The 144179-nt window shown below is 34.7% G+C and overlaps 1 protein-coding gene across 5 annotated transcripts; it reads left to right on the top strand.

Annotated features, from left to right (window-relative positions):
* The first annotated feature begins 51626 nt into the window (after positions 1-51626).
* Positions 51627-143772, top strand: Naa35 (N-alpha-acetyltransferase 35, NatC auxiliary subunit). Of its 5 annotated transcripts, none has more exons than XM_040285605.2 (23): positions 51627-51732; positions 52630-52758; positions 63599-63632; positions 65839-65953; positions 66830-66904; positions 69556-69723; positions 87738-87804; positions 87886-87929; positions 88986-89036; positions 89842-89925; positions 90781-90895; positions 113680-113858; positions 118523-118582; positions 122683-122789; positions 131381-131447; positions 133048-133146; positions 133643-133821; positions 137174-137310; positions 138106-138173; positions 138970-139110; positions 139499-139621; positions 142335-142415; positions 143442-143772. In XM_040285605.2, the coding sequence occupies exons 2-23, from the start codon at positions 52635-52637 to the stop codon at positions 143499-143501; spliced, it is 2178 nt and encodes a 725-aa protein (XP_040141539.1). In that variant the 5' UTR covers positions 51627-51732; positions 52630-52634; the 3' UTR covers positions 143502-143772. The 5 variants fall into 5 exon arrangements, with proteins under 5 accessions (XP_040141539.1, XP_005337492.4, XP_005337490.1 ...); XM_005337435.5 differs by having other exon boundaries at positions 51636-51763; XM_005337433.4 differs by having other exon boundaries at positions 51640-51767.
* The last annotated feature ends 407 nt before the right edge of the window (positions 143773-144179 follow it).

Here is a 144179-nt window from a genome sequence, read left to right as displayed (position 1 = left end):
AATATATATTTTATAAAAAGGTTCCTCAAATGTAAGGCTTTGAACAATGGATTGGAAATAAATTAAAATGCTGCCTTTTCTTGGTCTTCAGATTAATTGCAGAAAAGCTGTCTTCTGATACTAGAATCATATCCTGGCTCAACAAAGAACTTCACCATTTCTAAACAGGGTAAGAAAATAAAGTAATGCATAGCAGGTCCCTCCATCACAGAATGTTCCTGCTGTGAACATCACAGAATGTTCCAGGGGAAAACAAGCTAAACATGCTGTCAGAAAGACTTACGTACTCTTTCCATGCAGTAACATCTGTTTTTTCTCTGAGGCTTTTAACTAGGCTCTCCAGAGAAAGTCCTCTGAAACATAGCTTGTTGAAAGAGTTTCACAAAGGATCTATTTTTTAAAAAATTAAATCAACTAAATAATTTATATCATACTTTATTTCTAAAACCTCACAAAAAGGAAAGAAATTAATAATAGGCAAAATGATTTTAATTTTCCCCCTCATCTTAACACTTTGGAAATTTGAGAGTACAAAGATCTGTCATTGTATAACTTAGGGTCAGTGGATGCTAAGGTGTTGTTTGATATTTTTAAAGGAGTCTTTTGCAAATATACAATTGAATTTATAAAGCAAAATCATAGAATTTTGTAAGCATTTTCTTTCTACCTGCTAGAAACATAAGTAGCTAATATTAATAATATTACTATTCTATGAAATACCTTTTGAGTTCAATATAAGCCTTGTACTAGGCCAAAACCAAGAGCCAGCAAACTATGATTTGCAGGCTAAATCCAGTCCACTATCTAAATTTAGTATGTATGTATATATATATATATATATATATATAGCCTGGGTTGGGTGCAGTGGCATACACCTGTAATCCCAGCAGCTTGGGAGGCTGAGGCAGGAGGATCGTGAGTTCAAAGCCAGCCTCAGCATGGTGAGGCACTAAGCAACTCAGTGAGACTCTGTCTCTGAATAAAATATAAAAAAGGCTGGGAATATGTCTCAGTGGTCAAGTGCCCCTGAGTTCAATCCCTGGTACACACACACACACACACACACACACACACACACATATCCTCTTACATTTTCAGTTTCATCATACTCAGCTTTGGCCACAATTTAAAAAACTTAACTTTCTGTCTAGCTAATTTTAATATGTAGGAAAATATATGCATGGAATCTAGAATTTCAGATCCTGCCAAAGAATGGGTTTTTACATTTTGAAATGATTGGGGAAAAAATAAAAATAAGAAAACTATTTCATGGCATATGAAAATTACATGTGAAATTCAAATTTCAATGTCCATGAAGTTTAATTGGAACTTTACTACCCAAATTTCAATGTCCTTAAAGTTTAATTGAAACTTTACTATCCCCCATTTGTTTACATATTATCTATGTTGGCTTTTATGCTACATTAGCAGAGCTGAATTATTGCAACAGACATACCGCTTATAAAGCCAAAGGTGTTTTACTATCTGGGACTTGGCAGTAAAAATTTTCCAACCCCTATATTAGGCAGTAAAGGTGTGAAATATGTACTGGTGGGTAACAACAGACAATATCCTTTACCTCATGGAACTTTCCAAGATGCTATTTTGTTTAAATCTTATAACAAGTTATCTCCATGAGGCAACCAAGGTGCAAGAAGGTTAAGAATTTTGTCAAAATCCACACAATGTGCCATACAACTGTGCCAAATTGATGAAAAGTATTACTCAGCACATTTGCACAGAGTAATATTTTTCATCAGTATGGCACATTTGTTTCAATTAATGAACCAATATTGATAAATTATTATAAAACAAAGTTGTACTTTATTTCTATTTTCTTATTTTTCCTTTAATATGTATTTTCTATTCCAGAATCCCATCCAAGATACCACATTATATATATTGCCATATCTCCTTAGGCTCCTCTACTTGTAACAGTTTTTCAGACTTTCCTTGTCTTTGATGACCTTGACAGTTTTGAGGAGTACAGGCCAGGGTGTTTTTTTTTTCTTTTTTTGTACCAGGGATTGAATTCAGGGGCACTTAATCACTGAATCACATCCCCACCCCTATTTTGTATTTTATTTAGAGATAGGGTCTCAGTGTGTTGCTTAGTGCCTCGCTTTTTGCTGAGGTTGGCTTTGAACTTGCAATCCTCCTGTCTCAGCTTCCCGAGCTGCTAGGATTACAGGTGTGTGCTACCATGCCTGGCCAGGTAAGGTATTTTTTAGAATGTCCTTAAGTTTGAATTAGCATGATGGTAAGACTAGGGTGACAGTATTAGAAAGGAAGAAAACATTGCCATCATTCATATCAAAGGTACAAGTTATCAGCATAATTTTAACTGTTAATATCAACTTTTATCATCCAACTGATGTAGTATTTTCTTGTTTCTCCACTGTACAGTGCTTTTCTCTCCTTGCCTTTTTCATACTGCATAGTTTGAAAGGAGATTAAAATGTGCAGCCCTTACTAATAGGTGAGAAGCTGTACCCCCTTTCTTTTTGTATTCTTCACAGATTCTTCTCTTTTCTCCCAATAATTCATTCATTCAAATCATTTATTTTTGCCCAACATAAATTAATGGACATTTATTTTGTGCTTTGTGCTTGTTATGGTTTGGTTATTAGATATCCCCCAAAAGTTCCTATGTTAATACATAAGTGAAATGATGAGATTATGAGAGCTGTAACCTAATCAGTGATGGATTAGTAATTTGAATGAATTATTGGACAGTAACTGTAAACAGGTGGGGCATGGTAGGTCACTAGGAATGTGTCTCAGGATTATTCTTTCTCTCTCTCTCCCCACTTACCCTCTCTCTGCTTTTTGGCTGCCATGAGCTGAGTAGTTTTCTTCCACCATGTGTTTCCACCATGATGTTCTGCCTTATGTTAGGCCTACAGTAGTAGAGTTAGCTGACCTAGGAGTGAACCTCTGAAACCATGAGTCCCAAATAAACGTTTACTCCTGTAAGTTTTTTTTTGTGTATGAGATATTTTGGTCACATTAAAGGAAAGCTGAATAACAATGTTATAATCCAATAACACTTTATTCTGTTGCTCAATTTTTCCTGCCTTGGCCAGTCCGATCTTTCAATTGATTGTTGTGCCCCCTTGAAATAGTCCCATAAATGTGCTTTTTATTTGTTTTCTTTTGAGAAATTCCTGAGTTTCTGGCACTGCAAGAAGCTGTAGGCACATCTTGTGTATTTCCTGCCCCAGTCCTATAATCAACCATTTCTCCAAGGAACTCTGATCCTTTCGGTTATAGAATGGTACTAGAAACCAAGATCTGGACAGTGGGCTTTTTGTTGATACCAGGATGTTTTTTTTTCTTTTGGGCCCTCTAGACTGACAGAACAAATATATGTGTATATATTAACTTATGTGTGGTGAGACAAAAATGTCCCTCTAAGATACATACCTCAAATCCCTGGGAACCTATGAATGTTTCATTACTTGGAAAAAATGGTCTTTGCAGTTTTGATTAAGTTAAGTCCCTTGAGTCAAGGAGATAATCCTGTATTTTCCAGGTACATGCTACATGCCATAACAAAAGTCCTTTTAAGAGAGACAAAAGGGGGATGGGGCTGTACCTCAGTAGTGCTGTGGTGGAGCACTAGCCTGGCATGTGTGAGGCAGTAGGTTCAATCCTTAGCACCACAAAACAAAATAAAGGCATACCGTCCATCTACAACCAGAAAAAAAATTAAAGAGAGAGAGAGAGAGAGACAAAGGGAGAGACACAGAGAACAAGAGGAGGCAATAGGACCATAAAGTCAGAGATTAGAATGATGCAGCCACAAAGCCAAGGAATGCCTAGAGCCACCAGGGGCAGGGAGAGGCAAGACATGGATTACCCCATAGAGCTTTCAAAGGGAGTGAAGCCCTGTTGACATCTTGAATTGAGATAGTTGGCCTCTGGTAATGTGACAGAGAAAATTTCTGTTGTTTTCAGCACTTGGAGGGATGAATTGTTATAGAAGTCATACATAGTAAACTAATACAGATTTTGGTGGTAAGGAAGTGGATACTGCTGTGACAAATACCCCAAAATATGGAAATGTTTTTGGAATGCTACCTTGGTACAGTGGCAGAAAACTTGAATGAATTGTGTCATGTATTTGTTTGGAAAGCAGAACTTACAAACTTAGATATTTAACCAAAGAGATTTCTGAGCAAAATTTTAAATGCACAGCCTAGTTTCTTCTTGCTGATTACAGTGAAATGCAAGAGAAAATAGTTAAAGAAACTGATTTACACTGGATAATTTAATAATCAGTGTATTCAAATTATTTGAAAAAGAAAAATCCAGAAAAGAAGATTCATTGGAAAAGCAAATTCTGAATAGAAGACCAACAGTATGATTAGACATCCTTTTGCTGAAGAGATTAGGCATGTGACTCTGGATCCACCTAATCATCTCATTAGGATTCAGGAATATAGATAGAGTTTCTCCAGAAAAGGTCTCAGGAGATCTCAGCAAAGGTCATCACACTTTGTAAGTAACAGTACATATATCCTCATAACATACATAGGACACCAACAGAGTTTTTGTTTTGTTTTTGGCACTGGGTATTGAACTCAGGGGCACTTGACCACTGAGCCAATTCCCCAGCCCTATTTTATATTTTATTTAGAGACAGTGTCTCACTGAGTTGCTTAGTGCCTTGCTTTTGCTGAGGCTAGCTTTGAACTCACAACTCTCCTGCCTCGGCCTTCCAAGCTGCTGTGATTAGAGGCATGCACCACCGTGCCCAGCCTAACAGAGCTTTTGAGAATGTCTTATCAGCAGAACACTGCCATATTGCTGTGAAAAGGACAGAGGTGGGACAGACAAAACAAAACAAAACACAACCGTATCAGACTCCCAAAATTTTACAGGCAGAAAATAGGCTAATAAAACTACGCTGTGGCAAAAATGTGCTACCGTCTAGAAAAAAAGGAAGAATAATTCTTGGGCTCAGAAGAGTGAGCCATGGGCACAGTAGGGTCAAGTCCCAGTTCACATAAAATTATTTCCTAGCCATATAGGAATGAAGCCATCCCACATATCCTTATATAAGGACAAAAAAGAGAGAACTCCAAAGAGAAGGAGACAATGTGGCCACAAAGACAGATATTAGAATCAGGCACCCACAAGCCAAGAAATGCCTGGGGCCACCAGAAACTGAGAGAGGCAAGGTTTCTTCCCTAGAGATTCCAGAATGAGTCTAGACCTGCCTTGATATTAGAGTTCTGGCCTCCAGAATTGTGAGAGAACAAATTTTTATGCTTTGAGCAACCCAGGTGTGATAATTTGTGATAGCTGCTACAGAAAACAAAAACACCTGCATGAAAACATGCACATAAAAATATTTCTATATGTACTATATTAAATTAAACATGAGTTCTTACTCTCTACAATTCTAACCCAATACCATATTGGATCACTCTGCTCTTCTACCCTTAATGATCTATAAATTCCCACCTCAAGAGTGAGAAACTTGTCTCACACACCTGTCATTCGTTTACTTAATTGTTCAATTCCTGTGTACATGTATAGCAAGATCAGAATTCCCATATCCGCAGAGGAAAATGTCTTATCAGCTAGTACACACTACTGTGTGAAATTCCCTTTGTCCTTAGTCTTACAGACTTCATTCATTCTCAAAGTTATTTAGATCAGCAACTTTCCCCCTGCTCCCTTCAATAAGCTCATTTCATACATTTGAAATATAATTAAATTATCTTGTCACAGTCTACATTTTTTCCTAGCACACCATCACTTCCCAAATAATTTTTAATTTTGTATACATCATTATTCATTATTCTATAAGGTTATGTAGATTTTGACAAATGCATGATATCACATACGAACACTTATAGTATCACAAGAATAATTTCCCCTCTCTAAAAATCCACTTGCTTCACCTAGTCATTCTGCCTTCCCTGCACCATAATCCCTGGCAACACTGACAGCAGTAAAAATACTGCTGTCTCTCTAGTTTTGCCTTTTTCAAATATCACATAGTTGAAATTGTACAGTAGGTAGCCTTTCATACTGGCTTGTTTCATTTGGCAATATACATTTGAGGTTTCTCCATGTCTTTTTGTGGCTCAATAGCTCATTTAATCACTGGATAATATTTCATTATATGTAGGTAGTTGCTTTGTGCACTCATAGATCTTCATCTCAAATGGGTACCTAGTTGTGTGATTTCTGAATTGTGTGGATGTTTAGTTTGAGGACATTTTTTATGGATATTCATATTCTAGAGAAAAATACTATTTCACCATAAGCTTACTCTTTTTTGTAAAAAAAACCCAGGCACTATGTGTTAGCATTTAATTACTTTCTGGTCTTTTTATTCCCTGTGACATTTTATTACCCATTTGTACCAGGTTTTTGTTGTTGTTGTTGTCATCGTCGTTTTTTGGTTTTTGGTGGCACTGGGAAATCAAAGCCAGGGCCTCAAATGTGGTAGGCAAGCATTCTACCACTGAGCTATATCCCCAGTCCATATTACCCATTTGAAAAAACAATTTGAAATTAAAAAGAGTGGAATCTGATAATTTAAATTTAAAGTTTTATTATTTTCATATATGTAGAGTTAAGAAATCAATGGCCAACTTTGCACTGACTAGTAAAGTTCTTATTGATTAATAGAGGAATTGCTTTTTACTAACATATAAGAATCATCAAATGTAATGTAATATATGGTCCTGGATTATAAAACTGTATGAAACATTAATATATGCCTAACATTCTTTTGTCATTTTATGAAGATTATAAATTTGTTCCTTCTCCCTCCCACCCCACTGATGGTGTGAACTATGTGCCTGCAGTTTGTTCCCATCATTTACCTATGTATAACCAATATTATATATCACCTCCTAAACTTCTTGAAGATTGGAGACTGAATGCAGGGTCTGTAATCTTTCAATTCCAGTTCTTAGTCCAATGTCTGAGATATATTGACTACTAGCTAAATGTTCATGGAGGAAATAGGTGGATGGAAGATCTTGGAACTAGATGGAGTATCTTGAAGCTAGAAAGAATTTTAGCCCAGTTACAGCATTGTTATGGGTTGGATCTGAGACGTCCCCACAAAGCTCCTGAATTAATGCAGGAGGTGAAATGATTAGATTGTGAGAGCTATAATTATCCAGTAGACTAATCTATTTGATGAATTAATAATTTGAATGGATTACTAGGTGGTAACTGTAGGCAGGTGGGGTATGACTGGAAGTGGGTCACAAGGGGTGTACCTTAAGATTATATATTCTGTCCTTGGCTCCTAACACACTTTCTCTGTTCCAGGATGACAGGTGCTAATAACTTCCCTCCACCACACCCTTTAACCATAAAATCTACTTCACATCAGGCCCAGGGCAATGATTAGCTGACCTTGGACTGAACCTCTGAAACTCTGAGCCCCAAATAAACAATTTTGTTTTTATTAAGTTGTCTTAGTCACAGTGATGAAAACTTAACTGGCACAGGCATATTTCAGAAAAAGTAATCATAATCCCAGACCTTGTCTGTACTATCACAGTGGAGTCTGAGTTAATAAAGAAATCGTTGAAGAATTTATAACTCCACACTTAGCAACTTTTTCCATTTTACTTTCAATTGATATTTATTGTCTACGATGAATCCAGAAGTGTGCAGTCAAACATAGCCCATCTGATTTATCCCTAAATCACAAGAAGACTGGAATTTCACCTGTGATAATTAACTATCGATTCAGATGCCTGGGCTACTGGGCTTCCAAAAAGACCAAATAAGACAGAAAGTTTCTGGGGAAATGGAAAAACTTGAAAAATGAGAGAAATGTGAGATTAGTTAAAATAGAAATAGGAGATCCTTAAAGGTCTTATAGTTAAAGCAAGAGACACTTACAGTAGAGGAAGGACGTTGTGGCCAGAGATCAGAGGAAGAGAGCTTTCATCTCTGCTGACCTTGGCAATGCACAGCTTGCATTGTTGTGCTGTCCCTTATTCCAGCAAACTTGAGAAGCTCTGGAGCTCACATTCCAATCTGAAGAGAGCTGGAAAGACAAATACTGTTTTTTAGGGCTTTCCAAAATTTCATGCACATACAAATCACCCGGCAATCTTGTTAAATCGCTAATTCTAATTCAGGAAATTTTGACAAAAATCTAGATTCTCATTCAGGAGATCTGAGATGAGGGCCAAGAATCTGAATCTCTGAATTTTTTTTTTTTTTTGCATTACTGGAAATTGAACCCAGGTCTTTGCAATTACTGGATAAGCTTTCTACAACTAACCTATATCCTCAGCTCCACCCTCTTATTAAAAGTTTTTATTTTTGAGCAAGTAGTCACTAAATTGGCCTAGGCTGGCTTCAAACATGCACTCTTTCTGCCTCAACCTCCTGAATTAGGTGCATGGACTTGACTAAGAATCAACATTTCTAACAAGTTCCCAGATACTGCCAAAGGTGCTGGTTGGTCCATGGACCACAATTTGAAAAGCAAGGCTTTGATACAATTTCAACTGAACCTCATAGAAATCTTTATATTTGACTGAGTTTGTTGGAAGTGTTTAGATTAAATTTTCTGATATCAGGCAGAAATAGAGACTTGAGACAGAGATTAAGTTCATTTTTAGAAAATCAAAACAGATATATTTTTATACTTATTTAATGATTTGAGAAAAACAGACTTGCTCTATTATTATACTTCAATGTCCAGTTCAAACATGCCCTCCTCTTGAAGCCATTCCAGATACTTTGCTGGTGAGAATTTATTCTTGATCATATCTCATGTTATTTTAAAAACTCATTTTAGCAGATGTTTGTTGCAGTCTATGCATCACAGATATTTACTGTAAAGGGAATGATGTGGTTTACCTCTTTTTCCCCAATCACAGTGATTCAGAAAGTAAATGATATTTTGCTCCTGGAATTAAAAATCTTGGTTTTAAAATAGAGTAGCTATAAAATGAGAACAGTATCTCAAAAGTTAAGTGCATCATAAAAGCAAGCAGCTAATTTAAAAACATTTGGAAAGACAAAAATGAAAAAAGTATTGGCTGGGAACCTCTCTGAGCAACAGAAGGAAATGTTCTCATGGTTAGGGGGAAAAAGAAGGTTGAGCTGAAACAAGTCCAGAGCTCTTTAAATAATTAAATACCTAACCTTTAAAGCAGGTAAAAGAATTGATCTGCAGTAAATCCAAAATTATGTTGCAAAGACTGTAAAACTAATAGTTATTATGCAATATTTGGGGGCAGAGGTACTAGGGATATAACCAGGGGTGCTCTACTTCTGAGCTATACTTCCAGCCCTTTATTATTTCTATTTTGAAACAGGGCTTCACTAAGTTGTTGAGGCTAGCCTCCAACATGAGATCCGCTTGCCTCTGCTTCCCTAGTTGCTGGGATTACAAGCATGTTCCCGAGTCCAGCTCTCATGTAATATCTTTTAAAATGTTATCCAAATTAACTTACACTGTAAGGAAAGCTGTCAAGACTCAGTTATCTTTTGGTAGTGGTATTTTTAAAAATTATATACGGAAGAATTATTTTCATGACTGAAAATCAAGTTCTAACATAAAAGACCAAAACTGACTTTTATCTAAATTATTTTTGAAAACTCCTTAAGGCACTCACAAAATGTAATATGTATACATATACATGTTAAATAACTCTAATCCAAAAATCTAAAACAGAAAATGCTCAAAATCTGAATCTTTTTAAGTATCAACATAAGTTAAAATTCTATACCTGGGGCTGGGGGTATGTAGCTCAGTGGTAGAGAGTTCATCTAGCACATGTGAAGCACTGGGTTCAATTCTTAGCACCTCATAAAAATAAATAAATAAAACAAAAAGGTGTTGTATCCTTCTACAACCAAAAAAAAATTAAATTCTACACCTGACCTCATATGATGAATCACAGTAAAAATGCAATCAGTTTAGAAATATTGATTTAGAAATTACATTCAGTCTGTGCGTACAAGTTTATTTGAAATGTAAATGGATTTCATATTTAGAGTTGGGTCCTATCCCCCAAATTGTTTATTGTATTTATGCAAATATTCCAAAACCTTAAAAAATCAAAACCTGAAACATTTCTTATCCAACCATTTCTGATGGGATACTCAATTTGTACTTGTGGTTTGTTTCTTTTTTTGTCAAATACATGTAGATGAATTTATATAATTTAAATGCATACAATATGGTAGAGTTCCACTATGGAACATTTGAAAAATTATAATGTTAAAAATGCATTTCATTAATATCTGTTCTGTTTTTGCTCGATTAGCAGATTGCTAATTTGCATATACAAGTAAATACAGAATATAAGCAAAATATAAAAGCTTTTATTGGTTAGAAAAAGCATCCCTCCATTCCCCAAATTGAAGATCATTCACGCTGGGGAATGAGTTAGGCAGAACTCAAAGGATCTTAGTTAGCAATAATACATACAAAAATATGAGTACTCATATAAGAGGAGGAAAGAAATGAGCGATGAAAATGATCATTCAAAGTCTAGAAACTGTTGTTGATCGTAAAAGCCTGCCATGATTAGCACATTCCTTATGAAAAGAAGAAATGTTCATTTGATGATTTAATAGGCTCATCAGAATCAAGGATAAAATTTTATTCTGCCTTCCAGAGTTTATCCTGTCCAGCAGTGAGCATTTGTAAATGTTGTTCAATCTGTAGTCATTTAGAATTAAGACTTTGAATTTTTTTTTCCCCAGGCTGGCTTCAAACTTCTGGACTCAAGGGTTTCTCCTGCTTCAGCCCCCCTGTTACACCGATATCAAGACCCTCAAATAACTCTCAGACTACACATTGCCATTCCAATTAAGCTTTTATTGCTGGCCAGCAGTAGACATTCTACTCTCTAAAACAAAATGGTCAGAGTGGTGCACCCGCCTTCAGTTGGCTTCATATTTAAGCCAAAATACCACAAAAGGGACGTTTAGGGGTTTAGCCAATGTAAGCAAGCAAGTACAGAAGCTGAATTAGACAGTTAACGAGACAATGCAATGGGTACATTGGTATTTCCCACAGACTTTCCAGGTTGGCATGGTAGCAAGCAAGCAGAAAAGAAGTAGGTCAAAATGACCCTAGTTGAGTACAAGTTAGAGAAATATGGAAAGCAAAGAGAACGGTTTTACATTGTATAAGAATTTACATTGTATAAGAATTGCTAGGTACAGAGGTGGGGCTTTCCCACAGGAGAAGCATTTCTTACATGATATGGAGTCTCAGGGTAAAATGGAGTCTGTTCAGTCATTGCCTCATCTGGCCCATAACATCCCACGTAGCTGGGAGTAGATGCACCACATGCTCAATTACAATCACTTCTTAATGGCTGTACCAATCAGATCACAATTCTGAAGGTGCAGAGACTTAAATTTTGTGCATCTCATAAAGCCAGTTTTAATACTCTTTAAAATACATGTAGGGATGCACTTGGATAGTGTGTCAAAGCAGGTTCTTTATTACCTTTGGTAATCTTAGGCCTTTGAAATGAGGATAAATTATTTTTCACTGCAAAAATGTTAACTACAACTTTTTTATGGTACTGTCGGAGTCTTTCTAAAATTTTCCTGATTACATTTAAGACTAGTATTTTTATTTTTTTAAGATCTTAAAATAGCGGTTTATTTTAGTAGTACTTGAGGCCTTCAAACACTGAAACATCTGTACTTTATAAAAATTTCTCTTTCCTTCTTTACAAGGTAGAAATTACTTAATCTTTGTTTTATAATAAATAATGTTACAATTATTAACTTTGATGTTTCTGAGACAATTGTGACACATGCAGAAACATATATACATAGTTTTGTGATGTTGCATGTTATCAAATTTGATAATTTTTAAAGCAGTTTTTGAAACCTATTACTAATTATTGTATTGATATTATTTATGCATGTATCTTATTTATTCAGCGTTCAAATATTAGCAAACTGAGCAGTAGGGTCCTATGCTGTGCCCTACAATAAATGAATGAATGTTCTTTTCTTTCTTATAGAAACTGTACATTCTTGGGCTAGGGGTGAAGCTCAGTAGTAGAGCATGTGCTTTGTGTGCTTGAAACGCTAGGTTCAATAACCAGCACTCACATACACACCCAAAATCCTAGAATATTATTTGACACTATTTGGAAATTACCTTTATAAAAATTGAGAATATCTCAAGTAAAAAGATAAGTTTTAAAATCCTTTTAAAACAAACATTTTGGCCCAGCATGGTGGAGCATGCCTATAGATCTAGCTACTCAGGAGAGTGAGCCCAAGAGTTCTGGCCAACCCTGTCTTTAAAAAAAAAAAAAAAAAAAGAATAAAGAAAAAAGAAAAAGCAAAACTCAAAAACAGTTTGTATTACTTGGAAGCTTAGGCATTATTTTATAGAAGAGATATGTCAATATCCAATAGATATTCATATTTACCACACTTATCTATGTAAAAGAAAAATTCAAAAATGTAAATTTCAATATTATCTACAAAGTAAATAGTTTATCAAGTCTAGCATTAGGGTAAGATAACTTACTCTAACAAAGAAATCCCAAGATACTCAATGGCTCAATCACAACAGAATGACACCTCTCTCATGGGACAGTCCTGGTCAATGGGTTGTGGGTGTTTGTTTTCCAGGAGGTAACTCGGGAACCCAGGTTCTTCCATACTGTGGCTCTAGTTTAAGGTCTCTTTGCCTGCAATCATTTTCAGGAAGTGGGAAAAGGTATGTAGGGTATATACTTGTTTTGGAAAAGTCACTTCTTCTAGTAAGACATCAGCTAACTTCAGTTGTATAGTTATGTCTAACTGCATTATGTTTGAATAGCCAGAAGTTTTGGGCCATATCTAGAAGACAACCACTCACAATTACAGATATTTAGGAGGCTATGTTCTGAGTTTGATAATTGTTCAAGTTGAAACTTAGGTGAGAATACATATATATATTTATATACCTATTTATATATGTATTAATATTTATATTAATATAAATATTATTTATATATGTTTATATATATGTATGTATATATATACATATGTATGTAAGTGTTTATATATGTATGTATATGTGACATATATGTATTAGTCCTGACCATATATATGTATGTGTGTATATATATATATATATATATATATATATATATATGATATTAGTCTGAAAGAATAAGTACACTTTCACTGTTATTGAAATGGGATATATTTCTTTGAGACACCCATACACAAAATTGGCGAGGTTGCTGATGTTCAGTAGCAGGGAATACTGCCATCTGGAGCATAATGCGCCACTAAAAGTCTGATTTGTGGGAAGAGCAGAACATCTGTATGAATGCATTCTGTCTTTATGTTTTAAAATTGGAAGTGCATGTGAAATGGCACATAGACACAAAGCCTTTTCCTTCCTCGGCTCTACCCAACCCATGTGAAACTGGTTCAGTAGTGATCTGTTTTCTTTCCTGAGAACAAAAAGATTAATCTCACAGAAATGTAAAAATGAGCCACAGCTTATAGTGCTAGTAAGTAATGTGAGGTTCTGAAATCTACACTTGGCTTCACAATCCAATTGGTCAAATTATTTTTCTTTTCTTTAAATGCATAATAAAATAAGGAAAAAACAAACTTTACTATTAACTGCTTATTTAAAAAATTCTCCAAGTCAGGAACTGGTGTCTGGACAAGGCTCCAGCTCTGACATGTAGGTGGCATGTGTAGCATATTATTCATAGGATTGCTCAGGCATCTGCTGTATCCATAGTTAAGCATCTTCATATCACCCCTCCTAAGAATGACCTAATAAGGATCATTCTGCCACACTTAGGAATAGGGACTCCTGACCACAAAGGAGGGTCTTCTTAAAATCAGCTTTTGATAGCGTACTTTTACTTTATCCAGATTCCATCTGGTTAAGGGATCTGTGCCTCCAGGGTTGGTGTGTCTATATTCACTATTCCATAGTGAATTAGCAAAGAAAATTATTGTAAAGTCTCAAGTTCAATTGATTGGTTTTTCTAACCACTACGGACTCTTAATACAAATCTAATACAAAAGTCTCAAAGACGGGCTGGGGTTGTGGCTCAGCAGTAGAAAGCTTGCCTAGCACATGTGAGGCACTGGGTTCAATTGGCACCACATAAAAATAAAATTAAAAGGTTATTGTGTCCACCAACAACTAAAAAACAAATACAAAGAAAAAAAGTAGTTTCAAAGGCTTTTGAAATGAAGCACAAACTCTTAATTCTTTATATAAGCACAAAACTCTTTAAGAAAAGCTTTCCAAGATGATAAAATAAAGTATGTGGATTTCGTGAAAGAGCTAAACATTAAATTATATTTTACAACTTGCACAAATACTTTAAAATAGATTAAAGATCAGCCTTTAGAGAACTAAATTTCATAATGGATTTCTACTTGGAAATGATTCTTTTCCTATTCCCAGTAGAAATAAATTATACAATTTAATTTAGGCCTTTGTTTTACCAAATAAAAATGTAACTTTTGTTAATTAAAATATTCATTAGTGTCTGTAACTAAGTAATAAGATTAGTACCAAAGAAATTCAAATGAGCATACTTGGCATTGGGCCAACTTAGTAATTGTAAAAAGTCTTTAAGAACCTCTTGGTCCTAAGTCCTTTAACTAAAATTTAGAGGGCTTTAATACTAGGCCATAAAATTAATTTGAAGAATTGTATTTTAAACATCAATTAAGATTATTTAATTCTTTTAATACTGATAAGTCTTTAAACAAATTAAATTTATTTTTATGAATTGGGGTTAACAGATAGCTAAACGTTTTCTCCCCTAATTTTTACCGCACTGCAAAAATTAAATGCAAACGTGACATTGTAGTTTAAGCCAAATTTAAATTTGTTTTTAGCATGAAAGCCAATAACTATAATTTCCTGTTTTAGTCAGCCTTTGTGTTTCTGTAACCAAAATACCCAACAAGAACAATCCAGAGGAAGGAAAATTTACATGCACCCTTCCAGAACATACCCCCAATGACCCAACTCCTCTAGCCAACCTGCCTCCTGCCACTGCAGTAACTGGTTACCACCAGTTACTTAAACTAGGACAGACTGGTTAGGTGATAGTTCTCATAATCTAATCATCTCATCCCTGAATATTTCTGCATAAACAGAAGTTTTGGGGGATACTTCATATTCAAATCATAATGCTTCCTAAATTTGTCATATTTATTACTTACACTCTTATTTTAAAGTATCTGAAAGGAATCATGAAGTCCATTAAATTGAATCTTTAAAACACTACTGAAGATGATTGTCTACAAAGATTTTCCAATTGCACTATTCTGATAATATTTTAGGGTGCTTTATTATTCCGATGAATTTTTATTTATTGTTATTTTAAATTGATAAAATTTATATATTTATTGTGTTCAATATGATTTTTTTAGTTGTAGTTGGGCACAATACTTTCATTTATTTATTTTTATGTGGTGCTGAGGATTGAGCCCAGGGCCTCGCCCGTGCTAGGTGAGCACTGTACCACTGAGCCACAACCTCAGCCCTCAATATGATTTTTGATATATGTATATGGCTAAGGGAAGCTAATTAACATAGGAATTACTCATACACTTATTTTTTGTGATGAGAACACTTAAAATCTTCTCTCAGCAATTTTCAAGTACACTATGTGTTGCTATTAACTATAGTCACCATATTGCATAATGGATATCTTAAATTTCTACCTTCTGTCTAATTGAAATTTTGTATTATTTGGTAGTTGTTATGATTTGGATGTGAGGTGTCCCCGAAAAGCTCACATGTGAAATATGCAAGAAGGTTCAGAGGAGAAATAATGGGGTTATAAGAATCTGACCCCAATTAGTGAATTAATCCACTGATAGGGATGAATTGAATAGTAATTGAAGTGGTAGGGGGTGGCTGGAGGAGGTGGGAATTAGGGCGTGGCTTTGGGGTATATATTTGTATCTGGCAAGTGGAGTGTCTCTCTCTGCTTTCTCATCACCAGGTAAGCTGCTTCCCTCTGCCATACTCTTTCTCCATGATGTTCTGCCTCACCTCAAGACCTGAGAAATGGACCTGGCTTCCTATGAATTAAGACCTCTGAAACCTGGAGCCCTCAAATAAAACTTCGGGTCAGATCCTTAAGTGACAACATTGCAAAAGTTGACTAAAACAGTAGTTCTGGTTTTAATTTTTTAAGGAACCACCATAGTGTTTTTTCATAATGGCTATTCTGATCTATTCTTAATATTTGACAGTGATTAAACAATTTAATGTCTACTCTATTGTATGTTCTAACAGACTGAGAACTTGGAATAAACTAAATTGAGGTAATTAGTGAATAGTCTTTGGTTGCCAGGAGGTTTTCCAAGGAAATTCACATTTTGAGGGGGAGAGAAGATAAATATATGCATGTGTTTTAGTGAACTTTTAATTTTTAGGTGATTGTAGATTCATATGCAGTTGTAAGAAAAAAGAGTGAGCCTATATATCTTTTACACAGTTGACCCCAAGGCAAACCATCTTGCAATACCATAGCATAGTATCACAACCAGGATGTTGACATTGACATAGTCAAGATATAGTACAGTTTTTTTTCACCACACTGTAATTTCATAACTTCCCTACCATCCTCACCTCATCCTCACCCCCAGGCAACCAATACTCTCTTCTCTATTTCTATAATTTTATTATTTCAAGAATCTTATATAAATTGAATCATACAATATATATGTAGCCTTTTGGAATTGGCTTTTTTTTTCCATTTGGAATAATTCTCTGGAAGTTCATGCAGGTTGTCATGTATATTGATAATTTATTCCAACCATGTGTTTAGTTTGCAGGAGTAGACTGTGGTTCCATCTTCTAACACACATATGCACACATGGTTCATTTTTTATTACCTCTGAGAATTATTCCATGGTGTGCGTGTGTGTGTGTGTGTGTGTGTGTGTGTGTGTGTGTGTGTATCACTGTTTGACTATTGCCCTTTTGAAGGATAACTGGGTTGTTTCCAGTCTTGAGCTATTGTGGTTAAAGGTGCTATAAATATGCATGTAAAGTTTTTTATGTGACAAAAGTTTTCATTTTTATGGAATAAATGCCAGGAGAGCAATTATAGGCCAGTTACATGTTGTATTTAACCACCACTTTCCCAGAGTTTGCTATACCATATCATATTCCCACCAGCAATTGTATGATTTTTCTATATCCTTATTGGCATTTGTCATCACTTTTTTTTTTAATTTTAACCATTCTGATGTATGTAGTGATATCTCATTTTTGTCTTAATTTTCATTTTCCTAATCCTAATGCCATTATGCATCTTCTTGAGTACTTTGCCATTTACATATTTTCTTTAGTTAAATATCATTTTATACCATTTCCTCACATATTAGTTGGATTGTTTGCCTTTTTTGTGCTGAGTTTGGGGTAGTATTTTTAAAATATATATATTTTTAATTTTTAGTTATGGATGGACACAATATTGCCAGGACATGGGACTGGATCAGTCAGGGTCACTTTAGGTGAATTGGGCTGGCCACTAAATAACCACAAGAGCCAGGAAATGCCTTTTTGGGGTTCAGTGTGGCTCTTTGACCTCAACTCCCACAAAGGAGGCAAGAGGGGGAGGCAAGAGAGAGAGCATGCCTGAAGCCCTCCTATTTATTGGGGAGAAGCTATTCAAGAATATTCCACCCAAACAAGGAAAGGGATTATGTTACCGCAAATAGGGATGTGTAACCCAGTCCCGTTGGGTGACACCCACTCCCAGAGCTGCACTTCCTTGCCAAGCGAAAGTGAGGTCCACCTGCTTTTGTGATGTGAGCAGAAGCCAGTTCCTCACCTTTATTACTGTGAGAATGGCCTTAGGCCTGAGACTAAGCAACTCCATTTAAAAAACTCCAGTTTGAAACCTGCAGTTTCACCAGGCACACCCACAGAGCCCTCCAGTATGGCCTCAGACAAGTTACTTCGCCTCACCCTGATAAACAGAGTGAAGCCCCTGGCTGGTTGTCCTTGCCTGATTAAAGGAAAAGGGAGGAGAAGATCAGGGCGGAGACCATCAGACCAGATATTTCTGACCCCAGGGAAAAAGATGTCACTGGGAAATCGTGGTAGCTGATAAGGTTTTTTTTTTTTTTTTTGGGGGGGGGGATGGTTGTAAGAAAAAAAGCCCCCAATCTTTGTATAAATAATAGCAAATGAACAGGGAATCCGATGCACTCCAGCTGTAGAGCCTGATGAGGACCTGATATCCCATCACTTGTCAACATTTCCTGATCCTCTGCATGATCCTCACAACTCTCAAAACTCTACCACCTCCTCTGGACCTTGGTGAGAGCTGCAACTTCTCCCTAAGACCCTGTTCTCAACTGGTTGTCCACTCCACACCAGGAAAAGCCTGCCTTAGTTCAGGACCTGATCACCGCGGTCTGAGTGAGTGTGCATCTGCTGACATAAAGCCTAAGGCTTAAGACTTTTGAACTTAGCATGCAGAGGGAATGTCTGTCACTAGCCTGTCATGATTAAGAGTATTTTTCAGTGCTTAGAATTAATCTAGAATTGTTTGCTGTGAATTAATTAATCTAGAATTGTTTACTGTGAATTGATTTTGTCTATTGCAGTGCCTAGCATTAAGGATTGTCGTTTTCTTGATTAAGAACCTATAGAGTAAAACTGTATTGAGTAATTTGAGTGAATAAAGCACTGAAGGGGCAGAAGTGCATGGACATTCTTTATTTCTCCCCTCGACTGTATACATCACAATGTTGCCCCCTCTAGACAATTACTCAAGGCTAAGGGTACATGCTCAGCCCCAGCATGTTCATGGAGGCTCCCAACACAATATCTTTATTTTGTTTACCTATTTTTATATGGTGCTAAGATTGAACCCAGTGCCTCACATGTGTGAAGCAAGCACTCTGCCACTGAGCCACAATCCCAGCGGGAGTTGTGGTAGTTTTTTTTTTTTTTTTTTTTTTTTTTTTTTTTTTTTTACATATTATTGCTACTGTTCTTATGTTTATTATGTGGTTTGCAAATATTTTCTCTCAGTGTGTAATTTGTTTCCTCAGCCTCTTATCAGGGTCTGTCTCAGAGCCAAAGATTTTAATTTTGGTGAAGTACTAGTTATTAATTTTTTTATTAAATTTTGGTTTTAGATCACACTTTTAGGGTCAAGTCTGAAAATTCCTTGTTCACCTCTAGATATCCAAGATTTTTTATTATGCTTTTTGCTAAAAACTTTATAATTTTATATTTAAGTTTTTTTATATTTAACATATATTAATTTAAGTTCATTTTTGTAAGATATGAGATTTTGATCTGGATTCTTTTATTGTTGTTTGAGATGAGGTCTCACCATGTTGTTCAGGCTAGTTTGGGACTTGTGCATTCAGTCTCCCAAGCTAGTAGCTGGGACTACAGGCACAGGCCACCAAGCCTGTCTGGTTTGATTTCTTTTTCTTTTTGTCTGTGAATGTCCAGTTGCTCTAGCACCATTTACCAAAAGCCTAACATTTATTCATTGAATGGTTTTTGTACTTTTATAAAAAAATCATTTGAGTACATTTGGGTAGGTCTATTTCTGGGTTCTTTGTTCTATTCCATTGATGTATGTGTGTGTCTCTCCCCAGTGTTGCACAGTTTAGATTACTTTATCCTTAAAATAAGTCTTGAAAACATGTAGGCTGATTACTCCCATATTATTCTCTTTTTTTTTTCAAAATTGTTTATATATACTATTTGTCTTTCCATGTAAATTCTGGAATATTCTTAATCATACCTATTAAAAAATTTGTTTGAATTTTGATACGTTAAATAATGTACCAATTTGCAAAGAACTGACATCTTTATTATTTGTTGACTCTTCCAAACCATGAGTAGCACACCATATCTCTCAATTATTTGTATCTCCTTTATTTTCTTTCTTTTTCTAAATCAATCAAGTCCTATAGTTTTTTTTAATTTACTCCCAAGCATTTCTCTCCCCAACCTCTGCAATTGTAAATGGTGTTGTGTTACTAATTTTAGTATATACATGTTTATTGCTAACATGTAAGAATACAATTTATTTTCAAATGTTTACCCTTGTGCTGCGCCCCTCCCCTGACTCAGGCAATGGCAAGGCCCTACTGAGGTGGATGGCGCAAGGCGTCCATCCTCTGGAGGAGCGCAGTATGTTTCTGGGAATGGGCTGATTTGTTTTTGTATTCCTTTAATAAGTATAGTTGTGATTTCTCATGTGACCATTAAGTATAAAGGAAAAAACATGACTTTCCCAATTAATGTAACTACTTCTAAAGCATAGATCTGTTTGCTCTAAATGCAATGATTCAGCTGTGGAGTGTAAATTGTTAATGTCTAATGAAAGACTCCCTGTATTCCTGTCAAGGAAGTTTTTGAGAAATTAAATTAAAATCTAGAGAAGAAAAATTAATGTTAAGAAGATAGATTAGTGCTTAGTACTGGGCAACTTGTTCTTGTTCCTGTGCACAATGGTTTGTGTTCTTACTTTTGTTTGATTAAAAGTAATAACAAGTCAACCACTTGCTGTAACCATGGCACCGGTTCTAGTCAGTAAGTCAAGAAAGAATAGTCAAGGTATAGGCCAATAGTTTGGGACATTTGTAACTATTATTAAAAGTTAACTAAGCAGAAACTGCTCAAAGCAAAATGCGACCTGAAAGTACAAATGCTTGCTTATGCATAAGCCAAGATACATTCTTCTATTCTAATTGTAACTACGTAATATTTTGTTTCTTTGAATAATGATTCCTGTTTTGTAACCACAAATACTGTAAGCCTGCCAAAATGAAAAGTATATATGATCAACTTCACAAGTAAAGATTGGGATCAACACCTTCACTTTGGTGTCTGTGTTGTTTCTCCACCCCCTCTTTCCTCACCATCCATTCGTCTCCTGAGACCCCCTGTTGGAGCTGGTCTCCGATACCCTTGTATTCTACAACCTTACTGAATTATTTTGTTAGTTCTTAAAATATTCTTGTATATTCTTTGGAATTGTCTATGTAGATAATCATGTTATTTGCAAAGAAGAACAGTTTTATTTTTGCCTTTCCAAACATGATTTTTATTAAAACCCTAGCAAAAGTTTTTGTATATATAGACATGATTCCAGAATTTCTGCAAAAGGCAAAGAGAAAAAGTTTATTCATAGGGCAGCCAAGGGTGGAGGTGGGAGACTCAAGTCTCAAATCTGCCTTCCAAGGATAGGGTTCATGAGTATTTATAGGATAAAGCATGACTCAAGGCATGGAAAGGTGATTGTTTTCTTACTTTTTTTTTTCTGTCTCTATTTTTGGAGTGCCAGGAATTAAACCAAGAGACCTGTATATGCTAGGCAGGTGTTCTACTGCTAAGCTATATCCCCAAATTATTGAATAAATGATTGGAGGGGAAGTAATTAGTGTTCTGCACATGGATAATCACACTGTATGACTCTTCATAGAACACACATTCAGAAAAGGGTAGTGTTAACGTGATGATCTGAGGGTGGAGATTTTGGACTCTATAATAATAATCTAGGCAATTGTTATCATCCTAACCCACACATCAAATGTATTATCTATAACAAAGCTGGTGGGAAACTAATACATTACTCAACTGGGAGATCTCCAAATTAGCAACTTTAAAGTCAACTAAAAGGAATTAAGTAAAGGAAGTGAAGCTAGAGGCTTTATTCAGGTTTTCTTTTGGTTTCAGTAGCACAAATCCTAAAGAGAACTATTCTATTTGGGGAATCTGTGCCTGCCCATGATTGTCATGCATTTGGCCCATTTTTTGCCTTATAGATAAAGAGAACCTAGTTCAAGTTTGTGCAGTACTATCCCAATTTACACCACCTCCTTATAATCTTAAAAATATCCCAATTTGGATAAGAAATTATGCATTCTCCTCAGTTTATAGTATCTATGACATACATCATCTCTCAGTTCTCCATATGTTGAAAGGTTTACCACTCCCATGACATAAATGAAACACTAAAATTTGGAAGAATATAATAGTAAACTTATATCATGTGGAGTTTCACACTCTTTTCAGAGGCTGAAAACTCAGCTGGCCTTTTTGGAAAAAATTGGCAATGCCGTGGCTACATCTCTAAAATCTGCTCACTAGTGGCATGGGAATCACAAAGGCTGTAGTCCTTTGAAAGCTCTAGATTATAAATTTCACTTTAGTTGGTAAATGGAAACATATGAAAAAAGAATCTGCCACATGGGATGAAGTTACATGGACAGTAGTCTTTTAGGAAATTAAGAGGTAAAAATTGGATACGGGATACTAGCAACTTTGGGACCTATGGCAAGCCCACAAAGCAGCATACTGATAAAATGTTGTCTATATCTTAATTTAAAGGAGTGCATCAAAATCTTTCTTGAGCTATATGTAGCTCAGTGATAGAGGCTTTCCTTAGTATGGTGAAGTCTCGGTTTGAATCCAGCACTTCTAAATACATAAATAAAGTTTTCTTGTGTAAGAATTGAAAGTGCACATTTTGTATTTAAGAGAAAGAAAAATTGTAGCTCATATGATAAGGGATCTTGTGCAGATTTCAATCTGATAACAAAAATGGAAGATGAAAAAAAAATGCCACAACTGCCTGTTTTCACTGAGTAGATGATATCCTTATTGGTCTTTCTTCATCTCTGCAAGTAAATTCAATCTCTACAGGTTTTAAAAAATTAATTTGAAGATTTATAATTAACCAAGAATCTATTTTTTTCCAACAAATGAAGACAAAGTATCATCCCCTCCCCTCTACCCCAGATTAATAGGGAGAATTTGGCTTTGCTTAGTAAATGAAATTCAGAGTCTTATTTGATAAGATGTTAAGTTAAAAACTCACAAGAATACCCATCTGGTATTTCTGAGCTATTGCCTTCTACTATTTAGTAAGAGAACTTTACATAACAGTAATGGGTGGTTCTTTCTACAGCCCAAATGGTATAGAGAGACAGAAGTTGGAATCCAAGACCTATGAAGAGAAAGGTCATAGTAAATTCCCCCACTTTTACCCAAAAGAGAGTCCCTAGAAGTAAAGATGAGCCAAAAGCAAGGGCTCGCCTTATAAGACATGGAAATTTGTATGATTTTGCATCAACTTCATCCATGTGTTTTGTTTTCTATTAATGTAAAAACTTTCTATTAATGTAAAAATTTCCTGGAATCCTTGTGAGACACATACCAGAAATTATTGTTATGTCCCTTGAAAACAACCTCTAAAATAATCTGTACTTTAGATCACCATTCTTTCTTGATAAATTTAGCTCTGGACATAATGTTGACTTGAAGTTGAAATGTGGCAGCTTTTTTTTAAGAGTGTCTCTGTATCCCTGAAGTATAAAAATACTTATCAGATTTCTTTATCAACACAGAAAAGGATCATTGCCAGCTTGACTCTGCTGGCATGTAATTTGAGAATCTGTTTTTCATTTAATTTAGCATAAATTTGGTGATTTAAAGAAACTTTCATTGGAATATTGCACATATTTTATTCAATAACAAGTTTTATATTTAGATTTTTTCATAAGTTATTTAAAAATACCCTTTTAGAGAATCAATTAAGTAATAGACGTCAATGGCTCCAAAATACAACCTGCACTTGTTTTCTATGAAATAATCTATTTTCACTGATGAAGGAACAAAAATAACATCAAGGTAGTGAACATTATATTACACTATTCCAGCTTTAAGAATGACTTTTTTTTTCTTTTTATAGACCAAGTCTCTCTGTGTTGCTCAGGCTTGTCTCAAACTCCTGAACTCAAGAAATCTTCCTGCTTCAGTCTCTGAAGTAGGTAGGACTATAGGTATGTACAACTATGTCCCAAAAAATCACTGTTATATTCTTAGTGCTGTTTCCGGCATTAGAAATACTTTTCTTGTATTAAATAATGATAATTGACATTAATTTTTATTATTTTTAATGCATCTGTCAAAATTAAAGTTTCCAACTTTAGGTTCATTTTTTAAATTAAAATAGAATTTTTCATGATATGATATATTAAGAAGTGTGTGTTCCCTGTTATTATCATAAAATATACATTATTTCCATTTTATTTGTAAAATGATAAAAAAATGACACACACACATATATAATCTCTTCCAAATAGATTAATCTGTTCCAAATTAAGTATTCTAATTAAATATATTGTATTAGTCCAGAAGTAAAAAATATTAAGTGTAGCTATAAGCAAGAGATAAAATTCTTTTTCTGGTTGGCCAAACTCCCACTGATGATGATCAGAAAGAATCTGGACAAAATACAGTAAGCATCCAAGTAGAAAGCATCAGAAAGCTAATAAGTTGGTGAAGAATGAATGGTGCAAAATCCAAAAGCTAGAAATTCTGGCAACTAGAGTTCTTTCCCATTAGGACATTCTTCAGCTGAAAGGGTGAGTGGCTCCTTTGGAAAACTCAATGGAACAGGTGAACTAAGTTGGAAACCAGGACCCAAAAGGGAAAGGTTGTAGTTCCTTAAAGAATGTTTCTCTAGAGGAAAGGTGAGCTAAATGCAAAATTGTCCTTCTTAGACTGTAGCTGTAGCCCAAATTATAGTTACCTGAATGGCTCATAAAGATCTAGGCTCTCAAATTGGATTAAGGTGCTTCAAGACAGTAATGGTCATCAGCACTTGATCAAAACACAGGAAAATCTTTTCTCAAGAAAGATCAGGGGCTGGGGATGTGGCTCAAGCAGTAACTTGGTCGGTTGGCATGCACGGGGCACTGGATTCTCAGCACCACATAAAATAAAGATGTTGTGTCCACTTAAAACTGAAAAATAAATATTTTAAAAAACTCTCTCTCTCTCTCTTTAAAAAAAAAAGAAAAAGAAAGATTGGCATATGGATTATACCTGTAATGCCAACAGCTCAGGCAGCTGAGGCAGGAGGATGATGTGTTCAAAGCCAGCCTCAGCAAAAGTGAGAAACTAAGCAACTCAGTGAGACCCTGTCTCTACATAAAATACAAAATAGGGCTCGGTGGTTGAGTACTTATGGGTTCAATCCCCAGTACCGAGAGAGAGAGAGAAAGAGAGAGAGAGAGAGATCATAGAGCAGTCTTTCAAATAAAATGTTCAGTATACACTCTGGAATAACCATGCACAAAAGTAGACAAGTCAACATGAAGACCAGTTGAAACCATAAGCAATAAAGAAAGCTATATCTGCAGGAGTTCTGGATATTGGAACAAACAGATTGAATAAAACTATGCTCACTATTTCCAAGAAAACAATAATTAAGCTAGAAAATTTAGCCCAAAGATTGAAAATTAGAGAAATGATATAGTCAATTTTTCAAGAAAAAAACCCCAAAAATGTTATAATTGAAAAAGGTATAACAACTGAAATTAAGAATTCAGTGGATGGGGGGCTGGGGTAGCTCAGTGGTAGAGCGCTTGCCTTGCATGCATGAAGCCCTGGGTTTGATCCTCAGCACCACATAAAAATAAATAAATAAAAGTAAAAATATTTTGAAAAAAAATAATAAAAAAAAGAATTCAGTGGATGGATTTAACATCAGATTTAACAGAGCTGAAAAGAGAATTACTATGAGGAGAAGGTGTCCAGAATAAAGCATAGAGAGACAAATAGATAAAAAAAATTACAGAAGTGAGAATAATAAACCTAGAAGATACGATAGGGGGGAAAAAATCAAACATACATTGCTTTAGAGTTCCAGAAGGAAAGAATGTTCTAAAATCCTCGTACAATACTGAAACATATGAAAAGCACTAGTTCACATTAGATTTTGACAAGTCAGGAACTACATATTGTAATTGCTGAGGCAATGGCCCAGGGTAAAATGTATACATCTTCCTAGAAAATAGAGATTTTTCTACTAAAATTAGAAAAAAAAATCAGTCCAAAGAGGCAAGAACGGAGAGCAGAACTTAGGCAGAAAAATATGAGTCACATATAAATCTTGTGGATTTAAAGATTTAAAACCAAATATATTAATAAATATAGTCAGTGTAAGGCAACTTAATATTCCAATTAAAGCACAAAGAAGTATAGTCTAGTTTAATGAATAAACCCTGAGGAAGAAACTTTAGTTTTTATGCTATCTATTATTGAGAGCCACAGCCAAGTCGGGATGGCGCCTGGCATTTTGCCAGGAGTGGTTGGGAGGTGACGCCAGCGAGCCATTGGGATGATGGTGATTAAGTTAAACTGTGTATAATTATTGGGATGGTGACTGATTGCTGTAACTGGATGATGCTGGGTTGGGGCAAACTGTGTATTCAGTTGTGTATGTGAACCTCTGCTGTCCCTCACGGGGGCGGCTCCTGCTACCTCCAGGTGCCCGCTACTTTTGAGTTCTCTCAGAGTTCCCGTGAAGTTCTGGAGAGTTCCCGTGGTTTTCAGGCAATAAAGTAGTTCCTGTTTGAACCTACAAGTGGCTCGTGACCCCGGTTATTTGTGCCCAGCCAGACTTCGGCAATCTATAACATGAAATTACAGCTACTGAGGTTTGGTTTGAAATACTAAACCATAGGAATCTCATTTATTTCTATGTCTTAATCTAAGTAATTATTTTTAATTCAAATCCTTTACCTTTGAATGTTAAAGACTCCCTTCATTTTTGAGTCCGAAGTAAGAATTCATCCTGTTTTATATAGCAACTGTTTTCACTTAGATTACTAACTGCTATTGTTTTTTAAAGACATAGACAATGTTTATATCTAATTCCATATGACAGTTCATCTAATATATGAATATGGCAACCTAGTTTTCCACTTACATACTCAGTTTCTTCTTGTTTTTTAAATGGTTTTATTTATTTATTTAAGATTGATTTTTCATTTTTTTTTACTATTCTAAGTTAATTGCACATTAATAGGGTTCAGTATATTTTAATATAAGCATATAGCATGCACTGATGAAATTTAGCCTCCCTTTATCCACCCTCCTCCCCTCTTCTAAAGGTCTATTTATTACTATTCTACATTCATTTTGACTTTTTTTTAAAACTTCTTATTTGAGAAAGAACATGTGATACTTGTCTTTCTGTGTCTTCCTTAACATAATGTATTCCAGTTCCACCCATTTTGCTACATATGACAGAATTTCATACTTTATGGCTAAATAATACTCCACATTTTCTTTATTTATCTGTTGTTGAGCATCTAATCTAGGTTGATTCCATATCTTAGCTATTATGAATAGTGCTGCAATAAACATGAGTGTGCAGGTATCTCTTTGGTGTGCCAACTTCATCTCCTTTCTATATAAGATCAAAAGTGAGATAGTTGGATAACATGGTGATCTATTTTTAGTTTTTTAAGGAATTTCAGTACTGTTCTCTATAACAGTTATACTAATTTATATTCCCAGTAACAGTCCTGAAAAGTATTTGTTAGTTTTTTATAATAACCTTTCCTGGGTGAGATGAGATATCTCATTGTAATTTTTATTTGTGTTCTGTAGTTTTCATTTTAAAAGTTTTTCACTTCTTTTGTTAGATTTATTCCCAATATTTAATTTTTTGAAGCTATTGTGAATTAGGCAGTTTTTCCAATTTCTCTATCAGTAGATTCATCATTGATGTATAGGAATGAATTTGATTTATGGATGTTGATTTTATATCCTGCTACTTTGCTAATTCATTTATTAGCTCTAGAAATTTTCTGGTGGAATTTTTTGGATTTTCTAAATATAGAATCATGTCATTGGCAAATAGTAATAAGTTGAGTTCTTATTTTCCTATTTGTATCCCTCATTTTCTTTCATCTGTCTAATTGCTCTGGCTAAAGTTTCCAGGACTATGTTGAATAGAAGTGGTGATAGAGGGTATCCTTGTCTTGTTCCAGATGTTAGAGGGAATGCTTTTAATTTTTCTCCACTTAGAATGATGTGTGACTTGGGTTTGGCATTAATAGCTTTTACAATGTTGAGATATGTTCCTGTTATCTCTAGTTTTTCTAGTTTTGAACATGAAGGGGTGCGGTATTTTGTCAAATGCTTTTTCTGCATCAATTGAGATGATCATATGATTCTTGTCTTTAAGTCTATTGATGTGATGATGAATTACATTTATTGATTTCTGTATGTTGAATCAACTTGCATCCCTGGGATGAACCCAACTTGATTGTGGTGCACTATTTTTTAGCATGTTTTTGTCTGCTATTTGCTAGGATTTTATTGAGAATTTTTGAATTTATGTTCATCAGGGATATTAGTCTGAAATTTTCTTTATTTTATGTGTCTTTGTCTGGTTTTGATATCAGGGCCTCATAGAATGAGTTTAGAAGGATTCCCTTCTTTTCTATTTCATGGAATAATTTGAGGCATATTGGTGTTAATTCTTCTTGGAAGGTTTTGTAGAACTTGGCGACTGGGGGAGCCCCATGTTAGTAGATGGGGGTTCACACAGGAGTGGGGGCTGGAGTTCCTGCGCTTGGGTAGCAGCTGTGTGTCCTTCATGGGAATGGTGTCTGGGAATTCTGCGCCAGTGCCGATGTCAGTGGTCCCGCTAAGGCACCCGTGAGACCTGCATGGGAGAGAGTCCTCTTCTAAAGCTGAGGCCTGGGTCCCCATGCAGGACAGCGGGCATGATTCCTGCATGAGATCATCTGGGGATGAGTCCCCTATCACTCTCAGCAAAGCAGTATTCCCATTAGTTGTACCTGGGTTATGAATCAACTCCCTCTAGCCCACCATCTTGGATTCCTCACTGTCTATAGTTTTTTGTTTGTTTATTTTTGTTTGATAGATCTGTTAAAGTCACCTAGTATGATTATTGTATTGTGGCCTATTGGATTTTTGAAATTGAGATGGGTTTGTTTAATGCTCCATTGTTTGGGGGGCGTAAATATTTACAATTGTTATGTCTTGCTGATGTATAATTCCCTTAAGCAATATCAAATGTCCTTCTTTGTCCCTTCTCATTAACTTTGACTTGAAGTCCACTATATCTGATATGAGGATGGAAATTCCTGTTTGTTTATGCCATCTGTATAAGTGATATTTTTCTCCATCCACCTTCAGTCTGTGGATGTCTTTGCCTATGAGGTGAGTCTCTTGGAGACAGCATATTGTTGGGTCTTGTTTTATAATCCAATCTGCCAGGCTATGTCTTTTGATTGTTGAGTTTAGGCCATGAATATTCAAGGTTATTATTGAGATATGATTTGTTTTCCTGGTCATTTTGGTTTATTTCTGGTTTTTAATTTGAATTAGTTTCTCCTTTGATTGACTATTCCTTTGGTTTAGTTCTTTTGCTGGTTTTCACTTTTTTTATTTCATCTTCATGGAATATTTTGTTGAGATTGTTCTGTACTTCAGGCTTTCTAGTTGTGAATTTTTTTTAACATTTGTTCATCATGAAAGGTTTTTATTTCATCTTCAAATCTGAAGCTTAATTTTGCTAGATATAAAATTCTTGGTTGGCATCCATTTTCTTTCAGAGCTTGAAATACATTATTCCAGTACCTCCTATCTTTTGCGGGTGTGGGTTGGGAAATCACCTGAGATCCAAATGGGTTTTCCCCTCTATATAATCTGATATTTTTCTCTCTTAGCCTTTAAAATTCTATCCTTATTCTGAATGTTGGTCATTCTCATTATAATGTGCCTTGGTGTGGGTCTATTGTAATTTTGTACATTTGGGGTCCTGCAAGCCTCTTGTAGTTGATTTTCCATTTCATTCTTTAGGTTTGGGAAATTTTCTGATATTACGTCATTGAAAAGATTGTGCTTTTTTTGTTTTGTTTTGTTTTGTTTTCTATCTCTGCATTTTTATGTGTCCTGATAAATCTTAAATTTGTTTTTTTCATGTTATTCCATAATTCTTGGAAGTTCTGTTCATCCGTTATTACCATCTTTTCTGCATGGTCAACTTTATTTTCAAGATTATATATTTTGGGGGCTGGGATTGTGGCTTAGTGATAGAGTATTCACCTAATATATGTGAAGCCCTGGATTCAATCCTCAGCACCACATAAAAATAAGTGAAATAAAGGTACTGTGTCCAACTACAACTAAAAAATAAATATATTTTTTAAAAAAGATTATATATTTTGTGTTCATTGCTTGAGGTTCTGTCTTCCAAGTATTCTAGTCTGCTGGTGATGCTTTCTATTGAATTTTTAACTTGGTTCATTGATTCTTTCGTTTTGAGGATTTTATTTGTTTTTTTTTTCCAGAATCTTTGCCTCTTTATTAAAATGATCTTTCACTTCTTGTATTTTCTCTGATTTCATTTCTTATACTGTTCTTTACTTTGCAGATCAGTTTTAACTATGTGCATTCTAAACTTCTTCTCTGACATCTCTTCTACTATGTTGTCAGTGCATTCTATTATTGGAGCATCTTGGTTTGTTTAGGGTGCTTTGTTTCTTTTTTTTTTATGTTGTTATTTTTCCCATCTAGCATTTTAATGGATCTGAGGCACCACAGTTTCTGTATTTAGATGTATAATGTCCTTAAAGGTTTCCAGTACCTCACCTTTAAGGAGGAGACCAATATTAACAGGAACCAATGTAAACAATATATGGCCTTAAAAATAGCTCCTTTTTAAGATGTCTACAGCTTTGTCACAATAAACAGAAATAATGTGTTTAATTGTTGTCTACAATATAAACAGTAAATATTTAAAAGGGTTTACAATTTCAAATGGTGGATAAAGAGAGAACCAAAGTGGTATGGGATGTGATATTTATGAGGAAGAAGGAGAGAAGATAGAGTAAAAATTAATAGGAAGAATGAAAGAGGAATTGATAGAGATTGGCTATTCGCAGGAGAAAGGAGAAAAAGAGAATCCAGGGAAATAGATAAATGAGAGGAAAATTATATAAAAAGTTAAAAAAATAAAGAAAAAAGGTAAAAATATAAGCATACGTAACAAAACTGTGAAATACTATTCATATATCATAGTCCTCAGTAAACTGATGCATGAAAAATACTTGGTTTCAAATATGGTAGAGGTGTTTGAATGGAACAAAATGTCTCACTGGAAAATTAAACAATTGTTTCCATTGGTGTTCAAAAGTTTCTCAACTTCCCTTCTCAACTGATAGGTGTAGTTGTCTGGAGTTGATGGTAGCTCTTATTCGGTGGGTGCCAGAGGACTAGCTGGACAAGTTGATAGCAAGATGCCCTTACACTCTCTTCCAACCTTTGAACTTAATGTAGCCTGCCCTTTTTGTCTTCATGTACTTTAGGGCTTGCAGAACTGGGGATAGCCCAGCTCTCCCCAGCCTCTCCAACCTGTGCTCCCCTAGGAAATATTCCCCCATTCTCTGACTTTTCACAGGATTGCCAGGCCCAGACCAGCCTACGCAAATCCAGTCACTATCTGATGGTTTTGGGCTTTAGGTACCCCCAGACTCCTCCATGTTGCAGTCCCAAGATCTCAATGCTGTTCCAACTTGCAGAGAGATAACCAGAAATGCACTTACATAGAGAAGTGACCCTGCAAAGTAGCAGGAAGATGGTGGCCACTAGCACTCCCAGTAGGAAGATCTTAGGCACAGCCAAACCCACAGGCACACCAATACTGAACCTCCAGGCCCTGGCCAGTGTCCCCAGACAGAGGAGGCTGTGCCCTGAAATGGTTGTGGCAGCAAACCTGTAGGCACCCATGTCCCCCAGGTCCTGGCTAATGTCCCAATATGGAGGTGGCCATGTGCAATCAAACCTGCAGGTACCCTGACAAAGGATCTCTGGGTGGAAGCAGTGGCATCAGTGTCAGCAGAGAGAGCAGCCCAGTTTATTTTCTTAATAATTTTTACAGGATCATTACTATTGTTCTAAATTAAAGAGCCACCTTTTCAGTTGGCCCATTGATTCAGTCCTTTGAATTGCTTTTGGGTTCTGCTTCAATTATGCATCATGTTGGCACTTTTATCAGTTTCATATCATTGGGAAATGAGACCAAAAGCATTCTTTCTGTTTTCATCTCATTTCCTGATAAAACTGTTAAATAGAACATTTTTCATGACTGTAATTCAAAACAGACGTTGGAGAGGTTTCTCTAAATTGACCTTGGATCCATTAGTTGGCATTCTGAAGGTATGCAGATTTAAACATTAATACATCTGCTTGCATAGCTAGCTCACATTTATTTTTTTAGGTTTAATTTAATTTATTATTTATTATTATTATATTATTATTATTATTATTATTTAATCTTGAGACAGGGTGTTGCTAAATTGCTAAATATCTTGCTAAGTTGCTGAATCTGACCTTAAACTTACAATACCTCTTGCCTAGGCTTCCTGAGTTTTTAGAATTGTAACCATGCCCACCTATGTTTTATTTTATTTTTAATTGACAAATAAAAATTTTACATATTTATGAATTACAATTTCTTTCTTCCTTTCTTTTCTTTCCTTCTTAATACTTTTAAGTGTATGCTGTGTATAGCTGAATTCTGTATCTTCCTTCCTTTAAAAAAATAATTAAATATCTATCATTTTCCTTAAATTTTCGTAAATATATGTGTGTATACAAACACATATGTGTATATTTATTTATTTTTACTGTTTTTTTACCCAATCTTTTTAATTTTTATTTTTTTACATGAGCTTTATTATTATTATTATTATTATTATTATTATTATTATTATTGCATTACAATTCTTAATACACCTTTATACCACAATTTATCATATCTCTGTATATAAGGTATGTTGATACCAAATTCACATCTTCATAAATGTATTTTGTATAATGATGACCATCTCCTTCCACCATCCATGCTATTCCCCTTCTCTCTCCCTTTGCCTCCCACCCCTATTCCCTATCTAGAGGTAATCTTCCTCCCTTGCTCTCCCTCCCAACCCTATTTTGAGTCACCCCCATTATATCAGAGAAGACATTTGGCATTTGTTTTTTTGGGGATTGGCTAACTTCACTTAGCATAATCTTCTCTAATGCCATTCATTTCCCTACAAATCCCATGATCTTATTCTTTTTTATTGCTGAGTAATATTCCATTGTGTATAAATGCCACATTTTTTAATCCATTCATCCACTAAAGGACATATAGGTTGGCTCCACAGTTTAGCTATTGTGAATTATGCTGCTATAAACATTGATGTGGCTGTGTCCCTGTAGTATGCAGTTTTTAGGTCCTTTGGGTATTGTCCGAGAAGAGGAATAGCTGAGTCAAATGGTGGTTCCATCTCCAGTTTTCCAAGGAATCTCCATACTGCTTTCCAAATTGTGTGCATCAATTTGCAGTCCCACCAGCAGTGAATGATAGCTCACATTTCTCTAGCTTGTCCATGAGAGTCTTTGTTACATATCATACTTTAGCTCTGTTTATCAAATCAGACCTAACAATCTCAGTAGTGGTGGCAAATCTCACTTCTATTTGTTTATGGGGGCAGACAGGTGAATATATGCAAATCTGAAGACTTAGGTTAGAAAAAGTGGAATAATCCAGTCCCTTTTCTATTTACAGGTATTCAAACGGCTGAATGCTACTTTTTTGTGAAGAGACCACATGAGGATGCACAGGATCTTTGAACCCTTGGGGAAACTCAACTGTGGAATTAGTAATAGTCTTTAGAGACTCCCGGAGCCAAAGTCAGGGTTGACTAACATCTCCTATGGCTCTAAAAAGTTTCTAAGAGGTTCATTTAGGCCTTAGGGGGCACTGATTTCAGAAAATTAAGGTACAGATATGTTCTGGGGCATTTGGTTTCTATTAACATCAGAACTTCTTGTGAATTGAAATTATAGAAATGGACTCCTTTCCTAGGAGACCTGTATGAGTCACAATGCTTTCTGCTATATGTAACAAAATCCTGACTCAAACTGGTTTAAACAATAAAAAAATCAATTATTTCACCACTCAAACTCCATGAGGCACAGTGGACTTCAGGGTTTAGTGGTAGATTTAGTAGCACCACTTTGTCATCAGTAACCCAGGAATTATTTCTATCACTCCACTTTGGGAGAGAAATAGAATTACTAAAATTAACTTAAGAGTATATGGGGTTGAATCAATGTTGATGAGTCAACATTGAATGTAGACTAGGACTTCTAGTTCCAAGCCAAAGTTTCTTATCAGAAAGAGCTAATTTAAGGGCAACAAAATTAAAGTTAAGTGACTTAAGAATACACCCAAAGAGATGTAACTTTCCCACCAACTATACACCTGAACACAGTCCTATTGATAATCTCCAACACAGCAAATGAAATTCAAATCAGAGACCTGGGCATAGGTGAAGTAGAAGAACCCTAGTTCCACTTGATATTCAAGGAAGAAGTATTTCTTTCCATTTGGAAGTTTGTGACAGAAAGTCTACTGGACTTTTCTACTTGGGAAGTGATCTGGCCTAATTTCAACAAATGGGAAAACATAAGCCTCATGATTCTTTATTTCATTGACTATTAAGTAATAGATTTAGTAGAGAGAAGCTGGAACTAATGAATGAATAAGGGACAGGACATTGTGTTCATTGATTTATCCCACCCTCCTTTTGATCAGGAATGTGTAAATGCTAGCTGAATAATATTGGCAATTGTATTTTTCTTTATTTCTTAGCTACTGAAGTGTTTTTTAAAACAGGTGAAAAAATTTTTTTGTGGTCTTGGGGGGATCAAACCCAGGATCTTGTATATGCTATGAAAGTGGTCTGCCAGTAGCTCAGGGAAATATTATAACCCAATTTATCATATATACTAAAATTTTACAATATATGCTAAAAGGAGAAGCTATTAATTACTCCAAATGAAATGCTAATTTTACTGTAAAATAATTGTAATATTCTTAGACATGTATGTTTATATTAGTTGTGTGGATCGATCTTTGTTTTTTGTCAGATTTGGCATCACTATGACTAAAATATCAGACAAGAACAACTTAAAAAAGGAAAAGTTTATTTGTGCTCATAGTTTCAGTGATCTCAGTACATAGATGACCAACTCCATTGCTTTGGGCACAAGATGAGGCAGCACATCATGGTGGAAGGGCTCAGCATAAAAAAGCTGCTCAACTCATGGTGGGATCAAGAAGCAGGATGAAGGAGGGTGAGGAGCTGCAGGGAAGATGCACCCTTCCAGGGCACACCCTCAGTGACCCATCTCCTCTAGCCCAGCCCCACCTGTGTACAGTTAACACCAGTCAGTCCATTCAAACTAGGATGGAATGATCAGACTGCAGTTCTCATAATCAAGTCCTTTTACCTCTAAATATTCTGACAGTTTTGGGGACACTTCATATCCAAACCATAACACTCTTTCAAAGATTAGAGTATTGAATAGAATTCCATTTTTAGAGTTAAATGAGTGTGCAACTTCTATTGACTTTAAGAATAAAAATTGCTTTTAGTTAAAAGCAACTTTCATTCAATCCACATATTTGGTGTCTAGACTCTTTTCTTTGAATAGCATATGAATTTTTAAGAAATAGAATGTTGAGTTTGCATACAAATGTTGGTCCTTGTTCCAAATGTAGCTTCCCAGTGCAGGAATAATGGAATCTTGGGGTTAGAAAAGATCATGGATCTGATGTTTGCACTGCATTCTATAAATAATTGAATCTAATCTTTTGAACATTAATACTTTAATGCAACTATTTCAATGAAATTTGGGGATTCATTCAACCTCCAATGTATTAATTTAGCTATTTCTTATAGAAACCTTGTAGTTCATTAACTGGTTCAACAAATTTGATATCCTATGTACTAGGTGTATAACAGTGAATAAGAATTTATATAGTCCTTGTCTTTGTGGGAATTATATTCTTGAAGAAAGGCAGGAAAAACAAATAAAATAACTTAAAGCAAATAAAACAATTTAAACATACATTAAAAAAAAAAGAAAGGCAGGAAATAACCAAAGATGAGTGAACTAGATACATGTAATTTCCAATAGTAAAAGGCGATGGGACAGGCTGATGAGATAAACTGATGCAGGAGTGTGCTGAGGTTTGAATATGGGTAGCATCACCCCAAAATACAAGCATATAGAGCTTAGTCTTTAGGGTGGTGTTATTGGGAGGTGCTGTGGGATCTTTAGGAGGTGGGTTCTAGAGAGAGATCCTTGGGCCATTGCAGGTGTACACAACCTCATTCTCCTCCTGTTTCTCTATGCTTCCTGGTTCATGAAGTGAACAGTTAGCTCTGTCCTGTACATCTTGCCATTGATATCTGGTGCCATTGCCACTGCAAAGCAATGAGACACCCCAATCTTGGATTAGAACTTCCAGAGCCATGAGCTAAATAAACATTTTCTCTTTATAAATTAATTGCCTCAGGCATTTCATTATAGTAAAGTGAAACTGACTAATACAGAGTGCAATATGAATGGGTCAGAGAAAGACTTTGAAGAGGTGATACTTATGCAGAGACTGAAATGATACAGGAGAAACTGCAGCACTAGCACAGTTCCTTTTTGGCTGGTGCTCAAAAACTTGTTTAAAACTGAAAAACGGTCACATTTTATAATAAAATAGTTATGGTTGGAGGCGTTCATTTTTAGATGCAACATATGAACATGTTTAGCACCTGCTTCAGGATGCTGTAGTCTAATGTATGGATTGGGGGTTGCTGAGGATTTAAAGAAGAAAAATGAATTGGCTAACTTCTATTTCCAGTTTTAATGGTGAATTTTTAATTACTGTAGCCTCATCAAATGCTGCTTGTGTAAATGTGTCTTTGGCTACATTCTTGTTTGATTTTAAATTGGGACACAAGTTAATTAACAACAAAAATGTGGACAGTACTCAAGCTTTCATAAGTCTTGGACATATTGCCATTTATCAAATATTTTCGTTTGTTCTCACTGTAACTGTTAAACTGTCATATAGTCATCTGTGCCCAAGATATACCAGTTTGTAAACTTTCACTAAAGTGTGCATACCAGAACACTTTCCAGTTCTTGAATTTTTCTCTAATATTTAGAAACAAAAATTTTAAGCAATTTCAGGAATGGTATACTTTTAATTTTTTTGGACCTTTATTTTATTCATTTATTTTTATGCAGTGCTGAGAATTGAACCTAGTGACTTACACATGCTAGGAAAGTGCTTTACCTCTGAGCCACAACTCCAGCCCTACTTTTAATTTTTAAGTGTTAATAATGCTTTAAAAATATGAAATGACTGATACTGAAGACAATATTATTTATACTTTCTCAGAAGATTAAACCAAAAATTGTTCTAAGAAGAATTTATTTCTTAATATTCATTATTAACACTTTCAGTAACAACTTTATGAAGGGAAGCAAAATTTATTTAAGAGAGAAGATGCCACATAATCTGGTAACAGTTCATAAGTGAGGGAAAATATAATAAAGGCAATTAAGATATGAGAGGAACTTCAAAAGAGAATGAATTAATTATGAAAGAATTCAGAAAAACTTGAGAAATCTGATGACATCTTTAAGTATTTTTGCAAAAATACTCGTGACATGAAATTCAATTATAAAAAATATCATCTCCTACTACTCTGAAAAAATCAATACTTAATTTATTCTTTACTCATTCTCTGATTCAATGCCTAGTTGAACATATACCCTCAATTTTATTCAACATAAGATAAATTTCTCCATTTTTTTAGTTTAATATTTTTCATTAGTCAGTTTTTTATTGCTATCATGAAATGTTAGATTCCACATAATATGTAAAGAAAAAGGTTTTATTTAGTTCACACTTTTGTAGGCTCAGAATCCAATCAGCATGGTGGCAGCTTCAGAGTGGGTGCCCATCGGCTGCATCACATTATTGTGTATGGCATTACGGTGGGATCACATGTAAGTGGGAGAGATCACATGGTGAGACAGAAAACCAAAGTTGAGAAGGACTACACTTGCTCTTTTATAACAACACTTTCGTGAGAACTCACCACTGTCCCACAAGAACTACATCAATTCCATCTGAGGGCAATTCCTTCAAAGACCTAAGTACTTCCCTCCAGTCCCCACCTCTTAAAAGTCCCATCATATCTCATATTGCTATATAGAGAATCACCCTCCCAAGACATGAACCTTTGGGGGAGACATTTGAATCATCTCCAAACCATAGCATATATCAAGATAAATTTCCATCAAAAACTTTTTCCCACTCTTTCTATGAAAGTTTATTCCCATTCAACCTTGTCTCATTTTAAGGGAACTTTTCCCAGTATTAGTTATTCTTGATTATTGAAAACCTATGCTTTTTACAAGGAATCCCACATTCTGACCAGGCTATCACTTAATGTGTAGTCTTGATTCTCTCTTAACAATTATACTAGTGTATTTGTCATATAACTAACAAAAGTGCAGGTGAAAGGAGTCGGGTTATATGTCTGAAAATTATGCATATTTAAATCCTTCTGCAGTTACCTTTCCCCCAGTCTCAGCAGCAATTAGAGGAACTAATATACTAGATTGCCATTCACCATGCTTTATTATGTTCTAAAAAACCTAAATGCAGCCACTGATTCTGTCTTTCCTTCCTGTCTACCAGTATTTTCTAGTGGTGTCAAGGGCTACCCCGACTGTCAAACCCAGAAAGGAGAAGAAATTGGGCATTGACTTAAGAATAGTTCTATATCTCTGATTTTAATGCAAATGTTTGATTCACAATTTTAGGAGTGGTGACAAATGCAATTTCCTTATGTGTTAATTTCCTCCTTTTCCTTTGTTTTCTTCTAACTTAACAAATGCTTATTTATGTTATAGACTGAATGCCTATGTCCTCCTAATTCATATGTTGAAACCTAATCCCCAGTGTGATGGCCTTTGTGAGATGATTAGGACATGAGGATGGGCCCTTGTGAATGGGATTAATGCCCATATAGGATGAAATTCAGAGTTCTCTGGCCCTTCTTCCGTGTAAGAACTCATGGTCTATGAACTAGGAAGCCAGCCCTTGCCATACACAGAATCTGTTAATGCCTTGATCTTGGACTTTCCATACTCTAGAACTGTGAGTTATTGATTTCTGTTGTTTTGAAGCCAACCAGTTTGTTATAGCAGTCTGAATGAGCCAAAATAGTGTAGCACTAGTTATGTTCCATGCTCTTAATCCATTTTAATTAATCCAATTAATATTCAAAATTGCCCTGTAAGGTTGGTACTGCTATTGTCAATTAAAAGTTTTAGAAGTGGAAACATGTACAAACCAACTTAATGACAGAACTTTGATTTGAACCCAGAGATTTTCTTATTCCAGAGTCTCTGCTCTTAACCTTTATATCTTCTCATTCCAGTCTTCTGCTTCTCTTTCTTTGTAAAGAAAATTCTGTAAGTAGATGTTACATTTGTATACCTACAAAATAATAGATCTGAAATAACTCTGATTCAGGTCTATTGCTCTGTGTAACATGCTGACATTCAATAACCATGCCCACCAAAAAGAAATTTCAGATTTACAATAATGAATCAAAATGGAGCTCATGATTAAACTGTAGCTTTTTTAACCCCTTCCAGGTACTGTCTGCTTTTAATGCTCTAAATCCTAATCCCTCTCCCCTGAGAACTCCACACCCCTCCAGAGGGAACTGAAAACATCTTGCACTGCTGGCCATTCCCAAGGAACAACCTTTAATCCCTAGCTCAGCATTGCATGTCTTTGTTGCTTATCTGCATTCCACTTATTTCCTTTTTGTACACACTCTTAACTGGACCTATTGGATTTATTATTCCATTTTATTTTTCCTGTGTTCATTTAGCTTATTGACTTCCAAAGGTTGTTTTTTTGTTTGTTTGTTTGTTTTTTTTTTACATTGTCAAGTTTGTGTTCTTTTAGTTTATTTAATCATCCATTTTAATCTTTGGTTTTAAAATTAAAATTATGTTTGCCTTTTGTATGTCTTTTTTTCTTCATCTCTTCTGTCATTCTGTCTTTTATTATACATATTTTTCTTGCTATTGTGTGTTTTTTAGCATGTTGTGGGGATCTGCTCAGAACCTTTGATTTGATTATGAAGATTATTTAAAGTTAAAGACATCTGAAAAACAGAAAGAAACCTTCTCTGAGCTTCCCTCTCTGACTAAAAAAGGTAACTTCTGGAAAATGAAGTTAACATAAATTCTCTTTTTGGGGGCATTTTTGGCCATGAAGAAGATGAAAGGCCACTTGTACCCATGTAAAGGAACAACATCACAAACTTTTGTGTCTCCCAAAATTCCATTTGTCTTTCCTAAAAAACCCATTTGTTATTTCTATAGATGTCTTTTCTCCCTCCCTCATTTTTCTTTAGTAAGTTTTATATATAAGCTTCTAACTTCAATCATCTATTCTATTTTTGTGGTACTAGGAATTGAACCTAAGGCCAGTACTCTACCACTAAACTACATCCCCAGCCCCCTAAATTCTAATATTTTGTGAACTAGCTCATTTTTTGTTAGCTTCCATATGTATTTAAATAAGCCTTTTAAAAAAACTCCTGATAATCTATGTTATGTCAGTTTAATTCACAGGCCACCAGACCCTAACCTAAAAGGCTAGAAGAAAAGTCCCCTCCACCCCCGCAAAAAAAAAAAAAAAAAAAAAAAAGTTATTCAGGTAGTTTTGTAGCACAGAGGAGTGCTTGGTACCAAAAAAAAGCCCTTACATGCTACTGAGTTGAAGAATTAGGGAATAATGTTTTTTAAAGCATCAGAACTGAAGAATAAGTTGAGTTTTGGAATGTAGTGATAGACTGTGTGGTCAAAGAGGTGATTTTTCTTCTTGATATTTTTCTCATATGGGGCCAGCACCATGAGAAGCTTCCAGGGATCATTTTTAGAGGTCTATGTTGTAGATAACCTTTCTACAACATAAACACAATTTGTCATTAGCAGAGCAAAAAGGATGTGCACAAGTGAAAGCTTGTACAAAAATTCTAAAATGTAAGCTTTTAATATCTTAGTGTACCTTGATTTCCAAAAAGAGTGACTGCAAATGCCTTGCAGAGAGCTTTTAGGTTGCCTCTGTTTTCATTGTATTCCTCTTTATAATACCAATAAATGGTTTATCTTAGATTCTTGTAGCATCTATAAGTTAGGATGCTTCTTGGAATTCTTTAGCATATGCCAGAGATTCTGACACTGTATATGGCTCCTATAGTCTCTGTTAACTCAAATTTCATATATTGTAGCAATTCTACTTCTTGAATGTCCCTAGAGGGAAAAAGGCTAGAGCTGTACTAAAAGTTGCTAATAACAGATGATGTCTCCTCTACACATTTACCAAAATATGTGGATAATTTTCAAATTATTTTGCTAGTCGTTTTGTAAGAAAGATCATTAGAGTGGATTTCACTTGGATTCTTCATTAGCTTCTCCTTCCAGTTGTGAATCAAACAGATTCTTTATCTTAATTTCACATTATATATTCCTCTTTATAATACCAATGAACATAAATCTTATTATATTCAAGTATATTTTAAGAATAACTGGCACAGAAAATTGGGAACATACCATTCTATAAATAACCATTTTCTTTATGATTTTTTAGTTTGTTTTTAAAATTTTTACAGAGTTTCCTAAAGATTTCAGATGTGTAAGGACTGTGCAGATTAAAGAAAATTTAATATTTTCTTTCTAAAATATAAACATGACCACTTATGGCTTTTTAAAAGTCATATAAAGGATAAAGAGAGAAATGTGTAAAGGTTGTGTCTCATGCAAGCATCTATATTTCCGGTTTAATTTATTTTAGAATAAAGGGGGTTTATATTATATATTATCCCTGACAATCATAAGAGACAAATATATTTTCAAGCATCTGAAAGGCTTCTTTTTATGCAAGCTGAAATAATTTTCCCTCATCTCCACTGAGTACTTGTAAAGCACCAATGCTGAGGCATGAGCATCTCCACAGTTTTATAAACTCTAGTCACTTAAGTGGATTTTTCAAGAGATGGTAGCATAAAATAAAGGTACTTTTCCTTAAAGATGTTTAAAAAGGAATCAGCATCCATGAGTGTGACAAAAGTAAAGCAGTAGTAGAACTTCTCTATTAGTACCAAGTCACCTTCTAAACAATGTGGTCAAGCCATACCTAATAACCTAGAGAGTAAATAATTAAGATTATCACATTATGTAAATTTTACAGTTCACAAAACTCTGATTTTTGCAAATGTATAAGCAATGTAAAGTCTGTTTTACAAATAAGGACATTGGGATTTAGCATGATTAGGACACTTATGTTGGAGCACAAAGCCAGACTTCTGTTAAATATGGAGGACTGGACAAAGGTAATAACTTTACAAAACAGGAATACAAACGATGGATAAAGAAAAGCCAAACAATATCTTTGGAGAGATGAGGCAGATGGAGGGGAAAATGACTTAGCCAACCCAAACAGAATTATGGACCACTGGTGGGAAAGCCAAGAAACCATCTATGGAACCAGCTATCTTCAGAAGTGGAGGTTGGGGTAAGGCTAAAAACAGGAAGTATGTTTAAGAAGCACCAGGACCTGACAACTCAAAATTCTATAGAATTTGTTAGTGTCCTTTCTCAGTCCCTGTAGAAGATTGGAAAGTGTAGAGGGAGTCTCTGGCAACCAGGGGGTAGCATGGGGAGCAAAGGGATACAACAGATGAAAGAGGGGATACCCTATAAAAAGGGGGATTCCATAAAAATGTAATAACGGAGGTTTAAGAAATTGAACCAGCACAAGATGTAAGACCAACTGGAAGTCCCAGGCAGTTCTGGTGAAGCCAGTGTTTGACAAGTCCCTGCCATAAATTCTACTCTTTGGAATTCTGTGCTTCAATTTGAACTCTGAACTAAGAATAACCAGACTGAAGTCAGAAACTGAAATACAGTCAAATACAGTCATACCTTTATTTCCATGGGTTCTGTATCTATGGTTTCAACAAATTGAGGATTGAAAATAACCAGAAAAAAAATTCAGAACATGTATGGACTTTGTTATTATTATTCCCTAGATAATACAGTATACTGACTATTTACATAGCATTATGTTAGGTGTTATGAGTTATCTTGAGATGGATTAAACTATATGGGAATATGTGTATAAATGATAAGCAAATACTAAGCCATTTTATATAATACTTGAGCAAATTTCATTCTCTATAGGGGTTGTGTAACCAAAGGACAATTGTAATTAGGAATAAAAAAAAACTTAGAGGAAATAAGATATCCAGGAAGAATGAAAAACTATTAATAATATCAGAGAGATGAGAAGATAATGCATATGTGGAAAATGAACAGTATTCTGTTATAGGAAGAAATGTGCAGAGAACAACATAGAGAACTTGAAAATTTAAAAATGTGATAGCAAGAATGAAAACTCATTACAAAGGTTAGAAGTAGAAAAACTCTCTCAGTAAATAAAGCAAAAACAAATAATTTTAAAAAGAGAATGTTTTTAAAGAATTAAACATCTGAAGTCTAGTAAGATTGTATAAATTAAGGATAGTGGAAAAAGAGAAAAGGATATAATCAAATACAATGTAAGGAGACTTCATAGAACTGAAAGATGTGCATTTTCACATTAAAAGGGTTCACTAAGTACCTGGAAAAATAATTAAAATACTCATACTTTAGCATGTCATCATGAAATTTCAGTGCTTTAGGACACTGATTATTAGCCAATAAAATTATAAATACATAATCTATTGATGACTCCTCACATTCTTAAATGCTTTGAAATAATCTTTGGATCAAAGAGGAACTTAAGAGACAAATGGAGTCCACAAATCAATGGAAATAGGAATGTGTATAACTAAACCTGTAGGGAGAAAATTTAGCATCTCAAATGTCCTCAATATTGTTAAATGAGTAATGAAAATAAAAGGAACTACTCTCATGAAATTAGGAGAGAATTACCCAAAGAGCCTGAGAAGGCATTAATAAAAACTCAAAATTAATGAATTAGAAAATGTACAAAAGGGATTAAGCTATTTTTGAAAAAACACAAATGAGAAACATCTTATAAGATAATTTCTTAGACATCTGATAAGAAAAATAATTATAGGATCAAAAACTAGAAAGAAGAAATAACCTAAGATATGAATGAGATTTTAAAAATCTTAAGTAGTCAGGAAAAATATTTGTGTGTCTAAGATATTCTAGAGTAATTTTTACTAATCTGAAAGAAAAAGTGTATTTCACAAGTGTTTCTCACTGTTTCTTTATCCTTTCTATTTTCTAACTAGTAATTTCATATTTTATCTGCAACTGGTTAATTTTTTTTGTTTACTTTCCTTTTGATAGAGTAATATTTTAGAGTAATTTTTACTAATTTGAAAGAAACTGATAAACCACTTTGAAGTAAAAAATAAAATGCAAAAATAATATAGTGATGGTTATTTTAATAAAATTATCATAAACACTTTGAAAAGAAATATTAACATTTTGGGAAGGACAATTTTAAATTTAGAAATTTCCTCTATAGTTTCTACACTATAATGTTTTGTTTCAAAGCAAATTTGTTGCCTTTTTTCATATTACTCATATGGTTGGAACAAAGGTAATATACATAGTAATGATCATCTTGATAGGAGCAGAAATTTGTTAATATCTCTCCTAGAAACTCATATTACGAAAAAATCAAATATCTACAAAAATAAAAAAATAGTATAGTGGACTCATATCCATTCCCATCTTCAATGATTGTTAACAAATTTTATTCCCTCTTATCTCATCCCCAGCTCCATTGGATGATATTGAAGTAAATATCAGGTATCTTATCCTTCCACTTATAAATATTTCAGAGTGGATTTCTTAAAAAATATATAGATTTCCTAAAAAATTACTGTAATATTATTATCCTAACTAAAAAAATTAATTTCTTAATATCATCCAATACTAGAGTTCACCTTTGCTCAATAGTGTCAAACTGTTTCCAGTTTGTTTCAATTAAGATCTAAAGTTTATTTCACAAGTGTTTTTCAGTGTTCCTTTATCCTTTCTATTTTCTAATTAGTAATATCATATTTTATCTGAAACTGGTTAATGTTTTTTGTTTGCTTTCCTTTTGATAGAAAGTTTAAAAGTTTGAACATTTACATATTAGTCAATTTCATAGTAAAATATAAGACATCTACCCATGTAATTTTTAGTAACAAATTCACATATTGATAGATCTCAGGAAATTGTTGAAAATTATTTACAAATGTTATTTTGAAAAGGCTTTTTTTTTTGTACAAGGGATAGAACCCAGGGGCATATACCCTCTAAGCCATACCCCCAAAATGTTTTATATTTTATTTAGAGACAGGGTCTTGCTAAGTTGCTTAGAGTCTTGCTAATTTGCTGAGGCTGGCTTTGAACTCACAATCCTCCTGCCTCAGCCTCCTGAGCAGCTGGGATAACAGACATGAGCCACCATGCCCAGCTGAAACGGTTTTGAAAATGGAAACAATTATTTTAAGTTATGTTATGTATGTGTATTGTTATGTAGGGAACTAGAGGGAGTTGATATCTCTCTGATTCAGTGAATCACACTTTCCTAGTTTTCTTCTGCTTTGATGTTTATTCTCAGAATCTTTTCTATGGCCTCTGCCTCTGCATGACTCTAGATGTTGGGGTTCCTCAGGAGTAAATTTGTGGCCCAATTCTTTTGCATCATTTTCCCATTGGATCAAATAATATCCCTGTTCTAAATTATATCATTATTGCTAAAATTGACTAAAAAAGTACTTTCACATTGAAAGTACAACAAACAAAGTAGGGCACACTGGCTTAAAATTTATGACTTAAATCCCAAGATTAATATAGAGAGCTTCTTAAAAGTAGAAAAGAGGTCAGCATGGTGGGTCATGCCTGTAATTCCAGCTCTTGGGGAGGCCAAGGCAGAATAATCATAAGTTTGAGACCAGCCTTGGCAACTTAGCAAACACTATCTCAAAAAATTAAATATAAAAAATAACCAAATAAATAAATAAAATAAAAGGCACAAGATGTAACTCTGTTTAACCCCAGGGCTGAAGATGCCTCAAGTGTACTGTTTATCCAGCCCAAAAGAAGAACTTGAAGGACTCAATGGAAAGGTTTGGACATTTTATTACTCATGTGCTCCTCAGTGGTGGTGGACTAGGGTACAATGGAGGACTGCAGGGGAATACACAGGATAGGTTGCATCCCAAACCTTTGTTTACAATTTGTTTACACAATTTACTATGTTTGGCAGCTGCTTTGAGCTACATTTTATCACCCAATTTCAGAGACAGATTTTGACCAAACTTAACTCCGTTTAAGGAAATATAGAGATACCATTTTCATCACTTAGCAGTTTGTCAAAATTTGAGGAATATAAGACTATAGGAAAGTGAACACTCTCATGCATTGTTAGTGGAAATACAAAAAGGAACACACTCCATAGAGGGGAACTTGTCAAGAGCAAAATTCCATATGCATGCTTACTTAGATTCTAAATTCCTAGTTGTAAAAACTTAGCTGAAACATTGACTGGCAAAACTATGAAAAGGTAGCAAAAGTTGTCAAAAATCAAAATGGGGTCTCCTGTGTCAACCCTTAGATAAAAATAAATAAAGCCAGGATATTATAAAGGAAGAGTTCTTACACATGACTGCCTACTGGTAACTATCACAAAAGAATTTGCTAGAATCATAACTTTGAACAAGAAGTACTTCTACAAGACTCTTGCCCAGTAGAACAGTTGTTTGTTCAACCTCTGACTGATGCTACTCTTGTTATTAATTGGCATCACCAAAGATTATTGATTCAAAATACTTTATATAATTCTCTTCATTTTGTCTTTAAAAACTTCCCCTTGCCTCAACCTCTTCAAATATTACCAGTAGTATACTATCACACATGCATATTACTACAAGGCTCTGCTATTCCCATTTACAATGCTATTCCCAGATACAACCTGGTGTTACTTACATTACCTCTTTGTGTTTCTCTGAGTTAACAAGGTACATCTACACAGATATCCACGGAGCATTTTTTAATAGCAAAACTCTGAAAACCTATTTATCTATTAACAGAGAATTTGAATAAATTATAATACATTCCCTCAGTGAAGTAGGACAAATACCTTTTTGGTGAATCAGTTGGGGCACAGACATACTAGAAAAATGTAAATAATTATACATATATGTGTTGTCATTTTAACATAATGTTATGAAAAAAATGTTTATTTGAAATTACACATTTGAATTTTAAAATTTCTGTTACATAAATGCTCTTATTTAAACAAAAACAATAAGGCTAGTTAACAGTGGGAATCAGTAGTAATTGGTAAGAATATCTAATTAAAAATGTGTGAGAAGAATGTAATAGTATATTTATAATGTTAATATGTCATAAGCATCAAAGGATAATTATTCATTATACCTTAATACAGAAATTTATTTTAACTTTATAATAATTTTATTGAATTAGTATGTATTCTTTTTTTAAAGCTATTCTTTTTTCTTAAATACTTTTATTTTATTTATTTATTTTTATGTGTTGCTAAGGATTGAACCCAGGGCCTCACACATGCAAGGTGAGTGCTCTACCGCTGAGCCATAACCCCAGTCCCATATGTATTCTTAAGATATATGTAATGCAAGACTTTTAAAAAATTTTAAATGGTAACATCATATTTCTGCCTATCCCATGATACAGCGGATTATTTTTATTTTTTTGTTCCCTTTTCTGAATATATTTTTTTGAGCTGCCTATAGTCTTTCAGACAGCTTCATTTCTTTTATATTGCAGTAAACCAAATATAGTCAAATGTTAAAACCATTTTGCCTTGCAGTTTGACTCTCATCAAAGTGATGTCACACTATTTACTGGTGTCAACCCAATGTGATGATATCCAGCTACGTTTTCTGCCGATTCAATGTTTAATGTCCATCTTTTTTATTTATTTATTTATTTATTTATTTCTTTATTTATTATTGTCCATCTTTAAAAAAAATGTCTATCTGCTTTGTGTGTTGTTTAGGCAGACTAACTATTTGTCAATCAGTTCCTTCACATTCATTAATCACTAGTGTATGCCTAAAATGCTCATTGCTTTTCCAACACTAGGAAATGTAGGATGTCATCACAAGTTAAAACTTTGCTTCTCAAGCCAGATGGTTTTTAAAGCAGAGAGGTATTTGTATCACTGGAGAAGGTGTGAGGAGTCCTGGAGACTCAGGACAAGTGCGGTTCTTGATCAACACTGCAGAAATGAATTTAAGGATACATCAGTTAGAAGCACAGATAAAGTTATTTAGCAAAGCAGAGACACATTCAAGGGAGAATGTGGGTTATCTAGAGATTGAGAAATCTTTGAGGGTAAAGCAAGGAATACATATTTCTAGAGAGCAATCTCTGTGACCTGCTAAGAGTTACTCCGGGATGTGTAGAACAGCAGCTTTCAAGCTGTGCCTAAAACTGAGTTACTCCATTTTGTAATGCAGTACTGTGGTACAAGCTACTCCATTTTGAGTTTAGTGCTTAGGTGAAATGATTCTATACCTTGTTTGTACAAGTAAACAACCACTGTCTGCCTAGCACAATCATAAGGAACAAACTGGTAAATTTATCAAGCTAAAAAATGAATACCTTTGGACTTATCAAATTAATGAGAAGCACAAAAATGCATGAATATATCAAACTCATGTCAGAAAACCTAGGCCCATGAGCTTCTGAAACACACCAGTCCATTGAATGAAGCAACTTCACTCAAGGCTCAAAAAAGAAGTACCCTGAGAATGGATAAGGTGGCACCCTGACCCTGTAACCTGGTCACTCATCTAGATCCTTGCCCAGGAAAATCACCACAGCAATGAACTTTTGAATCTCTGATATTGTGTTTAACAGATTCTCCTGCCTATGATGATCATAGCGGGTCTACTCCAAGCCAATATCTCAATCTGCTTTCAAAAACATGCTTAGAATAAGTTCCTACACAGTTCTGTGCCCTGAAGAGGTTCTTTGACTGGTTTGTATTCTCTCTTTTTTTCTTGTTTGATACTGGGGCACTTTACTACAGAGCTACATACCTAGCCCTTTATATTGTTTAGACAGGGTCTCACTTTTTGTTTAGAGCATCACTAAATTGCTGAGGCTGGCCTCAAACTTGTGATTTGCCTCCCAAATTGCTAGAATTACAGGCACATGCCACCAAGCCTGGACCTGGTTCATAATCTTATCTATCCATCTACAATGAGTTCTTGCCCTCACATATCTTCTCTCTTTGCTCTCAGTTCAGCCTCTAATCCCTGTGGCTGCCTTTCTTATTTTCTATAACATATATGTATAAAATAATCATATATATACAAAACAAATATACATACATATATTTGTGTGAAGTATGATTTGTGACTTGAATGTTATATATATTAGAAATTGAATTAGAATAAAAGAACCCTTGATTGCCTGGCTTATGACAACCAGGTGACCCACCAATATTGAGTGAGTTGCCAATGAGAATATAGTGTAGCCCATGAATTGATTGTTATCCTATAAGTTCTGATATTGTTGAAAGACAATATCAGACATGTTTGGTTTGTGTTAATGACATAGGTGGCTCATGACAATATTCAAGGGGAATGTGGTTCATCTTAAGAGGGATAAGCAGCTCCTTGGTCTGGAGTATAAATATTTATAGAGGGATAGTAGCTAGGGGCTGAACTATAAGTAAAATCAGGGTAGAGTTACACAATAACCTATTAGTTTTCCTCCTGCTTGCACATTGTCCTGACATCCTGTTACTTTGTGTGGGTAAGCATGCAGGTCAGGGAAGACAGCTGGGTTGTTGAAGAGTTGCTTACTTTGCACTCCTAGGTGCTTCCTGCACTCCAGTGGTTCATAGGTGCTTTTCCTTTGTACTTGATGTATCTTTCTTTCTCTGCATCCCCAAATTCCTATCTCAATTAGAACTTGTGAATTGAATTTGGATTTCAAATATATTATAGTTTTATTAAAGAAAATTTTATTTTACTTAAGTGCTCAGTTCTGGTGGTATAAATTTGAAATATATTTATGTATTGTATTTGAAGTGTATGTTATTTCAAATACATATACATTTAATTTCTGAAGCAGTCTTTCTTCCATCCAAAATGAGTTTGTTTTTTACCAGTCACAATCAACACATAATACTGCACAACTCAGAGGTAGTCAGTTCATCCTTTTCTAAATATCTCATGGCTTCTGCAAAAATCATCAGTTTTGGAGAAATAGGCTGTTTCTGTTTTACTGTAATTTTTTCTACATTCTCATCATCAATGTATTTCTTAGTATTTACTGCAAGTCAACCACTGCCTTAAGTGCTGGGGATACAGTTTTGATCAAAAGAAGGCAACGTGCCTACCCTGAGGAACTCTCTTATTCTGTAAGAGACAAGATGCACTTTTTTAATTTTTAAAAATCAACCTTATTGAGATTTGACCTACAGGCAACAAAATGCACACATTCTAAACACACACACATACACACACATACACACACACACTTATTGGTAGTGGGAATTGAACTCAGAGACACTCAGCCACTGAGCCACATCCCCAGCCCTATTTTGTACTCTATTTGGAGACAGGCAGGGTCTCACTGACTTGCTTAGTGCCTCACTTTTGTTGAGGCTGGCTTTGAACTCACAATACTCCTGCCTACACCTGCCAATCCACTGGGATTACAGAAGTGCACAATTGTTCCAGGCTCTTAAGTCTATTTTTCAGTGAATTTTTGAAATGCATTCACCCATATAATCGAAACCTTAGTCAAGATACAGTTTCCACCACCTCAAAACAAACTCTCTCCGAGTTAATTATTTCTTGACCCCCCGAGCAGTGCCGATCTATCTTTCTCTCAGTATAGATAAGATTTGTCTTTCTTTAGAGTTTATTGTAAATAGAATCATACTTCTTTTGTGACTGGTTTCTTTTGCTCAATGTACTTTGGAGATTCATTCCTGTTGGTGATTCCTCTTCATTGATAATTAATATTCACTATATTGTATGGATTCATTTTATCGTATGCACCACAAGTTATTTATCCAATCACCAGTTGATGGATCACTGGGTTTCCAGTTTTATACTATTAAAATTAAAAGTTACTGTGAACATTAATGCACAAATATTTGTGTCGCTATGTTTTAATTCTAGGTAAATCCTAGGAATGGAATTACTGGATCATGAGTACATGATTATAAGAAAATGGCAGTTTTCCAAAGTGGTCCTATTCTGCAGTACCACCAGCCATGAGTAAGAAGTCCAGATGCTCTGATCCTTGTCAATATCGATAATCTTAAAATTTTGGACATTCTAGTGGTTCTACAGTGGTCGTGATTTGCTTCTAATCTGAGCCAGTCTATTTATATAACTCTATTTAAAAACTGATCATTTTATTCACAAATTTTAAGAACAAAAATGGTTGACTTGACTGGTGATATTTTGTTTTTATTTTCCTTTAGGGAACTCTCAAACGCTGTCTAGAAAATATACATCCAGTGTCAAATAGTACCAGTATCATGGAGCTGTTGGAGCCGAGATATTCATTCAGGTTCCTCACCTCCCAGATCTTTGGGAACTTCCTTAGCTTCCTTCCGTCACTTTTCAGCGCCACACAGGGCGGGCGCTGAGGTCCCAGGCTCCGCCCCTTCCAGAAACACGCCCACTACTCGGGACAAGGTGGGAAAGGAATGTGACTTCCGTTCTCGCGATTAGCTCTAATTCCGCGAGAAGAGAAGACTTCCGCCATCGACCGAACGGTGGCGGTGGCGAGGGGGGGGTGTGGCCGGGGAGCGCCAAGTCCCCGGGAGTAGGGGAGAGGGGGCGGGGTCGCGCGCACCAGGCGTACGCATGCGCGCACGCGGCCAGTCGGGCTGGGCTGAGAGGGGAGGGGGCGGCGGCGGCGACGGCGGCGTCGTTATTTCCGCGGTCCGGACGGTGCGTGGCGGCGCGGGTGGCCACGGGAGAAGTAGGTAGGGACCGCCCTTGCGGAGCCACTGAGACCCCAATCGCTTGCGTGTCCGAGAGCCGCAGCCCCCTGCCCGAGTGGCAGACCCTGGGGACGCCAGGTCACCCTGCGGCCCCGGCCCTCCCTTTGCGCTCCAGGTAGGAGCTTAGGGCTCCCCGGTGCCTGAGTCCGTCGAGGCCCCGGTCTTGCCTGGTATTACTTGGTGACGACCCGGCGCCTGGTGTGCCCGCCCTCCTGCGCGGCGACAACCCTGTCCTTGCTTCCGCGCGCTGTGGGGCCGGGGCTGGGCCGACCCGGGTGTGGCGGACGTGGTGAGGGTCCCCGCCTCAGGTGCGCCCCCGCGGTGAGTGTGGCTGGTGGGACTCTGCATTGCGTGCCCGCAGGCTTTGTCCCCCGGTCAGGCTGTACCCTACCCCTGGGCCTTGGAGAGGTTGGCCCAGTGAGTTCTGCCCAGGTGAAGTCTACCTTGACGAGAGTAGTTGTAGTTTGAAGTCCTGACCTGCGAAAGGGTACTTTGAATTGTTCTTTGGCTATTTGTGGCCAGTATTGAAAGTTTAAATCTCTGGAGTTGATTCTTTTTGGACCGGTGGTGGGATGGTTTGTGATTTTTCTTCTTAAGTAGTGGCAAGACAATCTATGAGCCCTGGCATGTGGTGCACTATTAGTAAATGAGGAGCAGCAGTGATGATAAACGTGGAATTTCATTGCATTAGGTAGTGTTTTTTTTTTTTTTTAAACAGTACCATCCTCAGAAGAATTCTGCTTTTAGAGTTTAGTAAGTCTTTCATCCAGTACTTAAACACAGTTTTGTACATACTCTTCCCCTGAAAGCTACATCTTCTCTTATACCAGTGTTAATTTTACAGGCATAATGGTTATGAAAGCTTCTGTAGATGATGATGATTCAGGATGGGAGCTCACTATCCCTGAAAAAATGGAAAAAAGCAATACAAGCTGGGTGGACATAACCCAAGATTTTGAAGAAGCTTGTCGAGGTGAGTTTGAATTTTCAGATTAGAAGTTCAGAAGCTGTGAAAGGGTAAAATCATGATTGCTTTTTAGACTTACCTTGATAAATGAAAAAAAAAAATCAACAGGTAATTCTGGTTTATGGTTTGCTAATCACACTTATTAAAGGCAATATGCATTAGATGTAGCATTGAATAAGAGAAGTTGAGATAATTTTTTTCTATTAAATTCCTCTAACTTGAAGTAACAGATTAGAGTACACAGCAATAATTTTTTATCTGTGAAAACATTAATTATGTTGGCCAAATGTATTTTTGTATATTTGAAGAATAAAAATGGTCAAATCCCATTATTTCCTGTTTAAGATCCTCTAATGGCTTCCTGTTGCAGGTAGAATAAAATTCAGACTCTTTTTTCCACAGCTTTATTTTTGTACCATTGCCAGACCAGTTTCAGTCATAAGTTCCTTATTAATCATATCAAAGTGATTTCCCAGAGCCTTTGAACACTGTTTTTTTTTTTTTTTTTAAATCTTAGATTGCTTCATGCCAGGTCTTCACAGACTAGCTTAGTCTTCAGCCTTAAAAGTTATTTCCCCAGGAGCACTTCAAAACAACCATTCTAGCAAATTTACCCCCTCATTGTCTTTTCTTCTGTTTGACCTGAATCTGATCACCCTGTTTTGTTTAGGTACAGGGAATTGAACCCAGGGGTGCTTAACCACTGAGCCACATCTGCAGCCCTTTTCTAATTTTTTATCTTGAGATAGGTTCTTGCTAAGTTGCTTAGGGTCTTGCTGAGTTGCTGAAGTTGGCCTCAAACTTGGGATCCTTCTGCCTTAGTCTTGGAGGTTGCTGGGATTACAAGCATGTGCCACCATACCCAGTGAATGACCCTGTTCTATATTCTTCAGAGTGCTTGTCTTTGTCAGAAGTCTTCATTTTCTATTATTTTTCATTCAATGTCAGCCTCACTCACTAGATTATAACTTCTGTAATGGCAGAGATCATATTTGTTACCCTGGCACACAAAACAGTGTCTGGCATATAGTAAGTTCAATATTTGGGAATGATTGGAGAGATGAACAAGTTTGTTTTTTGAGGGGAAAGGGCATTAGGGAGATATGAAAGAGAAAGGATCAGATAAGAGTGAGAACTCAAACTTTAAAGAGAGGGTGGGATCAAGAATGTGGTAGAGAACTTGGAAAAAGCATAGGGACACAATAACTGAGGTTAGCATGGTGAATGTACAGGTATAAGTTTATGTAGCTAGGGAGAAATAATAGTGTAATTCATACTGGATGGCTTTTCTTTGTCCAAGAAACTTAAGTATTGATGATAATGAGGTGGGGTGTGTTTGAAGAGTACTTTGAAGGAGTGGAGTAAAGACTTGAGCAGCTGTAGGTGGAAGGGAGCTAGCTGAGTATAAGCTGAATGATAAATCATGTGCCTATCCTTTTACTGTTTGAAATCGTGTCTAGTTAAAGTATGCCTTCAGTGAGGTAGTGGAAAGAACATTAACTGAGAGTTGCCCATATTAAATATCTGTCTCAGAGAGAAATATAAATTACAGTGTAGATTTTTTTTTTGCTCAGAAGTCTTAGATGACTAAGTGCATGTTACCTATCTTGTACTAAATTTAAGTGCTTTATGTTAGGGGCTATCAGTTCTGAACTTAAATGGGTAAGGATATATGGTTGAGTTGGGCCTTATAGGAATGATCGAATTTCTGTAAGTGAAAGTGAGGGAATTATTCTGTATTGAAATGAAACCACATGAACTAGAGTTCAGTGAGATTTTTATGTTTGGGAAAGTGAATAATCTTGACTACAAAACAGTTTTCAATGGAGGGTCTTCAGTGTTTCTGTTTTGTTTTCTTAGTTTGAGCTTGTTTTATGAGCAGTGTAGATTTTTTAAGGGTTTTGAGCATAAAGTTGCATAGTGTTTAGTATAGTGACTTGGACAGAGTAGCTTCTCATTAAATAACATAGTAAGCTTTTGAGACAAATGTAGGCAAAAGTCCCAGGTCTGCCACTTATTAGCTCAGTTACCGTGGATGGTTTTAATCTGAGTCTTAATTTTCTCCTCTGTATTTGTAGAGTTTGAGATTAAATGAGATAGTGGATGTAAAGTACTTGATCCATTCAGAAATGGATATTTGTTTAGTGTTGAAAGTGTATGGAAGCAGCATATTTTATGATGTATTGGAATGGAGAGAGCCTATAATATTAGACAAACTTTTGCACTTAGCCTAGGTTGAGGTATTAAATTCTTGCACTAGGATAGTGGTAGAATTAGAAAGATTACATGAGAGAACAAAGAAAATTCATGTGATTTGATTGGTAAATTTTGCAGTGACAAAAGGAATATGAGAGATGTTTCTTAAATTTCCCACAAAAAACACAGCAGAGAATGAGCACAAATACTTCTGAACCTTCCTTTCCCAAATCTTATGGGTGGTGTTAAAAGTAGTTCATTCATAAGTAAGAGATATCTTTATCATTTTTTGTTTTATTTTAGAAATTCATGGAAAAACTTGCATTTTGCACTGTATTGCCCTGTATGTTAGAAGTCTTTCCCTCCCAGATTGTCACGTAAATTTGACAGTAGGCAGTTCTATACCTTGTTATCCTTATTTGAATACTCTAGGATATGATGTTTACCCAGTTTGGTATGACAGTTTGAAGACTGCAGTGCAGTCAGCAGCATTTGGTTCCATCTAAATGTAATTTTAGTCTTATGATGTGTGTGAGTGTGTGTGTCTGTGTTTATACACATGTGTATGTATGTGTTTTTGGGTGTAAACATACGTGTGTGTGTTTACATATATATCTATCCTCTACTTTTGGGGAGTTTTAAGGAGAATTGACCCTAAGAAAGCAGTTTAGAATATTGGTGGGGAGATTCTTTGCTGTGGCTTTCTGTAACATCATAGATTAGCACTGTTTCTTTGTATAAGGAACCATGTGTAGGAGATAGGTTTAAGTTCTACTTCAGTGTGGATTGAAATGGGGTGGCACATTATTTCGTTGTCACATCATACCATCCTATTAACTCTAACTATATTAGCTTTTGTACTTTCTCAAGTGGTACAGATGTAAAGTGATTTATTATCTAATGATAATTGTTATAGCAATTTGCTATTTATTAGCACTTTATCTTGGAACTAAAAAATCAATACAGAATTTAGCTTCTTTTACATACAGATTTGGGACATTCAGGCTCTTGATAGTTCTTGAACCTGTGACATTAATAACTCGTTTTTTATTGTTGAAATAATCAGATTTATTAATTATTTATTATGCTTGTATTCTAGTGACTTTCTAAAAACTACATTCAAAACAGTATGGTTACATCCTTTCCTTTAACTGACATAGTGGTCTCTCTTGTGATGGCCTTGGCTATACTCTGGCGATTTTGTTTGTTCTTAATGCTATAAAATAATCTTTAGTGGACCTGGGATCATGGCTCAGTGGTAGAGTGTTTGCCTTACATGTGTGAGGCACTGGGTTTGATTCTCAGCATCATATATAAATAAATGAATAAAATAAAGGTCCATCAACAGCTAAAAAAAATTTTAAAAAATTAATCTTTTGTGATGACCAAGTTGTTTTTTATGCACATGTTTACTCATTCTTTTATTGGCTCTTGAAATTCCTTTGGATTAAACACAAACTTTATTTCTTTTATTTGTTGTTAGGCAGGGTGGTACACATTCCTTCCATCTTCCCTATAACTGATCTTGAGGCTCATAATATTTTTCTAAATTATTTGAGCTGTGGTACCATCACTTTTTTTTTTTAACCTGATAGATCATATGAGATGTCCTTTAGGAAATGTCATATAATTTAATGTCATCCCATTTTGCTACCTGTGTCTTTGATTTTTATATTCCATTCAGTTTTCTATACTTAGGTGCTTTCCAAATTACAAATCCACAAGTTAGACACTGCACTTAAACATAGATGATCAGATAAACATAAATGATCATATAACATACCCCACTTCTTCTGCCTACTGCATTACTTTCATACTATAGATAGATGGTCAACACCTTCTCTTAGAATTTTGATATCATCACGTACCTAGGGCATATAAGTAACCCAAAGTCTGCTTTTTCACATCCATTCTCTTTATACTCTAGTGTGGGAGGATACGGAGCACATATCCCATCTTCTTCTCTTTTTGATGCCTTAGTTCATCTTTCCGGTTTTTAATGAAGGTACCATTGTTGAAAGCCCCTGTTATCCATCCAGTTTCTTCAGCCATTGCCTGATACTCTTTTTTCTTCTAAAGTGTGGGATGCTTAAGCTTCTTGTTTCCTACTTTCACCCAGGATGTTTGTAGGTACTCAGAATGTATTTAAGAATGAATATTCTCAGGTTATATTGCTTCAAGCCAAAGAATATTTGGATCTGAGTCTAAAAAAGTTTGAGAATCACTATTATATTAAAAGCTGTCATTTTGGGTGATTGCCTAGAACCAGCATAATTATAAACACAAGCGTGGGCTCTGAAATTGTGGCAATAACTTGATTATAATATTATCATTCAGGTGGTCTGGAATATGTTTCTGTAATCTTTTAAAAAATATTATCATTATAAAGTGATTACATAGCATTTAAAAATGTGCATAACAAAAATGTAGATTTTGGTGGGGGCAGGTGGTGGTGCTTGGGGTCAAATCAAGGGCCTTGCACATGCTAGGCAAGTGTTTTCCCACTGAACTACACCTGAAAGCATAGCACTTAAACTAACTAGCCCTTGATAAGACTTGTAGACAGTTTCCCCTTTTCCCTTCCCAATCCATGAATCCAGTTTAATGAATGATAATTGTTATGGGAATTTGCTATTTGTTAGCACTTTATCTAAGAGGGAAAGGATCAACAGAAATTGTCCTAGTAAAAAGATCTGGTCAACCTATAAATTAAATTTTTTAAAGATTTTATTTTTGAAAATGGAAATTATGTTTTCTTTGTGTCCTGACTTGGAAAATGTTTTCAGAAGTGGAACATGAGTGGGCTGGGCAGCACTGGTATTTGTTAATCACTTTAGATTGGGGCTCTCAACTGGGGATGATTTTGTACTTCAAGGGACATTTGCCAGTGTCTTGACATTTTTGATTATCCCAGTGTGTGTGGGGGGGGTGTATATGCTACTGGTATCTACTGGGTATATGCCAGGGATGCTGCTAACTGTCCAGCATATAGGACAGCCTCTGTCCCTCTTCCTCCAATTTTTTTAGAAAGTATATTTTTTAGTTGTTGATAGACCTTTATTTTATTTGTTTACATGAGGTGCTGAGAATCGAAACAAGTACCTCATTCACTCCAGGCAAGTGCTACCTCTGGGCCAACAGCCGCAGCCCCACCCAATTTTTTTTCTTACTGCAAAATATCAGTAATGCTGATATTTTTCACCCCACTCCATTTAGACTACTTTCAAGAATGTTCAGCTATCATTCAACTTCTTTAACCCTGGATTCTTCAGGAAAGTAACATGGATATTGGATAATTTAACATCTCTAACCATTAGAATTAATATAGAGGGAACAGAGGAATGGGACCTTTGATGCACTTTGAAGTCTCTTTTCCATCTTATCAGATTTTCCCCTTAAAGATGGGAGTGGTGGCACACACCTATAATCCAGTGCCAGGAAAGTGCTACCTTCACTCCAGGAAAGTGCTACCTTCCCAGCAACTCTGGGAAGTTGAAACGGGAGGATTGCAAGTTTGAGGACAGCCAGGGCAATTTAACAAGGTCTTGTCTTAGAAGTTTAAAGGACTAGGCTCATTGGTAGAACATCCCTTGGTTCAATCCTCAGTACTGTAAAAATGAAAAAAAAAAAAAAAAAAAGAGAGAGAGAAAGAGAGATTTTCCCTTTAATCATGTATCTTACATTATTTTAGAAGCTTTTGGTCAGTAGAAAATGAGTACCTGAAAGACATAATTTTCCTCTTTTTAACTGATTATTTTGGTATTTATGATTCTAGATAGCATGTTTTTATTACTAGTTCTTGATTCTTATCCTCTATTTAGTCATTATCTATGAATTTTTCTCTTATAGATAGCTACGATATGTTATGTTATGCAGAACTATTAGCTGAACTTAGAGTTAAAACTGTTCTACTTTACCCTTTGTGTATAACTATTTTTTTCACAAAAATTTCACAGAAAATCACACATTAATTATACTTCAGACTCTTACCAGTCCTCTGTTTTCTTTAGATATTTATCCTATTGGTTTGTCTCTGTTAAGAAATTTTTTGACTATCTTGATTGCTATTGGGCTTCTTACCTTTTGGATCTGTATGCAACTTCATTCTGAGCTTGTGCTCATCATTAGCCTAGAGTGTCTTTTCTCCTTGTGAGATGTTATTATAGTCTTCCTGATAAAATGTATGTGATGTACAATTTTGGGGTATGCTCTGAATGTCTGAAAATGTCTTTATTTCTGTTCTCCAACTTAATGGATGGTACCATTTGAGTACCTTGGAGAATTTGAGGGCATTGTATGTTGATTGTTGTTTCAATGTTGCTATTAAGAAGTTTGGTTCTTGAGCTTTCCTATGTAGTCTTTCAGGCTCTTGTTTATCCACCGGGTCCAGAACTTACATAGCAGTTGCCTTGTTGACTCTAAGGCCCTTTCATTTTGATACTTCAGTTCTAGTAAGTGTCCTTGAATTATTCTACTTTTTCTACACTGTCCTTACTTTGTCTTTTCCCTCAACTTTATCTTCCAGTCTTCTCTTGAAAATTTATTTTCTGATATGGGTTTTTTGTTTTGTTTTGTTTTGTTTTCCTCTTTTCTTATTTTGGTGCTGGAGATTGAACTCAGGAAGCTTGTTCATGCTAAGCACTTGGTATGCCCTGCTATGATGATGTTTTTAATTTTACATGTTTGTCTCTGGATGTTTCTTTCTTCTCCTCCTTCTCCTTCTCCTTCTCCTCCTTCTCCTTCTCCTTCTCCTTCTCCTTCTCCTTCTCCTTCTCCTTCTTCTTCTTCTTCTTCTTTTTTAAACATATCCTATTTTTGTTTCAGTGTTATACTATTTTATCTCTTTAAGGGTAATAATAGTTCTTTTGAATTTTTGTTTACCCATATATGTTTACTCCACTTCAGATGGAGTATTAAAAAGCCTGTTGGAAGCTCTGAATTTCTGAGTGGAACCCTTTATTGTGAATACCAATATGGAGTGATTTGACTGGGCTTTCATTTTGGAGAACCTTGGATATCAATTTTGTAGCTCTTTCTTCTTGGAAAACTATATTCTCTAGAGAAAACTTAACTAATCTGCCTTGAGGTTGAAGATCTGACATGACTGCCCATGACTTAACAGTTAAGTGACGGGAGTGGTCTGAAGTATTCACATGTTCACTTAGTACTTCTCTTTCTAGTATTGTACCCTGGCCTTCAGTTTTATTTGTTGTTCCTTGAGACTCTCTCTGAAGTGTTCAGGAATACCCAGGGTGTTTAAGGGATCTTATAAATCATACAGTTTAACCTTTCATTTTATAGTTAAGAAAACCAAGTTCCAGAGTGATGGATTTGCTAATAGCTTGTGGGGTATTTTTAAGTTTGGTGAAGCGATTTGGTTCTTATTTATCCTTAGTGTATGATAGATTATTACAGCAGTTCTTAAACTTTTTGGATCAGGATTCTATTATATACCTTAAAATTATTGTCCATGTGTACTTACTAGAATTTAAACTGAGAAATTTTAAAACTTTATTAATTCATTTAAAAGCAATCATAATAAACCCATTGAATGTTAACAACTATGTATTTTTTAATGAAAAATATGTGTGTTCCAAAACAAAAAAATAATTTAGAAAAGTGGAGTCATTTCTAGTTTTGCAAATATACTTAATGTCTGCCATAATAAAGGGCCACTGAATTTTCATATTTGCTTCTGTAATTGCTTGAAGCATATGAAATAAATCTGGCCTCACCAAATATGTAGTTGAAAAATAGAAGAGTCTTTTCAGATGATTGTGGTTGTTCTTTGATACTATACCCAAAACTTGACAGGTTGTAGTTTCAAGATTAAAGATTAGTTGCAGTGTGGAATGTGAAACCCTATCAGTGGGCTTTTTATTCTATTAAAAATCTATTGGTTTCTTTTAGATTTTGAATGGATCCTCAATCCATGCTTGATTCTGTAGCATGTACTACCATTGGAAAATATTGGTTCAGTGAGTTATGCAGATTTTCCACATTAACACATTGCTTCAAGTTTTGTTAATATCACTGATATAGAAAGATCTTCTGAGTGTTGGGAAACTGTCAGAGTGGCACATGTTTTCCAAAATATAAATTTTGCTTGAAAGCTCAAATTTTATCATTGACAACAAACATTGTAACTTTTTTTCTTGAATCAGTTAAGTCACTTTTTTTAAAATGCCATATTCTCAAGTCTGAATAACCTTGAGGCAGTTATCTTATTTTGGTATGCAGCAGAAGTATTAATGCCTTCCTCTTTTGCTGAGTACAGTATTTAATGGGCATTACTCAGAGGTTGAGATTTGAAAGATTAATTAGGGGCAATGTATTAGGAACCTACAAAATTTAAGAAGGCAGGAATTGAAAATGTCTCCTCACATTTTACACTGTAGATACCTTCCTAGCCATACCCTGGTCCTGGCCCTGGCCCTGAGATTAATAATTTTTATAGCTTTATCAAGGATTTTTTTTGTTTTTTGTTTTCTTAATTTTTTTGTTGTGTTAAGATAAACCTAACATAAAAAAATTCCATCTTATTTTTAATCATTCAGTTCAGTGGCGTTTTTTTTTTTTTTGTTGTTGTTGTTGTTTTGGTGCTAAGGATTGAATTCAGGGGCACTTAAGCCCTATTTTGTATTTTATTTCAAGACAGGTTCTCACTGAGTTGCTTAGCGCCTTGCTTTTGCTGAGGCTGGCTTTAAACTCATGATTCTCCTACTTCAGCCTCCTCAGCTGCTGGAATTACAGGTGTGCTCCACTATGCCAGCCTTCAGTGGTATTTTATACTTTGATAATGTTGTGCTACAATCACTACCATTTATCTCTGTAAATTTTTTTATCTTGCAAACTGACACTTTGTATCTGTTAAACAGTTATCTCCCTGTTTCTCCCCCTCCTCCTCATCCCCTGGCAATTACCAGTTTATAGTCTGTGTCAGTGATTTTTAACTAAATCTTCATACAGGTAGAATCTCACAGTATTTGTTTTTCTCTGATTGTTTTTCCCAATTAGTGTAATGTCCTTAAGGGTCATCCATATTTCAGCATATGTCAGAATCTTTTTCCTTTATAAGGTTGAACAGTATTCCATTGTATACATATGGGACATTTTGATTATCTGTTTATTCATTGATGGGCACTTAGGTTGCTTCCATCTTTTAGCTGTTGTGAATAATACTGCTATGGACATGGGAGTGCAGAAATTCCTTCAGGATCCTTTTTCAGTTCTGGGTATGTGCTCAGAAGTGTAATTATTGGATTCTGTGGTAATACTCTTTTTAATATTTTGAGGAACAGCCACGTTGTTGATATTGTTTTCCACAATAGCTGTACTATCTAAGAATCCCACCAACAATGTCTTCACATCCTTATAATACCTGTATTCTTTTTTTTCTTTTAATATATTTTTAATTGTAGATATACACAGTATCTTTATGTGATGCCGAGGATCAAACCCAGTGCCTCTCGCATGCGAGGCAAGCACTCTACCACTGATCTGCAATCCCCAGCTCCTCTTTCTTTTTTTTTTTTTTTTTATTGTTGGTCGTTCAAAACATTACATAGTTCTTAATACATCATATTTCACAGTTTGATTCAAGCGGGTTATGAACTCCCAACTTTACCCCGTATACAGATTGCTGTATCACATCAGTTACCTTTCCATTGATTGACATATTGCCTTTCTAGTGTCTGATGTATTCTGCTGTCAGTCCTATTCTCTACTATCCTCCCTCCCCCCCCTCCCCTCCCCTCCCCTATTCTATCTCTACCTCTTCTACTGTAAATCATTTCTTCCATTTGTATTATCTTGTCTTACCCCTCCTTTCCTCTTATATATCATTTTGTATAACCCTGAGGATCGCCTTCCATTTCCATGCGATTTCCCTTCTCACTCCCTTTCCCTCCCACCTCTCATCCCTGTTTAATGTAAATCTTTCTTTTTTGATAATGTTGGGGATTGAACCCAAGGGCATTTAACCACTGAGCTACATCCCAGCCTTTTTTTAAAATAATGAACCAAAATTTATATGCTGGAAATTGAACCCAGGGCCTCACACATGCAAGCAGCTGTTTTACCATTGAGCTACGTCCCCAGTATATTTTTTATTCTTTAATCATTGGCAATCCTAATAGGTGTAAGGTGGTGTCATTATAGTTTTTGATTGTGTTTCCTTAGTGAATAGTAGTCATCAAAGACATTCTTAAGTGAAATTGAATTATGGAGGAGGGTTCTTTTTAACTAAAAGTGAACAATAATAGTTTAGTTTGTGCTGAAGCTACAAGAGTTTTATATATTATTGCTGTTTTTTTTTTACCCCTTCCCACCATTGCTTTTGCATCACCAGTGCAAATGTCAACACAGTGCAAAATACAACAGAAGTTATTTTAATATCACCAACTCCTGGGTTCCCAGATCACTCTTGAGAATCTCTAGCTTAATATTTTCTGTTATGCTTTAATGTCATTTATCCATTTTGGTACCTGGAACTGTTAAAAGTTTTTTAACATATGATTAGCTAGGAGGATTGGGTAAAGTTCTGGATATTGCTTCTTTACATCTCTTTAGGTGATTACGTTTTTAAAGTTTTTTTGTTAGAATTGAAAGTTAAATATATTAAAAGCATTTTTTCTCTTGTTTATTTTAGAATTAAAGTTGGGAGAACTGCTTCATGATAAACTGTAAGTATGTGTCCTGTGAATACTCTTGTGTCATATTTTGATCTAGTTTTTTCTTAAATATAGTAGTGTTGGGTAAGTTTACTTTCAAAGATTGTAAAAATGAATTATATATATGTATATGCACACACATACACGTTTAACTTTGGTGAGCTGTTCTGGGGCAGCTGACCCCCATTGGGATGTGAAATGGCTGTTACCTAGTGAAATTATGACTTACATGATTCTTTTCTTGAGGGTGGATGTACTGAATGTGGAATTTCTTGAAAAGATATCATTTGTATGTCACGTATGATTGGCTGGTTGATGACCAATCTCAAGTGACTAAATGCCTGTATAGAAGTAAATTGAGAATCCCTGGAAAAAATAAAAGGAAATACTTAATTATATTTATACTTCCATAGGTAGCCTCTGTTTCCATATTACTATGGCCAGGCTTAGTTTCAAGTTTCGAAATACAGAATTTTGAAATAGTAAGTGGACAGGATTGGACATGTCTTTTTTAGTAAGAGGAGACACTCACAAACAAAAAGTCCTTCTCAAACTTTCGTGTGCATCAGGCTTATCTGGAGGGCTTTTAAAAGCACATATTGCTGGCTCCTATCCCCAATGTTGTGTATTTAATAGGTCTGGTATGGAGCCACAGATTTTGAATTTCTCACATATTTCCAGATAAGGTTGATGTTGATGTTCCACTTTGAGAATTCAAAATATTTCCTCAGTTGCAATTACCAACTTTTTCCTATATTGCTTTGTGAATTGTTGAAGGAAAGCTTTTTGTTTGTTGGCTTGTTTTAGGTTTAGAACTTATACCTGCCTCAGGCTTATTTTTTCAAATTGTGTGAATAAGAAATTTAACTTTTTCCATGAGGATAGCCATTTTTCTGACAGTATTTATTGAGTGATCGTTTTTCTCCAGTGATTTGTAATTTCACCTTTATTATACATAGTTTTCACAGAAATTTAGGTGTGGATTCTTTATATTCTTTTCTATTTTTCTATGTATTCTAGAAAGTTTTTAATTATTATAGCTTTGTTTTATACTTTTATTTTTTGTCGTTTAGAGAATTAAACCCACAGCCTAATCAATGCTAGACAGGTTCTCTACCAATGAGCTATATCCCCAGCCCCAACTGTTGTAGTTTTATAGTTTGTTTGATATTTGGTTAATCTGTATTTTTTTTATTGACAAAATTTCTTTCATTTTTACATATTTTCTCTTCTAGCTTGAGAAGCTCTTTGAAAAATATTATTTGGGATTTGGTTACTAGTCATCAGATTTGTAGATGCCAGTTGTCTTTAATAATATGATCATATAATCTTATTGTCAGTAAATTGAAGCATTAGATGAGAGTGGTTGGAAGAAAATCTCTTCCTTTTTTTTTTGCTTTCCCACTTTTTTTATTGGTGCACTATGTTTGTATGTACAGATGGGATTCATTGTTATATATTCATACTGTCTCCTTTTTTTTGATATTTTAACTACTTTTTATCTGAGAAATGATAGGATTGGATATGTGATAGTGTAGTTGTCTTTATTTTCTGGTTGTCTAATGACTTAAGAAAGTAAGTCATTAGCTTGATGACTAGTCAAGCTTTCTTTTAGGCTTTTTTGTTTTCCTCTTCCATTTCTTGAGGTATATGTATCTCAAGGATATTCTTATTAATCAGTTAACAGACTGTCACAATTATTTGGCTTTATGGCAAATTAGTAACAAATATCAGACTGTTAGGATTTCTAGAGTGTTTATTATTACAAGTTGCCAAAACTTTGGGCATTGTAGACCTCAGTGTGCCAGATTATTGTACTTTTAAGACATGAAGAAAACGAAGAAAAAGTGAAAGTGATAATGATTATTCGAAATATGACTTTCTGAATGCTAGAGGAAGTTATTTAAAGAAGGCAAAGAGCAATCCATTGTAGATCAGTTGATCTGTTTTATTCCAAAAATTTCTAATGCATAGCCTTTTCCAATGAAGAATAAAAAATTTTTTTTTTAATTTCTCACAGTACTTGTAAAATAATTTGAATGGCAAGTAAATGAAAGCATTTTTGTTAAGGGATGATTAATTGAAGTAGAAGTATTAGCAAATTAGAAAGACTTTAATTACATAGAATACCATAGTTGCTAAAAGTATCTTAATAAAATTTAATGTAAGAATTTGGGTTTGGGTTCAAAAACAATTTGTGGAACTGATTTATTTGCAGATTTGGTCTTTTTGAAGCCATGTCTGCTATTGAAATGATGGATCCCAAGATGGATGCTGGCATGATTGGCAATCAAGTTAATCGAAAAGTTCTTAATTTTGAACAAGCTATCAAGGTTGTATTTTTTATGTTTTCTTTTACCTTTTGTTACTTCATATGTTAAAACCTGTGCTTAATAATGAAATCAAACATACTATGTTAAAGCGGATTTTTTTTGAAAGCAACTCAAGTATGATAAACAAGAATTAGTTCTAACATTTACCAATCTACCTTTTGAACTCTAGAAATTAATTATTTGAGGTCTTCTTATAAACTTGCTCTAAATTTGTGCATTTGTATACTTTTAACTTAATTTTTGAAAGCATTTTAGTATATATTCGAATACCAGGATAATTGGCTTGGAAGATTACGTTTTATGTAATAATATATTAAGCAAATAATAATGGTATGAATTTAAAATTTACTCAATGCCAGTTGAATTAGAAATTCATTTGTAGTTGCCAGAAATTGCATACTTTATGAAGAAAGACTAGCTAAGCAAAGTGAACATTATTAACAAAATTTATAAGTAGTTAAAAAACTTGAGGAAAATAGTTTTAAATTGAAACTTTTTTTAATAAGTAGTTTTGATTATTAGAATGAATCACATTTATGAATGCTTAAAACTAATTTGAACTGTGCTTTAAAGTACTTGTGATTTTACTTTTTATTATAAAGGTCTTTATTGTTTCACATTAAAGTATTTGATGATCTATTTAGAATATATACTTTCTGTAATTATTATTTGAAAATTAAAAATAAAATTTACAAAGTATTATTTTAAGAATACAAAGTTAATTTGGTGTCTTAGCTATGTCAAATGATGAGCTATCATTTTCTTAGAATTGCTGTTTTTAAATATCAAATTTTTGAAATCCAAAATGCTGCTGCTTATAGTAACCATAAATATTAAAAATTTCTGCTTACGTGTGATATTTTTTCCTTTTTTTAGGATGGCACCATTAAAATTAAAGACCTTACCTTGCCTGAGTTGATAGGGATAATGGATACATGTTTTTGCTGTTTGGTAAGAATTAAAATAAGACTGCTGGTTAATTAAACAAACAAAACTTTGATCTACCTAAATCTTTGAATTTTAAAATATATACCCAATGTTGATTATGAAGTATATGCAATGCCAGGTTTTCTAAGACTTACATAAGATTATCGAGCTAAATAATGCCATAGGAAATAGCATTTTAATTTCCATCTGGGTGCTTTTAGGCTCCCATTTTCTTCGTAAAGGGATAATTTCTTTACAATTAAGATATTATAGCTATTATTTTGAGTACCCTTTTTGTTCTCAAATTACCCAGAGAAATAAATCTGTAATTAGAAGTTTCAATAAGGTAAACATAATTGAAACAAAGGGTGGTTTGAATTGGCTTTGGAGAGATTTTTGTCCAATCTAGGATAAGTTCTGCAGTCTTTTCTGAAGGAATATTTTTTAATGTTTGTCTACTGGATATATGTCTCCCTGATAGTATTGTTTAGTTGTGGAAAAATTCTCATTTGTACTGCTCCCTACCCCTCTTCTGACCATCCGTTTTTTTTTCCTTTTAATTGCTATTTAAAAAGATTGTTCTTAGGAACATGTAATAATTATTAATTTGTTCGTTTAACAAATAGATTGCCAAGTGTGAGAGAAGCGCACACACAATATAATTTTCTTTTAGGTCTTATATCTGTTAGTTACCTGTGTTTTCTTGTATCATTTAGGGTTACAGTGCTAACATGGATCATGGCCCCACTCCTAATCCAGATCCTTTGTCTTCCAAAGCTGTCTCTTTCCCTCAAAGATATTTTCATTATCTTTTAGCATTTTACAGTTCTAGTAGGGTAGGAGAGGGAGACAGAGGATTGGTCCAGACAGACACACAAAGAAAATATTCTTACAAGTAAATGTTTTCATAATTGTGCTGTGGGGGCAGAGAGGAGGAGATAATTATGTATGAAGAATGGTAGGAATGACAAGATAATGGGATTATGGAATTGTAGGCAAAACAGTATCACACACACACACACACAGCATAGTTATGGCAGAGTAAAAATGTCTTATTTTGGGGACTCCTGAACAAAGCTATTTGTGGATGAAGTCTGGCATGGATCCAAGTGGGAGGTGCGTGAGACTAGAGGAGGTAGAAAAGGTAAACAGAAGGAGGAGTTTTGCCAAAGTTGAGGATCTATTTTGTGAGTCTTTTGGAACTATATTTAAGAGTTTTGTTTTGTTTTTTAATTTTTTTTTAGTTGTAGATGAACATAATATTTATTTATTTATTTTTATGCGGTGCTGAGGATTAAACCCAGTGCCTCATGCATGTTAGGCAATCTCTCTACCACTAAGCCACAACCCTGGCCCCGAGAGTTTGGGTTTTAATTGTCAGATGGTTTTTAATCTGAAAAGTCTCTCTTCTGCACAATAGTCATTCCAGATATACACCTTAATTATAATATTTTACACAACCAGTTTCATTTTGTAATGGAGTAGCATTTGTCTTGTTCCCTTGCACTGAGTAACTTGGACAAATTACATAAACTCTTTAACTCTGTTTCCTTACATGTGAAAGGAGAAAAATACCATATTTCTCTGGGTGTTATAGAAAAATGAGATAAAGTTATATGAAAATACCTAGCATAAATTCTTGGTACATAAATAGTTAGTTAGTTTTGACTATTGTTGATATTCCTAGCTTCCATCATAGAGTAAAATAGTGTTGAATGCTTATCTTTATGTTCTACAGTGGTCCCTCTGGTTAAGGGTATTAAATTGGAGATGAAAGGCATGAAAACCATTGTAGTTTCTTATAGTCATCTTAGGTAAGATGATGCTGTTGGCTGAGTTAGTGATGGTGAGGACAAAAAGGAAGAGTTGAATGAGAGGCAAAGAATCTGATTAGTTCCAAATTGTGAATTCCCCAATTTATGGATTTTTATTGACTATGTTGTGGAATTGATTGTATTTTAATACTACTTAAAGAATCACTGTTTAATTTCATTAGTCTCCAAGTATATCATAAACTGAATTATATCTGAAAATGCTTTTCATAGATGGCTAATCATTTGTAGTGCAGGCTGGTTATCCCTAATCTGAAAATTCAAAATCTGAAAAATTTTGAGCAGTGACACAATGCTCAAAAGTTTCAGATTGCAGCCAGTTACAGTGGTACATCCCTGTTATCCTACTGGCTTGGGAAGCTGAGGCAGGTGAATTGTGAGTTCAAAGACAGCCTCAGCAACTTAGCAATGCCCTGAGCAACTCAGCAAGACCTTGTCTCTAAATGAATTATTAAAAAGGGATGGGGATGTGGGTCAGTTGTTAAGTGCCCCCCTGGGTTCAGACCCTTGTACCAAAAAAAAAAAAAAAAAAAAGTTTTGAGATATCAGATTAGGGACACTTAGCAGATAAATTTTGTGCATATTTTCTATATCCAAAATACTCTGAAATCTGAAACATTTCTGGTCCTAAGGATTTTGGATAAGGGACATTCAACCTGTACATTATTCTTGAAAAGCTTTAGTCAGTGAAAGTGAATTCTAGTTCTTTTCTAACCTTGTCTTAATTGTCTTTTAAATCTTGTGATTATGATCAAGGTTGCACTCTGGCCTTTGTTGGATCAATTTAAACTTTGCAGACTCTGTATCACCTTAAAAAATGTACATTCTTTTATTTCTCTATAGATAACATGGTTAGAAGGCCATTCCTTGGCACAGACAGTATTTACGTGCCTTTATATTCATAATCCAGACTTTATAGAAGATCCTGCCATGAAAGCTTTTGCTCTGGGAATCTTGAAAATCTGTGACATTGCAAGGGAAAAAGTAAATAAAGCTGCTGTTTTTGAAGAGGTAAGAGTTTGTATTATTAAAATTCTTAAAGCACTTAGATTTCATTCTCTATATATTTAAATTATTTTATTATGAATATTTTTGCCCACCTATATGGTTATGAATGGTATTTTAAAACATTGCTATTGCTGGATGTGGTGGTTTAATGCTTATAGTCACAGCTACTCATGAGGCTAAAATGGGAGGATTGCTTGAGCCCAGAGAGTTCAAGACCAGCTTGAGCAACAGCTAAACGCTGTTATAGGAACTTAGATTTTTTTTTAAAGGGTTTTTATCTTATTATATTTCCTCTATCAATACCATTCATTGAGCATCTGTTGTATATAAAACAGCATTCCTGGGTTTTTTTGTTTGTTTTTGTTGGTACCATGGATTGAACAAACTGGGGGCATTTAACCCCTGAGCCACATCCCCAGACGTTTTTTATTTTTTATTTTGAGATAGGGTATCACTAAGTTGCTCAGGGCTGATCTAAGTTTCTGAGGCTGGCCTCTAGTTTGTGATCTTCCTGTCTCAGCATTTTGTAATCCCAAACCACAGGAATTACAGGTGTGTGCCACCATGCCCAGCTTGAGTAGTATTCTTCATATTGTGGATATTCACACAGAAAGTAGAAGAGATAGCCCCTGCTCTCAAGACTTTTACAGCAAAAAAGGCTGGCTGTACTCTCTCAGTCTTTGGATAAGAAGCAGCTAAGAAAAATAAGAGTATGAAGAATATTTTAGATTATAGACATTTTCTTCAAGTTTGTTCTGAGTAGTCACTGAAGGAAGTATTGTGAATTTTGGGCAATTTTTTTTCTCCTTATAAAAAACAAGGCTTCACATACTGATAATTGTAAGGGAAAATGTGATCCCATTTGAAATTATTGATATTTATTTTTGTTGAATGCTTTTATTTGTTGAATTAAATTCCTTTTTAATGCTGTTACTGATCCAAAATAAGTACCTTAGGCTCCAACAGTGATTCAGTATACAATGTGTAAAACTTACCCAAATTTATATTACATATGTGGGAATAGTTAAATATATATCGTCTACATTTGAATGTATGGGTTGTGAGTTGTTTGGAACACCGTTTTTGAACCATCATTGGTTGTTTAGTTAAATACTTGTACTGATGTATCATTATGGAAGATCTTATCTATTTAGTTGGAATTTAAAAAAAGATCAGATTGAGTTAATACTTAAGAAGAGAAATACAAATTTAAAAATATATATTTGTATTCTCAAGGGATACCTGAAAGGACATCAATCAGTGGGTCAGAAAATTGATTGAATAAATATTCCTGGAATAGTGGGTTAGCACTCTTGAAAATCTTTATCTTCATTTTACATCAAGGTAAATTTCAGAAAGATGAAGTATTTTAACTATAAAAAACATTTTTAAGCCAGGTGCAATGGCACACGCCTATAATCCCAGTGCCTTCGGAGGCTGAGGCAGGAGGATTGCTCGTTCAAAACCAGCCTCAGCAAATTATTGAGGCCTTAAGAAACTCAGCAAAACCCCTGACTCTAAAATGCAAAAAGGGGCTGAGGATGTGGCTCAGTGGTTGAGTGCCCCTGAGTTCAATCCCCAGTACACATGCGCACAAAAAAATTTTAAATCAGGAAGAGATAGTGGCAGAAAATAAAATATCCTTTAGCATAAAATGTTTAATCTTGCCTAACAAGTGCAAGTTAAAACTGAGGTACCTGGGCTGGGGATGTGGCTCAAGCGGTTGTCCGCTTGCCTGGCATGCACGGGGCACTGGGTTTGATCCTCAGCACGACATAAAAAATAAAAAATAAAGATGTTGTGTCTACCAAAAACTAAAAAATAAATATTAAAAAATTCTCTCTCTTTAAAAAAACAACAACTGAGATACCATTTTTTATACATCACTGACCAATATTAGAAATTTTCTATAATACATAGGTTAATGAGGATGGGAAAACAGGCACTCACATGCTGTGGGTGTGTCGTGTGTAGGAATGATAGGGTCAGTCATTATTTTCCCTCCTTTTTAATCCTAAAGAACATTATTTGTAAATAATTTCAAATTAATAGTAGTTTAAGTAATGACCTGAAAAACACTATATATTCCTTATATAGCCGCTAATAAATATGTTGTCTCTTTGATTTTTTTCACTTTTTCTCTTACGTATCTTATATATATGTATTTATTTGTGTGCTTTCCCCCTCCTGAACTGTTGGAGAGTAAGTTGCACATACTACCTCTTTCCCCCAAACATCTCATTGTGCATCAAGCCTCCAAAAATCTGTAATAATACTACTGAGTGCTGTGGTGCTTATCTATAATCCCAGCTACTTGGAGGCTGAGGCAGGATTGCAGATTTGAGGCCACTTTGGGCAATTTAGTGAGATCCTGTATAAAAACAAAAAAATGAAAAAGGGTGGGAAAGCAGCTCAACAGTACTTGCCTAGCATGTATGTATAAGGCTCTAGGGTTCAATCTCAGTACCATGAAACAGCGAGAAAGAGAGAAATATTTATAGTATTCAGATTCTGTGTCTGCCACCTAATCAGTTCTTCTTAGTAATTTGCCCTATAGTATAAAATTGAGTCTGAAATTATATCCTGCATTTAATGCATACCTGTTTAGTACTCTTCAGTATCTACAGATCCTCAGCTTTTCTTTGTGTCTAATGGTGTGGATATTTTTGAGGGACACAGCCTTCCTCTGCTTCCTCTCTTTTTTAGGGGATGGTGGTGTAGGGATTGAACCCAGGGGTACCGAACCACTGACCCACATCCCCAGCTCTTTTTTTTTATATTTTATTCAGAGACATGGTTTTGCTAAGTTGCTTAGGGCCTGGCTCAATTGTTGAGGCTAGCTTTGAACTCTCAATCCATCTGCCTTAGCCTCCTGAGCTGCTGGAATTACAGGTGTACGCCAACACGCCCGGCTGTTTTCCCTCTTTTTAATAGAATGCACTTTGGATGGAATTTGTGTGCTCTTTCCTCATGACTAGATTTAGATTATGTAATTATGGTTGGAACAAAAGTGATGTCCTATATTTCTCAGGGTATCATATGGAGGCATAGAGTGTCCAACATTCCGTTCCTGGTGGTAGTCCTTTTGATCACTCAAGATGTTGTCCATTACTATATGATTACTGTTTTTCCCTTCTCTTGGAGCAATCTGTTGGGAAACACTGTAAGATCATAAAAATATCTTGCTCATTAAAGTCTCTCCCCCTAGATAAAGCATTTGTTCATGATACTTTTCTGAACTGATCTTAACTGTGATGGTTGAAAAATGAGGATTTTTCTAACTCTGGTATTCCTTTCATATATATCAGTTGACAGTTTTCATTGTAAGCAAGACATGAACTTTTTGAATGTGTTAAATGATATAACTTTTTTGGGCTGGAGATGTGGCTCAAGCGGTAACGTGCTCACCTGGCATGCGCGTGGCACTGGGTTCGATCCTCAGCACCACATAAAAATAAAGAGTTGTGTCCACCGAAAACTGAAAAATAAATATTAAAAAAATTTTCTCTCTCTCATCTCTCTTTAAAAAAAATCTTATAACTTTAAAAGAGCAATATAGCAATATCATAAGTTAAAATGCACATATTTGACTCAGCAGTTTTCCTTCTAACACTTTATCCTGAAAATATCTGTACAAGGGTATTAATTATAGTGTTGCTTATAATAACTAAAATCTGAAAACTACCTCTATCCATCAATAAAAGACTCAAATAAAAGATGCTACAATAGTGGTAGAGTGCTTACTTAGCACATGCAAGGCCTTTGGTTTGATCCCCAGCACTGCAAACAAAACAAAACAAAAAAAACCTAACTGCATATCATTGAGTAAATGCTGCCTCTTAAGAGGAAGTAGATTTGTATGTACAGGTAAGATTAGATCTCCAAAATAAGAAAAATCAGGTGTAGAAAAGCATATCTACCTTGCTACTATTTTTGTTTTTTTGAAAAAAAACAAGGAGATAGTTCAATCTTCATACACAAGAGATAATGGGTACTGAGGGTTGGGGTATATTCCTATTTGTACTAAATATATCAGTAAGAGTTTTAGTAATAAAGTTTTTATTTTTTTACTTTTTAAAAATAAATTTCTTAATACTAGAAGAAATTGTAATTGGTATTCTGTATGTATTATGAATGAAGGACATAAACATGGGAGAAAATTTAACCTTAGCATAATTCAGGAAATACAAATTAAAATAATTGGTAGTTCACTTTTCATCTATAAAATTTTTTATATGAGAACATTAATGTTGGAAAGGATGTGGGGATGCATTAATATAGCTGTTTTGGAAAGGAACTTAACAGTATGTTTACCAAAAGTCATGAACGTGTTAATGACCCTTAAACTACCTACTTCACCTCTCGAACTCAGCCTGAGCCAGGTGTGGTGGCATATGCCAGTAATCTCAGCAACTCATATGTCTGAGGCAAGAGAATTGCCAAATTCTAGGCCAGCTTCAGCAGTTTAGTGAGATCTCCTTCAAGATATAAAAAAATAAATAAATAAAAAGGTCTGGGGATATAGCTTTACGGTGAGAGTGCCCCTTTACCTTCAGTTCCCAATACCAAAAAAACAAAAAAAAACCACTCAGGCTGAAAGAAAGAATTAGATGTATGGACACTTTGTGCCTAAAATATATTAGTTTTTAGTAGTAAATAGTTAAAATCAATCAAAGTGCTATTGTTGAGGTTGTGGTTGAAATAAGTTATGGATAACTTATTACATATAGTTTATTATACATGTAGAATATATAACTTTTAGTTGACATTAAAAGATTTAAAAAACAACACTCAGTGTGACCAACTTTGTAAAATAAAACTGGAAAGAAATATAACCAAAAGTTAGCCCCTGGGCTGGAAAAATTTTATTTTTCCTGTTTTGCTAAACTTTCATATTTTCAGATTTTTTTTCTTAATTTTATAATTAGAAAAAAAAGTGATTGCCTGGCAAAAGTCCTTATGACATCTGATAAAATAATTTACTTAACTGATCTTATTTAATCATTCTTGAATCATTATTTATTATTTAGGAATGATTTAATGAATAATGAGCAAATTATTCATTTGCTTGAAATGTATGCTTCTGAAGTTCCTTGTTGCTGCTATATCTTGTTCTTGGATGTGTCTTCTAAACTGGAGACATTTTTCTTAGTACCTTAAGTCACATGTGCAAAATGGGAACCACAGTTCCCCTATGAAACCACTTATCTTCTTGTGTTCTGTGTTTTGCAAAATGAAATTGGTACAGTTATCTTAGATTACTTATTTTCTCTTTACCCCTTAAATACAGATTCCTTTGTTTTGACTGGAAAATATCTTTACCCTGTTTTTTTCTTTGCTTTCATTTTCCCTTGTAACCGGCTTCAGGTTTTAGATTCTGTGAAAATTTCTGAACTCTTCTCTCTGATCCAGTCTTTTCTTTCAGATCCATTCTCTACCTGCCCACCAATTATCTTCCAAAAATCAAGCTATACCATAGTTTGGTTATTTAAAAAATTTTGCATGTGTATGTATGTGTGTGTGTTTGTTTATTGGTGTCAGGGATGGAAACCAGGGGGGCTTACCACTGAAGTACATCCCAAGTCTTTTTATTTTAAGATAGGGTCTTGCTAAGTTGCCAAGGGTTCCCCACCTTACTGGGAGGCTGGCCTTGAACTTGAGATCCTCCAGCCTGAGCCCCCAGAGATTACAGGTGTGTGCCACTACACCCTATTTTAATATATGTTAAATTAAAAATAAAGTATATGTTTTAATTAAAAATAAAAAAAATTTCTGTGTATTTTAAAAAGTGAAATAGCTCATAAGATTTATAAAGAAAAATATTCTCTGATCTTTCTTTATCATTTCATAATAGTAATTCTTTTAGCTTTTTAAAAAAATATTTCCATGTTTCTGAATAAGTTTATATTCTTATTGGGTTTGAGGGTTTCATAATTTTAGGTATGCTGTATCAGGATTTAGCATTTACAGATAATTCCTTTGCCCCAAATATTAATTCAGCTTTTGGGTAAATTATTATTTAGCGATAAAGGTATTATGATTATTGATGGTGGACTGGTCAAAGTAGTCCATACTTACACTTCCTTTTTTTCTACAAACTTTTGTTTTTCTTGGAGATCATAGTGTCTCTTTTTTGTGTTTTTTTTTTATGTTCTTTTATATAATTTTGCCCCTCTTATTGTAAAATATATCAGGTAATCTGACAGTGTTATACATATTGCATACATAAGAAATGCCCCTTTTAGAGTCAGTTGCTTTCCTAGGCCCACTGTATAGCCATCATTCTGTCTTTTCTTTTGTTCTCCTGGGAATTCTATTTCTTACTCTTTTTTGTTAGATCTGTTGTTACCTCGATCTTGTGATCTTCTTTTTAGTTTTATTTGTTTATTGTGGTATTGGGGATTGAATCTGGATACTCTACTACTGAGCTATATCCACAGCTGACAGAGTCTTGCTAGGTTGCCAAGGCTGTTCTTGAACTTGAGATTCTCCTTTTTGAGCCTCTTTAGTCATGTTATGGCAAGATTGCAATAAGTCATAGAGTCAATCTTTTTTTTTTTTTTTAAAGAGAGAATTTTTTAATATTTGGTTTTTAGTTTTCAGCGGACACAACATCTTTGTTTGTATGTGGTGCTGAAGACCGAACCCGGGCCGCACGCATGCCATGCGAGTGCGCTACCACTTGAGCCACATCCCAGCCCCAGAGTCAATCTTAAAGCAGGAGATGGAACCATTTTTATTCATCAGCTGGTGGTCCAGAATCACCAGCTGGAGGACCAAGGGGCAGGTTGCAAGTCTACACCCTTCTACCCCCTGCAAGGGTTAGAGTACACCTTTAATAGTATAAAAAACTACATTAATCATAAGTGCCTGTTGTTATGACTCAAAACCATAAACAACATCTAAAATCATAAGCAGAAGGGGAAGTGGGTCATAATGACCATAGTTGAGTACAAGTTAAACAATGGTTACTAGACAGAGAATGTATGGACAGTCATTCTCTGACAGGGTACATTGTCCAAGAAAAATGGGAACCAAAATGAACAATTTTACGTTGTATGAGAAGAACAAAAACGTTTGTGTTTATAAGCAGGGTGTGCTAACCAGGATCAGGATGGCAGAGGCAGAGTTTTCTCGTAGGAGAAGCATTTCTTACATGACATGGAGTCTCAGAGTAAAGTGGAGTCATTGCCCGTATAACTTGGCCCATAACAGTCACTGGGATTACAGGTGTGCACCACCATGACTAGCATTCTTAGTTTATTACTTTGCTTATTGGAATATCTCTGGTTCCTTAGAGGGAGAGAGTGAAATTTTTTGAGGCCATATATGTATAAGAAATATTTTCCCCCACACTCACACTTGTTTGGTTATAATAGATTTCTAGATTGGAAAATAATTTTCCTCAGAATTTAGATGGCATTCCACCACTGCCTTGTAATTACAGTGATATGATACCATCCTAATTTTTTTTATGTGACCATGGTTTCTTAGAATTTCCCTTTTTAATGACATGATGATCTCAGTGTTAAGTATCACTTCCTGGGACTATCTCCTTTAGATTTCTTGTCTTCTGACTCCTATAATACTTATATCTTTACCTGGACTTCAACTTAACATTTGTTTTACCAACTTTTCACTGCAGTTAACCTCTTGTCCTTTTCAAATTTCAATGCCACTTCCTTCATTATAATAAGTCCCTTGCATATACTTTCAGTTTCCTTTCTCTCTTAACTTACCTCAGTGCTAGTTATATCCAACCTTTTTATGCTCTTCCCTTAAACTGTACATGTTACTGTGACTGGAGAAAAACACATTCACACTAGTAGTCCTATTTTTCTGTTTATGACCATTAACCTCATTTTTCCCCCCCACTATTCCCTTGAGCTATATCTCCAACCGTTTTTTGAGACAGGGTCTTTCTAAGTTGTAGAGGCTGGCCTCTAAATTAAATACTCCTTCCTGACTCAGCCTCCTGAGTTGCTGGGATTATAGGTGTGCACCAACATACTGAGCCATGACCACCAACTTCCTGTGGGTCCTGAGTGCTACCTAGCAATTATTATATTTCCCTAGCAATTATTATATTTCCCTAGTTCTTTTACTCCTCTTTGCCTCAGAATTTTAGCACTTCTTCTGTCCTTACTTTAGGCACATGACCTACTTCTCTGTTTTACTGCATAATTAGCAGCATACCTACCTGCATATGGGCCTCATATTCTGCTGTTCTTTTGTTATGTAGATCTACCTTCTGTACTATAGTAAGTGTGAACCCTTCTGTTTGTACATTGATTCCATACCCTGTTGTATATTCAAAGGTATATAGCAATTTTCTAGCAATTTTCTCCTCATAATGAATCTGCTCCTCTACTGGATCATTCACATTAGTACCTAAACATGATTTATGATTCTCAGTCTTAAAACTGTCATTTCTTGGCATAACATTGTCTTTCATCTTCTCTCCATACCCCAGTTTTCTTTTCAACCAGTTTTTTAAAAGAGGTGTCCAAACCCACTGTCTTGTGTTCTCTCATCTTTTTCTCTGCCCCAGTCAGGCTTTGAACCTTTATTTCATCAAAATTGTATCCTCATGATCATCATAAACCTCAGTGTTGCTAAACTGGTTAAGGTTTGGTTTTAAGCTTGAACATCAGCACATTTTATCATAGTTGTCATTCCATCCTCAAGACAAATTCTTGGCTTAGTTTTTATGATGCCTGCTTTGACTGGTTTCTTACGTCACTGGTGGATCTTGTCATCTCATTCTCTAAATTAGCATTATACAATCAGGATATAATATAAGCCATGTACATAATTTAAGATTCTAGTAGCCACAAGTAAATTAATTTTAATTGCTTATTTAAGTGTGTGTGTGTGTGTAAACTGTTTTAATTTAAAACACACATAATCATTGCCACTGCATTAGCGTATATTCACAAGTATTCTAGGCATCCTAATCTTGCACCAAGGGTAGGTTAATAATAAATAATTTTAAAGTAAAACTGGCACAATTAAAAAATGAAAGATTCACATAATGATTGTGCCCTGCTTTTTTACAAAAAAATTTATATGACAAAATCTGCCATTATTATGTATTCAAATATGGCATTAGTAAATGTTTAATATTTTAAGAAAAGTTGAATTAAAATATTAATGATAACAGTATTTACTACTTACCATAATATTAATGTTTTGCATTCTTCTCTTTTTAACTAAGTATTTGGTATGTGCTTTATACTTATAGCACATCTCAGTTTGAACTGGCTACATTTCAAGTGCTCAGTCAAGTAGCTCAGGGGCTGCCATATTGGACAACTTAGCTCTAAATGTTGATGTGGCTCAGGCCCAATTTTACACCTCTTTTCTATCTATACACACTCTCTTGGTGATGTCATACGGTTTCATATCTGTCTCCTAATGAAGCCCAAATTTGTATCTGTGACCTAGACCTGTTCCTTGAACCTTGTACTTATATGTGCTACTGCCTAATCTTACATCTCCACTTGTAAATCTATTTCAAATTCAACATTTCCAAACTGAGCTGGTGCTAATTTTCCCCTTGCTTCCAACAACTTCTTTTTGTAGCTCTTGATTTTAGCAAATGGAATGCATCCATTCTTTTGTGTAGATCTAAAACCTTGAAGTCATACTTATCTCTTATCTTTCTCCCAAACCCCACTTCTAAAACCATAGGAAGTTCTGTGAACCAAAAGTTAACAAACTGCAACCTGCAGGCTAACCTAGCCCACTGCCTATGTTTTCTGTGGCTCTTGAACTAAGAATGGTTTTTGTATTTTTAAATGGTTAGAGTTAATTGGTTATGTAAGTACCTGTGTAATATCCTTAATTTTGCTACTGGACCAGCAAAGGATTAATATAATCTGGCCCTTTAAGAAAAAGATTCTCCACTGCTGAGCTATCTTGTCTATTTCTTCATTTAATAGTATTTGCCAAACATTGTGGCAGAAGCTGGGAAAAAAGTGTTGTATCTCTTTGCTGTGCAGGGTGAGAAAGGGAGGGAGTAAGCTTCTTGCTTGTTTATCCAGCTTCTACTTAGAGATCCACATTGCAAATTCCAGTATCCCTGATTCCTGAATGTTTTCTTCATCCTTTCTTTTCTCTGACATCTATTTTTTTTTTTTGCTTTTAAATCAGTTTTCTTTATCCATTTACTTTTCATTTTCCAAAAATTTCTTCATGTGTCTTGTCTGTTGTCTTTAAACTCTTTGCCCTTGAGGTTTAAATTTTTAATTCCTTTGCTGTCATTTTAGTATGATTTCAAGAGATACTAAGAATATCACATTTAGCTATAAGTTCAACAGTTGTTTTCTAGTTACTATGTGATAAAATTTAAAACCTTTATATTAACTCTATTGATTATATGGCCCCAACCTGGTTGCTCATCTTCTTCCCCTGGCATGTTGTAATCTTGAATGTTTTATTTTATTTTTCAATATCTCACGATGTAGATAATGTTCCTTTTGGCTTTTATGCGTTTTCTCTTCCTCTTATCCTTTTAGACCAAAGTCCTACTTATATTTAAACTCTTCTGACTCACCAGAGACACACTTCAGTTTTATTCTCTGCTCTTCTGTTAGAACTGAAATCTACATATCCTGATTTTCATGGAACAGTCCTACTTGGCACCTTATATCCTTGTATAATCATTAATAACATCCCCTTTTGTCTAGCCCTTTCTGTGCCATTTTCTTTAAACATAAACATGATATCTAGATGTATTGCTCTGTTTTGTCAATATAAAGTGACATGTGAAATCCAAGAGTTTGGAATGGTGGAGGTGAAAGATTACTGTACTTTTCATATACTTGTTACTTGGCATAATGAAAGTCTGTATCAGTTAAATCCCTGTAGATGGCAATTTTTTTTTTCTTGTTTGCATCTGAGTGTGTTTGTAACTAATGCAAAAGTAAATAAGTAATAACACTGTAAGGGCTGGGCATGTGGCTCAAGAGGTAGCATGCTCACCTGGCATGTGTGCAGCCTGGGTTCAATCCTCAGCATCACATACAAATAAGATGTTGTGTCTGCTGAAAACTAAAAATAAATATTAAAAAAATTCTCTCTCTCTCTCTTTAAAAAAAATTAAATAAATAGATAAATAAATAAATAAATAAAAATAACACTGTAAATGTTTCATTTCTCTTGGTAAGGAGTAAATACTGTTATTCATTTGGTCTGTATCTTTCCAAATATTTTCTGTAACATGTATACACAGCATTTTATCTAACATGATAGAATTATATAAACTCTTTGCAATTTGCTTTTTTGCCCCTGGACAAGAGAAAATAAATGAGTCAACACTTGAGGGTATATCTACAGCATTTTTCTTATTGACTGCAGAACATCATGTAAATAGTACATTTTTAAAAATAATTTAAATATTTTAAATTTAAAATAATTATTTTATCAAAGAATGCTAAAACTGGACAAAAGTATAGTGAGACACAGGATACAAAACTTTTCTGAGAATACCTTCTGATATTAGATATAAGATATTAGTTACAAGGGAAGAATATTAAGTTATGGTGGAGAAAATTTGTAGATACCACCTTAGCCAGGTGGCCAGAATAATCATCGGTAATGCGATACACTGTCACCCTGAGCCTCCTTCTCTAGCACTTTAAGGATCTAACTGAAACCAGGTGTGGGCACATGTCTGTAATCCTGGCTACTCAGTAGGCTGAGGCAGGAGGATTGTAAATTTTTTAAGTCCACCCTCAACAATTTAGTGAGACCCTGTCTCAAAATAAAAAGGGCTGGCATATAACTTAGTGGTAATGTTCCCCTGGGTTCAGTCCCCAGTATCAAGGGGGTAGGAATGGGGAGGAAGGATTCAGAAATACTATGGTATTTCTGTCAAATATGACATAATTTGAATTTTATTTTGAAAAACACCAGGCAAGCGCGTATTGGGGAATTACTACAAAATAACTTTGGCCCATTCTATTTCAAAATATTATGCATGAAAAATAAGAGGTTAAAGATTAAAGAAACATGGATTCCTGACTTTAGAATTGTATTGTGGTTATATAAGAGAATGAGTTTGTTTTTAGGAAATCACATCACAGTAGGAACATTGTAGTATGTAATGTAGTTTTAGAGGTTTCAGGGAAAAAAATACAGGGAATTCTAAATGTGGTAAAAAAAGTGTTTTCCAAACTTTGTAATCTGAATTTTTTTTTTCAAATTAAAGTGAAAGTATAGCCTCTGGGAAGTAAGACCACTTGTGTACTCTGATTCTGTTACTTCCTAAGTTTGTGATTTTGGGAAAGTTAATCTTTCTATGTATTAGTTTCCTCATCTGTAAGAAATAGTTTGTAATAGTACCCACTTCAGAGCATTATTGTGAGGATAATGAGGTTAATACAATAGAATATTCAAACAGTGTCTGGTATATGGTCAGCACTTAATAACGTTTGCTATTAATAATTAGTATCCCATTATGAATAAAATAAATTATGAGCCACTTACTAATGGACATGTACATATTTTTCAAGTCTAATCCGAAATACTGGTATGCGTGCTCTAACACTGACCTATATCCCTAATCTGAAATGAATAATAAATCTCAACAATCTTGATTGTTAAGGTTTAGAGATTTTAAAAATTTGCTATTTAGAATATGATATTATTACTACAATCAAGATTTTTTGTTTAAACTGGGGATGTAGCTCAGTGACGAGCATGTGTGAGGACCTGGGTTCAATTGCTTGTTATTCCCCCTCAAAAAAATTATTGTTTTGTTGGAATTAAATTGTCTTTCCATACTGGTGATGTTGGGTGTTCTGTTAATAGTTATTATTGTTGATGTTGCTTGAAGTATCCTTGTTGAGCTGCATTGTTTAAAATGTAATATTTTATAGAGACCTAAATGTGCCTGATAGTTGTAATATATTGTAAAGGTTCTGGAAAATCTGGTAAGGAATGTGGGTTTTACACATTAAGATGTCCTACTTCTCTCTGGATTATAGGCTTTACAAAGGCAGTAATTGCTTTTTACCGTTGTATCCGTGGTATCTAGCCCATACCAATCTCTATATGTTGCTCAGAAAATGGTTTAGAATGAGTGAATAAATGATCAAGATTTCATTGCCATTATTCTGCTTACCCCAGCTCCCCCGTGTTAATTTCAAATATACTACCCTGACTTATTTACTCTGAGTCCTTGATTACCACCAGTCTTCATTTCCACTAAGATCTCCAATTCATGTGTGTTGTCACTTTGTTACTGTTATTCTCTTTACGTCCTCATTTCCATGGTCATTGCTGAAATCACTCAGATATCTTTATTTCTCCTGTCCCTTCCATTTGTGTCACGTATCTGGCAAAACCCCAACTATCTGCCTACTCCCTGCTTGTACTCAAGCTGAAGCTGCTAGAGAAAACCCACATCTGTGTGTCTGTTCTCACTTTAATTTTAAGACTGCAAATCTCAGATGGGAGACCATGCAATCCTACGATTCTGTAGTGAATATGTTTCTCTAATCTCTAATACTGACTTTTTCCCCCTTAGACCTCTTCATCCTCAGCTTGATTCCTACCATATTGAACTTTGTCTGCAATCAGATATTATTAGATGTACCTATTTTCTCGCTGTCTCAGGTGGTAACCTGTCTGTTTATCCATGCTCTTTGCCTTCCCCTATTAAAATGAAAGTATTCTTAAAATAATCTAAGCTCAGCCCCTATACTTATGTTCTGGATTTCACCTCTACTTACCCACTGCAGTATGTAAAGACTTCTTTGTATTATATTACTAGTGTCTTCTCCATGACTAGCTTATTCTGATTGGCATATAAGCATGCTTAAATATCGTTTATAAATACATACCCATACATCCTGGTTCTCTCCATCCGATGCCTCCTTGTGGATACAATCCCATTTCTCTGCTGCTCTCTACAAAAAACAACAATAAAAAAACTCCTTGAATGAGCTTTTAATATTTGCTTATTTTAGTTTCTCTTTCAGTTTCTGCTTACCCACTCTGAATGGTCATTCTATACCACTACTCCAAAGTAATTGGATGGATAAAGATCCAACTCATTAAGTCCAGTGTTCCTACCCCTCCCTCTCTAACCTGTGAGCATCATTAGACCAGTTGACCACTCTTTGAAATATTTTTTTCTTTTCATCTTGTTACTACAGTCTTGGATTTTTTTCCATATCACTGATTTGCCCAGTTAATCCAGGGTGTAGGGTTTCCTTTTTTTTTTTTTCTGACTTAATTTTTTTATTAGTTGCTCAAAACATTACAATGATCAGAATCATGTCATACGCAAATAGTGCTAATTTAAGTTCTTCTTTTCCTATCTTAATGCCTTTAATTTCTTTCATCTGTCTAATTGCTCTGGCCAGTGTTTCGAGAACTATATTGAATAGAAGTGGTGATAGAGGGCATCCCTGTCTTGTTCCAGATTTTAGAGGGAATGCCTTCAGTTTTTCTCCATTTAGAATGATGCTAGCCAGAGGCTTATCACAGATAGCTTTTACAATGTTAAGTTCCTGTTATCCCTAGTTTTTCTAATGTTTTGAACATAAAGGGATGCTGTACTTTGTCAAATGCTTTTGATGACCAAGTATTTAGGAGGCTCTAATATGTATAAAAGGTTCTAAAGTATATGTAGTCTTGATTCCTTACTCAACTTCCAGACTCAAACTTAAGTGCCTTCTTGAAATCTTTACTAGGATGATTAAAGAAATTGCATACTTAATATAACCCAAATTAGACACCATTTCTGCCATTAAAATATCTGGCCCCCTCTCAGGAAATGATGCCATCTTTTGTCAGTTGTTCAGATTGAAAGTCTGAGAATGATGTTTGATTGATGATGTTTTTAACACTTTAACATTTAGATGTGTTCTGATTTCTGTATCTTCTTAACCTACTGTGTAGTTCCAATCCAAATTACCACCTACTCCTGCTTTGACTATTAATAGGTCTGGTCTCCCTGATACATTCTGATTTTTGTCCTTATGTCACTTCCAGGATGATCTTTTAATGGTAGGAATCTGTTTATGTGATCTCCCTCCTTTCAGTCTTCCAATGTCTTAGGAGTAAATTCTTGTATTTGTTGCGTGGAACCTATGATATTCTCCCGAAAGATAGTTTTCCTTAAATAATTCTTGGCAAACTGACATTTCATAGGTAAAACTTTGTAAAGGCATTTTGTTTGTTTTGTCTATACAGTATTGGCCTTTTTTAAAATTAGAAAAACTTTACATGTTAAAAACAATGCCAGGCATGGTGGTACACACATGTAACTCCAGTGACTCAGGAGGCTAAGGCTGGGGGTTGCTAGTTCATGGCCAGCCTGGGCAACTTGGTAAGACTCTATCCCAAAATAAATATAGAAAGAGCTCAGTGGTAGAGTGGGTTCAATCCCTGGTACTGCCAAAAAACAAAAACCCCCATAAAACTCCATAGATTCCGCACCTCCCCCCCTTGAAAAAAATCAAGGTACCTGACCACACTGGCCCTGTGTTTGCTTATAGTTGCAGTAGGGTAAGTAGGGGCTGGTGTCCTTCAAAGGAAGTGTATGTTCTCTCCAATTTGGTGTGGCCTCTGTCACTCCCCAGGTGTCCTGTAGCTAGCCTGGTATACTTACAAGGATAATCTCCTTTTGCATTTTAGACCCCTCCCCTAAAGTCATTCATTCATTCAACAAATATTTATTGAATAGTAAGAACTTTGTGCCAAGCACTGTTCTAAGCCCTTACAATAAAGCAGTGCATAAAACAAAACCCTGATCTCATGAATTTTATATATTTTCAGATAGAATAGTCAGTGTATAAGTAAACAAATACATACAAGATGTCAGGTGGTGATAAATTCCACATGATTAAAAATGAAACAGGCTTAGGGATATAAAATGCTTTAGAGATGGTGCACAGGGAAAGTCTCTAGGAGGAATTGATATTAGAACATAGTCTAGAATATGTACGAGATGAGGCTTAGTAAATGTTTTGAAGAAAATTATTTTGGGGTGGGGTCAGCATGTATGAAAGATCTGAGAAGTTGTGTGGTATGTTGAATGACAACAAGAAGGCCTGTGTGACTGTTGTGCAATGTGGTAGGCAGTGAGTTTGGGAGACCAAGGCCACAGGATGCAGGGCCTTAGAGTCTATGGTGGGCTCTGGGATTTTACTGTGAGATAGGAAACTATGGAAGGGTTTTGAATAGGGCAGTGGTATGGTTTGATGTATTTTAAAATAACACTTCTGCCTTGTGGTGAAAAGTCGGAGCAGGGACAAGTGTGGTAGGTATAGAACTTACAGAACTTGTCTGGGGGTTATAGGAGTGAGAAATGGTGACTTAAACTAGAGATACCTGTGAAAAGTGAGAAGTGCTTAGGTTAGAACTTAAAGGTTGAGCTTACGAGGGTTTTCTGACGAATGTGTACAGGATGTGGAAAATTGAAGCGTGGAGGCTCACATTCTAAGTACTACAAAAGTAAATGTCAAGGGTTCCTTTTGAATATGGAAGATTTGAGGATACTCTGATGACAAAGTACAAATCGAATATAAAGTTCACCTAGAGGATAAGCTTGTATCTTTTTTTCCCTTACTTTTATTTAAAATTTTTTTTTTAATGTGGTGCTAAGGAGTGAACCCAGTGCCTCACACGTTATGCTAGGCAAGCTCCCTACCACTGAGCCCAGCCCTAGCCCAGCTTATATCTTTTTAACATGAGATTTTCAAAAGACCTTGAGTTCTTTAAGACCAGAGACATTGTTGGGCTTTCCTCCCCACCCCCTTCCTTCCTTCCTTCCTTCCTTCCTTCCTTCCTTCCTTCCTTCCTTCCTTCCTTCCTTCCTTCCTGTGAGGTAGTATCTGACATGAATTTGATGCTCATTGCTTTTGTTAAAGAATCCAGAAATTTTTGCTATAGTCCTACTTCTATAACTACTTATTATTTTCATTATTTATATACTCTCATAATACTAGGTTTTTAGTTTTTTGGGGGGGGAAATAATTTTTTTTAATTGGTTGTTCACAACATTACAAAGTTTATCTATATTTTTATAGTACTACATTTTTATGGCAAAAACACTCTTTAGGGTTTATAACTTCTTAATCAAATTAACAGGTGATATTTAATTTTTTTTTTAAGCAAGTTCGGTGAATCTCTTGTGACTTAGCAGTGAAATCATTGCAGAAATGATTTGGGGATGAGGATCCATGTGAATAATTTTATCTTTACCATGGGCTATAGAATGCAGTTTCACTATCACTTGAGTAATCACATTTAAGAAGGATTAACCTTTGCAACCTAACAAGGTGTAAGTAGACATTTAATAATTTTTTTTTTTTGAGAGAGAGAAAATCTTTTTTTTTTTTTTTTGTAGATGGAAACAACACAATGCCTTTATTTTTATGTGGATCCTGCCCGTGCTAAGCGGCTAATCGAGCGCTCTACCACTATCCACAATCCCAGCCCAATAATGTTTTTTTTTAAATATTTATTTTTTAGTTTTCGGTGGACACGATATCTTTATTTTTTTTTTTTTATGTAGTGTTGAGGATCAAATCCAGTGCCCCCCGCATGCCAGGCGAGCCCGATACCGCTTGAGCCACATCCCCAGCCCTAATAATTTTTGAAGTAAATCTTGTCTAAATTTTGCAACTCTATCATCAAACAGTGACTATTATTAACTATATACTATCACTCATTTGTGAATGTAAAAATACTTCGTAAGTGGGAATTAACTGCTTTGTGGGATTTTCATAATATTAGCCTTAGTTTTCAAATGACCTTATTAAATGAAGATATATTTAATTGCCTTATGACAAGTGATTGAAAGTAAGGGTAGAGATAGCATTAAGATATGACATTTTAAGTATTTGCCTATAAGGAAAGTTTGGTTGTATGGTAGCAATATTTTGATAAGCTGGATAACATTCTAGTTCTGTTTTCTTATTAAACAGTGATTTTGTAAGAGCAATATAAAAGTTTGTTACTTATTAGTCAAGGGCCTAATTATTCCTTCTTTTGTATAGGAAGATTTTCAGTCAATGACTTATGGATTTAAAATGGCTAACAGTGTGACAGATCTTCGAGTTACAGGTAAAGGAATTTATAAAGATCATTTCACAAGTTTTATGTTTGGATTTTTTTCCTTTTAAAACTTACTATTTCTCTTTTTAGGCATGCTAAAAGATGTGGAGGATGACATGCAAAGAAGAGTAAAGGTATATATGTTTCTTTCTTTAATGAAGGGCTCTGGTATTCTTTTTATTGTTAGATTAACTTTATTTAATTATAAATAGCTATCATTTCAAGTATTGAAAATTTAACGCTCTCAGTTCTTTCTTTCTTTCTTTTTTGCTAAGTTTTAGACTTTTAATATGATATTTTAAGAATAGTATTTTCCCCTACTAGAGTTTGTTAAATTCCTCAGAAGTCAGAACTGTCTTCTCCACTGTTGTATCTTTAGTAGCTGGTATGGTGTCTGAACATAGTAGGGTGAGCTTAGTACATAGTGATCTTGCAATTCTGGTGAAAGCCTTCTTGATGACATCTCATCTTGATATGAGACTGATGATTTGTCTTCATAGAGATAAAGAAGGGGAAAAAAATAAATTTATACTGATTAACCCTCATAAAGTAGTTTGATGGTCAAAGAAAAATGTAACTATTCTTTTTTTTCTTTTTTACAATTATTCAGTGAATTAGGCAGTCAAATATATACACAGTGCCTCACTTTTAGGTGAGGAAAATACAGCTCAAAGGAGTTAAGATAAGCCATCTTAATCTTAAGGACATATAGTGAATGGTAGCTTCAGGACTAGAAACCACATCTACTCCTAGATCTTCCTGTGCTAATGCCCTGGAATTTTCTCAAATACATAAACTTTTATTGACAAGACATTTTACATTTCAATGTAAAATCAGATCAGTACAGGTGATGTAACTTTATGTTGTTATTTTTGTAAAGGTTGCTAATACTTTTTGAAAGTGTTAGAAAGTTCTCTCAGTAGATATATTTCCTTTTCCTTTTTTTTTCTTTTGCTGTTTCAGTATTTGATTCTTTTCATGATCTTTATAATTTGTATCAAAGTGAATTTTCTGTATGTAACATTAATAGGATAGAAATAAATACTGGACACACCTTTTTTTCCCCTAAATAAGTTTCCCCCGAATTAGATCATTAGATCGTAGATTACCTTTGTGCTTTCTTTACATTGTATATTTATAATCTGATGCTTCTCCAGGCTGTATTTAATTTACCTTTTTTAAAATTTTAGAGTACTCGAAGTCGACAAGGAGAAGAAAGAGATCCAGAAGTTGAACTAGAAGTAATTGAACTTATTTTCTGGTAGATAATATCAGAGAAGTCTACCTCTTAATGTTGTAGTTTTATGAACTGCGTTATAATTTATGGAAGCCCTTTTTAAGGTATTTCTTTAAAAGTTGGACATTGCAAGGGATTTTGATTCCCTTGTATTTATTTTGATAGCATGATAATACAGGTCTTTGAAATACATGATTTCAGAACTCTTCGATATTCCTGTGAGGTAGGAAGAGAAAAAAGGATCTTTTACAGATGATACACAATAGCTTGGTAAAGCTCAAGAACTTCCATATTATCAAAAACGAACCTTTGGGGCTGGGATTGTGGCTCAGCGGTAGAGCGCTTGCCTAGCACAGGCGGGACTTGGGTTCAATCCTCAGCACCGCATAAAAAATAAAGGCATTGTGTTGTGTCCATCTACACCTAAAAAATAAATATTAAAAAAACAAAAACAAACAAAAAACGAACCTTTGTAGAGATCCTAGATTTTCTGACTCCACTTTTAGTACTTTTTAATCCATCCTTTTTAAATGCTAATTAAATTAATTTTAATGTAATGTGTAACTTTTGACTTATGAAAATCAATTCTGTTGCTAAAGAAACATATCTGTTTGAAAAGAAGAGGCTTTATTTTATTATGTTTTCTGTAGCTTGTTTTTCAGGCATTAAAACCTGTAAGTGAAGATGTGTGTACTGTAGTAAGTTATTAACATTGAGATTTAGGAGTAAAAATAATATATTTTGAAATGAGATTCTTTTGACAAACATTGCATGTTTTAATTTCTAGCCCTTTCTTGTTTTTTTCCTAGCACCAACAATGTTTAGCAGTATTCAGCAGAGTGAAATTTACTCGTGTGTTACTGACAGTGCTTATAGCTTTTACTAAAAAAGAGGTAAGGACATTTACTGTAACTTGTCTGTCTGTTTTAATGACTTTTGGATGGAATGCCTTATTGAAGCAGTTCTGAGACTTTTCTATTGAAATGCTCCTGATCTCAAATGTAGAGCCCTCAACATTTGGTGTTTTTACACCGAACTTTCATGAATTTTACATTCTACTGCATGATATATTTATATCTATGGTGTTGATAATAAGCATGATATTTTATATTACATTTTAGTAAATAAAGTAATAGAAGCTTAAATCGCTTGTGGATTGATGTTTCTTTGATTGAAAAGGAGAGAATAAAAATGAGAATTTTAGTTTGGCCTGTTCCTCCCTTCAGTTAAATTAACTGTTGGATTTGCATAGAACAAAAAGCAAGTCCTAAATTGTGAGTGCTTTTTCTTTTGTGTATTTTGGCAGTAACTCAGTTAATTACAGATTAATTTGTGGTGAGTAGAGATCCAACCTTTACCATTGGCCTAACTTCTATAATTCTGTTTTTCCTGGTTCTGCCACCAACACCATCTTGGTGAATAATGTAGTAGAAGTGTTGGTTCTTTTCTATCTTTCAGTTGACTACCTCTCTGGTTTTTATTTTTAACAAATAGATTAATACAGTAAATCAAAAATGTTGCTAATTTTTTAAGTAGGTCCTCTAAAGTACAGATATCAGGAAAAAAAAAAAAAACCTAATTTTTATCTTGCCAGGATCTGGGCATCCTGTATTAAGTGAATAATTTGTGAAAACCAATATCATTGCAGCAAATATTTAATTTCATTATTGTTTATAGGATTTTCCTATTTAATGTATATCTTTCAGTGAAAGAATATGTAAGAATGTTTTTGGTGATTTGTTTGCTAGACCAGTGCCGTTGCAGAAGCTCAAAAATTGATGGTTCAAGCAGCAGATCTTCTTTCTGCCATTCATAATTCATTGCATCATGGCATCCAGGCCCAGAATGACACTACAAAAGGAGGTAATTGTCCATTTTGCTCTTACTTTTTTTCTGCTTCATCCAGAATAAATAGTATTTGTTTAGTTCTGCAATTTCATTTAAGTTAATCTGTGTAGATCTTGGAATGTTTCCTCCAAAGTCTTACATAAAGTGTTTTAGCCTCCTCTTTGTACATTTATTCTAGACTGAAAACAGTTTTGCAGAACTGGCCATCTCCTTTATCTTGGACTCTTCATGTGTCTTGTGTTTATACTCTGATGCAGAAACTTCTTTTTTAATCACCTTCCCTCTTTACTCCTTTGTCTGAGAAATCATAATCTCCATCTTACAACCCACCCTCATTTTACTTGGTAAATTAGGCATTTTTTCTCTAGCTTCATTTCATTCATACATACCTCATACATACATTCATACATACACTGAATTGTTAACCTATCCATCTCTCCCTAAGGTTTTGAGTACTTTTAAGAAGGGACTGTTTCTTCTTTGTACATTATTATATACTTGGTATGTTGTTGGCACTCATTTTATTTATGAAGTGTGCCTTAAAATAAAAAGAATATTATACCTTTGTTGTAAAATTTGCAACAGGGTTAATGTTTTAGGTTAATGAGTTGGTATTTATATTTAAATTAGGGTTTCCCAGTGTTGTTGCTATAACCAAGAAGGCAGTTTTTATTTTTACTGATTGTCACCTTTTAACTTTCTGCCACTCTCCTCCTTTCAGGGGCAGGAGTTATGATATTATCCTTCCCACAAACTTTTCCTTGCTAAATGTTAGGTAATAGAGCAGTCAGGAGGAAATTTGGGTAAGGATATCGGTATTCTCATAATCTCTACATTTTTAGTGATTATACTGTATTATTATTAACATATCAATATTTATTTCTAGGAGGTGGGTATGTAGATATATTTATGAGATGAGTAATAAGGTGATAGTTTATGACCATGGGATATTTAAAAAAAAAAAAAGACTATGCATAGCAACACATAGTACATGTTTAAGAGAGATATATAATATCTACAACTCTTAAATATTTTGAAATTGAGTACAAAAATGTTACTATGAAAAGCATGGCTTTAAAGTAATTTATTGATTTGTGTAATGAGAAAATATTAATGACACAAAGCAAAAAGTCTTCCAGATTACTGGAAAGTCATGTTCTTCTTTGCCATACTATTTATACCTGTAATGAAGCAAATTTTTGAGGATGATTGCCATAGGATTATTATTAGCTTCAGCATATGGCTTCTCTCATTTCAAACCAGGGGTTTTAGGGAAAAAAAATTTTTTTTTTCCTGTATGTATCGTCTTCATTATTTCTCTGATTTTGTAGTCCAGTGACAGATAAATTCAGAAAAGTTATTTACATAAAATTAGCTGATTACACTTTTTATGACTAAGCAAAATTTTAAATTTAGGGAATATTAACCCTGTCCTTGGTCTTAGCTTTCTTAATTTAACTTTGTGATTGTCCCTTAATCATAAAGCATAAAAGTGTTATAATAAAAAAGTTGGGTCGAGCATGGTAGCACATCCCTGTAATCCCAGCAGCTTCGGTGGCTGAGGCAGGAGGATCAAAGCCAGCCTCAGCAAAAAGCAAGGCGCTAAGCAACTCAGTGAAACTCTGTTTCTAAATAAAATACAAAATAGGGCTGGCGATGTGGCTCAATGATCAAGTACCCCTGAGTTCATTCTTTGGACCCCCGCCCCACACTGTTCTGTATGCGCCCTGCCAAAAACAAGTTGGGACCAGGCACAGTGGCACACTCCTGTAGTCCTAGGGATTCGGAAAACTTGAGACAGGAGGATTATAACTAGAGAGACCCTGTATCAAAATTTTAAAAATAGAGAAATATAAAAGGCTGGGGATGAACACAGTGGTAAAATGTTCCAGGTTCAATTCCCAGTACCAAAAAATAAAAATGAAATTGTACAAAATGAAAAAGTTGGTTTGGATTATAGATTAATGGCCCAAGACCATCGATTCAATCCTAAGCACTGAAAAGAAAAGTTACTACCTTCCTAAATGATTATTCTAAGAAGAATGATGAGAAAACAATAGTGTAGATTAACATTGGTTTCAGATTACTAATTTTATCTGCCAGTTATTAAAATTCCAGCTGTGTAAAGCTTGAATCACTGAGCATTCATTTTATCTTCTTAGTAAAAAGGTACTTAATGGGTAGGACTTGGGAACATTGGTATTAGGAAGAAAAACAGAGTCAAACTTGGTCTAAGAAATACATGCTGGTAACTGGGTGCCTTAGGCATACCTGTGATCCCAGTGGCTCAGGAGGCTGAGGCATGAGGATCATAAGTTCAAAGCCAGCCTCAGAAACTTAGTGAGACCCTGTCTCAGAATTTAAAAAAAGAGGGCTGGGGTAGGCTGAGGATGTGACTCAGTAATTAGGCACACCCCTGGGTTCAATCCCTGATATCCAAAAACAAGAAAAAGAAATACTTGCTGGTGGTTTTATTCAATGAATATCAGTATCTTAATAGAGATTAAAAAGGCAGAAGTGGTTTGGGAGGTGAATAAATGGGGTAGCACAGAGGTAATAGTTTATTTTTATGTAATAATATGGAGTAGTCCAATAGAATAGTAAATATATGGCTCTGGAAAATGGATGGAAAAGCAGATTTTGGAGTTATATGAAATGTGCATTGAAACTCAATATGTGATTACTCAGGGCTTGCTGGATTCAGAAACTTAGGTTATATCTTTATTGAAAGAATGAAGGAGAGAAGATGTTGGGAAGCTCATATTGCTTTTAATGTATCTTGAATTTTATACTTTTTTATGTCTGTGAAATGATATTTAAGTCATCTTCTTCAAAAACACTTTGTAGATACCACTTGTCAAATATATTTCAATATATTTCTCTCCCATGTTCTCTCATAGTTATCTGTGGGGTTAGGTTCTAGTTAACCCTTGAGATAAAAAGCGGCCTCGATATTGCTAATAGAAAATTTAAAAATGTACTTAAATTTATGTTGACTTAAATTGGTAAGTACTTTGGAGTATATTTTCAAATCTGACACATTTGCAAGAGAGCATAATATCTTTTTAAAATAACTGATGTATAATTAAACTTGATAGGTTAGCAGCACTGGTGACAACAGTTGAGAGGAGTTAAAAAAAAAAAAGATTGTAGATTAAACACTTGCATTTACCTTCTGAAACCCCCCAAAACCAAGATGTGGTTAAAAAAAAAAAAAGAAGAAAGAGTAAAAGGACAAGGCAAGATAGACACTAGCAACAGAATTTTATAAGCTAGTAAACAGACATGGAATTAGCTATGTCTAAATAACTGAATTCTAAGTTGCACTGATACGGAATCAAAGTGAAATCAATTTATATTGTGGATCCCCAGAAAGATTCCATTAATAGCATATCAGAGACATCTGAAAATGGCGATGAGAAGCGAACTGAAAGAGAACTGTTTGAAAATCTGTTTAGGAGCAGGTATTTCCTCTCTTTGCTGGATGACCTTCTTGAACCTCAGAATACTAGAAGTTTTTATTTGGGAATAAGGAAGTGGGATATTAGACTGAGGAGATATGAGACACAGTTGAGGTATGCACATTAAAAGGAAGTTATGTGATCACAATTCAGCCAGCCTAAGTCTTCAAGCCCAGGAAGTAGGGAGTAGGGAGGAAAAGTAGCAAAATCCAGATATACTGATATTAGCAATTCCCCTGATACAGTGTCTTGCCCAATAGCCTTATCAGTATTCACAAAACTTTTAGATTTTTGTGTTGCAGTTTCAAATCTTGATTATACAGTCAAGGGTGGAAATCTCTGACATGAAAGAAAACAAAATAGGCAAGGTAAGCAAACACAATATCTTAAATGCAGAAATGCATATGGAAACAAGACTAGAATGCTATATATAAGGAAAAAAGGGATTATGTTGAGATTCAAAACATAAAAGCCAATATGATAATAACTAAAAAGTTTAGAACAACAAAATTATGAAAGTTTAAAGTAGACTAAAAATGTAAAGATGAGAAATATATTATAGAATCAGTCCAGAAGGTCCACTGTCTAATAAGGATAAATGAAGGATGAACTAATGAAAGTTGTTCCAGAAATAGTAGTAACAACAAAAAATTCTTTTCTTTTTTGTTTTTTAAGAATTTAACCTTTCGGAACTAGGTTTGTGGCTTAGTGGTAGAGCGTTCTTCTAGCATGTGCCAGGCCCTGGGTTCAATCCTCAGCACCACATAAAAATAAATAAAATAAAGGTATTATGTCCAACTACAACTAAAAAATAAATATTAAAAAAAAGAGAATTCAACCTTTTGAAAATTTATTTGATTTTATGTGGTGCTGAGGATGGAATCCAGGGCCACACCCATGTTAGGCAAGTGCTCTGCCACTGAGCTACAACACCAACTCCACAAAAATTCTTTTAAGAAAACTTCCTGAACTGTCATGGTGCTGTTTGCCTGTAATCCCAGTTACACAGGAGACTGAGCCAGAATTGCAAGTTCATAGCCAGGTTAGGCAATTTAGCAAGAAGTATTGCAAAATAAAAAGGGCTAGAGATGTAATTAGGTGGTAGAGCATTCCTGGAATTAAATTATGTAAACGCCCAGATTGAAAGAACAAATAGACTAGGAATGTAGCTCAGTGTAAGATCACTTGCTTAGCAAGGCCCTGGGTTGAATCCCTAGTAACACTGATAACAACAACAACTACCTAAATTAAGTAGTATTAAAGAAGTCTTTCATTTTTGTTTTTTAATTTTTTGAGACTTTTTTGAAAATTCTGATTTGTTACATATGACAGCAGAATGCATTACCATTCATATTACACATATAGAGCACAATTTTTGATCTCTGGTTGTACACAAAGTAGACTCACACCATTTGTGTCTTCATACATGTACTTAGGGTAATGGTGTCCATCTCATCCCACAGTCTTTCCTACCCCATACCCCCTCCCTCACCCTCCTTCCTCTTTGCTGTTTCTAGAGTTCATCTAATCCTCCGAAGTCTTTCATTTAAAAGAAAGAGCCAATAAAAAGAGCATGAAAATTGGTTTTGGTATGGTTTGGTTTAGTTTGCTTTGCAGTACTGGGGATCAAACCCCCAGGGATTGTACAAGAGCAAGTGCTCTACCACTAAACTACATCCCAGACCTTTATTAAAGCATAGCATCATGAAATGTCAATGAAGAGAAGATCAGAGATTTGTAAGATACAAAAAGCAAATTACAAGGGTCAAGACAGTGTCATCACACTTCTCAACAGCAGTAGTGAAGCTAGAAATCAGTGAAGCAAAATAAAAGAGGAGTCACACTTTTAAAATTTGAAATGTACACAAAGCTTAACAATCAGGACAGTGGTTTTGGATATACATAATTGAAGTAAATCAGTGGAATAGAATAGAATTGAGACCCAGAAGTGGAAACCTCATGTTTATGGACAAGTGGAAAATACCAGTCATAAAATAAAATAAAATAAATAAAATAAAATACCAGTTATATAAATTCTATTAAAATGCCAGAATTGGTAAACCCATGGCGACATAAAGTAGATTAGTTGTTACCTAGGATTGTAGTGCATATTGCTACTTGAAGTGATGAAAATATTCTCAATTTCTGATGATAGTTTTTTTACTCTGAATATATTAAAAACCATTAAATTGTATCCTCTAAATAGGCTGTGTTAATTATATCAGGGATATTAGTAAAAGAAGATCACTGGAACTGTCTTTGCAGAAATTTTTTTTGGGGAAATGGTTTCAAATATTGAATTTTATATACAAACTATAATTTTGAGGAAGGAATTTCAGACATTTAGATGGTCTCAGAAAATTTGTCTCCCAGAACTTTTGGAAGATGGGGTCCATACAAACAAGGGAATAAATCAAGAAAAAGGAAAGTATGGGGTGAAGGCACGTAAGAGTACAACATAAAAAAAAATAATGAAGGAAATTCCCTGGCTGGTGGTAAAAGGAGATCACAAGATAATACTTGCACTCTATATATGGAGGATAAGCCCAGTTGTAGTAAGTCACAAAGCCCTAGGAAAGATGTTTTAAAGATGACACAAGACCATCTGTTGAATTGATAAAATAACTGGGTGTTTGATATAATGTCCTCCTTTAGTATTCAAGGGTAGTATTTAGTATTCTAAGATAACCTTCAGATAGTAGCTAGCAGCTATGGGACCAATCTCTGGCACCCATATCTGTGGAATCCAAGCTGGGTTTGGAAACCAGACTGGGCTATCACGTAACTCAGAGTGTGAATAGAAAACCAGGAGAAATTCAGATGTTTTGCCATGGGGAATACTGGACATTCAGACCCAAGAGATCTCAAGTCCCTCTCACCCTTGGAGTCTGGTGGCTTGAGGGACTAACAGGGGTTGGTCAGGAATTTGATTGGTTGGGTAAGAGTGACTGTGTGCCTGGGGACTGAGCCTAGGAGGCTGGAAAGGGCCAGAAGGGTAGGATCTGCAGGTGGTGGAGGGGGTGAAGGATTGGCCCCTCCAGTGCACTAGTGGAACCCAGGGGACACTCCTGGGATGCAGACTCCCAGCATGGATTAGCAGCAGCAGAGCTCTGGGGATGGGCTTGTTTAAAAATCTTAAGACCAATCACCATTCAGTGAAGCACAAGGGGACAAACTAGACCTAAACCCCTTCCGGGGCTCTGCCTCCAGGAACTCCTCTCACAATACTCTCCAAGCTGCCCCATCACATAACTGCTGAGAAGGGAAGCTGAGAATTTTTGAACTCCAACCAGTGACAAGTACCACCAGTGACAGCCTCCAGCTACTACTATTGTGCACAACATATAACTCAAGAAAAAACAAAAAAGACACTTTGGAACAGACAACAACATATATTATCATTGACAATTTTTGACTACCACAATGGAAATGATTCCTTAATTTTTTAATTTAATTTTATTTTTTTAAATATTTTTTAATTGTAGATGGACACAATACCTTTATTTAATTAATTTATTTTTATGTGGTGCTGAGGATCAAACCCAGTGCTTCACACTTGGGAGGCGAGCACTCTACCACTAAGCCACAACCCCATTTTTCATCAAGAACCTTTCTTTCTTTTTGATTGTGATTGTGTGCTGAATGGTTCATGGACGTTATTAGTACATGTACATATTTGTCTTACTTTTCTAACATTTTTTTGAAGGCAGTTATTTTTCATGACTCTGTCTTTTGAAGGCTAGGGTTTTTGAGGAGTATATTTTGTTTTTTGTGTGTGTGTTGTTTTTAACTTATTTCTCTTAATTCTCTTTCTCTCCTTTCTTTTGCTAACAACCTAATTCTATTGTTCTCTTCCACTTTTCCTTTAATTTTGTACTTCTGCTTTCTTCTTTCTTCCTCATAATCATCACAAACTACATATCTTCCACCTTCTCCCTGCTCACCTTTTGAAATAGCAAGACCTTTTACAAACTTACTGTTTTTTCTGTTGGCAATTGCTCATCATACCATTTCTGTTTATTGTGCCAGTTGAAATATCAGAGAAGGAATTTAGAAGGTTCATGGATAAACTGATCTGCTAGGTAAAAGTATATAGAGTGAAATCAGAAAACACAGGACATGAAAAATGACTGCAATAAAGGAGATTCTGAAAAAGAACCAAATGGAAATCCTCAAAATGAAGAAATCAGTAATTAACTAAAAAAACCGTGGAAAGCATCACCAAAAGACCAGACCCCTTGGAAGATAGTTTCAGGCAATGAAAACAAATATACAATCTTGGAAATAAAATCGACTATGGAGAAAAGATACTAAGAGACTGTGAACAGAAATTTCAAGAAATATGGGATAACATGAAAAGAATAGAAAGCATTAAAAGAATAGAAAGTCATGGAATAAATAATCTAATATTACATCACAAGGCTCTGGGGTGGGGGTGGGGGATAACATCAGCAAAAGATGTACAAGACAGGAAATAATTAAAATCAGAACCGAAATCAATGAAATTGAAAAAATAAATAAAGAAATCAACAAAATAAAATTTTGTTCTTGAAAAAAATAAAATTTGATAAACCCTTAGCCAAAGTAACTAAAATAGAAAAGGGGGGGGACTCAAATTATTAAAATTTATATGATGAAAAGGAAGTATCAGCACAGACACTACTGAAATTCAGAGGATAATCAGAAACTATTTTGAAAATTTATAATCTATAAATTAGAAAATCTTGGAAGACACTGACTGATTTCTGGAGATACGACTTCCCAAAATCCAACCAGGAGGATGTAGAAAACTTAAGTAGATCAGTTTCGAGTAGCAAAATTTAAAAGCCTGCGAACAAAGCAAAGCCCAAGACCTGATGGATTCTCATCCAACTTCTGCCAGACCTTTAAAGAACTAACACCAGTCCTCCTCAAATTATTCCATAAAATAGAAAAGATGGAACCTTTCCAAACTGATTCTATGAAGTTAGTATCACCCTGATACCAAAACCAGACAAAGACACATAAGGAAAGAAAACTTCAGACCAATATCTCTGATGAACATAGATGCAAAAATTCTTAATAAAATACTGACAAATGTCATAAAATAACACACTAAAAAATAATGCACCATGATCAAGTGGGTTTCATCCCAAGGATTCAAGGTTACTTCAGCCTATGAAAATCAATAAATGTAATTCACCACATAAATAGAATTAAAGACAAGAATCACATGATCATCTCAGATCCAGAAAAAGTGTTTGACAAAATATAGTATCCTTTCATGATAAAATACTAGAAAAATAAGGAATAGTATGAACATACCTCAACTTGTAAAAGCTCTATACATTAAACCTATGGCCAGTATCACTCTAAATGGAGAAAAATTGAATGCATTTCCTCTGAAAACAGGAATAAGACAAGGATGCTCACTTTCAGCACTTCTGTTTAACATAGTCCTTGAAACTGTAACCAGAACAGTCAGGAATAGAAAGAAAGGGATACTAATAGGCAAGAAGAAGCTCAAACTATCTCTATTTGCTATTTATAAGATCCTATATGTAGAAGCCCCAGAAAACATCTAGAACTCATAAATGAATATAGCAAAGTAGGATATAAAATTAATTGCATTTCTATATACCAATGATGAATCAACTGAAAGAGAAATTAGGAAAACCATCCCATTCACAGTAGCTTAAAAATAAATACTTGGAACTCAGACTCTTGAGAGGTAAAAGACTTCTTGTTTAAGTCAGCTTTTTCACTGCTGCAGCTGAAAGATCCAACAACTGTAAAGAAGGAAAAGTTTATTTGGGGGCTCACAGTTCAGAGGTCTCAATCAATAGACAGTAGGCTCCCTTCCTTGGGGCTCAAGGTGAGGCAGAACAACATGGTGGAAGGAAGTGGCTCACATGATGATCAGAAAGCACAGAGAGGACTCCATTTGCCAGATAAAAATATATACCCTAAGCCACACCCCCAGTTCCCACCTCCTCTAGCTATACCCTACCACTTCAGTTACCATTCATTTAATCCCTGTCAGGGGATTAATTCACTGATTGGGTTAAAGCTCTCATAACCCAGTGGTTTCTCTTCTGAACCTTCTTGCATTGTCTCACACAAGAGCTTTTGGAGAATACCTTATATCCAAACCATGACACCTCTACAGTGAAAAGTATAGAACACTAAAGAAATCGAAGAAGACCTTAGAAAATGAAAAAGGTTTGCCATGTTTTTGGATATGCAGAATTAATATTGCCAAAATGGCCATACTACCAAAATTGATATACAGATTTTAATTCAATTACTATTAAAATTCTAATGATGATCTTCATAGAAATAATAAAAGCAGTCATGAAATTCATTTGGAAAAATAAAGAGGCCCAGAATAGCCCAAGTAATCCTTAGTGAGAAAAGTAAAGCAGGAGGCATCAAAATACCATATTTTAAATTATACTACAGAGCTATAGTAACAAAAATTGCCTGGTATTGGTACCAAAACAGACATGACAACCATTGGTACAGAATAGAAGACCCACAGAAAAACCCAACTAAGTACAGTTATCTCATCAAACAAAAGCTCCATGAACATATATTGGCAAAAAGATAGCTTCTTGAACAAATGGTGCTGAGAAAACCAGAAATCCATATATAACAAATGAAATTAGACCCTGTGCCTACGAGAAGAAAAAGTAGGTCCAACTCGCCATAATGGTGGCCTAGGAACCAAATTCCTCAGCTAGACTCCTAAACCACAAGCAATAAAATCAAGAATCAATAAATGGGATGTTATCAAATTAAAAAGCTTCTTTACAGTAAAGGAAACAATCAAGAACATGAAGAGAGCCTACAGAATGGGAAAAAGTCTTTATCACGTGCACCTAAGAGAGCATTAATCTTTCGGCTATATAAAGAACTCCAAAAACTTAGCATAGTTCAAATTAGGCAAAGGAATTGAACAGGTACTTCACAGAAGAAGAAATAAAATTAGTCAACAAATATATGAAAAAATGTTCAACATCAGAGAAATGCAAATTAAAATTACATTGAGATTTCATCTCACTTCAGTTATCAAGAATACAAGAAACTAGCTAGGGCTGTAGGTCTGTGACAGAATGCTTGCCTAGCATTCATGAGGCACTGGGTTTGATCCTCAGCCCCACATAAAAATAAATAAATAAGATAAAGACATTCTGTCTGTCTGCAACTAAAAAAAAGAGAAAAACAATATAAGTAACAATGTTGGCAAGGATGTGAAGGAATAGTTACACTCCTACATTCCTGGTGGTACTGCACATTGGTGCAACCACTATGGAAAGCAGGATGGAGATTCCTTGGAAAATTTGAAACAGAACCCCCATTTGACCTGGTTATCCCACTTCTTGGTGTATATCCAAAGGACTTAAAATCAGTGTACTGCAGTAATGGGGCCACATCAATGTTTATAGCAGCTCAATTTACAATATCTAAACTATGGAACCAACCTATATGTCCTTCAACAGATGAATGGATAAAGAAAATGTGGTACATAGCCACAGCCATAAAGAATGACTTTATGACATTTGCCAGTAAATGGATGGAATCGGGATTGTCATGCTAAGTGGAATAAGCTTATCCCAAAAAAACTGAAGGTCATATGTTTTCTCTGATGTGTGGATACTAACACAGAACAAGGATGTGGGGAGCCTAGAATGTCAGTGGATTAGACAAAAGGAAATCCATGAGAATTAAGGGATGGGAATAGGAAAAACAGTGGAATGAATCTGACATAACTTTCCTGTGTATATATATATATATATGAATACATCACAGTGAATCTCAACCTAGTGTACATCCACAAGACAGACTCCATGTTTCTGGAAATATGTCAGAATAGACTCCACATCACTTATAACTAAAAAGAACAAAACATAAAATGACATTAGTATTTGCATATAAAATATATGTATCCTCCCTTAAACTTTTGTATAATCTCTCAGTTACTTATAAATACCTAATACAACATAAATGCCTTATGAATAGTTATACTCTATATGACAAATTTTTAAAAAGCCTGTACATATTCAGTACAGACAGCAGCCATCTTATTATAACTACATGGTGCACAACCATTGGATGGTTGACCACATATATTTGGAACCTGCAGATAATGGAAAGCTGACCTACATTGAGAAGCAATTTAGAGAATTTACAAATGATTTCAGTTTGAATTAAGTGTTAAGAAGCAAAGCAAACAAAGTGGGACAGTTACTAAGTTCAGAATGCATAAGAAAATAAAGGTTATTTCCCTGTTCACAAAAGTTTGGCCTAGGGGCAAGGGATATAGCTCAGTTGGTAGAGTGCTTGCTTTGCATGCAGCAGGCCCTGGGTTCAATCCCCAGCACCACAAAAAACAGACAAAAAAAATGTTTGGCCTAGATGTGAATATCATTTATTTACTCATATGGTGACACCTATACTCAGTATTGGTCATTACCAGAATCATGTTCTAGACTGCAGGTGAGGGGTTAAAGTGTACATATGTATATGATCGTTGTGCTACCTCAGATTTTTTTCTGAGTCTCTGACTTCCTCCATGTGACAGATAATACATAAATCTAAAATAATATCAAATAGTAGTATAACCTTGTTATTTGACAATTCATAGGTAAATACCCAAAGAAATAGCCAACAGTAAGTAAAAGAGATTTCTTCTGGGAAATGTTTGGGCTTCTAGTTTGGGGATGTTAACTGTGAATATGACTATGTGGTGCTTCTAAAACCAACTGAAAAACAAATTCTTTCAGTATTTTAAAGAGAAGGAAATATAAGCCAAATCTGATGAGAACCTGTGAATGTTACTGTATTTGGATAAAGGGTCTTTACTGATGTCATTAAGGGTCTTGCGATTATCTGGGTAGAATTGAAATACATCATAATTGTCCTTCATAAGGAGATGGACGCTGATAAGAAACACAGAAAAGGTCTTGGGAAGACAGGGAGAGATTGGCATGTTGCAGCCACAGTGCAAGCAGTGAGAATAGCTATGAGAAACAAGGAACAGGTTCTCTCCAGTGCTTCCAGCCAGACTACTGCTCTTCTACCACCTTGAGTTCAGTCCAGTGAAACCAATGTTGATCATCTATGAGAGAATGAATATTCTGTGGTTTTAAGTTGCCCAGTTTATGGTAATTTGTTATAGCAATCCTAAAAATTAATACAAAGAGTGATTACATATGTTCTTTGGAATGATTTCAAATGTGTGTAAATGAATTGGTAATTATAGAGTGCCATGTTGAGGAACTGAGTTACACAAATGTCTGCAAAGGAAAAAAATTAGATTGAAATTAGAGGTATAAAGGTAATCTTGTCATTTCTAATAGCTATATGTTGATATGGAAATTTAGATGTAATTATATGTCTGCACAAACCTGTGTATACTTATGCTTACCCATATAATTATTAATGTACTTTATATCTCTGTCTTCTAAAGAGGCTAGAAGCACTGATAACCCCATTCAGAGTGAGCACACTTATCATTCCAGATCTTGCTCCTTAAAGTAGCACTGAAAGAAACTAGGGCATCTTGGAAAACTAGCTGGAACAGGGAAAGAACTAGATAAGTCTGCAACATCTTATACCAGAAATGAGAAACACTCTAAGATTGGTAGTAACATATCAATTAGACATAGAAGACAGCTTGAAGGGGCACTTGCACAATCTGAATTAGTGATCATCAGAGTAAGTAATTCTGATCATAAGTGAATGAATGGACAATTTGAATCCTTTTTTCTCTTCCTTCTGGGGATCAAACCAAGGGCCTCGTACATGCTAGGCAAGTTTTCTGTCCCTGAGTTATATCCCTAGCCCTTTTTAAATTTTTTTATCAACATGAATGGACAGTTAGATAATGATGAGCATATTTATGTTTTTTATTTTTTTAAAGAGAGAGAGAATTTTAATATTTATTTTTTTAGTTATCGGCAGCCACAACATCTTTGTTTGTATGTGGTGGTGAGGATCGAATTCCGGGCTGCACGCATGCCAGGCAAGCGTGCTACCGCTTTAGCCACATCCCCAGCCCAGTGATGAGCATATTTATATAGGTGTTTATTCCTCTCACTCCTCAAGTATTAATTAATTCAAAAAGAGGAGGAGTAAGTATAATGTGGAAGTCTGACATCACCTTTATCAGGTAATCAAAGAATATATCACCAGTTATGTATGAGTCAAGCCATTATTTTGCTAATAGACGCCAAAGAGAATATTGCATCATTTCTGTGACATTTCTAAGATTCATAATACACATCTAATCATGAAGAAACAAGCCAGCTTTACATTGAAAGACAGTATACAGAATTACTGGTCTGTTAGTTTCAGAGATGTCAGTATTTTAGAAATCAAGGAGAGACTGAACTGTTCTATACTGAAGGAGAGTAAAAGACAAGTGGAATTTATAATACTGACATGGATCTGAAGAACATGATTGGAATAGTTTGTAATATCTGAATGAGGTCTGTGATAGTAATTGGTCAGTATTAGTTTCTTAATTCTGATCATTATATTGCGGTTATGTATATCTTTGTAGGAATTATACTCAACATATTTGAGTACATAATTACTGTACTTACGATTTTAATGTAGGTTTTGAAATTGTTTTTAAAAATTCACCATTTTACCATTCATTTTTTAATTTTTATTTTGAATTTTTTTTTGGTACTGGAGATCAAATTCAGTGTCTCACACATGGTAGGCAAGATGCACTCTACCACTGAACTACATCCCTAGCCCTTTTTATTTTTTTTTATTTTGATACAGGGTCTCGCTAAAGTTGCCCAGGCTGGCCTTGAACTTGTGATCTTCTGTGCCTCAGCCTCCCGAGTAGCTGGGATTGCAGGTGTGCACCACCATGCCCAGCATTTGTAACCATTTTAAGTGTACAGTTCAGTGGTACTCAATACATCTACATTGTTGTGCAGCCATCACCATCTATCTACAGAACTTTGTCATCCTCCCAAACTATGTATCCTTTAAATAATAGCTCTCCATTCTCTCCTTTGCTTTCTACATCCTAGTATCTGACTTATTTCACTGGGCATAATGCTATAACTTTTTATAAATGGAAAGATAACCAAGAAGTATAGACTAACATAACCAGATCAGGACATCCAGAATCACATTTGAATAAATAACCTGTAAATTCCCTATGTAATTTTGGAAAGTTGTGTTTTTTAAAAATTATATGATGTCTCTATATATGGATACATTTTCATATCTTTGATTTTGATATCTAATTTACTTTTAAAATAAAAACACCAAAGCACATTGATACAGCAGCTCTCTTATCCAATGACATTGTGCTATGTATAATAACTTTTCTGTTAATGACCTAAGGAGTTTTAGTAACTGGGATACCTTAAGCCAGTGTGTCATAATGTTTTAAATAGCAGTTACATATTTTGTTTTTAAAATGCTTTAAATGTGGAGTAGGAAGTAATCTTACATAACATTCTTGTACTAAGAATGATTTTTTGGATTTTAGATAGGAAGTTATTTCAACAGGAAAACCAAAGTAATTTATATACCTACAGACTTGTAAAATCAGAATGAAGCCTAGAACTTATTTTGTGTGATCTGTATACAATTCAAAAAATTTAGTGGAGTATGCATTAGGTAATAGTGATTAGTTTTTTTCTGAGTTCATATTGTAAGGGGCATCCGAGCCTCTTGAGGGTACTTTGTTTGAGGGTACTTTAATAGGCTGAGATAAGTAGTGTTACAGACATGTGAAATTAGAAAGTGTTAGAGCAATTTATTTTAGCAAGCGATTGGTTTTGATAAACTTCTTTTTACTTTTCACGGTTTTCATTTCCTTGATATCGTAGGCAAACTCGTTTTCTAGCTTTCAGCCCCTCTCATGCTCATCTGTAGTCTGTATCATGAATAACTGTTTGATTAAAAATTATATCTTAGTTCTTATCTCTTTTCTCGACAAGTACTTTAATGTTTTATATGATTGTAAAGTCTGTCTGCATGAGATTAAACAATAGCTATTAAGAACAGCTTTAACTATTAGTATGTATAATGTCTAGATAAATACGGGGAAAATTTTTATGTTTATGCAGGGAATGGAGAGGGACTTACAATAACTTCTAACTTTCTGCATAAAGACTTTGTTTGTATGTGGTGGTGAGGATCGAACCCGGGCCGCACGCATGCCAGGCGAGCGTGCTACCGCTTGAGCCACATCCCCAGCCCAGTGATGAGCATATTTATATAGGTGTCTATTCCTCTCACTCCCTAAGTATTAATTAATTCAAAAAGAGGAGAAGTAAGTATAATGTGGAAGTCTGCTTTTGCCTCCTAAATTTGGAGAAGTTAATACTTAAAAAATTTACCTGAGGAGCAAAGAAAAGGAACCAAATTCTCTATCCTCCAGGTGTTAGAGATACTTTTCATATTTTGTCCTATCTAGTATTGTCTCCCTTAACTGACTTCTCATGCTTTAAGTCTTTCCTTTGTCTTCACTTCTAGGAATTTTTTACTCTATTTTTTTTAATAAGTTATGTGTTCCTGATACATCCTGGGTGTAACCAAATTGAATTATAAATATGTGCTATATTTGTCTCCACTGGGCTTCTGAGGGACGTTTGGTAATGGTTTAATACATAGTTCATTCACAGTCAGCAATGGGGTCCTTCTGGCATCTAGTGAGAAGAGGTCAGGAATGATGAGTACAGTGGCAAGATAGCTCATTTGTTTGGAATTAATATTGTTTTACATTGTACTTTTAAATTTTTTTAAAAAAAGAACATAGAAAATTTTTGTATTCATTTTCCATTAAATATTTACTTTCCATGGTAATCCAGTTTTCATGAGTATTAGTATCTATTTGATTTTCTACTTGTAGTATAAGGCTGAAAAAGATGTGTATTTTTTTAATTGCTTTTATTTTTTAAACATTTCAGTGGATTGCATCACAATTCTTATTACACATAGAGAACACAGTTTTTCATGTCTCTGTATATAAAGTATGTTCACACCCACCAATTCATGTCTTCATACATGTTTTTTTTTTTTTTTTAATTTATATGTGATGCTGAGGATTGAACCCAGTGCCTCACACAGGCTAGGTGAGCACTCCACCGCTGAGCCACAGTTCCAGCCCCCCCATACATGTACTTTGGATAATGATGTCCATCACATTCCATCATCCTTGCTAATCCCCTTCCCCCACCCTTCTTCTTCCACCCTTCTGCCCTATCTAGTCTAGAGTTTGTCTATTCCTCCCATGCTCCCTCTCCCTACCCCACTATGAGTTAATCACCTTATATCAGATAAAACATTTGGCATTTATTTTGGGGGGATTGTCTAACTTTACTTAGCATTATCTTCTCCAAGGCCATCCATTTACCCGCAAATGCCATAATTTTATTCTTTTTTAATGATGAGTAAAATTCCATTGTGTATATATGCCACATTTTTTTTAATCCATTCCTCTACTGAAGGGCATCTAGGTTGTTCCCACAGTGTAGCTATTGTGAATTGTGCTGCTATGAACATTGTTGTGGCTATGTCTATGTAGTATGCGGTTTTTAAATCCTTTGGATATAGACCGAGGAGATGGATAGCTGGGTCAAATGGTGGTTCTATTCCAAGTTTTCCAAGGAATCTCCATACTGCTTTCCATATTGGCTGTACCATTTTGCAGTCCCACCAGCAATGTCTGAGTGTGCCTTTTTCCCACATCCTCACCAACACTTATTGTTGTTTGACTTCATAATAGCTGCCGTTCTGACTAGAGTGAGATGGTATCTTAGACTAGTTATGATTTGCATTTCTCTAATTGCTAGAGATGATGAACATTTTTTCATATATTTGTTGATTGGTTGTATATCCTCTTCTGAGAAGTGTCTGTTCATGTCCTTGGCCCATTTATTGATTGGGTTATTTGTTTTGTTTTGTTTTGTTTTTGGTGTTTAGCTTTTTGAGTTCTTTATATATCCTAGAGGTTAGTGCTCTATCTGATGTGTAAGGTGTAAAAATTTGCTCCCAAGATGTAGGCTCTCTATTCACCTCTCAGATTGTTTCTTTTGCTGAGAAGAAACTTTTTAGTTTGAGTCCATCCCATTTATTGATTCTTGGTTTTAATTCTTGCACTATAGGAGTCTTATTAAGGAAGTTTGGGCCTAATCCCACATGATGAAGATTAGGGCCTACTTTTTTTTTCTATTATAGGGAGAGCCTCTGGTTTAATTCCTAGGTCCTTGATCCACTTTGAGTTGAGTTTTGTGCATGATGAGAGATAGGGTTTAATTTCATTTTGTTGCATATGGATTTCCAGTTTTCCCAGCACCATTTATTGAAGATGCTATCTTTTCTTCAATGCATATTTTTGATGCCTTTGTCTAATATAAGATAATTGTAATTTTGTAGGTTAGTCTCTGTGTCCTCTATTCTGTACCATTGGTCTACCAGTCTGTTTTGGTGCCAATACCATGCTGTTTTTGTTACTATTGCTCTGTAGTATAGTTTAAGATCTGGTATAGCAATGCCACCTACTTCACTCTTCCTGCTAAGGATTACTTTAGCTATTGTGGGTCTCTTATTTTTCCAGATGAATTTCATGTTTGCTTTTTCTATTTCTATGAGAAATGCCATTGATCGGAATTGCATTAACTCTGTATAGTGCTTTTGGTAGTGTGGTCATTTTGATAATATTAATTTTGCCCATCCAAGAGCAAGGTAGATCTTTTCATTTTCTAAGGTCTTTGACTTCTTGCTTTAGGGCTCTTTTATTTTCATTGTATAGATCTTTCACCTCTTTCGTTAAGTTGATTCCCAAGTATTTATTTATTTGCCAAGGTCTCGGCTTGGCACCAGAATCACGAGCCACCACACACCTTTGCAGGTTCAAACAGCAATTCTTTATTCCCGCTCTCACACCGCCTCCACACAGGTCCAGGGGCAATCCCGTTCTCCGTCTGCCCGCCAATTCACCTACTCCACGAGGCTATCTCCAAATCCCATTTTAATCTCACGAGAACTCAACGGGAACAAGCAGCAGGAACACCCTAATCCCAGCAATAATCTTCAATCTCTAACTTCCCTAAAACCCATTATCTTAAACTAGCAACGCCTTAAACTCAAGGAGCCAGTTACTTCCTCAAACCTGATCAGCTCTAAACCCGGATCCGCCTTGGTCCTCGAGCAAGGTCACCTTATTAAAGCATGCATGCAATGTCCCATCGAATGTCCTCTAAGCAGCATGGGGTACACTTGGCAAGGAAATTTTGATGCGTCATTCCTACTTGGTAATGGCCCTCAGCATTTATTTATTTATTTAGGCTATTATAAATGGGGTAGTTTTTCTCATTTCCGTCTCAGAGGATTTGTCACTGATATACAGAAATGCCTTTGATTTATGAGTGTTGATTTTATAACCTGCTACTTTGCTGAATTCATCTACTAGCTCTAGAAGATTTCTGGTGGAGCTTTTTGGGTTTTCTAGGTACAGAATCATATCATCAGCAAATAGTACTCATTTAAGTTCTTTTTTTTCTATATGTATCCCTTTAATTTCTTTTTGCTCTGGCCAGTGCTTCTTCAAGAACTATGTTAAATAGAAGTGGTGAAAGAGGGCATCCCTGTCTTGTTCCAGTTTTTAGAGGGAATGCTTTCAATTTTTCTCCATTTAAAATGATGTTAGCCTGGGGCTTAGCATAGATAGCCTTTATGATGTTGAGATATGTTCCTATTATCCCTAATTTTTCTAGTGTTTTAAACATGAAAGAGTACTGTATTTTGTCAAATGCTTTTTCTGTGTCTATTGAGATGATCGTATGATTCTTTGAGAAAAGATGTGTATTAAGAATAAAAGGGCAGGGCATGGTGGCACATGCCTGTAATCCCAGTGGCCTGGTATGCTGAGGCAGGAGAATTGCAAGTTCAAAGCCAGCCTTAGCAACTCAGTAAGGCCCTAAGCAACTTAACAAGATCGTGTCTCAAAGTAAAAAGGACTGGGGATGTACTCAGTGATAAAATCCCTGGTACAACAAAAGAAAGAACACAAGAGGGGTAGGGATGTAGCTTAGTGGTAGACTGCTTTCTATATATGTGGAGACCTGTATTCCATCCCCAGCAAAAGGGGGAGAAAAAAAGAATATTCTTGGAAATAATTTTAGATATGTGTTAGAATGCTTTGAGGAAAAATAAGTGGGATGTACTATTTAAGTATCTTGATTTTGTGCATTTATCATTAAAGCTCAAAATGTATTCATAGTGGTATGTAAAGAAGCTTCTTACTATATAGTCATTTACTTTAGTTCTAAAGTGTTATAACACTGCTTTATAAATCAGGAATGCAGACTATTTCATTATGATGGGTACAATCTTTAATTTTATTTTGAGCATTCTGCATATCTTTTTCAAAAATATTTTTCATTGTAGATGGACACATACCTTTATTTTATTTATGTATTTATTTATATGTAGTGCTGAGGATTAAGCCCAGTGCCTCACACATGGTAGGCAAGTGCTCTACCACTTAGCTGCAACCCCACCCTACCATTCTGCATATCTTGTCCTTTATCAAACACATATTCAGTGCCTGTTAATGAGCCAGGTATTTGAGACACAGCCAGTATTTCTGCTTTGAGGACTGCTGAGAGAGGTCTTGGGATATAGCTGAGGCGTAACCCCACAGTGTTGTAGTATGTAAACAAAGTATTATAAGAGGAGAAGTTATTCCTGCTGTGTCAAATCTTCCAGGCTAAGAATAAGAATACATTTTATATAGTGAGAAAATAGTATGTGGAAAAGATTCAGAACATATTTGTGCTTACTTAAGCTTACTGTGCTTAGGGAATAGGGAGTGTTAAAGGTGATTTTCAGATAAGGTCAAATCAGAACTGCTCGTACAGATGTAAAAATGAGCATATGATAAGAATTTTGTTAAATTCATTCAGTGAGATACCCTAATTGGTTCAGATGAAAAATTTTTAAATAGCACAATTTTATATGGAGTAATGAAGTGTTGAAATAAATTTCAAATGGCAAAAAAGCTATCCCCCCTCAGCTATCTATAGTTGATTGATTCTTATAGTCAATCGGACAATACACAGTTTTCTATTAGAATGGAAAATCTTTTTCTATAAAAGTACCAGGAAATTTTAGAGCACTTTCCAGTGCCCTACCAAAGAATATATATTATGGAGAATAGTGAGTCAATAAAAGTTTTGTGTTAGGAGAATGAAGTTAGGAGATAGAACAATTAGGGTTGTAGTATATAGGATTAATTTAGTATAGGAGCAGTCAGTTCAGGTAGACTATTGTAGTGGCACTAGGAGTGAGAAGGGTGGATAGATTCGGTAGACATTAGGATTTAGAATCCTTAAGTTATTGACTGATAAAGTAGATAAGGTAGTGAAAAGAGACATGGTTGCTAGCTTAAGGATTATAAGAATCAAGGGTTTTTATACTGAGAAAGGAGATATAGGGAGAGAGGCAGTGTTAGGGGCAAGATAAAGGTAGTTTTTTGATTGTGCCTTTTGAGATGATGTGGGATACCAAAGTGGAAATTCTCTTTTGCAGTTAGAAATCATAGATTTGGACCTAAGAAGAAAATTGTAGGCCTAGGATTTTAGTCCGAGAAACATCAGTTAAGTTGAAATTTATGTAAAGCTAAGTAACTTAAACCAGGAACAACTTAAAATGCACAATAGGAAGAACGCCAAGAACCCTGGGGGAACATCTTTGTATGATCCTGAGAAACAGTTAATGATATGTGCCTTAGGGGTATTACGATAATTTGGTTGTCACTTTGTTTTGAATTCTTTTTTTGGGGGAGGGGGTACCAGGGATTGAACCCAGGGGTGCTTTATCACTGAGCTACATCGCCATTCCTTTTTAATTTGCTGAGGCTGGCCTCGAGGTTGCAATCTTCCTGCCTCAGTCTCTCGAGACACTGAAATGACAGACATGTGCCACTGTGCCTGGCACAGGCACCTATACTTTTGAGGGTTGGTAGGCCACCTTTACTACCTGAGAAAGATGTATTTATCTGTATACTAAGACTGCCTTTATTTACCATAGATGTCCCCTATGTTGTGTCCCCCACCATCCTCCCAGAAACCCCATTCTCCTGTTCCTTTCTGTTGCTCAGGATGTTATATAAACTTCAGCCGTCTGGCTCTCCTTGAACCTCATAATTTTGTGAGGCTTCTGTGCCTAAGCACATAACAAAGATGTTCCCCTCCTGTTAATCTGTCAGTTTATTCATAGACAAATTATCGAACCTTGCTAGGCTTGTCCAAGAGCCACAGAGCTGTCAGGTCCCGAACCAACAAATCCAACATCCTTGTTTACAACAAACATTTTTTTCTGCTACTAGGAATTGAACCGAGGGCACTCTATCCCAGAGCTACTCCCCACTATTCACATTTTATTCAGAAACAAGATTGTGCTGAATTGCCCAACATGACCAAGAACTTGTGATCCTCCCGCCTCAGCCTCCTGAGTAGCTGGAGTTATAGGTATATACCACTGTTTTGGGCTGATTCCCTTTCATTGTTCTAAAATCAAATTCGTATAACTACAGAGGAGAAAATACTTTCTTTCTATCTTCTAAAGGTTCGATAATTTGTTTTGAATTATTAATAATGTACTTGCTCAGCTTTAGTTTTTTTTCATTGACATCTAAAATTGTATTTATTCTTAGGTTATAGCCAGCAGGAGAACTTTGATTCCAAAATTCATAATCCTTTATTACTTCTGAGACTTACATCCTCATTTTAGATTTCATGTTGAGAAAAACATGATTTGGAACTGTGTGTGAGAAGCAAAATCATCAGTGAACAGAGAATGGGAGAGAACAACTCGCCCTTAGGTCTCTTATAATATTTTCTTAAAACATCCTGGACTTATGTGATTATACCTCTGTACGAAATGCATTAAAGGATTCTTGAGGCTTGAGATAGCTGCTCTTCTGTTCTGGATTATTGCATAGCTAAATTTCAATTGATCCTGTTGCTTAGTAGTTGAGGGAAGTAAAGCCTACAAGTTTTTGTACTCCCATTTTACCTTTCTTCACAGTCCCATTCTTGGCTTGGAGTTCATTTTGATGGAAATCCCTTGCATCACCACAGCCACTACCATGTAGGTAGAAAGGACAATTTTGAAGTTATTAAGTCTGTTTATCTCACTTAAGGGGGGGCGGGGAACTGTGTTTAAATTAATTATAAATTGTAAAATCCATTTATAAGATTTTGTGGTTAGAATTTGGAGGTGCCTTTAGAATAGGCATTTTCCTTTTCATATTTATGCATTTGCAGTTTAAAATTCAGAGAAACATTGAAACTCTTTTTCTTTTCTTCTTTTTAGATCATCCGATTATGATGGGTTTTGAGCCCCTTGTTAACCAGAGGCTACTTCCACCCACCTTCCCTCGATATGCAAAAATAATTAAAAGGGAAGAAATGGTCAACTATTTTGCAAGATTAATAGATAGAATAAAAACTGTCTGTGAGGTTGTGAATTTAACAAATTTACATTGTATTCTGGTAAGTACAAATCTCTATTCTGCAATATAACTTTGGTTTAATAACATCACTTTTTAGAGTCTGATTGTCCAAGGGTAAATAATAGTGCTTACCTGTTTTCCCTGATAAGATAATTAAGTTGTGGGGAGGGAATACATATACATACATAATATTTAATCTTCATGAGGATTTTATATTGTCCATTGTAGAGATTCAGAAGCTAAAGTTTAGAGGGTAGGTAATTCACTATCCTTGATAGTGATTATTATTGTATATACAAGTTTTCATAGGTGTATATACAAGTTTTCATAGGTAATGAAAATGTCTAGATTTGGAATTTCATTTATAGTTAGTGGATCAGAAATAATTTAAAACTAGATTAATATGAAAAGAGCATAATAATTGGAGTTTCTCTAAGGTTTACAAAGGAAGTCTGAAGTGACATTTGGGAGTTTAAATATTTTTTAGTTGTAGATGGACACAATACCTTTATTTTATTTATTTTTATGAGGTGCTGATGATCCATCTCAGTAACTCACGTGTGTTAGGCAAGCACTGAGCTACAACCCCAGCCCCAGGTTCTGTTTTTCCACCTTTCCCCCTTCAATTAGGGAGATGAACCTAGGACACATACACCTATGTCATCTGAATATGTACAGTAGAATTTTTAAAGGGGGAAAAAATCAGTGTAAGTTGGACTATGGAAATATAATTTAAGATTTGGAATTTTATCTAAGTCTTGAAAAATGAATAGGATTGGATAATGAAAAAGTAGAAGAAAGGACTTTTCTGGGAGTATGAGCAACATAGTCACAGGTTGTCAGATCAGAAAGAAAGGCATTCTGAATGGCTTCATGTTGAGTTATGAGTTGAGAATTTGAATATGTATGGGTAAGGTGAAGCAAAAATTACAAAACCCAGATGATGTTGTCTTTCAATTGTATGTTCTTCAACATTGAAATGATACAAGTCAAAAGTTCCCCTTTGTCTTTGTAGGCTAATAACAGTAATTCAGGTGAATGATAATGAGAACCTTGAGCCAGATACTTGGCTGGTAATTATAGAAAGATCAAATAAAACCTACAATAATTATTTTTACACATTTATATTTTATCTTTGTAGTACATGAAATTTAGTGGACATAGCAAGCAGTCTACATAAACTACAATAGATACAATTATAGATAAACCAAATATTTCATTTTCTTTATACTTGCATCTCTAATATCCATAATAGTTATAGTATTAGTGGTTTTCCCATAGTTCTTACCGTTACTCATATACACTAAAATTTAGTGATTAGTGATTCAGATTCTACCCATTATTATACCTTCCATTCTCCTTTTTACTCTGACTCTTTAACACCAGAGGCACATCAGAGTAGCTCTTAATATTTTCTTCAACCCAGACAGGCTCTTGTTGGTCCTAGATATCTAGCAGAAAAATTATGGATCGCTTTGTCAGGGGGATGGTAGCATAAAGTCATACCATAATAGATGGAAGCTAGAGAGTCAGAACCGGACTGCTAGTACTGGATGTTGAAGAGAGTGTAGTAAGGGAGACCATGTATCCCAGGAAGATTTGAGACAGAGAAATATAGGTAGTAGGAGGGAAAGTGTGGCAGAGACCAAGAGGACAGGAAAAGTTAAAGAGAGGATAAAGGGACCACGTAGTCTAGATCTGTCTCAGAAACCTATTGCTATTACTATTAGAATAAAATGCCAAATTATAAAGAGTGCTTATGTATAAATAAGATAAACTAGATTGGAAAGTGACTGGATGTGATGGTACACACCTATAATTCCAGATGCTCAGTAGACTGAGGCAAAAGGATTTCAAGGGCTACCTGGGCAACTTAGACCATGTCTCAAAATAAAATATGTCTGGGTATGTAGCTTAGTGGTAGAGCACCCCTGAGTTCAATTCCCAATGCCATACACATAAAATAAATTATAATATTTAATGTTGAGAAAGGGAAATAGTTATTTTCCTATACTCCTATATCTCCAAGATCTTAAACTGTGGATTCTCTGACCCAGCAACTTTCTATCTAGAAATTCAGTATAAAATGATTTGAGATAGGTGCAAAGATGCATTAAAAATGTATTTGTTAAATTATTGTAATTTGAAAAACCAGAAACCCAATGCCCAATTATGATCTAATCCATTCTATGGTATGTGTAGAATATATGCCATACAGCCCTTCAAATTTTTTTTTAAATATTGACTTGGAAAAATGTTTATATTTATGAACGTTCTGTTTAAGGATATATATCCACTTATAGGTTCTCTCAGACAAAAAGAATATTTTCAGAGATGGAGACAAATTCAGTTTACCCTGTGCATTAACATGCACCTGTAATCCAAGTGGCTCGGGAGGCCAAGGCAAGAGGATTGTGAGTTCAGACCCAGCCTCAGCAACTTAGCGAGGTCCTAAGCAAGTTAGTGAGACCCTGTTCCAATAGAAACTATAAAAAAGGGCTGAGGATGTGGCTTAGTGGTTAAGTGCCCCTGGATTCAATCCCCAGTACCAAAAAAAGATAATATCAAATACCAAAATGTTAACACTGACTATTTTGAATATTGGAAGATAGTTTATTCTTTGCATTTTCTGTATTTTCAGTATTTTTGATATTTTGCATAAATATAGAAAAACACAATGGCAGGAAGGAGGGTAGAGAAATTAGTGAAGAGAAACCCAAATATTAGGAACCCAGAATATGAAACTTTTGGAAGCTATGGAATAATTAGGAAGAGTGCCTTATTTAAATGTAGTAAGTAATAGACTTTATGGATTGTGTTCTGTTTGGGATATGTGCTAGCTGTAAGAAATTTAGAAATGGAGGCCAGAGGCATAGCCCAGTGGTAGCATGCACTTAGCATGTGTGAGGCCCAGGTTCACTCCCTAGCACAGGAATGAAAGAGAACGAAGAGAAATGCATAAATGGCATACTGATAAAACTATGAAAATAAGCATAAGACATTCATTAGTTCACTAGATATCTTTGGGTATTTTCTTTGTGCTAGAGCTTGTATACCTTGAGGAGCAAAAACATATCATCTAAGTTGTCATAAGGCTTACAGCCTAGAGTAAGAGAATTCAGTCAGATAATCATACAGATTTGTGTACGTTTTGTATGATTTTGTTTGTAATTATAGAATTACAAACCAGATAGAGGTCTGAAAGAAATGAACATATGTATTGAAGGAACTGATCTAGATGATCAAGGAAGTAAAGGTAAAATTAATATTTGGAAGTTATATATATGTTAGAATGGTGAGGGTGAAGGACAGTTCCTGGTGAAGGAAGCTGAATGTTTCTTCCCTCAGGATGGTACAATCAGAAAACTCAAAGAAAGCTGGTAGCCTGGAGTATAATTGATGGAGGAGTTGGGGATTTGGTGAGGTTGGAGAAGTAAGCAGGCCAAGCATGGCTATTTAAGCCACCTTCAAGATTTTGGTTTTTATCATGGAGCAAATCTATTAGAAATTTATATAGGATCATTATAAGTTGGATAGTAGTAGTATAATTGAATTAATTTGCAGTGATGCAGTGGCTGTATCATAAAGACGAGATTAAAAGGCAACTAGTGTAAACATGGGAAGATAAATTACTATAGTCTAAGAAACTGCTAATTTAAAGATGGTAGTGCTAATGTAAGGATGGTAGGCAGATAGTGTGAGGTTAAGGGATCCATGTGTCAGCTGAAATTGGTAGAATATTGGTGAAAAATTAAAATATGGGACACGAGAAAGCTCTCAGGAAGATCTTTAGGCTTCTTAATAAGTTTAGGTGTATTCTTTTGCCATTCATTCAAATTGGGAACTTTTTAGGACAAGAAGAAAGAGTCCTAGTTAAATAGAATTTAAGGTGCTTTTGAATATTTTAATAGAGATCATTGATGTTGACAGTGAGGATAGAGATTAAAGTTATGTGTTAGAGATATAGTTTTTGAGTTTTTACAATATATGTAGTAATCACAGAATCAGCAATGATAAGATTCTGAGGAACAAAATATTATAAATTGAGAAAAGAGGGTTGTTTAGAATTAAACTTTCAGCCTACAGGTCAGACTATTATGTGACCAAAGAGGAGGAAACTCAGAAAAGTCCATTCTTTTATTTCACTGTTAACCTACAGTAGTGCCATAAGTTTTCCTAAGTCCAAATACCTATATCTAACAATTCCCAAATCAAGACTTAAGATATGTACATTTTAACTATAAAATCTGGAAGATGCAGAGCAATATGAAAATAATTACCATCCCCATCCCATAATCTATAGTTGTTAATATTACGGTGTATTTTCTCATATTTTTTTCTCTGTATATAAACCTATGTCTTTTGATCATTCCTCCAAGTCAGAAAGAGTAATAAGAATCCAGTTGAAGCAGGAACTAAAGTTCTTCCACTACTTACTAAGTTATTTATATTATTTTCATGGTGTTGAAATTTAATGTTGGTGTCCACATGATTCTATTAGTCAATTCTCTAAAAAAGATTTTAGTCTCTAAAATTATCCATTGTCCCTTTGATATAATTAGGCAATTTGTATAGAAATGGCCTTTGGCTCCTTCCCATGTTTTAACTGTAGTAGTTGGTCATTTTCAAAAATTGTGCTTTATGGACCTCATTTTCTTCTTTTATTTAATCTGTTAATAACTTTGCTTTTTCTCTATCTACTAGGACTTTTTCTGTGAATTTAGTGAACAATCACCTTGTGTTCTTTCAAGATCTTTGTTACAAGTAAGTTTCATTTAGTTTCAAAATAACTATTTTAAACATTAAGTTATATGTATTGATTGTTTTATTGACTGATAAACCAAAGGAAGATGCTTTAAAAGGATATTCCACAGTTAGCATTATATTTTTTTAATAGAATTATTGACTTTATTATATTATTGAGTATTAGATACTAATCAAAAATCATATGCTGGGCATAAAACAAGCCTTAAATAATTTTAAAATTTTAATATGTGGAAATCATACAAAAACAACTTTCTGACCATTTTAGAAGTACTAAAGTAGATGAGTAAGAGGAAATATCTAGAAAGATCTCCAAATATTTAGAAATTAAGCAACACACTTGTAAATAACTCATAGGTCAAAGACAAATTTGTAAGAGAAAATAAAATATTTTGAACTAAATGAAAATAAAAATATAGCCTCAAAATCTGTAGGATACAAGTTAAGCAATTTTCATTGGAAATGTATAGCATTAAATGTTAAGAAAAAAGAGATCTGGTGTTAGTAATTTTAAGTTTTCACTTTAAGAAACTAGAAAAGGAACAAATTACAGCAAGTGGAAGGAAGAAAGTAATAAAGGTAAGAACAAGAATCAGTAAAATCTGAAATACAAAAACAGTTGAGAAAACCAATGCAATCAAAAGCAGATTCTTTGAAAAAATATCAATAAGGTTGATGAACCTTTAACTAGATAGAATAATAAGGAAAAGAGAAAAGACACAAAATGATTAACATCAGGAATGAGAGGTGATATGACTGTAGACACTTTGCACATTAAAAGAATAATATGGAATATTATACATAACTCTTAGTCCATAATTCCAAAACTTAGATAAAATGTCTCTCTTCAGAGACACTACCAAAACTCATTTAAGAAGATATAGATAATTTGAATAATCCTTTATCTATTCAACAGATTGAATTCACAGATTTAAAAAAATATCCACCAGTGAAAACCCAGGCCAATTTTATATAGTCCCTTACAGAAAATAGAAGAGACAAGAACAATCAATACATGAGGCCAGCATTAACTTAGCACTAAAACCAAACATTTCAAACAAAAAAGCTATAGGCCATTTTTTTGTGTGTGTGAACACAGACAAAAAATCTTCAACAAAATATTAGCAAATTCATCCAGAAGTACATAAAAAGAGATAATTAGGTCATGACCAAATGGAGTTTTATACCAGAAATGCAAGGCTGATTCAGTGTTTGAAAGTCAGTGTAATTCACCATACAATCTAGTCCTAAAAGCATTTGACAGGATTCAGCATAATTTATTATTAAAAACTGAGCAAAACTAGGAATAGAAGAGAACTTGATAAAGAGCATATACAAAAAACCCTACATCTAATATTATACTTAATGTATAAGACTATTGTTTTCCTCTTGAGCCAATGTAATAAGACAAGGGGGAAAAAAAGGCACATAGATTAGAAAGGAAGAAATCATAGTGTCTATCTACACAACAGGATTTTTCTTTGTATAATGCCAAAGAATCTATAAAGAATTTTCTAGAACTGATGCTGAGTTTAATGAAATCATATTCTATGAGGTCAAAATATATATATATATATATCCTATTCCTGCATGCTGAGAAATTGTAGCATACTGTTAAAAGAAATCCAAGAACTTAAAAAAAAAAAATGGAGAAATAAATGTGTTTATGGAGTATAACAACTGTGTGTATGTGTGTGTAAGGTACTGGGGATCGAACCCAGGGCCTCACACATGCATCAACCTACATCCCCAGCGCAAGACTGATATTTTAGTGTGATCCCCAAATTGATCTATAAACTCGGAGCAGTCTCAGTCAAAATTACAGCACAAATGTTTGTAGCTTTCAAGAATCTGATTCTAAAATTTATATGGAAAGGCAAAGAACTAGAACAACAAAAAGAAAAATTCAAAAGGAAAAAAATAAAAGAAAATGGGAGAACTTACTCTGTGTGACTAGAAATGTAATATTGACAAAATGATAGAAATAACTATTTTGTGTGGAAGCTAGAGGAAAGTCCTCTTTTTAAAAAGTCCTCTTTTTAAAAAATTGCTCCTTTATTATATTTCAGTTTCGTAGTACATAATCCTTTATTGATTTACTACTGTGGTCAAGTAATTGATCAGTAATATGATTAATTAATTTTTGACAAAGGTACAATGGTAATTCAGTGGAGAAGTTATGGCCTTTTCAACAAAAATGGAAAAAGAACACTTTGGACAGTCATAAAAAAATAACATAAAATACATGAAAAACCTAAATATAAAATCCAAAGATATGAAATTTTTAAAAGAAAGGATAGAATCAAGCATCGTAGCATCTTGTAATCTCACACATGCATCAACCCAGCATACCTGTAATCCCAGCATCTTGGAGGCTAAGGCTGGAGGAGATTCAGTTTGAGGCAGGCCTCAGCAACTTAGCAAGAACCTGTCTCACAGTGTTGCAAGGGGTGGTGAGCAACCTAGGAGGCCGAGGCAAGAGAATGGCAAGGACAGTCTTAGCTGTGTATTGAAGCCCTAAGCAATTTATCAAGATCTTGTCTCAAAATTTTAAAAAAAAGTAAAAGAGGATGGAGATATAGCTTTGTGGTGTAGAACCCCAGGGTTCAATACCTAGTACTCTGAATGATAGGTAGATATAGAGGAAGGATAGGAGAAAATCTTTGTGTGGGGAGAACAACAGTTCTGAGATATGACATCAGAAGCATAATTGATGAAGAATTAACTTTTATTCTATACAAGACACTGTTAAAAAATGAAAATGAAAAATGTGATGATACAGAGTAGTAGAAAATCATGTCTGACAAAGGATTGTATCTAGAACACATAAAAGAACTCTTAATAAGCTTAGCATAAGAACAACCTAATTCTAAAAATGAGTGAAAAATTTGAAATTCAGTGTGAAAAGATACTCAACATGATTAGTGTTAGGGAAATACAAATTAAATCACAGTGAAATACTACCCACCTTTTACATTATCTTAATATATAAAAAAGATCATAACAAGTGCTGGCAAGGGTACATTGATGATGGAAATGTGAAGTGGTTTAGCTACTTGGAAAACAGTTCATCAGATTCTTATAAAATTAAGCATGCAAAGTCCTAGTTGATTCCCTAAGAGAAATGAAATCTGACATTCTCCCAAAAACCGCTGTTTAGAGCTATTTTGTTTTTGAACATCAATAACAGAGACAACGCAAATGTTCTTAAGCTGGGCAATGGATAAAGATACTGTGGTAAATATACACAGTGGAATACTCTCAGAAATACAAAGGAATAAAGTATTGATATACTCACTAATGCAGATGAACCTCATTGGCATCAAAGAAGCCAGTTTCAAAGACATCCTGATTTAATCTTACATTTTAGAAATGATGAAACAATGGAGTTGGAGAATAGATCAGTGGTTACTAGGGATTTGGTATGGGATGAGGTCTTGATTTCAAAGGGATCACATGAGGGAATATTTGGGATATGATGTAATTGTTCAGTACCTTGATTGTAAAACTAAACAACTATGCATTTGTGAATTCTAAAACTGTACAAAGTATGAACTTTAATTTATGTAAATTAAAAATAAAATGAGTATTAGGAAATTAAAGAAGTTCTGGTATATTAAACATTAAAACATTGAGATTATTAAAGGAAGGAAATTAAACACAAACTTATAAATATATGTTTTTTTTATTTTTACAAAGTTTGTGTGTATTAGCATTTTTAGCATATGTGTGACCCTGGGTTTGATCACCAGTGCCTCAAAAAAGTGATCAAATAACTTAATATTTTTAGCCATTAAATATTTTGTAACTTATGGAGTCCTCGTGTATGGGTTCATTTGACATATCCTTAGTACTGTCAACTCATTGATTAATTCTTGTATAGGGGTATGTTTATTTCTACATATATTTTTAAAATTCAGAATACATCTTACATAAGAATAAACAGTACTCACTGTGGATTCAGTGATTTATAAAAGTTTTCCACCAATTTTTATATTTTAATTGCTTGTATTTTGTAGTATTTAAAGGTAATATTCTCATGTCTCAGTAATGTCAATTTGTTTGGCAGCATTACTAATACATATAAAATTTATTTTAAGACCACATTCCTGGTGGATAATAAAAAGGTCTTTGGAACTCATCTCATGCAAGATATGGTGAAAGATGCACTTCGGTCTTTTGTCAGTCCTCCGGTGCTTTCCCCCAAGTAAGTGTTATAAGACAATTTATAATGTATGCATTTTTTTAAAAAAAGTCAAAAGTTCTCTGCACTCCTTCTTTACAAATAAAATATAAAAATAGTTTGGAATGTAGTCTCTATATAAAAATAACTCAAATCTTGTTAAAATTAACTCATCTCTGCCACATACTGTTTAAATTTGTCTTGGACTGTTTGTGCAAGGCACTGTTATAGACTTTGGGAAGTAATTATAAAAATAAGATATCTCTTTTTGATCTGAGTCTAGATAAAAATTAAAAGTAGATAATTGATCTTTAAATGATTATCTAGTAGTCATTGTTCTGGAAACATGTTGTCATAAGAAACTGGAAAAGGATGGCTTGTAGGAAAAAAAATCATCATTTAAGTTCACGTTTTAAGAAATGAGGAGGACTTTTCTGATGGGGAGAGAGGAACTGAGTGATTTTTATTTCTTAACAACAACAATAACAACAAAAGCCCAGCATCTGCAGAGGCATGAGAGTATGAAATATATTTTAAGAACAATTAGTAGTTCAGCCTTCTTACCAGCAATTTTTTGAATAAATTATGCCACATATTATGTGAAACTCTGGTAGCTTATTGTCTTAGGTTGGATTCCCTGGAAACAGACCCTGAGACTAAGATTTATGTGAATGTATTTTAGGAAATAATCCCAGGAAAAACTGGCAGGGTTGTGAGCAAGTGGGATCATCAAGTGCACTCCATAGATAGTAACTTTGGTTTAGTACTATAGGGCCTTTGAAAAACAGTGTGGTTGAAAACCTCAGAGTTGTTCTTCTCAGGGATAAGGGAGCTTGAGAATTTAGCCCCTATTCCCATTGGTAAGAACTGTCCCTGGAAGGATATACAGTGTTGGTTACATTCCTGTTTCATTTGAAATAAAAGCGATGATCCTTATGATTGGGCCTACAAGATTTGGTGTTCTTACGTCTAGGTCTTTCCTGCCCGTTCTCTGACTTTGTCTCCTCCCCTCCCTTACTGGCCTCCTTGCTATTCTTGGAACATGTGGGAACTCTTTTACTCTCAAGTCTTTGCAGAGAGTGGAGGGTAGGAGGGGGCATTTTCCTTAGAAATAAGATATGAGTGAGTCTTAGAAAACCCCTTGGTTGACACCCGAATGTCAAACTTCAATCCTGGAGTGTCACCTCAGTGAGAGCTGTTTAAAAATTGGAATCTCCACCTCCAATCCATTTCTGTTTTCCATAAAATTTTTTATGCTTTATAATTAACTTTTTATTATGTTTGTTTTCTATCTTTCTTTCTCTCTATTCCCCCAGTTAGAATATAAACTCCACAAACGCAAGGCAGGTATTTTTGGCTATTCTATTAAAATAGCCAGATGTTTTGACTGATGTGTCATAAATGCTAGAATGGTGTTTGGCATGTAGTAAGCACACAGTAAATACTTGTTGAACAAATGAATGGGAGGTAGGTGATAAGGGAATTTGGAATAAGATAGGAGTGACTCTTGAATGTTCTGGTAAGGTTTGGTTTTTATTTTGTGGGCAGTGAGGAACTATCATTAGACTGTTTTTGTCATGAATTTTTTAAGTTTTTGTGGATTGCTTTTTAAAATCTTTTAAAACTAAAAACCTTAACTTTAAAAATTTTTTTTCTCCACCTTTTTTATTGCTGCATTATAGTTGTACGTATGGTGTGATTTGATGTTAACGTATTTGTACATGCATACAATATAACAGTATAATTTAGCCAGTATTCTTCCACATCACTTCTCCCTCACCCTGCCACACTCCCCTACTTTATCTTTATTTCACTTAAAGATAAATGATAGCTGGGCATTGTGATGTTCATCTATAAACCCAGCTACTTGGGAAGCTGAGGCAGGAGAATTGCAAGTTTGAAGCGAGCCTGGGCAATTTAGCAAGACTCTTGTCTCAAAATATAAACTAAACAGGGCTGAGGATATAGTTCAGTGGGAGAGCGCCCCTGGACTTAATACCCAATAATGCAAAAAACAAAAAAATGGAGAGAGAAAAAGAGAGATACATGGTAGCCTTGCATCCCAAATTACCTGATGTAGATATAACAAATTTTTTTAATGGCTCCCAGATATTTCATAAAATGAATATAGTCTAAGGGAATAGGGTTACTGGGTGAAGAAACCTGTGTAGTTTTAACTTTAACAGATATTTCCAGAATTTCTTTTTAAAAAGATTGTAACAATTTCTATGCCTACCAACAGTATGAAAAGTTTACTTTCCATATGCATCATGAACAGCAGAAGGTATTACTCATTACTTTTAATTTTTTTCTGTGTGTTGAGTAATTTGAGCTCAGATATACTATTTATTGGTACTTATAATTTTTTAATAAGTTGCTTATAACTTTGCCCATTAGCTTTGTTAAGTGATTTATTTTTTGGCATATTTCTAAGAGTTCTTTGAATATTATAGGAAGTTAATTCTCTTTATTATCCCCTGATAGGCATTATGGATTTTTTTTTCCTTAATCTATTTTACCACATCAAAACTTCTACTTTCTGTATGGCCATTTTTGTCTGCTTTTTTTGTTGTTGAGGTAAATGATTTTCCTCAACTCATAGGTTATCCTTTTCAGCACTTAAATCTTTTTCCAAAGATTTTTCTGGTTTTTATTATTCTTCTGAAATATTTTCCTGTACTAGAAATGAAAATAGAAGTGCAACTTTATTGCATGCTTGATAGCCCTTTGAGTAAAGCAGAAACCATTTTTCCACTCTTGTTATAATGATGTCTTTATATTACTTCAAAATACCTTACATATTGGGATTTATTTAAGTTCCAGTGATATATTCTTTAAAAAAAAAATCATGCCTTTCTCTGAAGGTTTAATATCTGTTATATACTCCTGCACTAATTCTTTTTCAGGACTCTTTTGGTACTTCTTTGGTATTTTTATTCTTCCATAAAAATGTTAAGGATAATTTTCCTCAGGCTTTTTAAGCCTAGAATTCTTATTGGAATTAAATATTAATTTTAAGAGTTCTTATTTTTATGCTATTAAATCTTATGATCAAATGACATAGTATTATTTTTATTTGTTTTCTTCATGTGGATCCTGAGTGTTTCTTGATAAATCCTATGTAGTACCTAGGATTTTTTCCTCCTTTTCTTTTTTGTTATTGGCTGCTGTTGCTGTTGTGATAATTGAAATTTCTTTCCTAAGAGATAATTTCATCCTTTATTTTATACTGTATATTAGTTATTTCATTTTGTTTCTTTGTTTTCTAGATGCTAAAACAAAATCAAATATACAGTGGTCATAGCAAACTTGAACATCATGTTAATGGAAATAATCTTTTGCTTTTATAATAGTTGTCATTGTTACTTTTTACATCTTTCTTGTTATTTTTTTAATAATGAGATATTCAAGATTGATTATTTTGTTTATGATTGAGCTTATTTCAGTAGGAAGTAATCTTTGTATTGATATCTTTCTACAGATATTATAACATTTTTGTTTTTCCTTTTTTGTAATCCAAGAGTCACTTTTAAGTATATTTAATTTTCAGGTAAAAACTTTTGGATAATGTTTTGTTTTTTCTGATTTTACCCAGTTATAAAATCTAGTTGATTTTATTTATTGTATGATTGAGTGCATGCCTGATTTTCATGTCTATTACACATATAAGAAAAGAAAATTTTGTCTTAGAATGCAAAGTTCGATTGAGTTTGTTATGCAGTTTTTATCTACCTAATTCCAAACAACATAGGGTATATACACACACATACACTTTCAAATAAAATAAATTACCAAATTTATAGAATTCTCCTTGTATTCTTAAATGTTTTGCTTCATGCTTGTAACTGCTATTTGGTGCATATGATTTTTATATACATATATATAAGTTGTCTGTAGATACAATTTGTTTTATTTTTATGTGGTGTTGAGGATTGAACCCAGCGCCTCATGTTTGCTAGGCAAGCTCTCTACCACTGAGCTACCACCCTAGCCCTGGGTGATTTTAAATTATTATGCTGACCTTGTCAGTTGTGCCTTTTATTGTTATACACTGTCCCTGTACCATGTTTAGTGCTTTCAACCATAAATACCACCTTATTTCATGTTAATATTGCTATTACTACTTTGTCTTCTCTTTTTAAAAAAAAAATATGTTTTTAGTTGTCAGTGGACCTTTATTCTAATTATTTGTTTGTGATGCTAAGAATTGAACCCAGTGCCTCACACCTGCCAGGCAACCTCTCTAACATTGAACCATGCCCCAGCCCCTCTTCTCTATTTAAAATAGGTCTGGCATCTCATTGTTCTTTCCTTTTTCTTTAAATCATCTTCTATCATCATTTTAATGGGTTTCTTTTACATGGTTTTCAACTGGGTTTTGTTTTAGATTTTTACTACTTCAGTCTGTTAAAAGTAGAATTCGACCTATTCATTGAAATAGATTATTTCATTTTCTTTGTTTCTCCTAGGCTTATTTACTGTGTATTTTCTTTTTTCTTATATTTTTTTGTTTTGATCCAGTTTTGATTAAGTTTCTTTTTTTTCTTCTTAATTTGAAAGTTCTTCTACATATTTCTTTTTTGTAGGTGGTTATGCTGCTGTTTTGGACTAAATGCTTGTGACTCCTGAAAACTCATGTGTTACCACCATCACCTTCAGTGTGGTGGTACTTGGAAGTAGGACATTTGGGAGTTAATTAGGTTTAGATGAAGTCAAGAGGGTAAAACATTTATAATGAGATTATTGTCCTTATAAAAAGAGAAAGGGTTTAGAGGGCGTGGGCTAGCACTTCCCCATCCCATATGAAGACACAGAGATAAGACAGCTAATAGTTCTCTGCAAGCCAGAAAGATGGCACTCATCAAGAATCCTTCTTTGCTGGGCCAGATCTAGTACACAATCGTAATACCAGTGACTGGGGAAACTGAGGCAAAAGGATCCCAAGCTCAGAAGGAGCCTGGGCTACTTAATACTAGAGACCTTGTCTCAGAATAAAAAGTAAGAAGGGCTGGAGATAATGTCGCACAGTATCTCTGGGTGGTTCAGTCCCTAGTACAAAAACAGTAATAACAACAACAAAAAGTGGGGTGGGGAAGGGACGAAGAGAGAAAGAAAACCTTCCTTAGCTGGCTCCTTGATTTGGGAGGTAGTGATATTTGTACATGAGTGAATTGAGAGAGTGAACCATGTGCAACCCAGAGGGTGGAGCTTTCTGAGAAGTCCCAGTATAGGGCTGGAATTGGGTATAAAGAACTAAATTAAATTGTTAAGGGCTGGCAAGTGTTGTAGCTCAGTGATAGAGCGCTTGCCTAGTGTTTTGTGAGGCACTGAGTTTGATTCTCAGCACTACATATAAATAATTAAATAAAGATCCATTGACAACTAAAAAAAAAGAAAAAAGAATTTTCAAACTTTGTTTTAGGACCCCTTTATATTCTTAAGAAATATAATTAAGGAACCAGATAGCTTTTGTTTATACTGGTTGTACCTACTAACAAGGTACTATTTTAGAAATTAAAATGATACTTTAAATTTTCTAATTCATTTTAAAAATAATACTCAGTCTAGTACATATTAACATAATATTTTTATGGAAAGCACTTTATTGTAAGAAAAATTGATGAGAAAAGTGGCAGTGTTTTTTACATTTTTGCAAATCTCTTCCGTGTTTCTTACTAGAAAATAGCTACATTATCTTTCCTGCTTCTGCTTTCCATCTGCTATGGAATCACATGCCATGAGCCTGTGGAAACTCCATTGTATACTTGTGAGAGAATAAATGCAGAGAGCAAATAAGGTCTTAATAGTACTTAGATCTTGTGTTCTCCTTTGCAAGTGTCTCAAGGCCACCCCACCACCAGGGGAAATAGGAGTTGTACTTTGGGAGCTGCTGACTCAAATTTCAAATCTCTGCCTTTCCCTAGCTTTTCAGTCTAGAGGTTACCATGATATGACAGTTTATGTGTATCTTTCCTGTGAATGCTTGTGTACTTTCAGCACATGTGTGTGTCCACAGCAATATTCTAGTTTTATCTGTTTTAAAATTCTATCACATTGTATATATTTTTCTTCTACCTGTTTTTTTCTTTCCATGTTGGGATTTTTATACCTGTCCAAGTTGATTCATGCAAAACTATTTGAATTAACTAAAATACACCCTTTGAATATATTTTAGTTAATTTTCCATTGGTCTACAATGAGATTTTTTTTTGTTTCTAATTTATCATTATTAAAATTGTGCTATAGTGAACATCTTTGAATATCTCTTTGTGCATATAGAATATATATTTAGAAGTAGAATTCTGGATCATCAAGCCTGTGCATCTGCAATTTTATTTGGCCAAATTACTTTCCAAAGTAATTCAACCAATTTGTGTGCTGGGCAACAGTGTGTAGAGTGCTCATTTTCTTATAATATATGCTTTGGCGTTATGAAACTTTTAATTTTGACCATTTTTGATGTATGTGAAATAGTATCTAACTGGGAATATACCTCAGTGGTAGAACACATGTTTAAGCATGGAAAGAAGCTCAGGGTTCAATCTCCAGGACCTCCTCCATCCCCTCTTGTTTCCCCCCAAAAAAATCTAATCCATTTAGTTTGCATTTCACCTTTTCTTTTTAACAGTCCGTCTAGCTCTTTGATTACATATTGTCACTTTTAATTAATTATCATTTAGATGAAATTGTAGTTGATCTAAATAGTTTGAGATTCTATTTGCGAATTTACCTACTCACTATAATTTATTTGTAACCCATAATTTATTTGCACTGCTTTCACCATCTTTACAGATGTGTGCAGACAGGGAACACAGACAGAGCAGCACATTCTGAAGTCCAATAGACAACTCTACTTTCTTGTTTCAGATCACATGCTATAAACACTTCTATTTACTGCTACATTTCCCATATGGTTGTGACTTTTGTGTTTTTTTCACTGTTTAAAATGATCCCATCCATTGTGGCATGCTGTCTAGCCTTTCTTAGCATAAGAAGGTGATGAAATGCCTTATGGAGAAAATACATGTATAAATAAGCTTCACTTAGACATGCTGTATTATAGTGCTATTGGGCCATAAATTCAATGTGTCTTTAAACAGAAATATGCATAAACCAAGGTTATATATTGTTTACTTTATGTGTGACCAGAGGCTCATACGTACCTAACCCAGTGTTTCCTCTGGGATTATAGTCTAATTCATTGTCCTTGGCAGTTTTATAGAACATAACTACCATGAATAATGAGTATTGATTATATGGCAAAATTCATTGTGTGGTAGCCATAGCTCTTTTTCTTCTCTTTATAAAATTCTGGGGTAACAGATAAGAAATCTTATGGGCTGAGAATGTAGCTCCAGTGTAGATTGCTTACCTAGCATGCACAAGCCCAGGGTAGGTTTAATCCCTAGCACCTTATTAAGAAAAGGAAAAAAAAAAAATCTAATGCTGATGTGATTCTCTTTTTCCTGTGTTTTGAAACTTCCTTCTGGAGCATTGTTTCTTAAGTTTCTCTTTAAGAATTCATGAGTTTTGCCAGAATATTCATGTATGATTTTCTGTTAATTGTACTGGAATTCAGTCATTAAGGTATAAAAGTCTCCCAAACAGATCCTTTTCCCTGTTATTACATTCTTAATTATTGCCTTCATCTGTTTCTTTTTTCTTTCTTTCTTTTTTTTTTTTTTTTTTTAGAAATCTTGGTATTCTAGATCTTCTAGATCTACTGAATATTTAAACTTGAAAATCATTATTTTTAGATCCAGAAAATTGTTTTAAGTGCTCTATTTTCATCTTAAGTAATTTTCTTTGATATTAAAGATATAAGGAACCTTTCAGTATTTTTTAATTCCATCAATTTCTTGTTCTAAGTATGCTTTTTTTTTTTCCCTCTCTAGTCTGCTAAGTATACTGTCATTTTCTGTTGCATTATTATGGCTGTTAAATTTTGAGGCTCTTCGCAGAGTACTTACTTGTAAAAATGAATAGCAAGTTGTCAACACTGATCTCTGTAAGAATATTATTATTTTTTTAATCTTCCTATCTGTTCAACCTCCAGCTCCCTCAAGGTCAAGAAACAGGTACCTTGGAGACTGCTCCAGGAAGGTATTAATCAGAATTGTTAACTGAAACAAGGAAACTACTTTGTAAAGACAGAACATAAGGTGTCAGAGGATGAATTGATGAATTGGTGGAAATTTATACTGTGGTTGGAAATGGGATACATTTTGAAAGAATTGGGAGACTCTGTTTTCTTTGTAGCTATTATCAGGAGCGCAGTCCATGTGGATATCAGTTGTAGGAAAATATATGGTTTTGAAGTGAGTTCGTGGAAAAGTGGGACTTTGGTTTTTCCCTTTCTCCTTGCTAGTTTGATCTTATTAGATTGAACTTAGATTGTCCAAATTTAGAACTAAAGAAATTGGAAATACCATACACTTACTCTGCACAACATAGCAATAGTGAAATGTTTCTTAATCTAATGCTAACATTCTGTAACTTGGTAATTTTTCTGGTTCTGTTTTCTACTTTTCTCTCCCTCTCTGTTAATAGCACGCACTGCTTCTTTTATGTAAGCCAGATAATTTGATGTTAATGATGTGAATATTCTCTTACAGATGCTGCCTATATAATAATCACCAGGCTAAGGACTGTATTGACTCCTTTGTTACTCACTGTGTTCGGGTAAGATCTATAATTTGGGTTGTGATGGATGCTCTAAAAATTTTGGGACATAAGCCCTTTAATGTTATTAATTTATGCATTTTTATTATCTATTTCTTCTTCACATTCAGTGAATAAATTTTAAAAAATGCTGTCTCCTCTAAACACCTGAGTATTAACACTTGACTTTATAATCAGTAACCCTCCTGTCTGGTTGTTAGATCCAGAGGAAGCCTAGGATGGCCTCTCACTGCAGCCTGAGAGGCCACAGGCTCCCAGCTGGGAAAATAGCATTTGTTCCTAAAATTTTTTTTTGTTTTAAATGAACATAGAAATTTACTTTTTTTGACCTTATAAGATTTACAACATTCTTATATACTGCATATTACCTTAGTGAGAACAGGATTTTATTAAAATTAATCTAGGCAAGGTCATAAACTCTTTTTTTCCAAGCCTCGGATAATTAGGAAAAATGCAAACCTTGTAGTAGATTAAATTATTCAAAACAAATTTTTAAATTTAATTTTATAAGCATATCTCTTAGAGAACTCAAACAGGTAGCTCTTTGGGGCCTAATTTTGTTTAATAAATATGTATAGCAATGCAATGTGGTGTGGCAAAAGAACAAATTAGTAGAAGATCAGATTTCATTTTTATCACTAACATTTTATCAGGCACATTGCTTTTAAACTTCTTGCTCTTTGAAGAATAAGATGCTAACTCAGGTTTGCTATCTCTTAATTTGAAATGCCTGGGACCTGAATTGTTTCTATTTTTGAATTTTTTCAGATTTTAGAATATTTCATAGACTTTATGAATTAATAAGTATCTCTAATCTAAAAATCCAAAATGCTCCAAAATCTGAAACTTTTTGAGCATCATGTCAACATTCAAAAAGTTTTGGATTTTGAGTTTTCAGATTAGAGATATTCAGCCTGTACCTTCTCTGTACCTTTCTTTGGGTAGTTGATCAGAGGAGATATAAAATTTACTCTTCAGAGATCTTACTCATATTTTTAAAATCAGAGCATTCTGACACACATGTCTACCATCTGATTAGTGAAATGTTATTTTATGAGAGCACTATATAAAGAGATTAGGAATAGAAAAACCTTACAGTTTATACACATGGGCCATTACTCAAACCATATAATTGTTAGGTATTCTGTTGTATTTAAAGTAGCACAGAAACTTCAGCTTTGAACACTAGATTTTGGATTAAAATAAACAAATGAAATTATCCTCTTGAAATTTCAGGAAGATATCTCAAGATTGAAGGAAGATATTTTTGTCATTTGAAAACAGGTTTCACCAGCAGCCACTTTTTTCTTTTGTTTTTTCTTCCCACATTTTTTAAATTGCTGCATTATAGTCATACATAATGATGGGATTTGTTGTTTCATGCTCATCCATGAACACACTATAAAGTATAATTTCATCCTTTTTCTAGTTATTGATAAATTCTGGTGTTACATTCTTTAAAAACTAGCATCTGTGTAGGCATGATTCTTAAAATACTCAGCATTTTTTCCCCTGAAGCCAGATTTTGAGAATGTGGAATGTAGATTCTCGTGTAAGGAGATGCCACATTGGTTGTTAACAAATTATATGTGTATTACAGCCATTTTGTAGTCTTATTCAGATCCATGGACATAACAGAGCTCGGCAGAGAGATAAGCTTGGTCATATTCTTGAGGAATTTGCTACCTTGCAGGATGAGGTAAGAGCCAAATTGCCTTTTTTTTCAAAAATTAATTCTCACATTTTGCCTAGATTTTCAAAAACAATGCTTTGGAACAATAGTTTAAATATTTAATTTTTCACAATATGAAGGTTCTAGGAAGAAACAACAATAATCCAAGCTAATAAACAATTTACTTCCTTGATAATGAGGATAAATTTTGAAATATTATAGACAACTATGATTTTATAGCAAATTGACATAATAAAAATTTGTTAATTTTTCAGTTATTTTGTGGGAGCAGTGATATTTATTGACAGTATATGCAAAGAACTTAAGTCAACTATTTGTATTTTGTTATTTAAAATGGGTGTCTCTTAATTAAAGAAGCATTTAAGTAAATGTTACCCTTGTGAAATGAGAACTTTGCATATAAATCTAACTAAAAATGCATTTCAAAGTAGGATCTTTGGGTAATGAGATTTTAAGTTCTCTTATTACATTAAAAAAACTCAATGTTATGATATTTTGACAGGCAGAGAAGGTTGATGCAGCACTTCACACTATGCTGTTGAAACAAGAACCCCAAAGGCAACATTTGGCTTGTTTAGGAACCTGGGTCCTTTACCATAACCTTCGAATTATGATACAGTATCTTCTAAGTGGCTTTGAATTGGAACTCTATAGCATGCATGAGTACTATTACATATACTGGTAAGAGAACAGTTTGAGTTAAAATTGGTGGATGGAGTATATAAGATCTGAGAGAGCATCTGTAAAATAATGTAATATCAGAGTACTCATTCATTTAATACAGTTTAGATGTAGGACAGTTGGGAAAATGGCTGTTGAAAATTAGAGCTGCATCAATTTGAATGTCTTTAGTGGTGTAACATTTTACAGATGTTTTCCCATCCATTTGAATATTTACGTAAAAATCAATAAAAGTGGCCCCAAAGTAAATATATTAATTGAAGATCTTTTATTTATTTTTATGAAGAAAACTCATTTTGCCCTGACTTAAGAGCACTTAAGTAGTGGCTGTGGATGTACTTGATGGAGTGAAAGTTCACAGTGGAACCAGGTCTTATTTCTCCTGGGAAGAAATCACAGCCAGGATGATCACTAAGAACATAACTGTTTCGTGCTCTGGCTCTGAAACATTAAAGTGTTTTAACTCTGGAGTTGATGAGGGATGATCTTCAGGAGATTAGTTCTTCCCTTTCATTGGAGGACATAATAAAGAGACTTACAAAGACAATGTGTGTTGGCATTATCTTAGGCATGACAAAGCTGTCATAGAAAATAATTTTAAGAACATTGAGTGTTAATGAATTCAGGTATCTTGAACCAGTCCTAGTCTGGCAGAGTATGGAGATAATTAAAATTACCAATTACCTGTGTTGCTCATCACAAACACCTAAATTTGGTAAACTTTACATTTCGCCTTTTAAAATCTATTTGAGTTTATTTAATTTAAAAAATATTCTTTGGAGTCACTGCTCTGAAGAAGAAAAATAATTTTTTTCTACTGTTATCATTAGCAGCAAGGAATTTTAACAGAACTCTCGGCTATGAAACTTGAATTTGAATATTGACTGTGATAATAAGAGAATAATTTACTTGTTTTATTTTTCAACATTTATATAGATAAAACCACTAATCCATGCTACTTGGAATACATTTTGTTATTAGCTCATAGTAGATATTCCTCTTGATTTTTGTAGAGGAATGGGCTCAAATTCCTTTTTCTTTGTGCTTGAGGAACCTACTTGGAAGCTTTTGCTCTTATTTTCTCAGATGAAAGTATGACTTTTTTTTTTCTCAAAGAATTGGGATCTTAATTCAGCAAATGAATGGTAAATATACCGTTAAATTATAAGCAGATTCATACCTTACTAACAAAAGAAATGTTAATTTTGCCTATAAGTACTCCTGTGGCCTTCATGTACTGACCTGCTTTTTGGCTTCAAATTTAGGTTGGACTCCTATATTTTTCAAAATAATCTGTTGTTATTCATGAATGTGATCCCCAAAGCATGTTGACCCTTTTCAAATGAACAGCAGAAACAGTGATTCTTCATTGTTAACATGCACCATAGTCACTTACTGAGCTCAATCCCTAGAGTTCCTAGGTTAGTAAGTGTAGCATAGGACCCAATTTTTTCTCCTAATTAATTCAGAGGTGACACTGCTGCGGATCCACAGGTGGCAATTTGAAAACCATTGGTTTAGATAATTATAAGTTAATTTTGATAAAGCACTTTGTAAAAAGCTCTTGGAAGTACCTGATGTTTGAGAAGAAAGGCCTGAACCCTGTTTCTCCCTTGATTCATCTGTCCTTCGATTAAATAATTTAGAGATAGAAGGCACCATTAATTTTTCAGATTTAAGATAGAGGAGATACATACATATATATATATAAAATCTCCACAGATTTTATATTGTAGAGGAGAAAAATATTTCATTTGTATTTGTATCCATTAAAGGATACTATAACAAATGCTTTTCTTTCTTTTTATGGTACTGGGGATTAAACCTGGGGCACTGTATCACTGAACTACATCCCAGATCTTTCTATTTTTTGAGAGTCACCCAAAGTTGTCCAGCTGGCTTCGAAATTGTGAGCTTTCTGCCATAGCTGGAATTACAGGCATGTACCACCACACCCACCCAATAAATGCTTTTCTTAAATCAAGTGCCAGGAGTTATTTTCCCTTCATATGAAATGAGGTGCTTTTTGTTTATCAGATAAAATTACATTCCCTTTTTCCCTTAGCTTCAAAAAACATAATAGTTGGTTTAGCTTCACAATATAATACTGTCATTCCATTTGTCTTTATACTAGTTTCTGTTTTACTTTAAAATATTTTGTTTTATATGGGTTTTAGTATTGTAAACTGCCTTACATTTTTCTAGAAAATATTGAAAATAGGCACAAAACTTGATCATGAAGTTTCTTATAAATCTTTTTTATTTTCACTTACTGTAGTTCGTTTATTATTGAGTATCTTACAAAAGATATATTCATATCCCAGGTTGGTTACTTCTCAGGCTTAGTTTGTTTAAAATTCTGAAAAATTAAGTATGTGGTAGAATATTCTATTTTGCACTTATTGACTAAACTAAGTTACAAGCCTAAATGTTTTTATGTTTTTAGAATGGTATTGTGTAATGCCAGTAATTTTATGTCATTTTCTGAATTTCTTTGTTTTACTTGCTTTGCTTGCTTTTATGATTAGGAGGTAAAAAAAATTTTTTTTCTTAATAGACCTAGATGAAAAGTATCCTGATAAATAAAAACAATTTAGTGGGCATTCATTTGTTTTATGTATGTACATATTTATCAAAAAGTTATACTCTTTATGTATGATGTGTCAAAGTACATTCTACTATAATGTATAGCTAGAACTAATTTTAAAGAAAAAAGTTATATAAAATGTGAAAAGAGAAAGTCAAGTCATTTTAATAAGGTCATTTCTTTCTTTTTCTTTTTTTGGGGGGGGACCAGGGATTGAACCCAGGTGTGTTTAACTGCTGAGCCACATCCTTAGCCCTTTTTATTTTCTTTTTATTTATATATATTTGTATGTGTATATAATGTATATGTGTGTGTGTGTGTGTGTGTGTGTGTGTGTGTGTGTGTGTGTGTATATACATATCTCCCTCCAAGACAGGATCTCTCCAAATTGCTTAGAGCCCCCCTAAGCTGCTGGCTTTGAACTTGTGATCCTCTTGCCTCAGCCTCCCAAGCCACTGGGATTACAGGTGTGCACCACCAGGCCCAGCTTAATGCTTATTTCTTATAAACTTAATCTATTATTGAATATGGTCATCAGTTGCCATAAAACCTTAAAGCATTATAAAATTATATATTTGGAACTAAAGGTATTTAGTCAGAGGTAAAGCATGTGCTTAGTATGTATGAGGCCCTGGGTTCTATCCCTAGCACCTAAAGGTAAAATAAATAAATTAATAAAAACTATTTATTATTACTAATACATGTGTTTATAAAGCTATCTAATTTAGACATGTACTGTTAACTGACGTTTTTGTGTCCTTCAAGGTACCTCTCTGAATTCCTTTATGCATGGTTGATGTCAACATTGAGTCGTGCTGATGGTTCACAGATGGCAGAGGAAAGGATAATGGAAGAACAGCAGAAAGGTCGTAGCAGTAAAAAAACAAAGAAAAAAAAGAAAGGTGCTGTGGACTTCTTTTCAACTTACTAAAGAACAGTGGAGTGTACTTTTAACAAAGAAATAGATGGAAAGCTCCTTGTGAATCATAATGAGTGAATTAGTCATTATATTTTAGTTCTTCATCCCTTCAGAGATTAAAAGGTAGAAACTGAGTCCCAGTAATAGTGATTAAGCCCTTTTGTTTCCTTTCCTTGCTTTCCTTTTATTTCTTTGCTGTTCCATGTATCAGGAGATATTGTATCAGGAAATATCCACATGGAGTTTTCAGGCCAGATAGGTTAGGGAACAAGATATGGGCAGAGCCAGAGGGCTTAAAAGGGAGATAGTTTTTACAGCTAGGCACAGGAAGGTAGCACAGAACTCCTGTGGCATAGTCCAAGAACCACGAGGAAAGAGAAGTATTTTAAAGGGACTGCATAGATCACTTATGGGCAGATATCACTACGATCATAAAATACTACTTTGTGTTTCCTTGGGATTTAAGCAGTTTGTGTTGGTTATTGAATGACTATTCATGGGTTTCCCTGTATTAACAGGTTAAGTCTCTGGTGAATTCAGAAAGGTTTAAGATTACTTCATACTAGAATTTTACAGCTGGAAAATTATTGTTAGATTTTCAGTTTTATTATTTGCAAACTTTGGTCTCAAACCAAAATTTAGTCTGTGGGAGCAAAATGAAGTTTAAATTTAATAAACAAGCTGGAAAATCTTTTAAAATTAAATTTTCTCCTACAATAACATAAGAGGAAGAGAGGAAAGGAATATAGAAGATTTTTTATTTTCTCTATAATTACAGTTCGTCCATTGAGCCGAGAGATCACAATGAGCCAGGCATATCAGAACATGTGTGCTGGAATGTTTAAAGTAAGTTGTTGAAGTATATTGCTGTTATACAGTCTATTTAAAATGAACTCTTTTCATGATTCTTTCCAGGTTCTAGTTTGACTTTTATTTTACTTTACCCCTTTGCTTAAAGGTTATTCTTTTTCAAGTCTAGTTGTTTTCAAGAAGCATTTGAACCCTGCTGTCAGACATTTTGTAAAACTGAGTATATTGGTCTTTGTTTCATCCATGGCCAAGTTAATACCTGACAGTCCAATTGACATATGTGTAAAACAGGTAGTACAAGAAAGAAGAGCTTACTTCTCATAAACAGGAAAACTTTCATGGATGTGATGGATTTGGGAATTTTTTAGGAGTGTGTTAGTATGTTAGGAACAATGAATGGCATAAGCAAAAGCAGGAATTTTTCAGGAGACAGTGAGTCAAACTTTTTAAGTTGTTTTTGGCAACTCCAGAAATGATTTGAAGCAACTAAAATGCATAAAGCAGAACCAGGTTCAGTGATACACACCTATAATCCCAGCAACTCTAGACACTGAAGCCTCAAACTTGTCAGCTTCAGCAATTTAGCGAGTCCCTGAGACCCTGTTTCAAAATAAAAACCAGGCTGAAGATGCAGTTCAGTGGTAAAACACGCTTGCATTCCATTGCGTGGAACATAAAATAAGAGTGAATAATAAGTCAGTTTTTCCTCTTCCTGTTTGACTTCTGAGCCATGAATCTTTTCAAATGTATATAGACCACCATTTGTTTACAGTATTATTGAAGATGTTTACTTTTTCATATTGCTTTCCTTTTCTCATTTTCTTTTCTTCAGACCATGGTAGCATTTGACATGGATGGTAAAGTACGCAAACCCAAGTTCGAACTTGATAGTGAACAAGTTCGATATGAGCACAGGTTTGCTCCATTCAACAGTGTGATGACCCCGCCACCAGTGCACTACCTACAGTTCAAGGTGAACCTACTTGGTGAAATCTTTATGCAGTCTAATCTTAGACTTTCTTAGAGATGTACTGTTCATACTTAACCAGCTTGTTTTAAATTAGGTAATCAAACACTGTATCATTGGGACAGATAAGAAAAGAGCAGTTTTAAATAGTGTGAAAATTATTTGGTTTTCTTGAATATGTGAATCACATTACCAGTTAATTAAATTATGAAATAATATATGATAGTATATTGAGGTTGAAAAATAAATTACCTAGGGAAAAATAACAGGAAATGTGTTGTATATTTGCCTCAGTATTTTTGTATGAATGGATACTCAATGTAGAATTCCATAATAGTTTAAAATGATACTTTACATTAAATATACTTTGATTAATATTCCCCCTTCTTTTTAGGAAATGTCTGACCTCAATAAATATAGCCCTCCTCCTCAGTCGCCAGAACTGTATGTGGCAGCTAGTAAGCACTTTCAGCAGGCAAAAATGATTTTGGAAAATATCCCCAACCCAGACCATGAGGTAAGACTAGATTCTAGGGGGGTAAGCTTGTAGGAAATAACATATCTTACTACCGTGTGAACATGGTTATATCACACAGACTGTAATTTTTTTGCCAAGGATTTCAAATAGCTTTGCCAGCCTAACCTTAAGTCTTAAATATGAAAAATGATGTGGCCATTTATCACAGGAACATTATTTAACCTGACCATTTAACAACTATTACTTTTAAAGACTTTATTTTAAGCTATCAGAATAAACTTTGAAAATAAATACAATATAAAGTTTCAGGTTTCTGATATTTTAGTAATTTGCTATATTCCTAACTTTATTGAGATACATTTACTCTGTAAGAGTTTCCTTTAATGGGTACAAGTACATATGTGCACAAACAAGAACTGAGGGAGTGAGTGATGAATGTAAGAGTATTTGCTGTAGCAGCGTATTTCTAAAAGCAAAAACAATGGAAGAAACTTTAGCATTCATCAGCCAGGAGTCTGATAAATAATGACATATCTATTTATTGGAATATTAGACAGCTTTAAGAAGGATAAGAAAGATCTTTATGTGCTATAATGGAGTGTTCTTCAGAATGTAATGTTTAGAAAGGTGCAGGACAGTATATTGTATACTGCCATTTCTATCAAAAGGGGGTGAAAACTATGTATGTAAGTATTTTCTTATGCTAGTGTATAATATCTTTCGAAAGATAATTATTGATAATGTGTTTGACTTAAGAGAGCTGATTGCCTTGAATGAGAGATGGGCTAGGATATAGCTCATTGGTAAAGCATTTTTCTTACATGTGCAAGTAGGCCCTGAATTCAATCCCCAGTGCCAGAAAAATGAGACAGGAGAGAGATTTTTGTTGTGAGGAGGGGTGCTAGGGATGAAACTCAGGAGAACTTTATCACTGAGCTACATCTATAGTCTTAGCCTTTTTATCTTTTATATTGAGACAGTCTCTCACTAACTTGCTGGGGCTGGCCTCAAACTAATGATCCTCCTGCCTCAGCCTCCCAAATTTCTGGAATCATAGGTATGTGCCACCACTGCACTTGGCTGAGAGAAACTTTGAAAAAAAATCAAATTCCATCTAATAAAGGAAAATAAGTGGTAATATAAAAATTTCCGAGACATGCCTGTAGTAGATGGCATATTGCATTCAGTAGGAATTTCATTCACTTAATAAAGATTTATTGACCACTTGTTGTCCTCACCAGAAAATACAGAGAGAAATTCTAGCCCTTATGGGTAGGTGGGGGCAGGTGCTGGAATCTACATGCAGAAAGACACAGGGCAATTAATGCCCAGGATATTTTAACAGCAGTTAAGGAGTTGTATTCCTAGAGTGGGGGTGGGAAACATAGGCATGAGCTACTTACTGGAGGGTTTTGAGTAGAGGAGCAGTCAGATCTGACTTGTGATATAGACTGTTGCAGGGCAAAAGGTAGAATCTGGGGACCCAGTCAAGGAGCAGACCATAGGATTAGTGCTGGGAAAAGCTGGTGATAACAGTACAGGTTACCAAACATGATTGCCTTCTCCTTATATTTTAAGAGCAAGTTTTCTGGATTGCCTGGTAGGTTAGATGTAAGATGTGAGAGAAAAAGAAATCAAGGATAACTTCAAGGATTTTGACCTGAGCAACTGGATTCATTGATTAGGGCGGAGTTTGGGACATGTTAAATTTGAGCTACCCATTAGACTTGGAACTATCAGCTAAGCAGGTGTGGATATCTGATGAGTTGAGGGGGAGGTGATGCTGAACTTGTAGTAATGTATATTTCTATTGAGAAGTCTGGGAAAAAGCAGCAATGGGAACTTTGTGGATTATTCTCTTGAGAGAAATCCAGAATTTTATTTCACTATTGTGTTCAAATGAAGCATTTAAACAAGTGTTGATCAGAAATAACAGTTAGGAGGCTGAGTTGTGGCTCAGCAGTAGAGCGTTTGCCCAGCACATTCGAGGCCCTGGGTTCCGTGCAAGGCCCTGGGTTCCGTCCTCAGCACCACATCAAATAAATAAATAAAATAAAGATATTTTGGCCAACTACAACTATATATATATATATATATATATATATATATATATATATATATATATATATGTGAAAGAAAAAGAAGTAACAGTTAGTACTCAAAGGACACTCAGCTTCTTGCCAGGCATATTCTGATCTCTTGTACACTAATGTGTCACTTAATGAAGGAAGATGTGCTGAAAATGCTTTGTTAGATGATGTTGTGTGGACATCATAGCATATTTAAGACAAAGCAGTTTGGCTCTAGGTGATGTCTTAAGGGACCACCATCACATATGTCATTGCAAAACAACATTCTGGTGCCCAAAACATCATTATGAAGCACATGACAGTATATGTTAACTCACTTAATCCTCACAACAAATCTTTGTGAAACAGGTAAAGTTATCTCCATTTTTACAGATGAAGAAACTAAGGAACAGAGAGATTAGAAAATTTGCCAGAAGGCTCAGAGCTTTTTAATGCCACAACTGGGATTTGAAAACATACCCCCATACTCTACAGTTCATCTACAGTTCATGCTCCCTCGAGGGCTGCGGATGCAGCAGCCTTTCCACGGTTTCAGAATTGTCTGAAATGGAGTTCTAAAAATGCCTTTATTTAATAAAATTTCAACACTTTCTTTGTGCCAAATTCTTATTCGTGTCTGTGACAAGCTTTTGACTATGAATTTTGTTTTGTTCTTGTTTTAGGTCAGTAGAATTTTAAAGGTTGCAAAACCTAATTTTGTGGTTATGAAGTTGTTGGCAGGAGGACACAAAAAGGAGTCAAAGGTAAGTACATTGTGGAGAAAATTATTGTGAAATTTCAAAAAATATTACAAAAAAAATCGTAGACAAAATGAACAAAAGTCATCCTAAAAGATTTTTATCAGCAAAATGTAAATTAACTAAAGCTTGCCTTTTTAATTTTTGGTACTAGGGATTGAACCCAGGCACACTTAACTACTTAGCCACATCCCCAGCACCCCGTCCCCCACTTTCTTGAGGCATAGGATGTTACTAAGTTGCTGAGGGTGGCCTTGAACTTGATGGTGATCTCCTGCCTCAGTCTCCTGAGTTGCTGAGATTATAGGCATTTTTTGACATGTTTTGTGACTAAAAATTTTGAGTCTGCTTTCTTTCTCCCATTCATATAAATTACTGAATAACTTGGGATAAAAAAGAAAGCGGGTAAAAACAAAGATACAGTACCAAGTACTTAAAAGTCATCCACTTTTAGGAAGGTGAATGTTTCAATAACTGAAAAACTTCATTCTAAAACCTCAAGATATGAGTCTAGGCTTCCCTTGGTAATGCAGTTATATCATTAGTGTCACTTCAGCCTGTTAGCATTAGTTCTGCATAAGAGGCCAAGGCCATAGCGCTTTTGGTGGCATTTGTGTTTCACTTCATTTATTCTCATCATTTTTCTATTATCTGTCTTTCTTTTCTCTAGCTCTGCTTTACTAATGACTCTCATTTTATTAGTTAGTACCATCAGCAACCCTGAAAGTAAAAATAATTTTATTCCCTGGTCTAATTTGAGTTTCTTTTGGTAATTTAAATCCATTTTCCTTTTAATCTTTTTTGGAAGATAGAAAACAGCTGGTCAGTATGTTTTGTGATGACCTTTATTAACCCAGAAACAAATAATTTATTCCTCCAGGTTAATTCCTGACTTATCACTAAAACCAATTTTTTATCTCTTTTGTGCTGCCTCATTTTAAAAAATGCAAGAAACTAAAAATAATGTTTGTTCTGTTCAAAGCTTAAATACTAGTAAAAGCAGCAATTGACTTTCTGTGTTTTCTTTTACAGGTTCCTCCTGAATTTGATTTCTCTGTTCACAAATATTTTCCTGTTGTGAAACTTGTTTGAGACTGAAAAGGTGATAGAATCTACTTTCAGATTCTACTCTCAGAGGATATATCCATCAGTTTTACCACATAACGTAAAGTGAAATGGATTTCTTGGATAACAGCCCATTATAAGGAATACTTTTTAGTTTGACAGCCTTACATGATGTAAATGAAAACTGCTGTTTTAAAGTGGTTTATTATGTTCCATGGATGAAACTGGTCTTATTGAATGCATTGATGAACGTTATATGGTTTTATTACAGATTTAATCATAAATCATTTTTTATGAATGACTGAGTGAAAATAGTGTTTGTAAAGGATAATAAATTTCTTGACAAAAAAACAGTGCATCATTGGAGATGAAAACCAGTACCACTTTGTTGATGTATGTTGATAACTGAAGGTGTTTGCTCTTTACAGTTTTTGCAGTTGAAAAACAAATTATCCAAAAGTAGTGTTTTTTTAATCTCTAAGATACAAAAGGAGGCTAAATAACATGGAAATTGTGAGTTTGTGTTTCGTGACATAGATATAAGAATACAAATATTTAAAAGAAATCCTATTAACTTACATGGGACACTTAAAAGAGTATACATTGCTTGCTGGTGACATTTAAATGGTAGCAAGGTAGAAATATATAGATTGTTAAATTTTAGGTCTAGATTTAAATGTGGCATGTTCCTTTTCATTTACTTTA

The sequence above is a fragment of the Ictidomys tridecemlineatus genome, chromosome 4 (assembly GCF_052094955.1).
Source record: "Ictidomys tridecemlineatus isolate mIctTri1 chromosome 4, mIctTri1.hap1, whole genome shotgun sequence".
In the NCBI taxonomy this organism is placed as follows: domain Eukaryota; kingdom Metazoa; phylum Chordata; class Mammalia; order Rodentia; family Sciuridae; genus Ictidomys; species Ictidomys tridecemlineatus.
This window is presented reverse-complemented; position numbering and strand designations above follow the sequence as displayed.

Bases quoted from the DNA above. Each gene is read 5' to 3' on its own strand.
- Naa35 (XM_005337435.5), top strand. From the start codon at position 51,646: ATGCGCGCACGCGGCCAGTCGGGCTGGGCTGAGAGGGGAGGGGGCGGC. The intron at 90,896-113,679 runs GTAATTGTCCAT...TCTTCTTTTTAG, and splicing joins GAATGACACTACAAAAGGAG to ATCATCCGATTATGATGGGT. The intron at 139,111-139,498 runs GTGAACCTACTT...CCTTCTTTTTAG, and splicing joins TGCACTACCTACAGTTCAAG to GAAATGTCTGACCTCAATAA.